General features: G+C 43.9%; 2 protein-coding genes across 2 annotated transcripts; both read right to left on the bottom strand.

The window, feature by feature from the left end:
- Positions 1-2078: 2078 nt before the first annotated feature.
- On the bottom strand, positions 2079-57767 carry LOC120053329 (reelin-like). Its single transcript, XM_039000455.1, has 39 exons — positions 57492-57767; positions 56573-56705; positions 56073-56280; positions 55652-55728; positions 55306-55464; positions 54897-55091; positions 54175-54303; positions 53666-53810; positions 53261-53401; positions 51821-51998; positions 50056-50140; positions 49706-49888; positions 49228-49396; positions 48380-48485; positions 47473-47699; positions 43665-43888; positions 31135-31285; positions 30108-30242; positions 29597-29720; positions 25658-25907; positions 22431-22599; positions 22163-22303; positions 21800-21977; positions 19303-19496; positions 18761-19065; positions 18290-18444; positions 17671-17885; positions 15908-16085; positions 15459-15634; positions 15125-15231; positions 14747-14989; positions 14306-14481; positions 14045-14118; positions 12180-12341; positions 11712-11869; positions 11158-11377; positions 9153-9350; positions 6963-7061; positions 2079-3594 (listed from the first exon to the last, which is right to left on the bottom strand). Exons 1-39 carry the CDS (start codon positions 57765-57767, stop codon positions 3495-3497), a joined length of 6543 nt encoding a protein of 2180 aa, XP_038856383.1. The 3' UTR covers positions 2079-3494.
- Positions 57768-65443: 7676 nt separating this feature from the next.
- Positions 65444-67783, bottom strand: LOC120053328 (reelin-like). Its single transcript, XM_039000454.1, has 5 exons — positions 67683-67783; positions 67206-67411; positions 66706-66877; positions 66182-66388; positions 65444-65683 (listed from the first exon to the last, which is right to left on the bottom strand). The coding sequence occupies exons 1-5, from the start codon at positions 67728-67730 to the stop codon at positions 65444-65446; spliced, it is 873 nt and encodes a 290-aa protein (XP_038856382.1). The 5' UTR covers positions 67731-67783.
- Between the last annotated feature and the right edge of the window lie 55174 nt (positions 67784-122957).

The following is a 122957-nucleotide window of genomic DNA, read 5'->3' as shown; positions in this document are numbered from 1 at the left end:
ATATAATTGAAAGAAAGCCAGCTCTGCTCTCGGATCAGTGTTCCATTCAAATCTTACCTTAACGTTAGAATTATTCCATGATAGTGATGACGGATCAGCTCCTAGAGAGAAATTATCACCTGTGGCTGCAAATATTGAGGCTTTAGTAATTCACTAAACCAAGATTTGGCACATCATTGCACACATTAGGCTACACATCAGGAAATGTATTGACAGTAGCCAAATAGCAAAATAAATCTATTAAATGTACATGAAATTGATTCCAATATCATTGAAATATATAGGCATATGTAGCAAAGACATTGGCAACTTTGTATTTGTAGTCAACTCGTTGTGAAGTTAACGGTGGTCACAGTGAGACAGACCATATTGAGACAGACATAACCATATTGATTATATGTTTAACGGAGATCGTCTGTGTATAAAGTGACTCGGTAGGGGAAAAAAATGCATCTAACGACACACTTAGCTGTTCTATGAATGGTCTGAGGCAGTCAATAAATAACGAGTGTTTTCAAGTTCAACTTCGGTAATGATGGTTTTGGGAAACAACTCAGAGATTTCATAATGCTCCTACAAAGGTACTAATGGTGAACTTAGCCTTAAGAAGCTTTTAAGAAAATGGGCCCTCCATGGCTTAGTTGGTAAAAAAATGGCGCTTGCAACATCTGGATAGTGGGTTTGATTCCTTGGGTCACCCATCAGATTTTGTTGCATGCATGACTAAGTCACTTTGGATAAAAGCATCTGCTAAATGCATATATTAGTATGATGAGTATTGGGACCTGTACAAATAGTTAGACAAAGCATCCTTATTTCCTTGTCACTGATCTGTTATCAGCCCCAAGGAGTTCCCAGCTCTTATCGACCATCCTGTTTCTCCCTCTTCCTCCCTGCCATGCACTGTAACAACAACCTGCTTTTTCCTTAAGCGGATGGTTCTCGTTTCCGGAACATTAATTCCAAATTATTTGTAGACTGCAAATTGACCGCAAGCCCAAACAGAATATTGGACTAAAGCATAATAATTTCAAACCTTGCTTACATTTGTATACGATCACGTGTCTCTCTATTATGCGTGGCAATACTTGGGAACAGATTTCCACTTCGAGCTGATTTTCTTGTGTTTTTACAGTCTTCAAATCAAATGTTATTAGTCACATGCACCGAATACAACAGGTGCAGACCTTACAGTGAAGTGCATACTTACGAGCCCCTAACCAGCAATGCAGTACAAATAAGAATAAGAACATAAATGTAACATGACATTAAAGAGCAGCAGTAAAATAACAATACCGAGACTATTTACAGGGGGGTACCGGTACAAAGTCAATGTGCAGGGTCACCGGTTAGTTGAGGGAATATGTACATGTAGGTAGAGTTATTAAAGTGACTATGCATAGATGATAACAACAGAGTAGCAGCGGTATAAAAGAGGTAGGGGGCAATGCAAATAGTCTGGGTAGCCATTTGATTAGGTGTTCAGGAGTCTTATGGATTGGGGGTAGAAGCTGTTTAGAAGTCTCTTGGACCTAGACTTGGCGCTCCGATACTGCTTGCCGTGCGTTAGCAGAGAGAACAGTCTATGACTAGGGTGGCTGGGGTCTTTGACAATTTTTAGGGCCTTCCTCTGATACCGCCTGGTATAGAGGTCCTGAATGGCAGGAAGCTTTGCCCCAGTGATGTACTGCGCCGTACGCACTACCCTCTGTAGTGCCTTGTGGTCGGAGGCCGAGCAGTTGCCATACCAGGCATCAGGATGCTCTCGATGGTGCAGCTGTAGAATGTTTTGAGGATCTGAGAACCCATGTCTTATGTCCAACAATAACCATTTGGGAACCCTGATCTACACCATGAGCTACACCTGCTGTGATTATAGTTGCTGTTGACCTTTTATGATATAGCCAATTTTGACTTTGTGGCAGTGGTAACTAGTGAAAACCATAATTATTTTAGCGCCTGACACAGTGTTGCAGTTAATTCGGTACCCGTAGTGGTGTCTCCTTTTGACGTTATGTGGGTAAAAAGTTGTTTTATAAATCTATTAACACACTCACACACTGTACCAAGCAGCTATCTGAGGTTTGGACAGTTCTTTATTTCCCTTTTATAAGGCTGCTGGGTCTCCGCATAGTGGATATACATATACTGTATGTACAGGAGACTGCTATACTGGAGTTACACTGAGAGATAGGGCTGGGAGAGGGTCCACATTACACATTAGACTTCAAGAAACAACACTGATGGAGCCTCATCTCCAGGGAGCAGAATTTAGCAGAGAGAAAGAGAGAGATGCGGGTAACAGCACAAGAGAATGGGGGGGGAAGGGAGAGGAGGGGGGAGGAGGGGGGGGATGTTGCAGCCCGATAGCCTTGAGAGAGGCTGGATGACTGCCTAATAACTTAACACTAGAAAATAACATACAGATTTCACGCACAGTGCTTCTTTAAATAGGTTACGTGGAGAACCGCTTACCATAAATATCTGTATTTTCGGGAACCAACATATATAAAAATAATAAAATAAAAAAATCATTGTTCAGTCTTAAATTTGTTTTCTTTTTTGTCTTCTATTTTCTGTCTTTTGTTCCCCCCTTTTGCGATTTGTTCTTTCCTTCTTTCCTTTCTTCCGTCTGCCTCTGAGGAGACGGAAACGAGAAAAAACTAATCCAATCAAAAATAGCACAATATGAATTAGTAAAAAACGAATGAATGGAACACAACAGTCAAACCATCACAAAAAGAACACAGACACACTGAACAGAACAGCAAGAACACAGTACTTTTTTTTTAGCATCCTTATCACTGTTATGATCCTCATCTCCATCATCATCATCCTCCTCCTCAGGTACTGGCGCGAAGCAGAGGAATTTTCCTCCCTGCGGCTCAGTTGATCTTGGAAGCATCCAGCTAGCCCAGCTCCCTGGCATAGAGTTGGAAAGGGGGCTCACTCCCTATCTTTGCCATTATCACTTCTGTGACAGTGTGCCCTCTATCCAACTCTATGCTACCTGGTCATTACTGATTTCTCGGAATAACTTCACAGTGTGGTAGTAGTAGGACTAGGAGGTGGGTAGGATGGGGTGACGGGGAAAGCCAGGGGATATCATCGTATCGCAACTGGAACAGGGAATCATCATATCATAATAACCATGTAGAGCAACGATTAGAAAACAACTAGAAACCCGAAAGTTAATGAAAAGTCAACAAAATGGTTGCCTTTGTTGCTCCGTCACGTCTCCTTACTTCCCATCATATGGGGGTGGGGAAGGCTTCTGACTGGCTACAGCGTACACTGATGGGATGGACCCATGTCTGGCAGAGTGGGGATTGGAAGGTTGGAGAGGGAGGGAGTGTGGTCCAAGGCTGACTGGAATCCATTGGCTGGTGGGTGGGACTCAACAGGGTGATATGTCATCAGGAGAAAGGAATGTGGTTGGTTGGTAGGTCATATGTGTGATTGGCAGGTCGTAGGATGAATCCTCTTCTCAGAGGTTAGGCACGATGTTGTAGCAGTGCCCGCCTCTTCCGGCTGTAGTAGTGGCGTAGGCCGGTCTGTCTGGCAAAGTTCATCATATAGTTTTGTTTACGAGTGCTGTGAGGAGACAAAGACAGTGAGAGAGAGGAGAGAGAGAGTGGGAAGAAGAGAGGAAGAGCGGAGGGAGACCATTAGTGACCAGGAAGTGGTATTAAGAGTATCCACACACTCACTCATGCAGACACCCTCTTACATGTACACACATACACTCTCATATGCAAGCTCACACACTTCTAGATCCATGCTGGCATTTTCAGTTGGGTTTCACACATATCCTCTGACACTCAAAAAAGATATTCGATTTAGCGGAAGGTGGACAGTTTTTTAAAGATGTGCATTACTTACTGAAATGTGTATGTGAACATCATCTTATAGGTGAACAATATTGTATGTACTGACATGTTCTCAATGGCAGTATCATAAGCAGACAGGTCAACAGGACAAGACATTGAACAACACAAAACTAGAGGACACAAGACTAGCTAGAGAGCTACAGACACGGTCACAGACATTAGCTACAGATGTGGCCGGGGTTCTGGGGTTTTCTAACTCTGACCACGGTTCTAAGGATCTAAGGAAGGAGAGTGTTTGAGGTCAGAGTTCGTAGAGTAACAGCCATCATATCACTTGGAAAAACAAATCAAAGTAATAAAGGTGCAGGGGATTGAGGGAGGGAGGAGATACATTGAAAGAGAAGGTAATTAGACTCAAAAAGAAGCTGTGATTGAAGATCGCGCTTCTTGCTTAGCCTGTCATTGCATCTTCTGTCCAGCGGGAGGTGCCAGTAAGCCTGGAGTGCATCCAGTGGCCTCTGCAAAGCTGGGGGGGGGGGGGGTCGGGAGGGGTGTGGTGGAGGGGTGTGGTTGAAGGTCGGAGGGTGGCAGAAACGGGGATGGGGGTGAGGGTGTGTTGGGGTGCTTTGCTAACTAAAATGGGATGTCTGTCTGGCCGCTTCTGTTTTTTCTCTTTTTTTTCTCATTAACAAAAGCGAGGGACAGTATGGCGGGAGCTCCAAACTCAGAGAAGGTTGTGGTCCATGGACCGGCAGCCATGGAGGTGGGGGGGAGCTTTGCAACGGTGGATTTAAAAAGCCATGCAAGGACTTGGATGAAGGAGGTTACTCTGATGATGATGATTGGGGCTGATGAGTTTTAGGTCTTTAGTGGTGTCTGACGATCTGAAGTTATGCCATTATGCTCTATATTCTAGTGTGTGTTGGGTTTAATTAATATGATGTTAGATGTTCAGGTTAGAATGAAGAGGTAAGTGTGTTACCCATATTACAGTGCCTGAACTGTGTAACTTGTGTGTGAGCAGTGTCATCCTCAGAGTGTGCTACGTGTCTAGGATCTGCACACATGTAACCACATTAAACAAAACCCATACTTAAAACACAATGGCTGCAAGAGCGCAACAGACATTGACATAGTGATGCATTATATCACACAAATACACATAAATATGAAGCAGACCAATTGAGATCTTCAGAAAAGCTATATATTTTACATTTTGAGAGACCTGCTTCCTCAAATTATTTATCTGTATTGTCTGAACTGTAGCTCTGTCTGTGTCATGGATGGGCCTTGAAAAGAGCCTGCACCTGGGTTATGATAGTGGGTGTCCTGTGCCTCTGTGGAGTATGGGGTGGGGGGGATTCCGGTGAAGGAGATGCTGACAGAAAAGGGGGTCAGGGGTGTAGCTGAAGGGTGAGGGGGTGTCACAGGAGGGGAGAGGCGGAAGACTTACCTGACTCTACAGCAATGCCACAGGGAGCAGAATACAGAAGAGAGCAGAGGTTAGAGCGCGAGAGGGGAGGAGGGGGTGGAGGGGGGTGCTGCAGGCTCGCAGAAAGGTCTGGGGGTGCAGGAACCCCGGCCGCCTGGGGAGGCGAAGGGGGCCAGGGAGGAGGGAGAGGGGGGGGGTAGAGAAAGAAAGAGGGAGCAGGAAGAAGGCAGAGAGAGGTAGAGCAAGAGAGAAGAGAAGGAATAGGGGAGTCAGAGAGAAACAAAAGAGACCAAGGATGTAGAGAGAAAGAGAGAGCGATAGACAATAACAGATGGAAATGGAGGAGTGAAAGATAAAGAGAGGACCAATCCGTCCATTATACACCAGAGAGAACGAGAGCGGGAGTAATAGGGACAAAAGGGATATTGGAAGGAAGAGGAAGGAGGAGATGGAGCCATGATAAGACATGAGGTAGCAGAATAGCATAAGCGCAGGCAGAGGAAGAAGCGTTGGAAAGGGAGGAGGTAGAGGAGGAAAAGGAGGAGTATGGTCACACATGTTAGTGATTGAGGCCAGGGAGGAGAGGCACGGGATGACGAAAGAAACAATTGAAAAGGAGGAGAGGAGTGTGAGGGGTGGTGGTGGAACAGAGAGACAGAAATAAAAGAGAGAAGTGTGAGGATCGCGTACAGTTATTCTGTTCAGCAGACACTGTTGTTGAATGTTGAAAACCAGCCATGGGAGTGGGAGAGTGGGAGTGGAGGAGTGCAGGTCAAGGCCAAACGAAACCAGGGACAGCTCATGTAAGGACTGTATGTATTATGTACTGTACGTGTGTGCTTTGCCGTGACGTAAGACAGATATCATATAAACCTAAACAGTGAATATTTGTACTATATTGGGTATATGTTGTTTGCCAACTGACGATACCAGCACTGACAGGACCAACTTAGTGAACAGCATGGTGGACATCAAGCCTATACATACACATTCTGTCACTTATGTGAAACATTTGCAATGCATTGGCCACTTAATGACAATCAATAGCATCTTATGCAGCCTGGTCTCATAGACTAGACGTAACATAGCAAAAGCAATTCCGACACTCAATGTGTTACGTTTGTTATGGTTACGTGAGACAGAAGGTTACTTATGGCAAAAAAGAACGTAGGGTGGTTGGTCAGGGTGGATGGGTAGCCATATAACACGAATGTTCAGCAACCCAAAGGTTTCGTGTTCAAATCTCATCATGGACAATTTTAGCTAATTAGCAACTACTTACTACATTTGAGCTACTTTGCAACTACTTAGCATGTTAGCTAACCCTTCCTCTAACCCTAACCTTCACATTTTAACCTAACTCCCAACCTTAACACTAACCTTAACGCCTAGACTTAGCGTGAGCCACCTAACCACCTAGCTAACGTAACCACCTAGCTAACGTTAGCCACAAAAAATGGGAATTCATAACATATCATACATTTTGCAAATTCGTAACATATTGTACAAATTGTAATGTATAACGTTTGTTTGAATTGCAATTCGTAACATTTCATATGAATTACACTGAGTGTACAAAACATTAGGAACACGACAGACTGGCAGATTGAGCCTAAAAACGGGGCGGTTTGGAGAACAGCCTGGGGGATTGTTTGGGGAATGAGGAATCAGGGGTTACTAGGATGGTTGGAGATACTCACAGAACTACTTCCACATGGTCCAGCGCCCACTGGTCATGTCCCACACCGTCGTGACGCGGCTGCCACCACCGCAGCTCCACCCCTTTAACTCTCGCCTCTCTGTGAAAGTTAGAGGTCAGAGATTAAGAACGGGTGTGGGTCTTTCTCAATTATTATTTCCTTGATCACTCATGTCCTCTCTACCTAGCTTAAAACAAATGTTCCCACAACTTTAGTGAACGTTCCCTTAAGCGTTATTAGGTCATATCTAACGTTTTCATAGGAATGTTCCAGTGACGTGCAATAACTGTTTCCAAGAGACCATTCCCTTAATGTCAAACAGAGCTTACCCAGGACGTGGTTACCGTGTTCTCAGAATATTCAATAGTAATGTTCTAGACACGTTTTATGGGAACTTTGCAAGAACATTCCTGTGTCCAGTTAAATTTTTTCATCATTATACAGCGCATTAGGAAAGTATTCAGACTCCTTCCCTTTTTCCACATTTTGTTCAATTACAGCCTTATTCTAAAATGGATTCAATTAAATGTTTTTCCTCATCAATCTTCAGTGACTGGGAGACTAGTCAGGATCGAGAGACCTGCAGAGAAGGATCTGCAGAGAAGAATGGGAGAAATGTTGTGTTAGCTAATCCAAGTTTATCAGCCTCAACGTCAACGGTGAAGAGGCGACTCCAGAATGCTAGCCTTCTAGGCAGAGTTGCAAAGAAAAAGCCATATCTCAGACTGGCCAATAATAAGAAAATATTAAGATGGGCAAAAGAACACAGACACTGGACAGACGAACTCTGCCTAGAAGGTCAGCATCTCGGACTCGCCTCCCCACTGTTGACGTTGAGACTGGTGTTTTGCGGGTACTATTTAATGAAGCTGCCAGTTGAAGATTTGTGAGGTGTCTGTTTATCAAACTAGACACTCTAATGTACATGTCCTCTTGCTCAGTTGTGCACTGGGGCCTCCCACTCCTCGTTCTATGCTGGTTAGAGCCAGTTTGCACTGTTCTGTGAATGGATTAGTACACAGCGTTGTACGAGATCTTCAGTTTCTTGGCAATTTCTCAGATGGATTAGCCTTCATTTCTCAGAACAAGAAAAGACTGACGAGTTTCAGAAAAAGTTTGTTGTTTCTGGCAAAAAAAATGTTTTGAGTATCTGATGCTCCAGATACTCAACTAGTCTAAAGAAGGACAGTTGTATTGCTTCTTTAATCAGAACAACAGTTTTCAGCTGTGTTAACATAATTGCAAAAGGGTTTTCTAATGATCAATTAGCCTTTTAAAATGATAAACTTGGATTAGCTAACACAACGTGCCATTGGAACACAGGAGTGATGGTTGCTGATAATGGGCCTCCGTACGCCTATGAAGATATTCCATAAATAATCTGCTGTTTCCAGCTACAAAAGTCATTTCCAACATTAATAATGTCTACACTGTATTTCTGATCAATTTGATGTTATTTTAATGGACAAAAAATGTGCTTTGTTAAAAGTACACAGAAGAAAAACTATTTTATGGATCATAGAGATTCAGGAGTAACATTAGAACAGGGTAAAATGCCTCAGCAACATTAGAGCACTATACAGAAAGTCCTTGCTGAAATGAGTAAATCAAATCAATGATGAGAGAGTAGTCAGATTAACTGATAACTGACACAGACATGGTGGCGTAGTAGAAATATTGGAATGCAGTGAAGCAAGAGGTTGTGAGTTCAAATCACAAGTGAGGACATGATGATTAATAATTACTGTATAAGTACTGTGTGTTTGCCAACAGAGAAAGAGCTGTGAATGGATCAGTGGTTCATTAATCAGAACCAACGGTAACAAGGCGTAATGTGCAATGAGAATATTTCTTTGGGACCATCAGGTGACTTCCTGACAACTGATACACTGCAACGTTCCCATGAAACGTGTCTAGAACATTTAGAAATTGTATGTTTGATGGGGCGTTGATGGAATTTTGTCCTAACCCTCAGAAAACTAGACACAGGAATATTCATGAAACATTCCAATGAAACGTGTCTAGAACATTACTATTGGATATATTGGGGCGAGGACGTAAGGAACCACAGAAGGATGAACTGAGAAAGAGCTGTGTGTCAGTATTAATGTGTGCTTAGACAATTTACATCTAAATGAAATAAACCTTTATTGGAAGGAAAAACATCTCTGTATGTATAGGTTCACTCACAGTGGGATGTTGTAGGACACTCTCTGGGCCTTGATGAAGTCTTTGGGCTGGTGCTGGGCGATCACGTGCCAGCTAACTCCATTATTGACAGTGTACTGTAGCAGCACAGCTCTGTCCACTGTGTCAGGCTGGTCCAGGGCTGTGTTACAACTGTCTGTCTGGGACACACTACCTATCTGCAGGACGAACATGATCTTACTGTGGGTGGAGGAGGGGAGAGCGAGAGAGAAAAAATTGTAAGATTGCCTTGGTATTTTTGTCCTACCAAATTTAGGCTCCAAGTTTTCCATCTTAGTCCTGCGGTATATTGACCTCTCATTGGCATTGGCTAGGATTAGCTAGGCTAGGATGAGCCACAGATTTGTGCTATACGTTTTTTAAAATCTGTAATAATACTAGCCACAGCAATTTTATGAAGTTGGCTTTAGCTAGCCCAGATACGTTCCCAATCTCCCAACCTCATAGCCATCTACCAAGAAGACATTTCAGGCTATCAATCAAGAGTAGCTAGCTTGTCACTAGGGTAGGGGGCACTATTTTTACCTCCGGATGAAGAACCTGCCCAAAGTAAACTGCCTGCTACTCAGGCCCAGAAGCTAGGATATGCATATAATTGGTAGATTTGTATAGAAAACACTCTAAAGTTTCCAAAACTGTTAAAATAATGTCTGTGAGTAGTATAACAGAACTGATATTGCAGGCGAAAACCTGAGAAAAATCCATCCAGGAAGTGGGATTTTTTTATGTTTGTAGTTTTCTATTGAATGTCATTATAGTAGCCATTGATTTAGGACTCAAATTGCACTTCCTATGGCTTCCACTAGATGTCAACAGTCTTTAGAAATTGTTTCAGGCTTGTATTCTGAAAAATGAGGGAGTAAGACAACTTTGAATGAGTGGACACTGCAGTGTCCCAGAGGTTTTTCATGCGCACGGCCGAGAGCACGCCTTTCTTGTTTTCCTTTTATATTGACGAAGCTATTGTCCGGTTGAAATGTTACTGATTATTATGACTAAAAACAACCTGAGGATTGATTATCATTTGGCATGTTTCTACGAACTTTACTGATACTTTTCGGATTTTTCATCTGTCTGTTGTAACTGCCTTTGAGCCTGTGGATTACTGAACAAAACGCGCGAACAAATCTGAGGTTTTTGGATATAAAGAGGGACTTTATCGAACAAAATGAACATTTATTGAATGGGAGTAAATGGGAGTCTTGTGAGTGCAACCATATGAAGATCATTAAAGGTAAGTGATTACTTTTATCACTATTTCTGACTTGTGTAACTCCTCTACTTGGCTGGTAACTGTTTGTAATGGTAATGATTTGTCTGCTGGGCGATGTTCTCAGATAATCGCATGGTATGCTTTCGCCGTAAAGCCTTTTTGAAATCTGACACTGTGGTTGGATTAACAAGAAGTTAATCTTTAAACCGATGTATAACAGTTGTATGTTTTATGAATTTTTATAATGAGTATTTCTGTTTTTGAATTTGGCGCTCTGCAATTTCACTGGATGTTGGCCAGGTGGGACGGTAGTGTCCCACACCCCCTAGAGAGGTTAAATGGCGTGTCTGCTGGCAAGGTCGGTAGACTTTAGAAAAGCAAGCAATAACTAAAAAAAGAAAAAATAGTCAGCTGGATACAGACAGTTCAAGAGGTGTGCTTAGAGAAATGCAGAAAAATAGACATATTTTTGACATAGAATTAAGCATAATGATTTTGGCTCTAGATTGCAGGAAAAAGCTGCTTCAGGTGTTTGAACAATACTAAATTCTCCACCGCCCAGCCATCCTCACGTACCTTGTGCCCCCTTTTCGGGGTGCATGACACCCCTGTTCAGTACATGTCTCATGTGAGGTCCAGAGGCTTGGTCTGCCTCATTTTACAGCTACTGTACAGTATAATCTTCTACTGTATAATGAGCATCTCTCACTGTCCCTTTAGTAGTTGGCAAGACTAGGCTAGTACAGCACAGTACAATCCATTGTCCAGCCCTACCTGGCTCGTGTCAGGTCGAGTGGCTTGGTGACAGCCTGCCTCATCTTACAACCGTTGAAGTAGAGCGAGTCACCGTGGGCGTGGGGAGAGAGCTGACCACACCCACTTCCCACCCCGCCACCCTGGATGAGTTGCCAGCTCTCCTCTGACATGCTGCCTGACTCAAAGTTATCCTTTATGGAGCTGGGTAGGTCACTGCCGGACAGGGAGCAGTCATCACCTGGGAGATGGAGGAGAGAAAGAAAGGGTGGTTTGTTTAGATTGTGGTGCTACAGAGTTGGGGTCCATTAAAGAATATATATATATATATATATATTTGATTGAAAAGCAATGATGATTTGGAATTTCACTTTACTTCCATAATTGACTGAATTGAAATGGAATTGACCCCAACCGTATGGCGCTACATTTTAGATGAGAGACAGTAGGAACACTCCTAACATTTGAATGCATAAAGAATAAAGTTTAACCAATATGAATGCTAGCTGTCAGGTAAAGGGAACATTGTACTGGCCCCTATGGTTAGTGTTTGTGTGGTACTCAGTCAGACCCACCATGGTGTCCCTCGTCACAGATACAGACCACTCCGCTAGTACAGTAACCATGACCACTACACAGCCCTGGGCACGCCTCCCCAATGTACATGTGGTCCACCCCCCAGCCGTGACGCTCGCCAACGCCCTCCTTCTGGATCCAACGGAACTGCGTGGCACTGCAGGAGAAGGGTGAGAGTGTGAGAGAGATAAAGAGTTATAGAGCTGTGACAAGAAAGAGCGGAACTGAGAGAGATACCCTTTACAGACACAAATGTTCCTCATAGAAGCTCGTTGATAACAGCCTTGATCACCCTTCAGACACAGAAATAAAATGCTGGTTCAGAAGCTTCCCTTCTCTTTCGGAGAACTGTTCTGCTCCTGCATGGAATGCTCACATTTAGTTACCCACAACAAACGTCATTAGCCAGTTTGTTACCTTGCTAGCTTAGTGAGTGGCAAAAGGCTCATTTGCAAAAGCGGTCCTACCCTGAGGAGACGTGGTCAGGCAGCTGGACAGTGACTCTGGTCCAGGTAGAGCTGTTGACAGGACTGTAGATGGTAGATTCATGGAACATGAAGGGAGAGCAGCCCACGTTGTTCACAGAGGAGGGAAGACACTCTGACTGGACCAGCTGCCATGAGTCAGACCTGGAGAGAAGAGAGGGTGGAGAGGGAAGAAAGAAAGAGGATTGTATTGTAAACTGCTCTAATCCTTAAATGTTGGAGGGGTGCCCTCCACCAAGGGCTGTCTCCAGCTCTCGCCATAGGTTATGGATGTGAATCAGATCTGGCCACTCCAAAAGAGTCCAGCATCTTTTTATGAACCGTTCCTGGGTGCTTTTAGATGTGGGTTTGGGGTCGTTGTCCTGCTGGAAGATCCACAATGTTCAATGGAGACCCTGTTTCTGGACACTGAGTTGAACATTGACTCAAAAACACCTGATAATCTGCTCATTTTATGATGCCTTGCACGTGTTCAAGGACTCCAGTACCAGAAGCAGCAAAGCAACCCCGCAGCATTACAAAACCTCCCCCATCTTCGATTGTAGGGAGGCTATTCTTTTCATTGAATGCTTCATTTGGTCGTCAGTAAACACAGCGTTGATCTGTATTGCCAAATTTACATTTACATTTGACATTTAAGTCATTTAGCAGACGCACTTATCCAGAGCGACTTACAAATTGGAAAGTTCATACATATTCATCCTGGTCCCCCCGTGGGAATTGAACCCTGGTCCCCCCGTGGGAATTGAACCCACAACCCTGGCGTTGCAAGCGCCATGCTCTACCAACTGAGCCACACGGGACCAAATAACTCTAATTTTGTTTAATTGGTCCACGTAAATGTTTTCCCAGGATTTAGGCTTGTTCAGTTGAGTTTGAGAAGTTCACGCTCACACACTTTTTCACTCATCATTTGCTGCTGCTACTCTGTTCTTTATTTTACTCTTATTATTATCTATCCTGATGTCTAGTCAATTTACCCTGCCTTCATGTACATACAGTGATTACAGAAAATATTCAAACCCCTTGACTTTTTCCACATTTTGTTACCTTACAGCATTATTCTAAAATGGATGACATTTATTTTTTCCCGTCACCAATCTACATACAATGCCCAATAATCTCAAAGCAAAAACACGTTTTTAGATTTTTTTGCAAATGTATTAAAAACAACAACTGAAATAGTACATATACATAAGTATTCAGACCTTTTACTCAGTACTTTGTTGAAACACCTTTGGCAGTGATTACAGCACATTGATCTGGTGCTGGTACTCCCTGTGTATAGCTACATTATTGTTTATTTTATTTTACTCGTTTTGTGTTTCTATTTTATTTTTAAACTATATATCGTTAGGAAAGGCTCGTAAGCATACATTTCACCGTATAGTCTACACCAGTTGTATTCGGTGCATATTACAAATACAATTTTATTCAATTTTTTTGATTTTATTTGCAAACACTCATCAAAAGCACCCTGGAACGTTTCAAGAAACTGGAGTGGCCAGTGAAGAGTCCAGGTCTGAATCCCACCCATAACCTATGGCGAGAGCTGAAAACAGCAGTTGGTGGAGGGCACCCCTCCAACCTGGAAGGATTAGAGCAGATTCTGCACAAAAAAAGTGCTAGCTCCGGGGTGCCAATAATTATGTCCAAGCCGTTTGTCTTCATTTTCTAAATTAAAATTGTAAACTTAAATGTACAAAAATAAAATCCAATAACATGGTGTCCTATACAAATCCTATACAAATTTGAGAAGAAATAGGGAATTATTTAAGAAAATGGAAGGGTGCCAATATATTTGTCCCAGCACTGTAAGTTAGGACATAGGAAGAAATCTCTCCTACCTGGCATCCTTCCTGTACTGCAGCAGGACAGAATGGTGGTCTTCACAGCTGTCTGCCTCACAGCCCACCACAATCTACATACAGCGAGACAGAGAGAGCCACAAGTAAGTTGTGGGGTTCCACAGGGATCGATTCTTGGACCTCTATGTTTGTAGATTATGATAATGATTTTAAACTGCCAAATGTAGCCATGTTGTAAATGCTAAGAGGTAGCACCTTGAACTATAGAATTTAGCCAGTCTATAAGTGCTCGAACGATACCTTGAACTGTAGGATGTATCCAGGCTGTACTATAAGCTCTCGGGTGGCTAGGATGTTGTGTGTTTTGTCCTGGTTCTTGTTGGGCCAGTAGAGGTGGAAGGATGGGTTGCCACAAAATCCAGCCGTACGCACCGCGTTGGGATAGAAGCTCCAGCTCTCCTCATGGGACACACCCTCTGGGAGAGAGAGAGAGAGGATCCAGAAGATTTCAGAATATTATTCAAGAGAGATAAGGAGAGTAAAATGGCAAGCTTAAGACACCTTCACAATCAACAACAGGACAAAACAGAGCCCAGATTCATCTTTACACTTTCACCTCCCATTCCATGTCAGAGGTGTTTCAGCACAAACTATCTACCATCATCAAAGATGTCCAGCAGGGTGGAGGAATTGATGTTATGTTTTGTTATCCTATATTACGTTATGCTATGCTGTGTTTACCGTCATCGAAGGTGTCGAGCAGGGTGGAGGGGTTGATGTCAGACCCTCCCACCAGGATGTTGTCTACAGCCCACTGAGCACGCTCCAGCCCGGGTGATGCCAGACCGGAGGAGACAGAGAAGGGCTGCCACCACCGCAGCCGTGTGGTGTTAGACAGCGCCCCCTCTGGTAAAACAATGTAATCACGCCTCACAGACACGTACTTCAGATAGTCCATCTCATGAAGCAGGGTCCAGGACACACCTGGGGGGGTATGAATGAAATCTCAGGGGGGGAAAAAAATCCTCTATTTTTCATCAGTGTACTAAAGATTACATCTACTACAAACGAAACTTTCCATCAGTTTACTACTGTTTCGTACAGTTTATGACAGTTTACCTCCGTCTTTGGAGTAGTCCAGGAGCACTCCCTCTTTGCGACAGGTAGGGCGATGGCACATGGTCATGTTGTCTTCACTTCCTATCCTGGCCCAGTACTCTACAAACCTGATCATAAACCACAGTTCATACAGCCATTAACAGTGGAATACTGATGGCGGGACTCACAGTGTGTGTGTGTGTGTGTGAAGCATTTCCAGCGATAGTGATCTTAGCGAACATATGGGAAAAACAATATATCTTATGAAAAGTTTGAGTGGTAGTAGGAACCGAAAGGGAATGTTATAACAAAATCCTGTGTCGTTGACAGACTTTTGATCAGTAGAGGTACTAACTTGGCTCCTCTGAGGTCGAGGTCAGCGGTGACGGCCTGCCTGGCGTCTGCTCCTGCAAAGTACAAAGCGGTCCCCTCCACCAGAACCCCACAATCAGTGCAGGGGCGACCCCCCTCCAACACCTGCCACTGAGGGCCCGGCAGCCCCTCCCAGTCAAAACGCTCCTTCAGAGATGTCTGGGGAAATAGAATAGAATAGATACTTTATTGTCCATAGTATGGACATTTGTCTTCTGCCCTTTTCCCAACACCCCCTGACACACACAAACGTTCCGAGCCAGATAATCTGCCATGGTGCAGAATCCCTAGGGGGAGGGCAACGTAATCGCATTTTGAATTGCATTGTTTTTGCTATGTGTACAAAATAAATGGTCCTTCAAGCTGGATAGGGACACTTTGTACGTCATTGTATGAAATGTGCTACATAAAGATTGATTAACTGATTGATACCTTGAGTGCAGTGCTGGCGTAGCAGCTGGGTCCGGTGAAGCCTGGTTCACAGATACATCGCTGGTCCAGACACTCTCCATGTCCCCCACAATGGCTGTCACACGCTGGCCCAATGTAGAAGTTCTCCACTGCCCACTGGGTATCACTGTGCTGCTGGTAGAACCGGAAACGCACCGCCCTGCAGAACATAACACATGATGTAGGTTAAGAACCGATGTAGAAGTTCTCCACAGCCCACTGGATATCAGAGTGCTGAACCAAAAAAATGCACCGCCATACACACAATACACACAGGATGGTCATAAAAATTAAGTGAGGCAAGACTTTTAAATTATCTTCCCGAGGCTGTTTTTAAGGAAGCCTCCTTTCAACTGTAACTTGAGACAGTCCGAATGTCTTGAACCAAAAGAAAGTATTGGAGGAAGCAAGGAGAGAGTGTGCCAGCCAGGTTGACTATATGTGTGTTTGTGTGTGCATGCTTGCTTACGTACACTACCAGTCAAAAGTTTGGACACATCTACTCATTCAAGGGTTTTTCTTTATTTTTACTATTTTCTACATTGTAAAATAATAGTGAAGACATCAGAACTATGAAATAACACATATGGAATCATGTAGTAAGCACAAAAGTGTTAAAGAAATCAAAATATGTTTTATATTTGAGATTCTTCAAATAGCCACCCTTTGCCCTGATGACAGCTTTGCACACTCTTGGCATTCTCTTAACCAGCTTCATGAGGTAGTCACCTATAATGCATTTCAATTAACAGGTGTACCTTGTTAAAAGTTCATTTGTGGAATTTCTTTCCTTCTTAATGCATTTGAGCCAATCAGTTGTGTTGTGACAAGGTAGGGGTGGTATACAAAAGGTAGCCTTATTTCGCACAAGTCCATGTTATGGCAGGAACAGCTCAAATAAGCAAAGAGAAACGACAGTCCATCATTACTTTAAAACACGGTCAGTCAATCCGTAAAATTTCAAGATCTTTAAAAAAGTTTCTTCATGTGCAGTTGCAAAAACCATCAAGTGCTACAATGAAACTGGCTCTCATGAGGACCACCACAGGAAAGGAAGACACAGAGTTACCTCTGCTGCAGAGGATAAGTTGATTAGAGTTACCAGTGTCAGAAATTGCAGCCCAAATAAATGCTTCACAGAGTTCAAGTAAGAGACACATCTCAACACTGTTCAGAGGAGGTGACACGCCATCCCATCTGGTTTGCGCTTAGTGTGACTATCATTTGTTTTTCAACAGGACAGTTACCCAACACACCTCCAGGCTGTGTAAGGGCTATTTGACCAAGAAGGAGAGTGATGGAGTGCTGTATCAGATGTCCTGGCCTCCATAATCACCCGACCTCAACCCAGTTGAGATGGTTTGGGATTAGTTGGACCGCAGAGTGAAGGAAAAGCAGCCAAAAAGTGCTCCGCAGATGTGGGAACTCCTTCAAGACTGTTGGAAAAGCATTCCAGGTGAAGCTGGTTGAGAGAATGCCAAGAGTGTGGAAAGCTGTCATCAAGGCAAAGGGTGGCTACTTCGAAGAATCTAAAATCAAAAATATATGTTGATTTGTTTAACACTTTTTTGGTTACTACATGATTCCATATGTGTTATTCCATTGTTTTGATGTCTCCACTATTATTCTACAATGTAGAAAATTGTACAAATAAAGAAAAATCCTGGAATGAGTAGATGTGTCCAAAGTTTTGACTGGTACTGTATGTGCATGTTTGTACTGTATGGATCAGGCTTGTCACTCACGTGTCTGCCAGGCTGTCCTTTAGGGGGTAGACGGCCCTTTTCCAACCCTGGGCAGGGAAGAAGACACTGGGCTGGGAGATCTGTCCTCCACAGCAGGGGTCAGCAGGGAGACACTGGGGCACCAGGTATCTCCAGGAGACACCAAAGTCCACAGAATACTGGACATGGACCTGATGCTCGGCATGGCGCTCCGGCACACTGCAGCCCACCACAATCTGTAGAGACACATGGACTTGCAAAAACATTACTTGTACATACACACATATCCTGTACTTTTGATCACAACATACACAAACACACCCAACCCCCCAAAAGACAGACACACACACACACACACACACACACACACACACACACACACACACACACACACACACACACACACACACACACACAGAGACACCTAGCGGTTAATCTCAGAAGTGTCTAGGGAAACAGGGGTGTTCAATGTCAGTCCTGGAGGGCCAAAACACTTCTGGCTTTCATCCTCTCCTAATCAGGAACTGATTCAGACCTGGGATAACAGGTGAGAGCAATTAACTAATAGGTAGAAACAAAAAACAGAAGTGTTTCGGAATTGAACATCCCTGGTCTAGGGGGTAGGAACAGAGATTGTTACCTTGAACTGCATGACCCAGCCTTTGTCCGGGACGATGTCATGTGTGACTGCATACACCTCTCTGCCGTCATCATTACCACACACCATGACTCCATCTGGAGAGCTACAGAACCTCTGAACCGCACAGTCCTCACTGAACAGCCAGTGATCACTCACTGAGAGAGAGGGAAGCAGGGGAGAGGGGTCAGAGAAAGGAAGAGGGAGAGAGAAAGTAAGCATCCATCTCATCAAACAAAATACCTTTTTTCAAATACCTTATTCGTTTTTTTCAAATACCTAGATTCAATAAATGTTCCTTCTGAAAGCAGTTGTATTTGATGCGGTCATTGCTTATTAGGATAGGATGAAACCTAATATGAGATGCGCAAACTCAACTCAACAATCAGACATGGGCAGTCAAGTCAGAATTGGGGCCTGTATGACTGAAAGATCCTCCCCCAACTGTGTATGTACCTGTAGTTGTGTATGTACCTGTGGTGGTGTATGTTGTGGTCTCGTCCAGATCCCCTGTGTATATACCTGAGGTGCTCTCCTCCTCTCCCTCATTCAACAGGCCTATCCTGCCCGTGGGGGTACCATCAGCGGGCGCTCTCTCGTGGTTAGGCAGCGCCACCCCTCCGAAGGTGTCAGAGATCTGTGCCCGTGGGTCGGAACCAGCGATTAGGACGTTATCCAGTGCCCAGTCACTGTGGTCGGACCCCTCGTGGGTCGGTTGCCACCAGCGCACACGCACACCCTCCTGACGGGCCGCATGGGGCAGCAGTACATTGACGAATCTACACATGACACACAGGTTAGGATTGGGAACATCTGATGTGAAAGAAGTGGACAGGTTAAAGCCAATTCCCAGTTACTGTATATCCTATTTTACTGTACTTCATTACTTGTAAGTCTATAAATACTCCTACTTTTTTCATGTGTGTTAAGCCTGACGAAGACCTTTGGGTAGAACATAAACCGTGGGAGCAATCAACAAAGTGTGCGTGTATCTATTTTTCATAAAAAAGGCCCACCCAGGCTTTCTGTACAGGTCGTAAAAGATCTCTGTCAACAGGATCCAGTTGATTCCACCATTCAGACTGAACTCCAGTAGTACACACTGGTTGCGGTTGCTCGGCGGGGTCATGCAGCCATACATAAAGTAGAACTGGATGAACTCTGCGTTGGTCAGGTTCAGATCCACCGTCACCAGCTGACGACTGCAACTCTGTTGGCGAGAGAGACAGATACAAGAGAAAACATGGAGGTTAAAGAGAAAGACATATTAGATGAAGAGAGAGACACACCAGGTTTGAGCTCAATTTAATTTATGTATTAAAATGACAATTTAAATATTTTTAATTGAGGTGATAAAGAGAAAATCAAATTCAAGTAAAAATAGCAGTTTATTTGCAATAAGGAATTTTCTGTTATTAAATTGTAGTGTCAGCTCACTTCCCAAATTGAATTGTAATACATTCTAACCCTGATAACAACAGAGAGGGGGGGGGGGGGGGGCAATGCAAATAGTCTGGGTAGCCATTTGATTAGGTGTTCAGGAGTCTTATGGCTTGGGGGTAGAAGCTGTTTAGAAGCCTCTTGGACCTAGACTTGGCACTCCGGTACCGCTTGCCGTGCAGTAGCAGAGAGAACAGTCTATGACTAGGGTGGCTGGAGTCTTTGACAATTTTTAGGGCCTTCCTCTGACCGCCTGGTATAGAGGTCCTGGATGGCAGGAAACTTGGTCCCAGTGATGTACTGGGCTGTTCGTGCTACCCTCTGAAGTGCCTTGCGGTCAGAGGCCGAGCAGTTGCCATACCAGGCAGTGATGCAACCAGTCAGGATGTTCTCGATGGTGCAGCTGTAGAACCTTTTGAGGATCTGAGGCCCCATGCAAAATCTTTTCAGTCTCCTGGGGGGGAATAGGTTTTGTCGTGCCCTCTTCACGACTGTCTTGGTGTGCTTGGACCATGTTAGTTTGTTGTTGATGTGGACACCAAGGAACTTGAAGCTCTCAACCTGCTCCAGTGCTGCCCTGTCGATGAGAATGGGGTCGTGCTCGTTCCTCTTTTTCCTGTAGTCCACAATCATCTCCTTTGCCTCCTTTGGCAGTAGTCAATGAACAGCATTCTCACATAGGTGTTCCTTTTGTCCAGCTGGGAAAGGGCAGTGTGGAGTGCAATAGAGATTGCATCATCTGTGGATCTGTTGGGGCGGTATGCAACTTGGAATGGGTCTAGGGTTTCTGGGATAATGGTGTTGATGGGAGCCATGACCAGCCTTTCGAAGCACTTCATGGCTACAGATGTGAGTGCTACGGGTCAGTAGTTGTTTAGGCAGGTTACCTTAGTGTTCTTGGGCACAGGCACTATGGTGGTCTGCTTAAAACATGTTGGTTTTACAGACTCGGACAGGGAGAGGTTGAAAATGTCAGTGAAGACACTTGCCAGTTGGTCAGCACATGCTCGCTCACAGTCTTCCAGAACAGCTGGTTTCAGTGTTATTTGCCTCGAAGCGAGCATAGAAGTAGTTAAGCTCCTCTGGTAGGCTCGTGTCACTGGGCAGTTCTCGGCTGTGCTTCCCTTTGTAGTCAGTAATGCTTTGCAAGCCCTGCCACATCCGACGAGCGTCAGAGCCGGTGTAGTACAATTCGATCTTACTCCTGTATTGATGCTTTGCCTGTTTGATGGTTCATCGGAGGGCATAGCGGGATTTCTTATAAGCTTCCTGGTTAGAGTCCGAGTCCCGCTCCTTGAAAGCGGCAGCTCTAGCCTTTAGGTCAGTGCGGATGTTGCCTGTAATCCATGGCGTCTGGTTTGTGTATGTACATACAGTCACTGTTGTGATGACGTCATCAATGCAGTTAGTGATTAAGCCAATGACTAATGTGGTGTACTCCTCAATGCCATCCTAGGAATCCCTGAACTTATTCCAATCTGTGCTAGCTAAACAGTCCTGTAGCTTAGCATCTGCTTCATCTGACCACTTTTTTATTGATCTAGTCACTGGTGCTTCCTGCTTTAATTTTTGCTTGTAAGCAGGAATCAGGAGGATAGAATTATGGTCAGATTTGCCAAAATGAGGGCGAGGGAGAGCTTTGTATGCATCTCCATGTGTGGAGTCAAGGTGGTCCAGAGTTTTTTTCCCCTCTGGTTGCACATGTAACATGCTGATAGAAATTTGGTAAAACGGATTTAAGTTTCCCTGCATTAAAGTCCCCGGCAACTAGGAGCTCCGCTTATGGGTGAGCGTTTTCTTGTTTGCTTATGCCGGAATACAGCTCATTCAATGCTGTCTTACTGTAGTGCTAGCGTCTATCTGTGGTAGTATGTAAACAGCTACGAAGAATACAGATGAAAACTCTCTCTGTAGGTAGTGTGGTCTACAGGCACAATGGATTGATAGATAGGCACTGACCCCGCTGAAGTGTATCTGTGGTGGTATGTAAACAGCTACGAAGAATACATATGAAAACTCTCTCTGTAGGTAGTGTGGTCTACAGGCACAATGGATTGATTGATAGGCACTGACCCCGCTGAAGTGCAGTGCAGCCCCAGATGCCACGGCCCCACACACAGTGCTGAGCTTTCCCCCGGTTACCAGGTGCCAGTGGCTAAGAGAGGGGGCCCGGCTGAAACTGTCCTTCAGCTGGGAGGGCAGGGGGGCCACAGGCTCATCACAGTACTCGCCTTCCCACTCTGGGTCACACCTACATGGGGGACGAGAGGTGAGAGAAAGGGGTAAGGAGGTTTTTGAATGGCCTCTCAGGTTGCTGTGTGTGACATTGTTGTTACGGATGTCGGGACTACTACTTCAACATGGCAATGGAACACCACATTCGTGTCTGTAATTATTCTTTCATGCTGGTGTGTTATTGAAATATCAGTCACTCACACACAGGAGCTCTGCTGGCAGCGTCCATGTCCGGAGCACATGTCGGAGCAGCCGTCGCCGATGTAGAGGTTGTCCAGAGCCCAGGTCTGCTGCTTGTCAAATGGAGCCTGCTGGAACCAACGGAACCGCGTAGCTGCAGACCTGCAGATACATTTTAATGACATAATACAACTCGTACCAACATTTAAAGCTGTTCAAATGTTTAGACAGTGATTTTGAAGAATAACAACCTCGGTTTGGTTTGGCAGTCAAACAACGTGTAACTGACCTGGCGTAGGTGGGAATGGGCAGAGTGACTCGGCCCCACTTGTTGTATATGTCTGCCACCAGCAGTCTCTGTAGGGTGTAGGAGGAGCAGTCTTGACTGGTGGGGAGACAGTCACGCACCAGAGGCTGCCAGTGCAGACCCAGGTCCAGAGAATACTCAAGCTCAATGGCTGTGATGGACAAGGGTACAGAAAGACGCATAAATCAAATCGAATGTTATTAGTCGCATACACATGTGTAACCTTTATTTAACTAGGCAAGTCAGTTAAGAACAAATTCTTCTTTACAATGACGGTCTACACCGGCCAAACCTGGACGACACTGGAAAAATTGTGTTCCGCCCTATGGGACTACAAATCACGGCCGGTTGTGATACAGCCTGTATTCGAACCAGGGTGTCTGTAGTGACGCCTCAAGCCCGGAGATGCAGTGCCTTAGTCCGCTGTGCCAAACAGGAGCAGCGGAAAATATTCAGACCGCTTCCCTTCTTCCACATTTTGTTATTTTGCAGCCTTATTCTAAAATTGTATTAAAAACATTTTTTCTCTTATCAATCTACACAATACCCCATAATGACAAACTGAAAACAGGTTTTTAGAAATGTTTTAAAATGTATAAAAAATTTAAAACAGATATCTTGTTTGCGTAAGTATTCAGACCCTTCAATATGAGACTCAAAATTGAGCTCAGGTGCATCCTGTTTCCATTGATCATCCCTGAAGAGTTTCTACAACTTGATTGGAGTCCGCCTGTGGTAAATTAAATTGATTGGAGATAATTTGGAAAAGCACACACCTGTCTATATAAGGTCCCACAGTTGACAGTGCATGTCATAGCAACAACCAAGCCATGAGGTGGAAGGAATTGTCGGTTAAGCTCCGAGACAGGATTGTATCGAGGCACAGATCTGGGGAAGGGTACCAAAAAATGTCTGCAGCATTGAAGGTCCACAAGAACACAGTGGTCTCCATCACTCTTAAATGGAAGGAGTTTGGAACCACCAAAATTCTTCCTAGAGCTGACTGCCCGGCCAAACTGAGCAATCGGGGGTGAAGGGTTTTGGTCAGGGACGTGACCAAGAACGCGATGGTGACTCTGATAGTGCTCCAGAGTTCCTCTGTGGAGACGGGAGAACTTTCCTGGAGGACAACTATCTTTGCAGCACTCCATCAATCAGGCCTTTATGGTAGAGTGGCCAGACAGAAACCACTCCTCAGTAAAAGGAATATGACAGCCCGCTTGGAGTTTGCTAAAAGGCACCTAAAGGACCATTTGAAACAAGATTCTCTGATAAAACCAACATTGAACTCTTTGGCCTGAATGCCAAGCGTCACGTCTGGAGGAAACCTGGCACCCATCCCTACGGTGAAGCATGATGGTGGTGGCAGCATCATGCTGTAGGGATGTTTTTCAGTGGCAGGGACAGGGAGATTAGTCAGGATCGAGGGAAAGATGAACCGAGGAAAGTACAGAGAGATCCTTTTATGAAAAATCCTCAGAAGATGAAAATCTTCTCAAGAGCACTCAGGACCTCAGAATGGAAGGTTTACCTTCCAACAGGACAGCGAACCTACGCACACAGCCAAGATAATGCAGGAGTGGCTTCGGGACAAGTCTTGAGTTGCCGAGCCAGAGCCCAGTCTTGAACCCTATCAAACATGTCTGGAGAGACCTGAAAATAGCTGTGTAGCAAAGCTCCCCATCCAACCTGACAGAGCTTGAGAGGATCTGCAGAGAAGAATGGAAATAAACTCCACAAATACAGGTATGCCAAGCTTGTAGCGTCACACCCAAGAAGACTTGAGGCTGTAATCGATGCCAAAGGTGCTTCAACAAAGTACTGAGTAAAGGGTCTGAATAGTTTTGTAAATGTGATTTCTTATTTTTTAAATTTTTTACAATTCCCCAAACATTTTAAAACCTGTTTTTACTTTGTCTTTATGGGGTATTATGTGTAGATTGATCGGGGGGGGGACAATTTAATCCATTTCAGAATAAGGTTGTAACATAACAAAACATGGAAAAAGTCAAGGGGTCCGAATACTTTTGACGATGTTACCATGGGCATAGGTAACAGCTAATGTTCCTAGCTCCAACAGTTTGGTAAAACATAAGAGGTCTGGTAAAGGTATACTATATATATATATATATATACACACTACCGTTTAAAAGTTTGGGGTCACTTAGAAATGTCCTTGTTTTTGAAAGAAAAGCAAATTTCTTGTCCATTTAAATAACATCAAATTGATCAGAAATACAGTGTAGACATTGATAATTGATGAACTTTTTGACTTTTCATCTGCTCGCACGTCATGAATTTGGATTTGTGATCAAGGCGCAAACAAAAATGAGGTATTTGGAAATAAATGATGAACTTTATCGAACAAATCAAACATTTATTGTGGATCTGGGATTGCATTCTGATGAAGATCATCAAAGGTAAGTGAATATTTATAATGCTATTTCTGAATTCTGTTGACTACACAACATGGCGGATATCTGTTTGGCTTGTTTTGGTCTCTGAGCGTTGTACTCAGATTATTGCATGGTGTGCTTTTTCGGTAAAGCTTTTTTTAAATCTGACTCAGCGGTTGCATTAAGGAGAAGTTTATCTAAAGTTCCATGTATAACACTTGTATTTTCATCATTTATGATGAGTATTTCTGTACATTGATGTGGCTCTCTGCAAAATCACCAGATGTTTTTGGAACTACTGAACATAACGCGCCAATGTATAACAAAACATACATGTATTGTGTAACATGAAGTCCTATGAGTGTCATCTGATGAAGATCATCAAAGGTTAGTGACTCATTTTATCTCTATTTCTGCTTTTTGTGACTCCTCTTTTTGGCTGGAAAAATGGCTGTGTTTTTCTGTGACTTGGCGCTGACCTAACAATCGTTTGTGGTGCTTTCGGTATGTAAAAACTTGACTGGCCTGGACAGAGCCCTGACCTCAACCCCATTGAACACCTTTGGGATGAATTGGAAAGACAACTGCGAGCCAGGCCTAATCACCCAACATCAGTGCCCGACCTCACTTACCTAGACAGCATAGCCAGGGAACATTAATAAAAGCGAAAACAGCAATCAACAACAATCCTGAATGCTCACATTTTTACCTACTTTTCTTATAAAACTATTCTCTGACTACCTTGACAAAATAAATGTAACATATTCTGACTTACATTGACAACCTGTCAAATATATATATTTTGTGGCTCACCGTAGCAGGAGTTTGTGACAGAGCATGAAGCTGAGAAATCAAACTGTATGAAAGCATCTTGTCCCAGGCTGATGTCTGTGGTGACAGCGTAGCGCGTGTTGGACTTCTCTATGAAAGCGAAGGCTGCCCCGTCAGAACCACACACGGGCATGCGGGTACCCCCGGGGTGGAGCAGCCAGGAACGCCCGTCCATAGAGGAGAAGTCGTCTTCTAAAGGACCCCAGCCACTGGCACTGCCACCCACCACCACCTGGCAGAGTAGAGAGACATAGGTTCGTGTCATATGCGTGATACTGTATTTGATAAAGATGGACAGATTGAAGGATGGATGAATAAGTGGATGAACATATATTTTTTATTTATTTATATATATATATATATATATATATATATATATATACATATATATATATATATATATATATTCACCTTTATTTAACCTGTTTGGGCTGCAGGGGCAGTATTGAGTAGCCTGGATAAAAGGTGCCCATTTCAAACGGCCTCGTACTCAATTCTTGCTCGTACAATATGCATATTATTATTACTATTGGATAGAAAACACTCTCTAGTTTCTAAAACCGTTTGAATTATATCTGTGAGTAAAACAGAACTCATTTTGCAGCAAACTTCCTGACAGAAAGTGGAAAATCTGAAATCGATGCTCTGTTCTAGGGCCTGCCTATAAATGTGCTTGATATGTATTAGTATACATGCACTTCATACGCCTTCCACTAGATGTCAACAGGCAGTGAGAGAAGAAATGGAGTGTATATCTTGATCTGAGGTCGAATAAGAGCTCTTGGCATGACGTGACACCAATTTCCTGTTTTCTGGAAGGCGCGAGAAGGGACCGGGTATTGCCTTCTGAAAAGATGTCGTTATAGACGGCTAATATCTCCGGCTTTGATTTTATTTGATAAATGTGACAATATCATCGTAAAGTATGTTTTTTCAATATAGTTTTAACTTCTTATGGCTGCAAGGGGCAGTATTGAGTAGCCTGATAAAATGTGTCCATTTCAAACAGCCTCGTACTCAATTCTTGCTCGTACAATATGCATATTATTATTACTATTGGATAGAAAACACTCTCTAGTTTCTAAAACCGTTTGAATTATTTCTCTGAGTGAAACAGAACTCATTCTGCAGCACTTTTCCTGACCCGGAAGTTCAAAGTCTGAAATCGATGCTCTCTTCCTCTTCCTGCCTATAAATGGGCACAAGAGCTATTAGTATACATGCACGTCATACACCTTCCTCTGGGTGTCAAGAAGGCTGTGAGAGAAGAAATGAGGTGATTATCTCGATCTGGGATGGAATAAATCCTCTTGGAATGACGTGTACCCAATTTCCGGTACTCTGAAGAACGCGATTTGGACAGTGGGGTTGCCTTTTGTTTTGCTGACGTTATAGGCGACTATTATTTCCGGCTTTGATTTTATTTGATACATGTCACCATATCATCGTAAAGTATGTTTTTTCAATATAGTTTCATCAGATTATTGAAATTTTTTCGGGAGTTTTGCCGTGTTCCGTTCTCTTCCGTTTGTTTACATGGAGAGATCCGTGCAACCCGGCTAGCGCGCTTGCTAAATGGAGAGAGAAAGTTGCCATTCTGAATCCAAACAACGACTCATCTGGACAAAGGACACCTTGTTCAACATTCTGATGAAAGATCAGCAAAAGTAAGACCCATTTTATGATGTTGTTTCATATATCTGTCGTAGTCGCCGGCGCCCAAGTGTTTCTGGCTATTGTGCTAAGCTAATATAACGCTACATTTTGTTTTCGCTGTAAAACACTTAATAAATCGGAAATATTGTCTGGCATCACAAGATGCCTGTCTTTCATTTGCTGTACACTATGTATTTTTCAGAAATGTTTTATGATGAGTAATTAGGTATTTGATGTTGGTGTCTGTAAATATTATGGCTGCTTTCGGTACAATTTCTGAATGTAGCTGCAATGTAAACTATGATTTATACCTGAAATATGCAAATTTTTCGAAAAAAACATATGCTATACAATAAATATGTTATCAGACTGTCATCTGATGAGGTTGTTTCTTGGTTAGTGGCTATTTATATCTTTATTTGGCCGAATTTGTGATAGCTACTGATGGAGTCAAAAACTGATGGAGTAATAAAAGTGGAGTCTTTTGCTAACGTGGTTAGCTAATAGATTTACATATTTTGTCTTCCCTGTAAAACATTTTAAAAATCGGACATGTTGGCTGGATTCACGAGATGTGTACCTTTCATATGCTGTATTGGACTTGTTAATGTGTGAAAGTTAAATATTTAAAAAAAATATCTTTTGAATTTCGCGCCCTGCACTTGAAGTGGCTGTTGTCATAAGTGTACCGACGTCGGGCTTGCACGCCAAACAGGTTAATAGATTATTGAAATTTTTTCGGGACGTTAGGCGTTTTGCGTTGTCTGCGTTTGTTCACGAAGGAGAGCTTCGCGCCACTTGCTAGCTTTCCGTGCTAATTGACTGGAGAAGAGGACATTCTAAAACCAAACAACGATTGTTCCCGACAAAGGACCCCTTGTACAACATTCTGATGGAACATCATCAAAAGTAGGACCCATTTTATGATGTTATTTCATATATCTGTCTAACATGTGTACTATTAGTTTGCGCCCAGATTTTGGGCACTCTCTCGCTATAACGTAAGCTGGATGTCGTAATGAAGTTATTTTTAGAATTCTAACATGGCGATTGCATTAAGAACTAGTGTATCTATCATTTCCTATACAACATGTATTTTTTAGTAACGTTTATGAATAGTTATTTGGTCAGAATAGGTGAGTGTCATAAAAATATCCGGACATTCTGGGAAAAAGATGCTACGTTAGCACAATGTATAACCACTGATTTCAGCTCTAAATATGCACATTTTCGAACAAAACATAAGTGTATGTATAACCTGATGTTATAGGACTGTCATCTGATGAAGGTTAGTCAAAAATTATATATCTTTTGCTGGTTTGTTACGATCGCTAACTTTTGCTGCTGGTAAATGGCTTGTGTTTATGGCTATTGTGGTAAGCTAATATAATGCTATATTGTGTTTTCGCTGTAAAACACTTAAGAAATCGGAAATATTGGCTGGATTCACAAGATGCTTGTCTTTCATTTGCTGTACACCATGTATTTTTCAGAAATGTTTTATGATGAGTATTTAGGTATTTCACGTTGGTGTCTGTAATTACTCTGGCTGCTTCGGTGCTATTTGTGACGGTAGCTGTGATGGTAGCTGCAATGTAAAACTGATTTATACCTCAAATATGCACATTTTTCGAACAAAACATAGATTTATTGTATAACATGTTATAAGACTGTCATCTGATGAAGTTGTTTCTTGGTTAGTTTGGTTGGTTCTTGGTTAGTTAGGTTGGTTTTGTGCATGCTACCTGTGCTGTGAAAAATGTCTGTCCTTTTTTGTATTTGGTGGTGAGCTAACATAAATATATGTGGTGTTTTCGCTGTAAAACATTTTAAAAATCGGACATGTTGGCTGGATTCACGAGATGTGTACCTTTCATATGCTGTATTGGACTTGTTAATGTGTGAAAGTTAAATATTTCTAAAAAATATATTTTGAATTTCGCGCCCTGCACTTGAAGTGGCTGTTGTCATATTGTGCCCGGCTTCGGGCTTGCAGCAGGTAAGCTACTTGAGAAAAATTTCTCATTTACAACTGCGACCTGGCCAAGATAAAGCAAAGCAGTGCGACACAAATAACAACACAGAGTTACACATGGAATAAACAAGCGTACATTCAATAACACAATAGAAAAAAAAGACAGTGTATATACAGTGTGTGCAAATGGCATGAGGAGGTAAGGCAATAAATAGGCCATAGTAGCGAAGTAATTACAATTTAGCAAATTAGCACTGGAGTGATAGATAGATGTAGGTAAGGTGTTTCACCTGGTCAATAACCCATGGACTATAGAAGTGTCCATTCTCAGAGGGCTGCCACCAGCGTAGGCGCGTGGCGGAGGTACGGGCACGTAGAGGGATCTCCAGGGCCACGAGGCGAGCCTGGTTACTGCTGTTGAAGAAGAGGAAGTTGATGATGATTATGATGAAGGTAATGATTTATTGTATGCATTAGTAAATCATTTTTGCGTCATTAAGCATGTCAGTATAACACAAAACAACATTTACAGTACAGTGATGTGTCACGTCCTTATCTGTTTCACCTGTCTTTGTGATTATCTCCACCCCCCTCCAGGTATCGCCCATCTTCCCCATTATCCCCATTGTCCCCTGTGTAGTTATACCTGTGTTTTCTGTTTGTCTGTTGGTCTTGTTTGTCAAGCTTAACAGCGTTTGTCCTGTCAGCTCCTCTCTTTTCCCAGCCTCTCTTTTTCTCGACACGGTCTGCATCTGGGTCTTACCTTATCCTGATATGATGTACAGTGAGAGTTATGCTAACCTGTTGGAGAAGAAGAAGTCCTGCAGCAGGCCCCAGGTCAGAGCCCCGTCTACAGAGAACTGGAGCAGGACAGGCTGGGAGCGGGGGTCTGGGGAGGCCTTACCACAGCCCAGACGCAGGAAGAACTGAATAAACCTACAAAATATATACAGTTGAAGTCGGAAGTTTACATACATACATACATACATACACTTTGGAGTCATTAAAACTTGTTTTCAACCACTCCACAAATTTCTTGTTAAGGACAACAAAGTCAAGGTATTGGAGTGGCCATCACAAAGCCCTGACCTCAATCCCATAGAAAACATGTGGGCAGAACTGAAAAAGCGTGTGCCAGCAAGGAGGCCTACAAACCTGACTCAGTTACACCAGCTCTGTCAGGAGGAATGGGACAAAATTCACGCAACTTATTGTGGGATGCTTGTGGAAGGCTACCCGGAACATTTGACCCAAGTTAAACAATTTAAAGGCAATAATACCAAATACTAATTGAGTGTATGTAAACTTCTGACCCACTGGGAATGTGATGAAAGAAATAAAAGCTGAAATAAATCATTCTCTCTACTATTATTCTGACATTTCACTTTCTTAAAATAAAGTGGTGATCCTAACTGACCTAAGACAGGGCATTTTTTACTAGGATTAATTGTCAGGAATTGTGAAAAACTGAGTTTAAATGTACTTGGCTAAGGTGTATGTAAACTTCCGACTTCAACTGCATATATAATTATAATGCACATTGATAAATATATGTACATTAATGTGTGTGTATGTGTGTGTGTGTGTGTAAGTGTAAGTGTGTCTTGAGAAAATACACTTCTTTCTCTTTTCGTCTGATTTCAAATGGTTATACTTAGCTCACACATACACATTTTACTATCAATGTGAGGACCATTCCACTTGAGAAGTGAGGACCAGGTTTTCTCAAAGGGTTAAATACATTATGTCACCTCAACTCACCACTAGTTGGCCGCAGAAGCACAGCTATCAGTTAACAACCTTCAAACACACACACACCACACGGTACCTTGCGTTGGAAAGGTCCATGTCGTTGGTGACCAGCATGCGAAGGCCGTCCTCGCTGAAGAACAGGTGGTTCCCACTGGACATGATGCCACATTTCCTGCTAGGTTTCCCTCCACTCAGCAGCCTAAACCGGTCAGCATCCACCGCCCCTCCTGTACACACACACACAAGGGCAAGCAGGCATGCACACAAGCACGCACGACAAACACACACAAACGCACACACAGGCATACAAATTAACATTTTTCATTGGTAGCACTGGTACTCTCAACTTTAAAAATTTAGGAGCATCACATGAAATTTAGGAGCACCAGAAAGGAATAATTGTTTAATTGATTGAGATAACAGCCTATAATGGGCTTTATGAATTCTAGCTACTTTTACAGCACATGTTGTGCCCAAGAAACTAATATATAACACTGTTAACACATTAGTTTATTATAAAAGCAAGTTAAAAGTTAAAAGGTGGCATGCATTGAAAACGTGTGGCTTTCTAGTGGCTTTTTCTTCTGCAAAATAACTATGAATTGTCAGACTTATTTTCAAGTAAAGGTCAACATATAGCAGTACATTAAGGTGTGAGACATTCACTGTTTTACAAGGAACAATAGCAGGTCTATTTCACTCCAGTAGCTCGAATATTCTGTAAATTCATCATTCATCTGTGGGAACATGGCAGCTCTCAATACCCAACAATAGAACGATTTAGCCAATACTATCTGAGAGATTGTTTGTGAGGAAATTACCTTTGCCCTCGACTTGCAATTAAAACCGATAAATTAATCTCTTGCACTGGTCACTTCTGAAGTGGATTCCTCCTCAACTAAAGTGTAAAAGTTTGAGACAGTGGACAATGTGACAGAGGGCTGACTCCAAAAAGCGCGAACTAAGCTAGAAGGGGAAATCAATCTCCTAAAAAAGAAAACAGAATCACTCCCTGTGGGTCCTGCTTTTGGTTTCACATCCACGGGCCTATTAAAACTAAAGATAACAATTACATCATTAATAGTACATTATTTAATTTAAAATGATGGCAATGCTAGCTATTCTCTCTTGGAATTTGAAAGCGTAAACTCTCCTATTAAATGTTCCAGCTGTCTTGATATCCTATCAAGAAACCATACTGATATACTGATATACTTCCAAGAAACACAAAAAGGATACACAAATAGGTTGCTTTTTCATCAACCCCAAATAAAACTAAAGGTGTAATCATAATGATACATAAGAAACTCAAAATTACCATCTTGGATAAAAGTGAAGACCAAAAAGGCAGAATCACAATCCTTCAATGTTTCCATAATGGAAAGAAAATGCCCTTTTTTAATGTGTATGCTCCAAATTCATATGAACCCAGGTTTTTCAATTCTCTGAACAGCATATTGTTAGAAATAACTGAATTCCGTCTGGTTATTGGGACAGACGGGCATGCAGGAAAATATTGAATTAGACCAACTACTATCCATACGCAACCAAGGCTTTCCAGGATATACTCTGAGGCCTGGCGAGCAAACAATCCTAAAGCAAAAGAGTACACTTCCGATTTCATACATTATTTACACCTCTGTCTTCTTTAATCAAGAACATAGAAATTCAACATAATAAGCTTGCCTTACCACCACGCTTACTACTGCCAACTTAAAATGTCAGAATCTCCTAAGAGTCAAAAGATGGCATTTCAACTGTTCATTGTTACAAAATCCTACATTCTGTGATCGATTTGAAAATCAAATTAATTAATGATGATCAATACAAAGTCAGTCGATGTTAACTGTGTTAGTGTTCCCATCAAACACATTTTTCAGACCAGGTAGCTGTTACTCTTTCCAAAGTCAAGACAGAATTCAATTTATTGATTAGACAGAAAGCAGAATGTACCATCCATCGAGTAAGACTCAACCATTTCTTCCATGGTAATTGTCCCAGTCGTTTACTGGCCAACATTCTACGCAGTAATTATCAATTAGCTCTCGAGTGGTGCAGTGGTCTAAGGCACTGCATCTCAGTGCAAAAGGTGTCACTACAGTCCCTGGTTCAAATCCAGGCTGTATCACATCTGGCTGTGATTGGGAGTCCCATAGGGTGGTTCACAATTGGCCCAATTGGCCCAGCGTCGTCTGGGGTAGGCCGTCATTGTAAATAAGAATTTGTTTTTAACTGACTTGCCTAGTTAAATAAAGAGAGCCTTTTTTATGTCTCTTTTTGGCTGAAATAATGAGTGGGCTGGGCATGCCGAGAGATGAGTTTGGATTGGTCTACCATAAAGCACGCATCTGTCAATTGGAGCTGGCCAGTATGTTTAGGTAATCGTGTCAAACACGTCTTAAAAAATATATATAGTGTAGTAAAACTGCATAAACCTAATGTCACGTTAAAGTGTACTATTAGCTAGCTAACATTAGCTGGCTGGCTCGGTAGCTAACGTTATGTGCATGCTCTCCATTTTCTGGAGGACCGAGTTTTGAAATCAGTGGAATTCGAGTATGATAGCTAAAGAGATGGAGAAAACACCAGTCTGGATAACATCGTCAAACTAAGGCAACCATGCATGGCATCAGACAGGAGACAGAAAGTGGTTTAATTTCAAATGTACTGTTAGCTAGCTAACATTAGCTGGCTAGGTCGCTAGCTAACGTTATGTGTATGATCTTATTCTTTGTATCTCAGACACATTTGTTTTACTAGTTATAGCCATAGAACCTGGTGGTTAGCTACCTGCAGATTCATGCAGGGTAGTAACGTCATGAGTTGTGATTATGGTCCATTGTTTAGCTAGCTAATGTTAGGATTTGTGTTTATTGCACTATAACCCAATGCTATATCACATGTGATTGAATATTAGCAACTGTTGGCCTGGGCGCCTGGGTGTCTGTGTGTGTGTGCTGGAAGTAACAGTTAGCCCCAGATAAGTGTGCTGGGAAGCTGTGGTTAGCCTTGAGCGAGAACAGTGTGCTTTTGTATGCAGGTGCAAATAGCTCAGACAATGTTGCAGAGCTGTCTGACCTCAGCCTCTGGGGTGAGGGAGCGTAATCTACACAGCAACAGCGCCGGAACACCAAAGAGCGCAAAGAGGCTAGGACTAGCCTGAGCGCCGGCGACAGGCTGAGCAGAGTTTAAACCACGCTCAGCCTCTACTGTGATAGGCCAACAGACGGGTTGGAACTAGTCTGTCACAGAATAAGAACAGCTGTTTACTTACATCCTGCCAGTTCTCTGTTCTGCCCTGCGAGGTGGTACAGAGAGTCCGTAAATACGAAAATTGCATTTACCATTTATCGCTTGAGTTTAATAAAAATACTTAAAGTATATTCGGTGACTCTGAATCACATTTTGTCCTGATACCAGATTTGAATTGACGCAAATCCTTGACACTAGCTACATGTCTTAACAAAAGACTCCAATCTCATTTTGACAAAGTATTTTCATTTCAAGTTTGTGTACTGTTAGGTAGCTAGCTAACGTTAGCTGGCTGGATCGCTAACTAACGTTTCGTCATGCGTTGGGATTCATTGTTTACCTAGCTAGCTATCTAGCTACATTTCTTAACAAAAGACTCTCGTCTTAGTGTGCCAGAGCGCAGAATAACTGATGCATATTTTAACTCAATCAACACCTGTTGAATATGTCCGGCTAATTCAATTGTTGTTAGCAGCACAGTTACAGTCACCAATACAGTCACCAAAGCCTAACCAGTTCTGCTAGGGGGAGTAAAATGGTCAGAATGGTGTGTTCTCTCATTATGTTTCTGGAAGTAGCAAGCCAATGTTAGCTTGGGTGCTTGACTGTAGTTGAGGTCAAAGCTTTCGGAACAATCCTACTTATTGGTCAGAGCGTCCAGTGTGCGCTCTGAACGAGAAACCACAGAGCGATAGGGCAAGTAATGTTCAGTGAGCTGTTCACTCTCTCTTAGATATCTGGAAGTAGCTGGCATGTCAGTACAGAACGGTTGGATCAACGCTTAGCTTCTTGCGAATATAGGGGGTGCTGTTTCGACTTAGCATTTTTTCGTCTCCAAATTAAGCTGCCTAGTACTCAATTCTTGCTCGTACAATATGCATATTATTGTTATTATTGGATAGAAAACACTCTCTAGTTTCTATAACCGTTGGAATTATGTCTCTGAGTGGAACAGAACTCATTCTACAGCACTTTTCCTGACAGGGAGTGAGATTTCAGAAATCTTGGCCTCTGGTCCCAGGTCAGTTTTAATGTCCCTGTGAATGCTATGAGGATACAAACACTGCCTACGCCTTCCTCTAGATGTCAGTAAGTGGTGACAATTTGAATGGAGTCGATTGCGCAATCAGGGCCTGTATAAAAGGCCAAAGACCGGATGTACCGTTCTTTTGTTCCCTGCGCCTGACGCACGATGGACGTCGGACTGGCCTCTTTCCAAGCTTTGGTTTAGCCAGTAATATATCGCCGGTCATGTTTTTACTCGTTATAGGTGTTAAAAACATCATAAGGTAGTTAATTTAAACCGTTTTATAGCAATTTATATCCGTTTAGTGCGATTTTGAGGCATTTCTTTGTGACGCCCTTCCAAGATCTGGGCACTTTTCCTGTACATACCGAACGTTAGTGGCCATTTCGACGGGACAACAGGACATCTTTCGACCAAAAGACGATTAGACCGGAGAAAGGATACATTGCCCAAGATTCTGATGGAAGACACCTCATAGTAAGAACTATTTATGATGATAAATCGCTGTTCTGTTGAAAAATGTTAAACGCATATTCCGCCATTTTCTTTGGGGTAGCTTCGCTTTGGCGCACCCGGTATTGCACAGTAAGGATAATTTAAAAAATGTAATTCAGCGATTGCATTAAGAACTAATTTGTCTTTCAATAGCTGTCCTCCCTGTATTTTTTAGTCAAGTTTATGAATATTTATTCATTAGACTAGATCACTGTCCAATATGGCGCCCGACATTTTCAGGCCAGTTTTGCTACTATTCTCATTGTATAACCACGATTTTTGTGGCTAAATATGCACATTTTCGAACAAACTCTATATGTATGTTGTAATATGATGTTACAGGAGTGTCATCTGAAGAATTCTGAGAAGGTTAGTGAAAAAATTAATATATTTTGGTGGTGATAACGTTATCCTCTCTTTGCCTTGAATTAATGCTGGGGTAACGTTTGCACATGTGGTATGCTAATATAACGATTTATTGTGTTTTCGCTGTAAAACACTTAGAAAATCTGAAATATTGTCTGAATTCACAAGATCTGTGTCTTTCCATTGCTGTGAGCTGTGTATTTTTAAGAAATGTTTTATGATTAGTAATTAGGTAATACACGTTGCTCTCTGTATTTATTCTAGTCGAGTTGTGATGGTGGGTGCAATTGTAAACTATGATTTCTACCTGAAATATGCACATTTTTCTAACAAAACCTATCCTATACAATAAATATGTTATCAGACTGTCATCTGATGAGGTTTTTTCTTGGTTAGTGGCTATCAATATCTTTATTTGGCCGAATTGGTGATAGCTACTGGTGGAGAGAAAAAATGGTGGACAAAGAAAAATGGTGTCTTTTGCTAACGTGGTTAGCTAATAGATTTACATATTGTGTCTTCCCTGTAAAACATTTTACAAATCAGAAATGATTGCTGGATTCACAAGAAGTGGATCTTTCATCTGGTATCTTGGACTTGTGATTGAATGATATTTAGATGCTAGTATTTACTTGTGACGCTATGCTAGCTATGCTATTCAGCTTTTTTACTGGTGGGGGGGTGGGGGGTGCTCCCGGATCCGGGTTTCTGAATCGGTAGAAGTTAAAGAGATGGATGGGGCTAAGGCTTAAGAGGGTGTGAACAATGCTGAATGGGTGTAGACAAAGAAGGGCTCTCCAATAGTAGTACCAAAACATTGAAAGACGGTTTTCTCAAAAGTGAGTTTACAAGTTGATCAACTTTCAAAGCAGAATTACTTTCCCATTGTAGCCACATGTGCAAGATCAGGTGCGCGTGTGGTCTCAATTAAATAGAGTAGACTATAGCCTGCATGGGCGGGGGAAGCACAGGACTGTTATCATTCTAAGGAAATGTACATCCTAAATATGATCAGGCTATAGTTTACTACATTTCCTATAAATAAATATTGATCACCCATATTTGTCTCCATCTGAAAATTGTCCCACTCCTAAAAATAAGGCTATAAAATGTAGGTCAGGTGAAAGTGCAAGCCTCTCCAACTCTTCTCGCTACAAACTACGTCTACCTTAGTTGTTGATATATCCCAGTAATACGATAGATTAATATATTGGTCCACATGAAAACCTCTGGTAATTTAACCTTCTTCTTAGGGTATTTTTGCGCACCTTGATATTGCCTACAGGGCCCAAAATTGCTTGGACCTGGCTGGCAAGTGAGCTGCGTCACATGCTAAAATGCAGGACTACACGGGTTTGGAACCAGTTCTTGCAAGTGGGAATCCAGTGCAGTTTGAAAAGCTGCATGTGTGGGCGGGAGTGGGATGAAGAAATCAGTCCCACACAATGACATGACTGAACTGTGCAAGCAGTTTATTAATGTAAAATGCGGTCCCAGAAACAAATGTTGAGCAGGTAATATGGGTCAGATCTTTTGACCTGGTGGGGTTAAACTTCTTATGGCTGCAATCCCGTTAACGGGATGATATGACAACAGCCAGTGAAAGTGCAGGGCGCCAAATTCAAACAACAGAAGTCTCATAAATAAAATTCCTCAAACATACATGTATTTTATACCATTTTAAAGGTAATCTTGTTGTCAATATGGGGGCGCTGTTTCCACTTTGGAAAAAATCGTGCCCAAATTAAACTGCCTCGTACTCTATTCTAGATCGTACAATATGCATATTATTATTACTATTGGATAGAAAACACTCAAGTTTCTAAAACTGTTTGAAATATATCTGTGAGTAAAACAGAACTAATTTTGCAGCAAACTTCTAGACAGGAAGTGAAAAATCTGAAAACGATGCTCTGTTCCAGGGCCTGCCTATTGAATTGCCTTATATTTATGGATATGCATGCACTGCATACGCCTTCCACTAGATGTCAACAGGCAGTGGAAGGTGGAATGGGGTGTCTAGCTTGATCTGAGGTCCAACAAGAGCTCTTGGAATGACGTGTCCAGAATTTCCTTTGTCTACCAGTGCGCGGGAAGTACCTCCATATTGTCTTATGATAAGCGTTCGGTATACACGGCTAATATCTCCGGCTTTGTTTTTATTTGATACATATTAGAAAAACATCATAAAGTAGGTTTTTTCAACCGAGTTTCATCAGTTTATTCAACGTTTAATGGGACTTTTGGAGTTTTCTGTTCTCTGCGTCGAGAGAAATTGGGAACGTCATCAACATTGGCTACCCTTGTGGAGCGAATTCGACAGGAGAGAAGGACATTCTAAAACCAAACAACGATTTATTCTGGACCTAGGACTCCTTGTACAAGATTCTGATGGAAGCTCAGCAAAAGTAAGAACAATTTATGATGTTATTTCGTATTTCTGTGGAAAATGTTGAGTCCTATTATTCGCCCTTTTAGCGGGCGCTGTCTCGCTATAACGTAAGCTGTTTGTTATGGTAAAGTTATTTTAAAAAATCTAACACGGCGGTTGCATTAAGAACTAGTGTATCTTTCATTTGCTGTCCAACATGTATTTTTTAGTAAAGTTTATGATGAGTTCTTTGGTCAGATTAGGTGAGTGTCCAAAATAGCTCCGGACAATTTGGTGAATCGATGCTACATATTCACAATGTATAACCACGGTTTGCAGCTCTAAAAATGCACATTTTCGAACAAAACATAAGTGTATTGTTTAACCTGTTTGGGCTGCAGGGGGAGTATTGAGTAGCCAGATAAAAGGTGCCCATTTCAAACGGCCTCGTACTCAATTCTTGCTCGTACAATATGCATATTATTATTACTATTGGATAGAAAACACGCTCTAGTTTCTAAAACCGTTTGAATTATATCTGTGAGTCAAACAGAACTCATTTGGCACAAACTTCCTGACCAGGAAGTGGAAAGTCTGAAATCGATGCTCTGTTCTACTTCCTGCCTATACATGGGCATGATACGTAAGAGTCTACGTGCACTTCATACACCTTCCCCTGGATGTCAAGAGGCGGCGAGAGAAGACATTTTGTGTTTATCTTGGTCTGAGGTGGAATAAAAGCTCTTTGTATGACGTGACCGTCCATTTTCTGTTTTCTGGAGCGCGCGAAAGGGGACATGGATTTGCCTTCTGTTTAGCTGTCGTTATGGACGACTAATATCTCCGGCTTTGATTTTATTTGATACATGTGACCACATCATCGTAAAGTATGTTTTTTCAATATAGTTTCATCAGATTATTGAAAATTTTTTGGGAGTTTTGCCGTGTTCCGTTCTCTTCCGTTTGTTGACTTGGAGAGCTTTGTGCCACTTGGCAAGTGCGCGTGCTAAATCGAGAGGGAAAATGAACGTTCTAAATCCAAACAACGACTGTTCTTGACAAAGGACACCTTCTACAACAGGGGTGTCAAACTCATTCCACTGAGGGCCTAGTGTCTGCAGGTTTTTGGTTTTTCCTTTCAATAAAGCCCTAGACAACCAGGTGTGGGGAGTTCCTAACTAATTAGTGATGTTAATTCATCAATCAAGTACAAGGGAGGAGCGAAAACCCGCAGACACTCGGCCCCCCGTGGAATGAGTTTGACACCTGTGTTCTACAACATTCTGATGGAAGATCACCAAAAGTAAGAAACATTTTATGATGCTAATTCATATATCTGTCGTGCATGTGAATTAGTCGTGGGCGCCCAACTTTGGGGTACTCAGCTATACCGAAGCTGGATGTCGTAATGAAGTTATTTTTTTGAATTCTAACACTGCGATTTCATTAAGAACTAATGGATCTATCATTTCCTATACAACATGTATTTTTTACTTATGTTTATGAATAGCTATTTGGTCAGAATATGTGTGTCAGAAAACGTGTCAGAAAAATATCGTTGCTGTTTAGACGTTGTGGAAAAAGTAGCTAAGTTAGCACAATGTGTAACCACTGATTTCAGCTCTAAATATGCACATTTTCGAACAAAACATAAGTGTATGTATAACCTGATGTTATAGGACTGTCATCTGATGAAGAAAATCAAGGTTAGTCAAAAATTATATATCTTTTGCTTGTTTGTTACGATCACTAACTTTTGCTACTGGGAAATTGCTTGTGTTTTTGGCTATTGTGGTAAGCTAATATAACGCTCTATTGTGTTTTCGCTGTAAAACACTTGATAAATCGGAAATATTGTCTGGAATCACAAGATGCCTGTCTTTCAATTGCTGTACACTATGTATTTTTCAGAAATGTTTTATGATGAGTATTTAGTTATTTGGCGTTGGTGTCTGTAATTATTCTGTCTGCTTTCGGTGCAATTTCTGATTGTAGCTGCAATGTAAACTATGATTTATACCTGAAATATGCACATTTTTCTAACAAAACATATGCTATACAATAAATATGTTATCAGACTGTCATCTGATGAAGTTGTTTCATGGTTAGTGGCTATTTATATCTTTATTTGGACGAATTTGTGATAGCTACTGATGGAGTAAAAAACTGGTGGAGTAAAAAAAGTGGTGTCTTTTGCTAACGTGGTTAGCTAATAGATTTACATATTGTGTCTTCCCTGTAAAACATTTTAAAAATCGGACATGTTGGCTGGATTCACAAGATGTGTACCTTTCATATGCTGTATTGGACTTGTTAATGTGTGAAAGTTAAATATTTAAAAAAAATATCTTTTGAATTTCGCGCCCTGCACTTTGAGCTGGCTGTTGTCATAAGTGTACCGGCGTCGGGCTGCAGCCATAAGAAGATAACCTGATGTTATAAGACTGTCATCTGATGAAGTTGGTCAAGGTTAGTGATTCATTTTATATCTTTTGCTGGTTTTTGCGCTCGCTACCTTTTGCTGCTAATAAATGCATTTGTGTGTTTGGCTATTGTGGTAAGCTAATATAATGCTATATTTAGTTTTCGCTGTAAAACACTTAAAAAATCAGAAATATTGGCTGGATTCACAAGATGTTTATCTTTCATTTGCTGTACACCATGTATTTTTCATAAATGTTTTATGATGAGTATTTAGGTATTTCACGTTGCTCTCTGTAATTATTCTGGCTGCTTTGGTGATATTTTTGATGGTAGCTGCAATGTAAAACTATGATTTATACCTCAAATATGCACATTTTCGAACAAAACATAAATGTATTGTATAACATGTTATAAGACTGTCATCTGATGAAGTTGATTCTTGGTTAGTGACTAATTATATCTCTATTTGGTCGGTTTTGTGATAGCTACCTATGCGGTAGAAAAATGGTGAAAATATGCGGTTGAGTCTTTTGCTATTGTGGTTAGCTAATAGAAATACATATTGTGTTTTCGCTGTAAAACATTTTAAAAATCGGAAATGATGGCTGGATTCACAAGATGTTTATCTTTCGTTTGCTGTATTGGACTTGTGATTTCATGAAAATTATATTATATGATATCCCTGTCGCGTTAGGCTAGGCTATGCTAGTCAGCTTTTTTGATGAGGATGCTCCCGGATCCGGGATGGGTAGCAATGAAAGGTTAATCCCACCAAAGTGTCCGATTTCAAATAGGCTTTTCAGCGAAAGCACCGCAACCGATTATGTTAGGTCACTGCAAAATCACAGACAAACACAGTCATTTTTCCAGCCAAAGACAGGAGTCACAAAAAGCAGAAATAGAGATAAAATGAATCACTAACCTTTGATGATCTTCATCAGATGACACTCATAGGACTTCATGTTACACAATACATATATGTTTTGTTCGATAAAGTTAATATTTATATCCAAAAACCTCAGTTTACATTGGCGCCATGTTCAGAAATGTCTCCAAAATATCCGGAGAAATTGCAGAGAGCCACGTCAAATAACATAAATACTCATCATAAACTTTGATGAAAGATACATGTTTTACATCAAATTAAAGATACACTTGTTCTTAATGCAACCGCTGTGTCAGATTTCAAAAAGCTTTACGGCAAAAGCACAATATTCAATAATCTGAGAACAGCGTTCAGCCACAAAAGCAAGCCATACAGTTACCCGCCAAATTGTGCAGTCAACAAAACTCATAAAAAGCATTATAAATCTTCTCTTAACTTTGCTGATCTTCGTCGGAATGCACTCCCAGGACTCCCACAAGAAATTTTCGTTTTGTTGGGTAATGTCCAAATAGCTATTTTTGTTAGCGTGTTTGGTAAACAATTCCAAAGTCAGAAAGCGCGTTCACTAAAAGCAGACGAAATGTCCAAAAGTTCCGTAACAGTCAGTAGAAACATGTCAAACGATGTATTGAATCAATCTTTAGAATGTTTTTAACATAAATCTTGAATAACGTTCCAACCGGAGAATTACATTGACTTCAGATGTGCGATGGAACATAACTCCCTCTCATGTGAACGCGCATGGTCAGAGCATGGTCAGGTCATAATAGACCTGACTAAATCCTGTCTCCTTCTGCCCCACTTTACAGTAGAGGCATCAGACAAGGTTCTACAGACTGTTGACATCTAGTGGAAGCCGTAGGAAGTGAATACAAACTCATCCATATCTCACTGTGAATTCAATAGGGTCTTGGTTGAAAATCGACCAGCCTCAGAATTCCCACTTCCTGTTTGGATTTTTCCCAGGTTTTTGCCTGCCATATGAGTTCTGTTATACTCACAGACATCATTCAAACAGTTTTAGAAAGGTCAGAGTGTTTTCTATCCAATACGAATAATAATATGCATATATTAGCAACTGGGACTGAGGAGCAGGCAGTTTACTATGGGCACCTCTGGGCACCTTTCATCCAAGCTACTTAATACTGCCCCTGCAGCCATAAGAAGTTAAAAACAAGCCGTTTTCGCTGCAGTAATGGTGTAACCATGAATCTATGCTTGATTGTTTCACTAGGGCACTCAGAAATAATGGTACAGCTAACCCTTATCATTACAACAATTATTATCTGCTGCCAAAATAAAACTCCTGGTCGCACAACAACGTATTTCGTCACACTTAGGCGCCCTTTCTACCACAAGTGTATTAATCACATCCATTCATACAGTTCTCAAAAGATCATCTGATCAATATCAGTATTGATGGCTAAACACTCAATATCTGAACACTGTGTTTGGACATCACAGATACAGTGACTGTCTACTAGTCTCTCACACACACACACACACACACACACACACACACACACACACACACACACACACACACACACACACACACACACACACACACACACACACACACACACACACACACACACACACACACACACACACACACACACACCCTCTGCGTTTGTGCGGGTATCTGCGTTTTCTTGCACATTCAAGGAAATGTATATTCAACCAGCAAGGTTAGGGTAATTATAAGTGTTAAGATCAGGCAGGGTTAATGGAGCCATTATCCGAAACCATACAATATCTACCAGTTCTATACCCATTGCCTACCTTCAAAGTCTTCCTTGAGGAAGTCAGGGTTGGATGTGTCGGGTTGGGAGCAGTCTGGTCCTGAGTATCCCGAGTCACACACACAGTGTGTACCCCTCACACATGACCCGTGTCCGTTACACATGTCCTGGCACTGGGGGCCAATGTACACACTGTCCAAAGCCCAGGTAGGGGGGGATGAACCGCTAGAGTAGAAGCCCTGGTACCAACGGAACCGGATGGATCTGAGAGGAGAGAGAAGAAAAAGAAGATGAAGAAGAAGAGAGAGATGGAGAGAAAGGGATCTATACACTGAGTATACAACACATTAGGAACACCTGCTCTTTCCATGACAGACTAACCAGGTGAAAGCTATGATCCCTTATTGCTGTCACTAATTAAATCCACTTCAATCAGTGTAGATGAAGGGGAGGAAACAGGTTAAAAAAATGTTTAAGCCTTGAGCAAATTGAGACATGGATTGTGTATCTTTGCCAATCAGAGACTGAATGGGCAAGACCAAATATTTAAGTGCCCTTGAACAGGGTATGGTAGTAGGTGCCAGGTTCACCGGTTTGAGAGTGTCAGGAACTGCAACTCTGCTGGGTTTTTCCTGATCAACATTTTGCCGTGTGTATCAAGAATGGTCCACCACCCAAAGGACATCCAGCCAACTTGACACAAATGTGGGAAGCATTGGAGTCAACATGGGCCAGCATCCCTGTGGAATGCTTTTGACAAATAATGGCTGTTCAACCTAATATTAGGAATGTGTTTCTCATGTTTGGTACAATCAGTGAATATATATATATATATATATATATATATATATATATATATATATATATATATATATACAGTCATGGCCAAAAGTTTTGAGAATGACACATACATTTTCACAAAGTCTGCTGCCTCAGTTTGTATGATGACAATTTTCATATACTCCAGAATGTTATGAAGAGTGATCAGATGAATTGCAATTAATTGCAAAGTCCCTCTTTGCCATGCAAATGAACTGAATCCCCAAAAAACATTTCCCCTACATTTTAGCCTGTCAGAAAAGGAACCAGCTGACATCATGTCAGTGATTCTCTCGTTAACACAGGTGTGAGTGTTGACGAGGACAAGGCTCTCTGTCATGCTGATTGAGTTCGAATAACAGACTGGAAGCTTCAAAAGAGGGTGGTGCTTGGAATCATTGTTCTTCCTCTGTCAGCCTTGGTTACCTGCAAGGAAACACGTGCCGCCATCATTGCTTTGCACAAAAAGGGCTTCACAGGCAAGGATATTACTGCCAGTAAGATTGCACCTAAATCAACCATTTATCGGATCATCAAGAACTTCAAGGAGAGCGGTTCAATTGTTGTGAAGAACACTTCAGGGCGCCCAAGAAAGTCCAGCAAGCACCAGGACCGTCTCCTAAAGTTGATTCAGCTTCTGGATCGGGGCACCACCAGTACAGAGCTTGCTCAGGAATGGCAGCAGGCAGGTGTGAGTGCATCTGCACGCACAGTGAGGTGAAGACTTTTGGAAGATGGCCTGGTGTCAAGAAGGGCAGCAAAGAAGCCACTTCTCTCCAGGAAAAACATCAGGGACAGACTGATATTCTGCAAAGGGTACAGGGATTGGACTGCTGAGGACTGGGGAAAAGTCATTTTCTCTGATGAATCCCCTTTCTGATTGTTTGGGGCATCCGGAAAAAAGCTTGTCCGGAGAAGACAAGGTGAGCGCTACCATCAGTCCTGTGTCATGCCAACAGTAAAGCATCCTGAGACCATTCAGGTGTGGGGTTGTTTCTCAGCCAAGGGAGTGGGCTCACTCACAATTTTGCCTAAGAACACAGCCATGTATAAAGAATGGTACCAACACATCCTCTGAGAGCAACTTCTCCCAACCATCCAGGAACAGTTTGGTGACAAACAATACCTTTTCCAGCATGATGGAGCACCTTGCCATAAGGCAAAAGTGATAACTAAGCGGCTCGGGGAACAAAACATCAATATTTTGGGTCCATGGCCAGGAAACTCCCCAGACCTTAATCCCGTTGAGAACTTGTGGTCAATCCTCAAGAGGCTGGTGGACAAACAAAAACCCACAAATTCTGACAAACTCCAAGCATTGATTATGCAAGAATGGGCTGCCCTCAGTCAGGATGTTGCCCAGAAGTTAATTGACAGCATGCCAGGGCGGATTGCAGAGGTCTTGAAAAAGAAGGGTCAACACTGCAAATATGACTCTTTGCATCAACTTCATGTAATTGTCAATTAAAGCCTTTGACAGTTATGAAATGCTTGTAATTATACTTCAGTATTCCATAGTAACATCTGACAAAAATATCTAAAGACACTGAAACTGGGACTAAACACCTCCCTCTGCAACTGGATCCTGGACTTCCTGACGGGCCGCCCCCAGGTGGTGAGGGAAGGTAGCAACACATCTGCCACGCTGATCCACAACACTGGAGCTCCCCAGGGGTGCGTGCTCAGTCCCCTCCTGTACTCCTTGTTCACCCACGACTGCATGGCCAGGCACGACTCCAACACCATCATTAAGTTTGCAGATGACACAACAGTGGTAGTCCTGATCACCGACAACAACGAGACAGCCTATAGGGAGGAGGTCAGAGACCTGGCCAGGTGGTGCCAGAATAACAACCTATCCCTCAACGTAACCAAGACTAAGGAGATGATTGTAGACTACAGGAAAAGGAGGAACGAGCACACTCCCATTCTCATCGACGGGGCTGTAGTGGAGCCGGTTGAGAGCTTCAAGTTCCTTGGTGTCCACATCAACAACAAACTAGAATGGTCCAAACACACCAAGACAGTCGTGAAGAGGGCACGACAAGCCTATTCCCCCTGAGGAAACTAAAAAGATTTGGCATGGGTCCTGAGATCCTCAAAAGGTTCTACAGCTGCAACATCGAGCGCATCCTGACCGGTTGCATCACTGCATGGTACGGAAATTGCTCAGCCTCCGATCGCAAGGCACTTCAGAGGGTAGTGCGTATGGCCCAGTACATCACTGAGGCAAAGCTGCCTGCCATCCAGGACCTCTACACCAGGCAGTGTCAGAGGAAGGCCCTAAAAATTGTCAAAGACCCCAGCCACCCCAGTCATAGACTGTTCTCTCTACTACCGCATGGCAAGCGGTACCGGAGTGCCAAGTCTAGGACAAAAAGGCTTCTCAACAGTTTTTACCCCCAAGCCATAAGACTCCTGAACAGGTAAACATGGTTACCTGGACTAATTTCGACCAAGCTTTAACTCCCTGACTGATGTCTTCAGATGTTGCTTCATAATTTTCCTGCCTCATGATGCCATCTATTTTGTGAAGTTGACCAGTCTCTCCTGCAGCAAAGCACCCCCACAACATGATGCTGCCACCCCCGTGCTTGGGATGGTGTTCTTCGGCTTGCAAGCCCCCCCCTTTTTTTCTCCAAACATAAGGATGGTCATTATGGCCAAACAATTATATTTTTGTTTCATCAGACCAGAGGACATTTCTCCAAAAAGTACGATCTTTGTCCCCATGTGCAGTTGCAAACCGTAGTCTGGCTTTTTTATGGCGGTTTTGGAGCAGTGGCTTCTTCCTTGCTGAGCGGCCTTTAGTATTCAATTAGTATTTGGTAGCATTGCCTTGATATTGTTGACCTTGGGTCAAACGTTTTGGGTAGCTTTCCGCAAGCTTCTCACAATAAGTTGGGTGAATTTTGGCCCATTCCTATACATATATATATATATATATATGTTAACTGGCCATTTGAGAAGTTTCAATGGGATGGTTTTCATATTAGTTAGGCTCTCTTCTATGTCCTGTAGTCTCTCACCCGCAGAGTCTGAGCTTGCCGAAGTGGATGACCTCCCTCCTCCATCCCTGTGTTGTCCCGGGGTAGTAGACGCTGGCGGGGTGCAGCTCTGTGGAGCATAGGGATGAGGGCTGGGGGCCCCCCGAACACAGGGGCACCAGGAGATGCCATGTAGCCCCAAAGTCCCTGGAGAACTCCAGTCTCACTGGGTTAGAGGAGGAAGAATCTGCCGTGCAGCCCACATTGATCTGAGAACAAATGAATACATTATTACTGCTATGTTATTGTCATTATCATTATAAAGACCACATCTGAAACACAACACAGGAAAAATAAACAGGACAAATGTTTAAATTATAAACATAATATCAATCAAATTCTTAGTTGTTATATTATAAAGTATTACTAGTATAATTATGAACATTATGCAGTATTATATTCATTAATGTTCTTGCTTCAGCAAGATCACTGTAGTTATTTGATATACTACTGACTTATTAGTATTAGTGTGTTTGCATCAACAAGACCACTATAGATATTCAATATACTTCTGTTTATGTTTTCTATTTCATATAATTATGTTGTGATGAATTATTATAAAATAATTATGATCCTTATCCAGCCCGCATTCATTTGTATCACAGAGAATTGTAATTATAATAACTTGTTATGAATATGAATCATTCATATAAATCAGTCATTATCGTTATGAAAACCCTTTGCTCTGCCCTCCACTTTTAAATTGGGATACATTTTCTCATTCTTTATCCTCTTATCTTTTCCGTCAGTATTTCTCTTTCCAACTCAATTTCTCTGTCTCTGTTCCGCCTTCCCTCTTTCCCCATTCCTCTCCTCTTATACTTCACTCATTTTCTTTCCCGCTCTGTTTTCCCAACCAATCAGTCTGTTCTCTCTCTTCTCTTCATACCTCAAACTGTATGACGGTGTTTTCATTGACATCAATGTCTCTGGTGGTAATGGAATGTTCTCCCAACTCGCTGGAGACAAACACCATGGCAGACTCATCGTCCTCCCTGTACACGCACATGCATTAGACAAAGTCTGTTATCTACAGTCCTTTACAGTAGGGTTGGGGTCAAGTCCAACTCAATTGAATCAAATTCAGGAAGTAAACAGACATTTTACGTTAAAAGGAGACAATCCAGCAGTTAAAAAAAATAATATCAATATCAAAAACATATTGGGTAACAATTAAGTAACTTTCCGCGATTGATTTCAATTAAAATGGACAAAAATTAACAAAAATAGCTTCTTAGCAAAGAGCAATTTCTGAAGTAAGAATGTTGCTAGTACTGTCTGGGAGTCATCCGAGTGGGGAGGAGAAAACTGAAAATTAGCTGTTATTGGCAGAGAGGTTTGGAACTCTCTTTCTGATTTACTGCCTGGTGATGTCACCAGTCAGGCCAAAACTCCATCCCACCAAAACAATCTCAAATTTCAGTCTGTCTTTTCAAGCAGATCTTATACTAAAAGGGCATTATCATAATTTTCACAATTTCTAAGTATTATTCCAACCTCATAGTGTGGAAATATATATAAAACACAGGAAAATCACATGTTTTGACTGCACTGGGCCTTTATGAATATGTAAACTAAATTGGTAGTTAACTTCTTGAATTTACTGAATTAAAGTGGCATTGACGCACATATGTTGAATTTACATCTTAGAGGCACACAGACATGAAGGGTTGTAGGTACAAGGTTCGGTGTGTTCACAGTGCACTAAAGGGTTGTACAACCAGTAGGTCTACTCACAGGCCACTCTTCTGGTAGGGGCAGTAGAGTCCAGTGTTGCCTCCTGGGTAGAAGAGCCAGTTGTAATCCTGGGGTCCGCCCTCAAAGCTGTCAGAGACTACAGGAGGGTTGTTGAGCGAGCTGCCATCGATGATCAGGTCATCAATCACCCACACCTCCTCTTTTTTACCTATAGGACAGAACACATATAGCCAGTCAGACATACAACATGTCTTCATACAGTATGTCATTATTTTGAGATGTGTGTATACTGTAAGTATGAGTGTATTTGCACTTTGTCTTTGGTTGTGATTCGATTCGCTACTCTTCACCCAAAAATGTACACTCTCATTGCATTAAACGCATTGGATTGGATGAAGTTTCCACCATTTCCTTACACCAGTCCATTCCTTTAAAATCCATGAAGTGGAGTGTACAAGCACACACTTCTTATGTAGATAAACGGACCACAGACTCACTGTGTGTGTTCACTACTCACCGCTGTTGTAAGGCTGCCAGAGCCTGAAGCGGGTAGCGTTGGTCTGGGCACTGGTGGGCAGAGGAAGGTGGATGAACAGCGTATCGGTGGAAGTAGGGAAGTAAAACTCATCTAACAACAGCCAACTGATCCCCCCGTTCACAGAGTACTGTAGTAGCACCGAGTGGGAGCGCTCTGGGACACCTGGGAACAGAACACAGAGTTAACGCAACCCACACATAGTTAACAGTATAACATATCTACAAAACATGACACATAGTAAAGATTAGAAGTAGTTTTGCAGACATAAGTGGTAGGAGAACTGTAAGCAGATATAGCCAGAATGTACTGTATGTGAAAATTAGACCTACCCTTAGTGATGAACTTGAAGGAGAACTGGATGTAGAGAGTGCTGGTGCAGTCCATGTCCCTTGACACCAACATACGCAGACCTTCCTACAAATCAAGCAAAACGGAAAGAGAAATCAAGATCATAAACTCAGCAAAAAAAGAAACTTCCCTTTTTCAGGACCCTGTCTTTCAAAGATAATTCGTAAAAATCCAAATAACTTCACAGATCGTCATTGTAAAGGGTTTAAACAATGATTGTTCAATGAACCATAAACAGTTAATGAACATGCACCTGTGGAATGGTCACAGCTAGGCAATTAAGGTCACAGCTATGAAAACGTAGGATACTAAAGAGGCCTTTCTACTGACTCTGAAAAACAACAAAAGAAAGATGCCCAGGGTCCCTGCTCATCTGCGTGAACGTGCCTTAGGCATGCTGCAAGGAGGCAGGAGGACAGCAGATATGACCAGGGCAATAAATTGCAATGTCCGTACTGTGAGACGCCTAAGACAGCGCTACAGGGACACAGGACGGACAGCTGATCGTCCTCACAGCGGCAGACCACGTGTAACAACACCTGCACAGGATCGGTACATCCGAACATCACACATGCGGGACAGGTATAGGATGGCAACAACAACTGCCCGAGTTACAACAGGAACGCACAATCCCTCCATCAGTCCTCAGACTGTCCGCAATAGGCTGAGAGTGGCTGGACTGAGGGCTTGTAGGTCTGTTGTAAGGCAGGTCCTCACGAGACATCACTAGCAACAATGTCGCCTGTGAGCACAAACCCGCCGTCGCTGGATCAGACAGGACTGGCCAAAAGTGCTCTTCACTGACGAGTCGCGGTTTTGTCCAGGGGTGATGATCGGATTCACATTAATCGTCCAAGGAATGAACGTTACACTGAGGCCTGTATTCTAGAGCGGGATTGATTTGGAGGTGGAGGGTCCGTCATGGTCTGAGGTGGTGTATCACAGCATCATCGGACTGAGCTTGTTGTCATTGCAGGCAATCTCAACGCTGTGCGTTACAGGGAAGACATCCTCCTCCCTCATGTGATAGCCTTCCTGCAGGCTTATCCTGACATGACCCTCCAGCATGACAATGCCACCAGCCATACTGCTCATTCTGTGAGTGATTTCCTGCAAGACAGGAATGTCAGTGTTCTGTCATGGCCAGCGAGGAGCCCGGATCTCAATCCCATTGAGCACGTCTGGAACCTGTTGGATCGAAGGGTGAGGGCTAGGGCCATTCCCCCCAGGATTGTCCTGGGAAATTGCAGGTGCCTTGGTGGAATAGTGGGGTAACATCTCACAGCAAGAACTGGCAAATCTGGTGCAGTCCATGAGGAGGAGATGCACGGCAGTACTTAATGCAGCTGGTGGCCACACCAGATACTGACTGTTACTTTTGATGTTGAAATCCCCTTTGCTCAGGGACACATTATTCCATTTCTGTCAGTCACATGTCTGTGGAACTTGTTCAGTTTATGTCTCAGTTGTTGAATCTTGTTATGTTCATACAAATATTTACACATGTTAAGTTTGCTGAAAATAAACGCAGTTGACAGTGAGAGGATATTTATTTTTTTGCTGAGTTTATAATCAATGATAAAGTACACTTACTAAGTCTGCTAGGCAGATAATGTGTGAGTTTGTGTGTTTGTGTGTGTGCACAAGTGTGTGTGTGCATGCGTGCGTCTTCTCTATCTGCTCTCTAGGTCTTTTTCACATAAATGTCTGTACAGTATAGGTCACACTAAACAATAGAACCCATACCCCTTTGAAGATTAGTGCGGTGCCAGATTTGAGGGGCTCCCCACTGAGAGTCCCCCTCTCAGCCCCGTACACCTCGGGCCACTGCTCCGCCGCCAGGTTCTCGTTGAAGTCGTCTCTCAAAATGGAGGGGAGGGGGGCCAAGGGCACGCAGTGGGCCCCGCCATAACCCCGGTCACACCTGTTGGAGAGGGTGGGGGTTACAGGTGAGGTGACTGTTTATTTCATATCCATATGTGTTCTTTTATTTTTATTGGCGAGTCTGAGATATGGCTTTTTCTTTGCAACTCTGCCTAGAAGGCCAGCATCCCATAGTTGCCTCTTCACTGTTGACGTTGAGACTGATAAACTTGGATTAGCTAACACAACATTTCTCACATTCTTCTCTGCAGATCCTTCTCTGCAGGTCTCTCGATCCTGACTAGTCTCCCAGTTGCTGGAGATTGATGAGGAAAACATTTCATTGAATCCATTTTAGAATAAGGCTGTAACGTAACAAAATGTGGAAAAAGGGAAGACGTCTGAATACTTTCCTAATGCTCTGTATAATGATGAAAAAAGAACGTTCTTGCAACGTTCCCATGAAATGTGTTTTGCGGGTACTATTTAATGAAGCTGCTGTTTCTCAAACTAGACACTCTAATGTACTTGTCCTCTTGCGCAGTTGTGCACAGGGGCCTTCCACTCCTCTTTCTATTCTGGTTAGAGACAGTTTGCTCTGTTCTGTGAAGGGAGTAGTACACAGCGTTGTTCGAGATCTTCAGTTTCTTGGCAATTTCTCGCATGGAATAGCATTCATTTCTCATAACAAGAATAGACTGACGAGTTTCAGAAGAAAGTGCTTTGTTTCTGGCCTTTTTGAGCCTGTTATCGAACCCACAAATGCTGATGCTCCAGATACTCAACTAGTCTAAAGAAAGCCAGTTTTATTGCTTCCTTAATTAGCACGACAGTTTTCAGCTGTGCTAACAAAATTGCAACGGGTTTTCTAATGATCAATTGGCCTTTTAAAATGATAAACTTGGATTAGCTAACACAACGTGCCATTGGAACACAGGAGTGATGGTTGCTGATAATGGGCCTCTGTACGATTATGTAGATATTCCTTAAAAAATCTGCCGGTTCCAATAGTCATTTAGAACATTAACAATGTCTACACTGTATTGTCTTTAAAAAACAATGATATTTCTAAGTGACCCCACACTTTTGAACGGTAGTGTGTATATATATATATATATATATATATATATATATATATATATATATATATATATATATATATATATATATACAAATAATAAAAATAATAACCCCCTAATAACCCCCTATGGTTTTCACATAAAATATAACACACTTCCAGTAAATTCCATACAAAAATTCTGAGCTCAACATTAAATACTGTGAGACAGTGTGTGTGTGTGTGTGTATGTTTGTGTAACTCACAAACAGCATCCGTTGTCACAGAGTCCGTGTCCAGAGCACATCCAGGGGCAGCCAGGGGCCAGCAGCACGTTGTCCAAGGCCCAACCGTCCGCCCCAGGGATGAAGTGGGGCTGGATCCACCTGAACCGAGTCCTGGGAGAACTAAAACCACAGAATAGAACACATGCTATGAATCTTTATGACATGTTTATGGCATTATTATAAAGGGTTATGAAGGATAGTTCACATGAAGTGTTACTTTATTACAATGCTTAAATAGTATTATTTTGTTTATGACTGGAATATTTAAATCACAAGGATACATTTTAGAGAGAGAAGCTCTGATGTGCCACTAAGCAAACTAATAATATACACATACACACACAAGCATGCACAAACACGCACGCACACACCACACACACATACTTGGCAGCGCTGGGCAGGTACACCGTAACCCTCCTCCAGCGGTTGTACTGTGTAGCGGTGTAGACTGAGCTCATGGTGTAGCCGGCACAGCCGATGGCAGGTGGAACACACTCTGGGGTGAGCAGGGCCCAGTGGCGCCCACAGTCTGTCGGGTGGTAATACGTTAGAATAACTTCCATGTATAAACATTAGGAACCATTTTGAACTTTTCAGTAATTATTTGAAAAAATGTCTAACCATTTCTAATAATTATAAATTATGAGCATTTGTATAATTTATAACCATGTAAAAAGCATTTATAAATATGTATAAGCATGTATAATAATTTAAAAACAATAAAAACCGCACACCAGAAATGGCTGCCCTGTTGTTTTCTAATAATAGTTGTTCCCGCCAAAACCAGCACCTGGATCTAGACGCACTGCTGTGCACAGAGTTTTCTCTTGATTTTTCTGTAATGTATAATCATTTATAAAGGATCACCCATGACGGTTATTAGAGTTCGTTACCCGTGGAGTACTCCAGCCTGACACCGTGGGATGAGGTGGCAACCTTACTGCAGCCCATAGACAGTTCAAACTGCAGGAAGGAGGAGCCGGACACCTCAAAGTCCCAGCTCTCTGCATACCGCGGCTTCTCTGCAGGGAGAGAGACAGTGGCATGGTCAAATAAAATAAAATAAAATACAATTTTATTGGTCACATACGCATGGTTAGCAGATGTTAATGCAAGTGTTTATTTTAGTAACAACCTGCACACAGTCTGAGATGGCAGTGAAACAAACCACATTCATGGTAATACACATCACATTTAACAGTGCTTTATGCATCCGGGAACGTGCTGTGCTGCCTAGCTGGGGTGTAATATTTTTAGATATTTTGGAAAATTGCTCTTGCTAGGTCTGGGGTAATGGATGGGACTGGATGTAATGTCATATTTGCACAAAGTAAATCCGCTCACAGCTTGATGCACACATAAATAACAACCAGGATGTGTAATCAAGGTTGCTGCCATTAACAATTCAGAAGCCATATGGTGTAAATGGCAAAATGGCTGATTCAATGCAGCCTGGGTTGTTTGTGATGTAGAAGTTGACCGTGTCATGTGCGTGTCTGCGTGCAGTAGTAGGACGCACTGTCTGTGGCATCAGAGGGCCGTGTCTAGAGACAGACAGACAACTGTGACATCTCCCCCTTCCCTGTGTGTGTGTGTGTACTGTAGTTTAACTCACTGTCAGTGGTGTCGCTGTTGAAGGACAGAGCTGTATCCAGAGACAGACAGTCTACAGTGATCTCTCCTCCCTGTATGCGGTACCAGTTGTGTCTCAGAGGAGACGTCCCGTCAAACTTATCATGGAAGCCAGTCCTGGAGCTGTCATTTATACCGATCAGAACATCATCCAGAGCCCACTGGGCTGAGTGTTTACCTAGAGGGGTAGAGAGAGAGAGAGGTGGGGGAGAGAGAGAAGAGGAGAAAAAGAGGGAGAGATAGATAGTATGGCTCATCCTTTTTGAAGGATACACTCTGTGTGACTGCTGCTTTATACACATTCTTTGCATGAGTCCCTGCAAGTACTGTATGGATGGCTCAATGACTGTATGGTGTGTCCCTGTGATCCATGTAGGGGTTTGGGGCCTCACCCTGCTGTGGCTGCCACCAGCGGAACACAGTGTAGGGAGTCTTGGCGGGTGGAGGCAGCTCGATGGTGACCACCTGGGAATCCAGGAAGGAACCAAAGTCCAGCTCACGTAGGAACTGCCACTGAACCCCGTTGTTGGTGGAGAACTGGACTATCACTCCTGGAAAAGAGGAGACGAGGGAGGTCATAGAGGAGAGGAAGCAGCCAGAAAATCATTGTAACAGCAACAGCATGCATGCAATGTCAAAGGGCCACCACGCAGAGGCAGAAGAGAGCCTTATTGAGGTCTACAAACTTGAGTCTGTCAGAGCTTGAATTGGAGGTTTTCAGTAGAGATGGAGAGTCACCTTCGTTGCGGGAGCGAGGTCTGGTGCAGGTGGGTCCAACATTCTTCCCTCCAATACGGATGTAGAACTGGACAAGCCTGCAGGGACACAGACAGACAGACAGACAGACAGACAGACAGACAGACAGACAGACAGACAGACAGACAGACAGACAGACAGACAGACAGACAGACAGACAGACAGACAGACAGACAGACAGACAGACAGACAGACAGACAGACAGACAGACAGACAGACAGAGAGGGGGGTTAGGTCACCAGCGAAAGGGGGTGTAGAATATAATTAGCTGCATCAATTAAATATGTTAACACTGGAGGTTTAGAGCAAACTTCCTCTGGAAGTTGCCTAAAGCTGCTCTACAAGACAGGCGAGGTATGCATACTTTCAATTCTATTCAATACAGCAGTGTGATCATACTAACCGTGTGTTCGTCGTATCCATAGGTACAGTGCGTGCCTCTCTCTTCCCAGAGCTGCTGAAGTACAGAGCCTTTCCCTCGCTGATGGTGCCACAGCCCCCTCCAACCTGCCCCCCACTCAGGGTCTGCCAAACCGGGCTCAGCTTGCTCTCAAAGCCCTCTGCCAGCTCTGTGGGGCTGGCCACGGCTGGCACGCAGCTGTCCTGCTCAACTGGAGTACACACAAGGATTTAATTGGTTAACAACTGATCATTAGGTGAGTGTCTTTTTTAGACCCCTCTCCACTTTTTTAGAAGCCTCTCCTATTCACTCTTCCTATAGAACTGCTAGAACTCCCCACGCTCTCTCTTTCTCTCTCCCTCTGTCTTTCTTTCTGCTTACTTCTTCCCACCCTCAGTATGTGTGTATCCCATGTCACAAAAGCAGACCCCAGAGATGCAGACCCCATGTCCCCATACGCTCCCCCCTCATCCTCTCTACAATCATTATGTATCATTACGTACCTGTGTATCCCATGTCACAAAAGCAGACCCCAGAGATGCAGTCTCCGTGTCCTCCACAGTGGTTGGGGCAGGCCTCAGAGATATAGACTCCATCTAGGGCAAAGGCTGGAGCGTCCCTGTACACACTACTCTCCTGGAACCACCGGAACCTCGTTTTACTGAAGTGGAGAGTGTGTGTGGGGGGAGGAGAAAGAGCGAAGGGATAGAGAGAGAGAGAGAGAGAGTTAAAAAAATACTTAATTGGGTCTGGGAACCCACAACACAATAAACCCTGACCTGTTCACCGGGTCAGTCTATGGAACTCTGACCTGTTCAACTGACGTGCTACCTTGTCCCAGACCTGCTGTTTTCAACTCTCTAGAGACAGAAGGTGTGGTAAAGATACTCTGAATGATAGCTATGAAAAGACAACCGACATTTACTCCTGAGGTGCTGACCTGTTGCACCCTCTACAACCCACTGTGATTATTATTATTATCTACACTGCTGTTCATCTATGAACATTTGAACATCTTAGTCATGTTCTGTTATAATCCCCACCCGGCACAGTCAGAAGAGGACTGGCCACCCCTCATAGACTGGTTCTTCTCTAGGTTTCTTCCTAGGTTCAGGCCTTTCTAGGGAGTTTTTCCTAGCCACCGTGCTTCTATACCTGCATTGCTTGCTGTTTGGGGTTTTAGCCTGGGTTTCTGTACAACACTTTGTGACATCAGCTGATGTAAGACGGGCTTTATAAATACATTTGAATGAATTTGATTGATGAGGCATGATAATCGTTGTTTTAATTTTCCCACTACCTTTTACTGCCATGACAGCAGTAACAAGCGGAAACACTTCTTCACACCTCACAACATCAACATAAAAAATAATCTGCCAATTTACCAGATTTCCCAAAAGTCTGGTCCAGGAACCCATTTACCTCATCTAGATTGTAAATTGAGTCGTTGCCAGCAGCTATCATATCAATAGGAATATCAAAAATGTCCATATCCATATCCTCCTCAACAGGGGCCACAAACCCCTGACTCCCCTCCGCCACATCCCTCTCAACACTCTCCACTTGCATCCCATCACTCGTACCGGGCACCTCCTCCACTGCCTGGGAGACAGGCCCCATCTGAACGCACCTCCTGTACCACTTCACTCGTACTGGGCATCTCCTTAGCAGTCTGGGGAAATGGCTCCCCAGATCCATCCTTACCTCCTACAACAATATTGCTGCACATCAGACACTATGTCCCCCTCTTGTACAAGCTGCAACTCAGTACCCTAAACACAAGCAACTTGTTCCTCAGCAACAGGTGCTTGTGGCTGCTCTACCACTGTCAGCCACATCTCCCTACATCAGTGGGCCTAGGCATTACGAGGACCACCTGCGTCCCTCCCTCCGCCTTCTCCCTTTTTGGGCAAGCATGTCGCTTATGGCCAACATCTCCACACTGACAACACTGTTGACTACCCGTACTAGCATAAGCCATATACAGTCTGTTGTCATACTTGACTTTAAACGATAACTCCAAAGCCCGCTCCGGTGACTCCAAAAACATAAACACCTGTCGCGGAAACAACATAGCAAAGGTTATGTATGTAACCACGGTTATATGACCTATATGGATCACTCCAATATACCGATATTGGTATCATTCCATGGCGGAGGGATACAAGTGAGGTAAGGATTTACAGATTTACTCCCTTGTACACCTGTGTCCCGGCTGGGGTCATTTTTCAGGCGCCTCCACCGTAGAGTATTGGAGTGTTCCATATAGCTCACATAACCGTGGTTACATACGTAACCGTCATTATGTTTCACTATATTGGATCACTCCAATACATTGGTATACCCGTATCAGATTTAGTCGGTGCTACAGGGACCTGGCCAGCCAGCGACGAAGTCCCAGCGCGGGACCGAGACGCAGGGGCCAATGTTGGAAGGGGGTCCCGGCAAAGTCGGCACAGTCCCCGGAAAGGAAGGCGATGCCCAGGAACGCTGAACCAATGGCAGAGGGAGGTCCCACATTTACCCGATAGTACCTAGCAAAGGTGCAAGATACACAGATATCAGTGAGGGGCCCAGGATGCAGCCACACCTCGTGTACAATGTGCCACCACAGATCCTAGCACTGGTCTGCCAGCCAGGTGACATGCTGTCGTAATCGTGTCCACAATCCAGTGAGAGAGTGTCTGCTTTGATAGCCCAACTCCCAGGACTCTCTCACCATAGCAGCATAGCAGGCTGGTCTGTTGTTCTCACTGACCATGTCTGCTCCACATAGGCAGCCAGTGCCCGCACAGGGCACAGCATGCCGGAGGGAGATCCAGACTCCCCCACCACTGCCGGGGGGGTTGTAAGCAGACAGGATAAAAGGGATGTTCACATGCCTGTCTGCTCACATGCCTGTCTGCTCCGCCCAGGCACATGCCTGGGCGGAGAGATATATTCCTCCCACTGGGGTCCATCTGGTAGCATGAAGCTACCAAGAAAGCCACCTTCATAAAGAGGTGTTTCAGGGAGGCAGACTCCAACGGTTCGAAAGCTGCCAAGACCACATCCAGGTCCCAGGTTGCCATTGAGCGGGTCCTAGCTGGACGCATGCGACGAACTCCCTTCAGAAACCTGGATACCAATGGATGGCACCCCACTGGCCTGTCCATCCACCCTACAAGACAGGCAAATATAGTGGCCAAATACCCGCTCAGTATAAGGGCTGCCAAGCCCTCATCAAAGTGAAACTGAAGGTATTGGAGGACATACTGCACCCCGCATGACTCGGGCACAACCTCAATACCAGTACACCAAGAGCAGAACAACCGCCAGCGCAACTGTTATGCAGGGGTTGTAGCAGATGCCCTTACACTCCGCATAGTGTTCATTACGCCTTCCTGTAGTCCTAACATGGCCCATTGGTGCCTTTCAATGGCCAAGCCCACAGACTAGGGCGGTGCGGTGCGGTCTCGGATGCCAAAGAGCTCCCCCGGCCTGAGACAGCAAGTCGGGTCTCAGGGGCAGTTGCCAAGGTGTCCCAGACAATAGGGACAGGAGAAGGCTGAACCAGGGTTGTCTGGGCCAGTATGGGGCCACCAGCAGCAGATGATGCTCTGCCATCCTGGTCCTGTCCAGCACAGCCTGGATCAGGGGAAAAGGAGGGAATGCGTAAAGCTCCAGCCCTGGCCAATCGTGAGCCAGAGCATCCAAGCCCAGAGGCCATGGTGGCTCTGACATGGAGTACCACAGGGGGCAGTGTTCATTGTCCAGGGAGGAAACAGGTCCACCTCCGCCCTCCCGAACTTGTCCCTCAGGTGCTGCACCACCTGGGGATATAGGCTCCAGTCCCAAGGTGGCGGGCCCTCCCTCGAGAGCATATCCGCTGTCACATTCAGGATGCCAGGTACAAGCCCAGAGATGGAGCTCCTGTGCCATAAGATGGAGGCGGTGGGACCTCATTCCACCCTGATGGTTGATGTAAGCCACCACTGCAATGTTGTCCATTCTCACCAGGACATGTCTTCACTTCAGATGTGGAAGGAAAGACCGCAGGGCCAGTAGTACAGCTCGGAGCTCTAGTGTATTGACGTGCCTGCCGCTCCAAGGGGGTAGCCAACAGCCATTGGCCAACCTGCTCTTGGTCACACTCCCCAGCCGATCTGGGAGGCATCTGTGCTGACCAGCTCCTGGCGGCACATCCTCAACATCTCCACCCCACCTGAGAGAAAGGAGCGACAGCTCCACCTCAATAATGCCCTGAGGCACTGTGCGGTCACCTGCAGCTGGCGGTGACAGTGGCGCTTCGGGTGCAGCCGGTGGGAGTTGAACCACAGTTGAAGAGGCCGGAGATGGAGCAGGCCCAGGGGAATCAGCAATGAGGCCGCCGTCAGCAAGCCAAACAAGCGTTGGCAGTTCAGGACAAATATCACCCGCCTCTGCCGAAAGTGGACGAGGCAAGATAAGATCACCTGAACCATTCTGGTGGGATGGCATGCTCTCATGGGGAGTCCAGTTCCATGCCAATGAAGGCCACGCTCTGGGTGGGCGTCAGACGACTCTTCTTGTCATTTTTCAGTAATGCCCAGCTTGCAGATGTGGGTCAGGAGCATGTCTCTGCGCACAAATCAGCCAATCGTCCAGGTAATTGAGGATCAACAATCCTCGGGACATGAAAGGTGCCAGGACAGCGACCATGCACTTTGTGAAAGTGTTGGAGTCCCAAGGAGAGGCCGAAGGGAAGAACCATGAATTCGTAAGACGTCCATTCGAAAGCAAATCGGAGGTACTGCCAATGAGCTGGGTGAACAGGAACATGGAAGTACGCATCCCTCAGGTCCAGCATCACAAACCACTTGTACCTGGACATGGCCTGCCCCAGGATCTCCAGCCGCAGGGTTTTCTTCTTCAGGGGGTTGGCCACTGTGGTGACACGAAGGCCCCTGAAGGACAGAGGCCGGCATCGCTACCCGTCGAGCATTGTGGACCACACCCAGGGGGACTCCACACCCTCCTCCCACTTTGCCCTATGAGACCAGGAGAAGCGGCCGAGGCCTGGGAAGGGTATATAAGGTGTCCTGCCAGGGCCCGCCTATGGCGGTGACGGTTGACAGGTTGTTACTCCACCGCACGCTGTGCCCCACCCCGCTGTCGTCCCTCAGCACGAGGCGATGGGGCAGCAGAGGGACCTCACCGTTGCTCGGGTGCAGGTGGGTGGTGACGGTCCATCTGCCTTGGACTTGGGGCCTGAGGAGGCGGCATGAACCGTCTCAGGGTCTCACGGTCCCTACGAACTTTATCGGTCTGCTCCAGAATGTCATCAACCCCTGGGCCAAACATCAGCCCTGGGGTGATGGGGGGAGTGGCAAAGTGCTCTGGAGAGCAGATGGCAGACGGGATTGGGCCAGCCAGAGATGGCACTGGGAGGTAACCACATCCCTCTGGAGCAGGGAAAGCAGGCGAGACACCTCCATTGCTTCCCGGAGGAGCTCCTCTGTGCCCTCCTGCAGCCGGAGCAACAGAGTCTGCAGGTAGGCCTCATAGAGCCTCATAGCCATGTGACAATAGCCAATAGTCGGCGGGCCAGAGCATTATAAGTATATAATATTAGCACAATTAATTGGCCTACACTACACATTTAACATGTTTAACACATATGCTTAGCACATAATAAATTCACTGGCAATAAGATACGATTTTTGATCTGATAAAATCCCTATGTCTCTATTCAATTATTATTTTTGTCTATTTCTCTGTGCGTTGATTGGTGAGGAAAAACAGGTCTACAGTACGTAGCCTACTGTAGGCTACACTACTTTTTTTAAAGTCAACATTAGTTCAGAATAATTTGCTTGATAGCAAGATAAAATGTCACTCTCAAAAAGTATCAAGAAGGTGGATAATGAAATCGAAGTTTCAGAGAAGAATGTACAGAGAGATCTCCCATCTTTTCCTAATGCCAAACCAGTGTCTTATTTGCAATTAAAATAGTGCTGTTTGCAAATAATTCAATCTCAGACGTAATTATGAATCTAAGCATTGAACATTGAATGGTATTCCTGCCCAATATAGAGGCCCGAAGCAGAAACATTGAATCGTTAACTGCAAGCTGCACACACAGCTTTTTTTGCGGACATATTCTGTAACTTAAACGTGTTAAATCTGCAGTTACAAGGAAGAGGGAAACAGTCGTGGACATGATGGAGAAATTTGAGGCCTTTACTAGGAAGCTTGAGTTGTTCAATTTGGACCAGACCACAGCATTAACACAGGGGTGATGGATGATTTCATCAAGCAGCTGAGGGACAACTTATCCACCAGATTTGAAGACCACAGCATGCCCAAGGATTTCATTGCGTTTGTACGTGATCCTCTCACAGTCCGCCCAGGTGGAGAATACTCCTCCCTCGCTAAGAAAACTATACCCTCGCCGGATGAGGCCGCAATTCAAACTGAGCTGATTGAATTCCAGACATCGAGACAAATCAGGGATGCGCTCAGGAGTGCCGAGTCCCTGTGCATTTTGGGTGGCATGCTCAGAGGAATACAGCATAGTAAAGAAACTAGCATTTTATGTGCTAACAATGTTTGGATCGACATGAGTCCTCATTTTCCTCTATCAGCGCAATATAGACTCGCGACAGGAACCGGCTTTCACACAAGTCAATCGAGGACTGCCTGCACATCAAAATCACATCCATCCATCAAACCAGACATCCACAAGATTGTGTCTGAGGGGAAATACAACTTTTCTCATTGAATAAGTAGCTTAGTGGCCTGTATGACTTTATTTAATCAATTCTAATATTATTGTGTGAGGTTATCCAGGGATATTTACATCTCAAGCTGACAGTATGTTCTGTTTATTCTGTCGTTACAAGAGCAGGCTATCCCGACACAGACAGCCTTTGTTCTTTAAATTATTGTTTTATGTAGGATGCTACATTTTTTTTACCATTTGCAATTGTAAGTAGGCCTAATAAAACAAATCCTACTTCTATTAGGCTGTTAAGGCTGTTAAGCCTCATAGCCTACCTCAGCCAGTTAAGTTATTTTATATAGGTCTAGGCTCCGAAGAAATAGACTATAATTAATAAGACCTCTTGTTGTTTGTATAGTCAAATAAAAATGAAGATTATTGTTGAAATAAATTGCTCGAATGGTGTAGGATTTCTCCATCTGTTGGTTTTGGACAAGGAAATCCTGGCCGGCCAAACCCTTCCCTATCCCGGACAACGCTGGGCCAATTGTGCGTGCACGGGTATCGAACCAGCGTCTGCAGCATCTGTAGCAACGCAGATAATTACTTTGACTGTTGGGGCTTTCAGGAGGAACAGAACATTGCATGTCAATTCATAAATCATGTGCCATGGAATCACTTCCCAACTATTTTGTAATCTATATGGCTCTCCATCAATAATAAAATGTAGATGATTGGGGCGGGGTGAGGAGTACTTGGGAAAGGTGTGACTTTCAGGTTACAATAGGCTATAAGTATACAGTAGATCACCGATATTCCTCACTTTGATTATGCTGTAACAACGTACCATGACCAGGACCTCTATTCATTTAAGTGAGCAGATTAGGGCTTTCAGGAGGAATGGAAAATCTACTGGAGACATTTAAAAAAAACATTTAAAAAAAAAGACAGTGCTATTCACAAACACTATCATCAGATGCCTGTGTTATGCCGAACGCGAAAGCCCAGGAAAATGAACAGGTACAGTAGGCGACAATACTGTAAAGTAGGCCTAATAATGCCGGTCTTTACTGTATGCTGCACATTTTTACATTGTATTCCATTTCCAGCGAGACTATTCAAGCCATCGACTCACTGATGAATGAAGAAGATGAGCGATCGGCAAAGGCCATCTGTAATCTGCTGGTATCACGGCACAACATCAACATCGCTCTAATCACAGTCAGAAGACAGTTGAAGAAACGTGCTGGACTTATGGAAATGCTCGGTAAGGCCCCTCCCCATCCCCCTTCCTTCCCCATGGGCTAGGTCCATCTTCTGTGCGCTGCTCTGTGGCCCGTCCCGTGCCCCCTGCCCTCGTGCCTTGAACTTCGTGCGCCCATCGCTATCTCAGCTGAAGAACTGCAAGGATATCCCATTGTGCACCATTCGGGAGCCATGACCAATATGACCAATATATACTGTATTGTCCTGCTAATGGCCCATCCTAGAAACCTTGTTTGCAGAATTTACAGCCTGCTACGCTTGTGACAAACAGGATTAATAATATATATCTGTGAGAATATCTATTTTATTTTTTTATATAGTTCAAAATTAATTAATAATAATAATCGCTTTGTTTAGATTATTAGGTTTTCAAATAACGTAAAGTGAGCGAGATAAAGGGCCATTCTTGAACATGGGGTGAGACATGCTTACTAATTTGTAAATAAAGCCGGTTTGTTATTTAGAATTATATTTCTGTTTTCAGAGGGAGAGAAACCAAAAGCCTACCATCGCCTCACGGGTCTCCCGGTCACAGCCAGCATTTGTAGCAATGTAGTTTGCACTGAGACACATTGTCTTAGACCACTGCGCCACTCAGGCGCTATACAATGTTACCGGTTGGGAGTAGGCTACAGTGCTGCAGTAAGAGCAAAATAATCCTAACATTTCCACACCTAATTGTAGTCTAAGTTTCTCTTAGAATAAAACGCTTCGAGTAACAACAGTTTTAGTAAGAAATACTGAAGTCGTGCACCATTATCAGTTTCTATTTGGTTTATGTCGCCCATTCATTGTCAGTTAGAGACACAGTAGCGCCTTGGGACCCAAAAGCATAATCAGTGTTCTAACTCCCCCTTACGCTGGTCTGGAGCAATGAAGCAGTGACGCAGAGTACTGTACTAAACCACAAATTACTTCTAAGTCCCGCAGCATAATCACAAAACTTTTAGATGAGCAACCACTGTAACTTGAATAAACATACCTTTAAGAAGTACACCATGCTCAAACATACAATCAACAAGATGCTCTTCTTTAAGAAAAAACACCACAGTTTTATTCATCCGTGACGAATAAGCAACATTTTCATAGCCTACCTTCTCACCTACGGCGACCAGAAAGTCCTCCTCAGTGACAGAATCTTCAGTAATACACCTGAAGCCGTGCCGAAGTGACAGGGATGGCATCCCCATGTGTGCCGCCATCCCCGCCAAAACCAGGGCAATTCCAACAAGAAATACAATATACCTAATTCTACCACTGAAAGTTTGTAAGTCTTCATAAGTTTGATTACTAAATCAAATCCAGCTTGAATGACCAATATTGAATGAACTGAACATGAACCTATACCATCTCACAATCTTTCGTACATGTAATTGTGTCTTTGTTATTGATCTCAGTGTCAAAGACCCCACCCCATAATATTCCCCTACCTGGCGGCCACGTTACGCGGAATGACAATGGTAACCCTGGTCCAGCTTTCGTAGTCTCCCGTGGCATAGACAGTGGGTTCCCTGAGCTCCCGCACACTGCCCTCACAGCCGCCCGCCCCAGAGGAGCCTAGGTAACAGCCCTCCTTCACCAGCGCCCAGGTACGGCCAGCATCATGGGAGTACTGCAGCAGAACTGGGGCTGACGCACTGAACTGGGACTCACAGCCGATGTTCAACTGAAGAAGGAGGAGGGGGAATGATGGGGAAGGGGGGGGGGATGATGGGGAAGGGGGGAGAGAGAGAGAGAGAGAGAGAAAGACAGACAAGAAAGAGAGAGTGTGTGTAATGTTTACTGTTAATTTCTGATTGCTTATTTCACTTGTTAATTTTTTTCACTTACTTTGGCAATGTAAACATATGTTTCCCATTCAATAAAGACCTTTTGAACTGAATTGAGAGGGACATTTTATTTTAGATCCACTTTTTGGCGTCAGTAATAAACATAACACAAACACATAAAAAAACATTTAAAAAAGTAATTGCCTTATGTACAAACCTGTAAAAGTGTTAGAAGGTCAACTTAAAACTTCCTGAGAGAAAGACAGAAGGAGGGAGAGATGAGAGAAAGAGAAAGGAGGGAAAAGGAAACAGAGAGAAGAGCGAAAGAGATAGGGAGAGAGGAGAGGAAGAGAGAAAGAATGAGAGCGAGAGAGCGAGAGAGACTGTACACATACCTTAAACTGCAGTGTGTACCCTGGTCTTAGCACCAGGTCTCTGGTCACTGCCACCCTGTCTCCGTCAGATCGCCCGAACACCATGGCAGAGGGGGTGGGAGCACAGAAGCTGCTGTTCCTCTCCTTTTCCATACCCTCATTGCCCAGCATGAGCCACACACTCATCTGGTTCAGAGGGTAGTCAAACGCCGGCTTCTCATAGAAGTTCTACAAACAGAGAGATAGCAGATGTTAAGGATGGTGCTGCATTGCAGCCAATAAGTTGCAACAGTAGACACATAGCTGACGTTCGGCATCATAGTGAGCTCAGACATTCAGACATGTCCTATACACAATTTCCAATGTTTATGTTTCATTGTGATTATATTGACCACAAAATCCCAGAATCAGATAGATTGCCACAAAGTATAGAAGGCTTTTGTTATCATCTGTCTCAGTGTTAGCCAATAGGATTGTCAGTTATTTTCAACTAATGAAATCGTGACCTGTGGCAGCGTGGGGTCGTCCACCAATGAGAGACTGACCTGTGGCATAGTGGGGTTGGCCATGGGGATGATGTGTTTCTCTCTCTCTGACAAGATGATGACATCATCGATGGCCCACTGGTCGTAGCCGTCCCCAGAGTGAAGGGGCTGCCACCATCTGAACCGGGTACACGGGGTCTTAGAGGCCTGTGGCAACTCATAGTGGACAAACCTAGGGAGGAGAGATCAGTCAGACAGTCAGTCAGTCAGTATGCCGGTCAGACAGACAGACAGTCAGTCAATCACATTTATAAGGCCCTTTTTACATCACCAGTCATAATGTGATTTACATTAATCTGCATGGCCTAGACCCCCAACAGCGCGCAAAAGCATAGTAGTCTCAAAGGAAGAACCCTTGAGAGGAACCAGTCCCTCCTCTTCACCGTGGCTTGGGGAAGACTGTGAAGTGCATCTAAGCGATGATTCCTCTGTCATTACTGTACAGCAGCACCTCGCTCTCCCCTCCCTCCCTCTCTCCTCTATCCCTCTGCTCTCCTTACCGTGGCTTGGTGAAGTCGGTGAAGTACATCTCAGCGATGAGTCCCCAGCTGATTCCTCCGTCATTACTGTACTGCAGCAGCACTCCTTCCTCCCTGCTGTCTGCAATGTTACATTGTACACAGTCTCCGCCCACACGCAGGTAAAACTGCACAAATTCTGCCCACTCTGTGTCCAGGTCATAGCTCACCAGCTGCCTCAATCCGGCCTGTTACACACACACACATCATAACAGTAATGTTGTTTAATGGTTGTTATCTGGGTCAGATAACCACATCTTTGCCTGGTTGCTAACTTTCTTATACAACCAGTATACGACCTGACCATGATGCTATAAAAGACATCATAATGACAACATTGCAACCAGTTTTAGCTACCGGGTACGATGTCACTTTGTGTAAGTGTGTGTGTGTGTGTGTGTGTGTGTGTGTGTGTGTGTGTGTGTGTGTGTGTGTGTGTGTGTGTGTGTGTCATCCTACCTTGCTGAAGTAGAGCGAGGACCCAGAGGAGACCACCCCACAGCCCATGTCAGGTGTTACCACCTCTCCACCAATCACCTCCTGCCACACGGCCAGCAGACCATCCTGGGACTCAAAGTCTGACAGGATGCTGGAAGAAAGAGGAGAGGATGCCTGGCAGTCTGGACCTGAGAAACCTTCATCACACCTGGGGAGAGGAGAGTATAAGAAATGATAAAGGGTTATAAAGGGTTTCCCCAAGCTCATTACTGCATTTCTATACAATAAAAAAACTTTGAATGCTATTTCAAGAACAGCAAAAACAAGCAAAAATGACACAAGCCATTATCACCTCAGTCAAGCCTATTTGCTATACAATTGTAATGTTACAACCCTGACAGGGGGGAAATATGAGAAATTATTCACACTGACATGTAGCGTCAGCGACTGTTCAGTCAGTTGTATCGATGAATTGCATAATATCATTAACTCAACATACTCTACTCATCATTAACTCTTTTCCCAGATTACATAGCATTGACATTTGTATTCCTAGGCATTACTAATCAAGCTCCACACAAACAGACATCAATGGAGCACACCGGTGATATTTTAATCACATTGCCTCCGAATTATTGGAATATTACTTACGATTCTGTATTAATATCAGTGAAGTAGTGGTAAAAGGTGGGTAATGGGTAAACTACTCCAATGGGCGATGGAGATAAGACAAACAACCACCGATATGAACAAAAACGTATCACATTTTACAACTGTATTGTTTGCATTTTTTATGCATTTTAATGTAGGTCTGTAGGGAATATAGGTTCTGGTTTGGGAACCACTGGTTTGGGAACCACTGTACTAACCTCTCTCTGCTTGCTTCCGTTCTCGCTCTCTCTCCTCTGTCTCCTTCTGCATGCATTCATTGACTGACTGACAAATCTATAAGCGATTATTTAGCAGTGCATTCATTATGCGGTTTATGTTTGTTCGGGGGATGTCTGTAGACACGGCAGTAGTCGCGGGACAGTTTTAAAATTGCCTTTTGTCCGGCATTTCATGAACACACTGTCAGCAGCCTACTTGAGACAACTTCGAGCTGGGGTAGTTCGTTTAACGTTTCAGGCACCTCGGCTTGTGTCGCGAGAGGGCAGAGTTAGCCGTTTGAGAGAGTGGTGAATGTACTGCTAAAAAGGCAAATCCGGGAGCAAAATCCGGGGGACGCAGGCGAACATAGCGAACAAACCACTGTTCATGATTCCACTCGTTCGCAGAGGCAGACGTGATTAGAACTCAGTCAGATCAAGAATATAAGCGTTCTGAGCTTTGATCAACGCTGGGAGCAATATTAACGATCTTGACCCATAATTTATTTTCTTGGTTGTGTACAAAATATATATTTGTATTATTTCTTTATTTTTAATTAGAAAACATTTCAGTTGTCCGGACCTCAGTGTCCTCATGTAGTTACGCCCATGAGTGAGCCTGTGAAGACACTTTTTGTCTTTTTCGTCCTAACTCCAAAGAGTAACCAGCTCCCAGACAGAGGTTTTGAGAGATTTTTATTTTCCTGCGGCATAATTTCTACTTTGGAGGAATGCAGTGAAATAAATAACCAAGGTGCAGATGAAGGTGAGCTGTTTTATTTTGACTTTGAGTCACGCATGTTATAATGTGCATACATTTTCCCTTTGAAAAGGGCTATTGCTGTTACAGTTTCTAGTTATCTGCCCAAAATTCTATCAGTAAAATAACTTCCCATTATGAAGCATTAGAAGAAGGCAAAAAGGAATATTGCCAATTGAACAACATCTATTGCAGGGTAGATCAGTTAGAATTTATATAGCTGGCTAGAAATGGGTGTTGCATTTCACTTTATGGGTTATGTAGGCTTGTAACCTATTGATTTCTACTTCAATACAGATAATAACACAATTCTCTCATGGAATGGCATGCCTTGGGCACTATCGAAAAGTGCTATTTGCATGTGAAAAACGAATGCCATGTGCTGCATTTGCTATAGGCCTGTTGTTTAAGATTTTGTTGGTGCTTTTCCTTCACGCTGCGGTCCAACTAATTCCAAACCATCTCAATTGGGTTGAGGTCAGGCGATTGTGGAGTACATGTCATCTAATGCACCACTCCATCACTCTCCTTCGTGGTCAAATAGCCATTACACAGCTTGGAGGTGTGTTGGGTCATTGTCCTCTTGAAGAACAAATGATAGTCCCTCTGAGCGCAAACCAGATGGGATGGCGTATCACTGCAGAATACTGTGGTAGCCATGTTTGTTAAGTGTGCCTTGAATTCAAATAAATCACAGACAGTGTCACCAGCATAGCACCTCCACACCATCACACCTCCTCCTCCATGCTTCACGGTGGGAACCACACATGCGGAGATCATCCGTTCATGTTTCTTGGCTCAAGCAAGTCTCTTCTTATTATTGGTGTCCTGTAGTGGTGGTTTCTTTGCAGCAATTCAACCATGAAGGCCTGATTTCACGCAGTCTCCTCTGAACAGTTGATGTTGAGATGTGTCTGTTACTTGAACTCTTGGAAGCATTTATTTTGGCTACAATTTCTGAGGCTTGTAACCCTAATGAACTTGTTCTCTGCAGCAGAGCTAACTCTGGGTCTTCCTTTCCTGTGGCGGTCCTCATGAGAGCTAGTTTCATCATAGCGCTTGATGGTTTTTCTGACTGCACTTGAAATGTTCCACATTGACTAACCATCATGTCTGAAATGAATGATGGATTGTCGTTTCTCTTTGCTTATTTGAGCTGTTCTTGCCATAATATGGACTTGGTCTTTTACCAAATAAGGCTATCTTCTGTATACCACCTCTACCTTGTCACAACTGATTGGATCAAATGCATTAAGAAGGAAAGAAATTCCACAAACGAACTTTTAACAAGGCACACATGTTAATTGAAATGCATTCCAGTGACTACCTCTTGAAGCTGGTTGAGAGAATGCCAAGAGTGTGCAAAGCTGTCATCGAGGCAAAGGGTGGCTTCTTTGAAGAATCTCAAATATAAAATATATTTTGATTTGCTTATCACTTTTTTGGTTACTACATGATTCCATAGGTGTTTTTTCATAGTTTTGATGTCTTCACTATTATTCTACAATGTAGAAAATAGTAAAATATAGAAAAACCCTGCAATGAAACTTTTGACTGGTACTGTATATCAAAAGAGCACAAGTTTGAGCATGTGTCCGTTAGGCCTATGGATTGTTTTGGTTTATCAGCACAAATTAGATTGCGCAATAAAAAGTCCCACTCGTGGTCTTCTTAAATTGTTTTTGACTGTATGTGGAGCACAATACCAGATAGTAGTTAAGGGACTTCCGGGTTGGAGCGAGTAGTCGCATTTCGCTTCGCTCCACAGGTAGTATTACATTTCATTACAGTACAACGGTTTGATTTGTTTGATCTTACCACTTTTTTCTTAGCTAGCTACATAGCCGTCTTTGTATCAAAGATAATTGTGTAGTTTAGAGTAATTATCAAGGTTAGCTAGCCAGCTATTTTCGTCCTTCTAACGTTGTCAACACTGCTAGCTAGCCAGCTAGCCAACTTCTACCGAAACATTACAACGGAACGATTTGATTAGTGTAGTGTTAGCTAGCTACATAGTTGTCTTTGCTGTCTTTGTATCTAAGATAATTGTGTAGTTTAGAGTAATTATCTAGCCAGTTATCGAGGTTACCTAGCCAGCTCCACTTTCAAACAAAGTCAGCTAGCCAGCTATTTTCGTCGTCCTAACGTTGTCAACACTGCTAGCTAGCCAGCTAGCCAACTTCTACCGAAACATTACAACGGAACGATTTGATTAGTGTAGTGTTAGCTAGCTACATAGTTGTCTTTGCTGTCTTTGTATCTAAGATAATTGTGTAGTTTAGAGTAATTATCTAGCCAGTCATCGAGGCTACCTAGCCAGCAACACTTTCAAACAAAGTCAACAACGCAGCCACTGCTAGCTAGCCTACTTCACCAGCCAGCAGTACTGTATCATTTTAATCATTTTAGTCAATAAGATTTTTGCAACGTAAGCTTAACGTTCTGAACATTCGAGACATGTAGTCCACTTGTCATTCCAATCTCCTTTGCATTAGCGTAGCCTCTTCTGTAGCCTGTCAACTATGTGTCTATCTATCCCTGTTCTCGCCTCTCTGCACAGACCATACAAACACTTCACACCGCGTGGCCGCTGCCACTCTAACCTGGTGGTCCCAGCGCGCACGACCCACGTGGAGTTCCAGGTCTCCGGCAGCCTCTGGAACTGCCGATCTGCGGCCAACAAGGCAGAGTTCATCCCAGCCTATGCTTCCCTCCAGTCCCTCGACTTCTTGGCACTGACGGAAACATGGATTACCACAGATAACACTGCTACTCCTACTGCTCTCTCCTCGTCTGCCCACGTGTTCTCGCACACCCCGAGAGCTTCTGGTCAGCGGGGTCGTGGCACTGGGATCCTCATCTCTCCCAAGTGGACATTCTCTCTTTCTCCCCTGACCCATCTGTCTATCGCCTCCTTTGAATTCCATGCTGTCACAGTTACCAGCCCTTTCAAGCTTAACATCCTTATCATTTATCGCCCTCCAGGTTCCCTTGGAGAGTTCATCAATGAGCTTGACGCCTTGATAAGTTCCTTTCCTGAGGATGGCTCACCTCTCACAGTTCTGGGTGACTTTAACCTCCCCACGTCTACCTTTGACTCATTCCTCTCTGCCTCCTTCTTTCCACTCCTCTCCTCTTTTGACCTCACCCTCTCACCTTCCCCCCCTACCCACAAGGCAGGCAATACGCTTGACCTCATCTTTACTAGATGCTGTTCTTCCACTAATCTCATTGCAACTCCCCTCCAAGTCTCCGACCACTACCTTGTATCCTTTTCCCTCTCGCTCTCATCCAACACTTCCCACTCTGCCCCTACTCGGATGGTATCGCACCGTCCCAACCTTCGCTCTCTCTCCCCCGCTACTCTCTCCTCTTCCATCCTATCATCTCTTCCCTCTGCTCAAACCTTCTCCAACCTATCTCCTGCTTCTGCCTCCTCAACCCTCCTCTCCTCCCTTTCTGCATCCTTTGACTCTCTATGTCCCCTATCCTCCAGGCCGGCTCGGTCCTCCCCTCCTGCTCCGTGGCTCGACGACTCATTGCGAGCTCACAGAACAGGGCTCCGGGCAGCCGAGCGGAAATGGAGGAGAACTCGCCTCCCTGCGGACCTGGCATCCTTTCACTCCCTCCTCTCTACATTTTCCTCTTCTGTCTCTGCTGCTAAAGCCACTTTCTACCACTCTAAATTCCAAGCATCTGCCTCTAACCCTAGGAAGCTCTTTGCCACCTTCTCTCCCTCCTGAATCCCCCCCCCCCCTCCTCCCTCTCTGCGGATGACTTCGTCAACCATTTTGAAAAGAAGGTCGACGACATCCGATCCTCGTTTGCTAAGTCAAACGACACCGCTGGTTCTGCTCACACTGCCCTACCCTGTGCTTTGACCTCTTTCTCCCCTCTCTCTCCAGATGAAATCTCGCGTCTTGTGACGGCCGGCCGCCCAACAACCTGCCCGCTTGACCCTATCCCCTCCTCTCTTCTCCAGACCATTTCCGGAGACCTTCTCCCTTACCTCACCTCGCTCATCAACTCATCCTTGACCGCTGGCTACGTCCCTTCCGTCTTCAAGAGAGCGAGAGTTGCACCCCTTCTGAAAAAACCTACACTCGATCCCTCCGATGTCAACAACTACAGACCAGTATCCCTTCTTTCTTTTCTCTCCAAAACTCTTGAACGTGCCGTCCTTGGCCAGCTCTCCTGCTATCTCTCTCAGAATGACCTTCTTGATCCAAATCAGTCAGGTTTCAAGACTAGTCATTCAACTGAGACTGCTCTTCTCTGTGTCACGGAGGTGCTCCGCACTGCTAAAGCTAACTCTCTCTCCTCTGCTCTCATCCTTCTAGACCTATCGGCTGCCTTTGATACTGTGAACCATCAGATCCTCCTCTCCACCCTCTCCGAGTTGGGCATCTCCGGCGCGGCCCACGCTTGGATTGCGTCCTACCTGACAGGTCGCTCCTACCAGGTGGCGTGGCGAGAATCTGTCTCCGCACCACGTGCTCTCACCACTGGTGTCCCCCAGGGCTCTGTTCTAGGCCCTCTCCTATTCTCGCTATACACCAAGTCACTTGGCTCTGTCATATCCTCACATGGTCTCTCCTATCATTGCTATGCAGACGACACACAATTAATCTTCTCCTTTCCCCCTTCTGATAACCAGGTGGCGAATCGCATCTCTGCATGTCTGGCAGACATATCAGTGTGGATGACGGATCACCACCTCAAGCTGAACCTCGGCAAGACGGAGCTGCTCTTCCTCCCGGGGAAGGACTGCCCGTTCCATGATCTCGCCATCACGGTTGACAACTCCATTGTGTCCTCCTCCCAGAGCGCTAAGAACCTTGGCGTGATCCTGGACAACACCCTGTCGTTCTCAACTAACATCAAGGCGGTGGCCCGTTCCTGTAGGTTCATGCTCTACAACATTCGCAGAGTACGACCCTGCCTCACACAGGAAGCGGCGCAGGTCCTAATCCAGGCACTTGTCATCTCCCGTCTGGATTACTGCAACTCGCTGTTGGCTGGGCTCCCTGCCTGTGCCATTAAACCCCTACAACTCATCCAGAACGCCGCAGCCCGTCTGGTGTTCAACCTTCCCAAGTTCTCTCACGTCACCCCGCTCCTCCGCTCTCTCCACTGGCTTCCAGTTGAAGCTCGCATCCGCTACAAGACCATGGTGCTTGCCTACGGAGCTGTGAGGGGAACGGCACCTCCGTACCTTCAGGCTCTGATCAGGCCCTACACCCAAACAAGGGCACTGCGTTCATCCACCTCTGGCCTGCTCGCCTCCCTACCTCTGAGGAAGTACAGTTCCCGCTCAGCCCAGTCAAAACTGTTCGCTGCTCTGGCACCCCAATGGTGGAACAAACTCCCTCACGACGCCAGGTCAGCGGAGTCAATCACCACCTTCCGGAGACACCTGAAACCCCACCTCTTTAAGGAATACCTAGGATAGGATAAAGTAATCCTTCTAACCCCCCCCCCCCCTTAAAAGATTTAGATGCACTATTGTAAAGTGGTTGTTCCACTGGATATCATAAGGTGAATGCACCAATTTGTAAGTCGCTCTGGATAAGAGCGTCTGCTAAATGACTTAAATGTAAATGTAAATGTAGTTTAGGAGGGAGTAACACAAAATATATAGCAGTCAGAGTGCAGTATAACTAGTACAATGCAGTTATTCTGCAATTACTGTATACAAAATACCACAGTCGACTGCAGTTACTCTACTTTTACTGCAGTTTCAAAACTGCAATCTATGTTTGTAACGGATAGGCTGGGATCTGCACTAAGCAGCTGTTGCATTTTTCACTGTCTGTCCATGGGTCTCAAAAACAATGATTGATAGGCAGCTTACACTTCTTCAATTCAACCATTATTTGGTTAAAATACACCTATACATTTGTGAACAGCCATCCACGACAACCACAATCCGTAAGGCGCAAATAGGCCGAGGTGAGAGAGCAGCAGTGTGATTCACATCATTGTGATAACCGTATCGCCCGTAAACTACACCACTGCTGTCCTCCTTACTTACCTCCAAGTGTTTATTGAAGTGAGATGTATAATCTTTGGATTCAGACAGCAGTTGCACCATTCGACTGTTGTTTACAAAAGCCTATTCCTGCTCTTTTCCTGCGATCCATCAAACACATTTGGTGGTGTGTCATCATAGTGGTCTCTGACTTGTGGTCAGACTCAGGTGGAACAAATTTGAACTTTTCTCGATGCTGATTTGAATGTCATTGAGAAAGCAGAAAGGTGTTATAAATATTTTTTTCACAAACATCCTTTCTACATTTTAAACTAATCCTAGAAGTAATCATGTAGTTTTTCTAAAGCATCTGTAATCTGATTACAATGTATTTTATGGTAACGTAACAGACTACAGTCTTTGTAATCAGATCACATGTAACGGGTTACATGTAAACTCCCAACGCTGTGCGTCCTCTTACTGGGTATTAGAATGATCAACACGCGCAAGGCATCTTCAGATGGTTTTCTGTTTCTGGCAAGGTAAAAAGTCATGTATCGAGTTAGTTCCCACACTAAGTAACACTGTAAGTTAACAAGTTACTTTTAATGGAAGTAATGTTGTCACGTAAAAAAGTTACTTTTAAAAGTAAAGTTCCCCAACAGTGGCCCTCACTGACCTGCAGTGGCCGTGGTCGCACCATCCATGTCCGTGGCACATCTGAAGGCACTGCTGTCCGATGTAGATGTCGTCCAGAGCCCATTCATCCTGCTCTCCATAGTAGTTCTGGATCCAACGGAACCGCGTGGCACTGGACCTGCACACACAGACAACAGTCAGACACATCAAAGAGAACCAAACCATCCTGAATGTATTGTCAGGAAAGCTCATAAGCAAATGTCAGGACCAGGATATACATTTGGTGAGCAGGAATACCAACAGAGTTGATGAAATGGGCATTGGCAGATTGTTAAAAACACAAATGGAGAAATGATATGCTTGAACACCACATTTTATAAAACCCCAGAACACTAATGAGACTGGGGAGGTGACACGGATCAATATTGGATCCATCCATACTATATCATCCTTTTTGTTGCTTTACCGTCCGTGATGGGGGTGCTCCATCACCTGTGTAACTATATACAAGCACGTATGTCTGAGTACCAGTGGATTATGTCTGTGAAATGAAAGTGCACCCCCACCTAGACCCCTAATGTGTATTTTAGTGCATGACCCTGCATGTGTGATGGTGATGGATGGTGGAGCCACCACGCCCAGTTAGGTTAATTTGTTACAGTCAGAGCAGGTTAGTTCCCTGCAATAGTGACCCAAAATCGACCCAGAGGTGGCCAGGAATCCTTCATGAATGAGATGAGATTAGGAAACCTACTTATTTAAGGCCATAGGGCTGGGGAGGGGAGGGTAGAAGAAGGTGTGGGGTGGGGGGGTGGGGATGGAGAGGTGAAGGGAGACAGGAATATTGGTTGTAGGTCAGAGTGCCCTCAGGGAGAGGGGAGTGGGAGGTGTGTGTGAATATCTGAGTGTTCATATTGTGTGTGTGTGTGTGTGTGTGTGTGTGTGTGTGTGTGTGTGTGTGTGTGTGTGTGTGTGTGTGTGTGTGCGCACTGCGGGCCCAATTCAGAGTTGAGATTAATGTGCACAACTCAGACTTTCGTAAAGCATTCTGTCAATGGGTATACCAACCTGTATGGATGAAAGAATGCGTGTTACCCACCATGCTCTATGAGGCAGGGGCAGAGTGATGCGTCTCCAGTCAGTGAACTCAGAGGGATGGTACACACTGGGAGCAGTGAACTCTGAACAGCTGGGCATCCCTGGTAGGCAGGCCTGGTAAGGGGAGAAAATACTCAGTCAACTCCATATCAATACACCTGACAGTACAGACACACTTCATTATAGATCTTCCAGTATCTACATGTTTTATGGTTGTTATACCTACATCAGATAAATGCACTTATTGTATGTGGCTTTAGATAAAACCGTCTGCTAAACTAATGTATGGCTGCATCAGTTCCACAAAAGAGCTGTAAAGAAGCTCTGGAGAGTAGCTCAGTCAGTACCACTAACAACTGAGATCATAAACAGACCTAATACCGGAGAATGCCCTCAAAGCTCATCGATAAGCTAAGGAACCTGGAACTAAACACCTCCCTCTGCAACTGGATCCTGGACTTCCTGACGGGCTGCCCCCAGGTGGTAAGGGTAGGTAACAACACATCCGCAAGTCAGATCCTCAACAAAGGGGCCCCTCAGGGGTGCGTGCTCAGCCCCCTCCTGTACTCCCTGTTCACTCATGACTGCACGGCCAGGCACGACTCCAACACCATCATTAAATTTGCCGATGACACAACAGTGGTGGGCCTGATCACCGACAACAATGAGATGCCCTATAGGGAGGAGGTCAGAGACTTGGCCGGGTGGTGCCAGGACAACAACTTCTCCCTCAACGTGATCAAGATAAAGGAGATGCTTGAGGATTACAGGAAAAAGAGGACCGAGCACACCCCCATTCTCATCGACGTGGCTGCAGTGGAGCAGGTTGAGAGCTTCAAGTTCCTTGGTGTCCACATCACCAACAAACTAATATGGTCCAAGCACACCAAGACAGTCGTGAAGCGGGCACAAAAGGAGACTGAAAAGATTTGGCATGGGTCCTCAGATCCTCAAAAGGTTCTATAGCTGTACCATCGAGAGCATCCTGACTGGTTGCATCACTGCCTGGCATATCAACTACTCGGCCTCAGACCGCAAGGCACTACAGAGGGTAGTGCGAAAGGCCCAGTACATCACTGGGGCCAAGCTTCCTGCCATCTAGGACCTCTATACCAGGCGGTGTCAGAGGAAGGCCCTAAAAATTGTCAAAGACTCCAGCCACCCTAGTCATAGACTGTTCTCTCTGCTACCGCACGGCAAGCGGTACCGGAGCGCCAAGTCTAGGTCCAAGAGGCTCCTAAACAGCTTCAACCCCCAAGCCATAAGACTCCTGAACATCTAGTCATATGGCTACCCCTCCCCTCTCCACACCACTGCCACCCTATGTTGTCATCTATGCATAGTCACTTTAATAACTCTACCTTCATGTACATACTACCTCAACTAACCGGTGCACCCGCACATTGACTCTGTACCGGCACCCCCCTGTATATATTGCTATTTTTTACTGCTGCTCTTTAATTACTTGTTACTTTTATCTCTTATTCTTTTTTGAAACTGCACTGCTGGTTAGGGCTCGTAGGTAAGTATTTGACTGTAAGGTGAAATGTTGTATACCTGTTGTATTCGGCGCATTTGACTAATACAATTTGATTTGAATATGTGAGTAGACTTTATAGCATATCAAAGGTAATTTAAGGTGTACCATATCATAGACTGCACTTGTTGAAGGATGACATTTTCTATATGAATATGTATGAGAATTATTTTTTTCCTTTGTGCTATTTTCCAGCAAGGGTGACTTACAGATGGACGTTTCATCAAGTCATTAACAATAATGTAGGAATGGACCCTCACATCACATCAACACAACCCCCTTTTAATGGACAGCGGGCCCTTCAGACCAGCAACCCTAGTTGACCAGAAGAAATCCCTTTTGAAATGGGGACCAGCAGAGCCAAGATATGGCCCCAATCAGCCTGCTATCTCATGTGTTCTAAACAAACCGGAAGAGCCCAAGCTGGAATCATTTTTGCTCCAGTATACGACAGTGCAATAAAACCAGATATTTGCTCTTGACCAAAGGTGGGATGCCTTTTTCTAAGACAAGAAGATATATAGGTACAACAATATGCACAATATCGTATTTACAAATTACAATAAAGTATTAATTAAAACAATTGTTTCCAAAGTGGTTCTCGATTACTCAATGAATAATGGACCAAAATGTCATAAAACACCTTTCCTAACAGCACATCAAACATGAATGACTCATAGTCTCAAGTTTCTAAGTTTAATATTACATTTATATAAGTATTTAGACCCTTTACTCAGTACTTTGTTGAAGCACCTTTGGCAGCGATTACAGCCTTGAGTCTTCTTGGGTATGACGCTTCAAGCTTGGCACACCTGTATTTGGGGAGTTTCTACCATTATTCTCCGCAGATCCTATCAAGCTCTATCAGGTTGGATGGGGAGCGTTGCTGCACAACTATTTTCAGGCCTCTCCAGCGATGTTTGACCAGGTTTAAGTCCGTGCTCTGGCTGGGCCACTCAAAGACATTCAGAGACTTGACATTGTCTTGGCTGTGTGCATAGGATCATTGTGCTGTTGGAAGGTTAACCTTCGCCCTAGTCTGAGGTCCTGAAACCTCTGGAGAAGGTTTTCATCAAGGATCTCTCTGTACTTTGCTCTGTTCATCTTTCCATCGATCCTGACTAGTCTCCCAGTCCATGCCGCTGAAAAATCCCTGCAGCATGATTCTTCCACCCCGAGAAATGGAGCCAGGTTTTCTACAGATGTCAAGCTTGGAATTCACGCTAAAGAGTTTCATCAGACCAGAGAATCTGAGAGTCCTTTAGGTGCCTTTCGGCACACTCCAAGCAGGCTGTCATGTGCCTTTAATTGAGGAGTGGCTTCCGTCTGGCCACTCTTCCATAAAGGCCTGATTGGTGGAGTGCTGCAGAGATGGATGTCCATCTGGAAGGTTCTCCCATCTCCACAGAGGAACTCTGGAGCTCTGTCAGAGTGACTTCTCCCCCTATTGCTCAGTTTGGCTGGGCGGCCAGCTCTAGGAAGAGTCTTCCAAACTTCTTCCATTTCAGAATGATGGAGGCCACTGTGTTCTTGGCGACCTTCAATGCTGCAGAAACGTTTTGGTACCCATCCCCAGATCTGTGCCTCGACACAATCCTGTCTCGGAGCTCTGCGGACAATTCCTTTGACCTCATGGCTTGGTTTTTGCTCTGACATGCACTGTCAACTGTGGGACCTTTTATAGACAGGTGTGTGCCATTCCAAATCATGTCCAATCAATTGAATTTACCACAGGTGGACTCCAATCAAGTTGTAGAAACATCTCAGGGTGATCAATGGAAACAGGATTCACCTGAGCTCAATTTCGAGTCTCACTGTACATAGGCACTGTACATAAAAAGTGACTGGTAGTAGGATATACATAAATAGGTAAACAGGGCTGAAAAGTGACTGGTAGTAGGATATACATAAATAGCTAAACGGGCTGAAAAGTGACTGGTAGTAGGATATACATAAATAGCTAAACGGGGCTGAAAAGGGACTGGTAGTAGGATATACATAAATAGGTAAACAGGGCTGAAAAGGGACTGGTAGTAGAATATACATAAATAGGTAAACAGGGCTGGAAGGGACTGGTAGTAGAATATACATAAATAGGTAAACAGGGCTGGAAGGGACTGGTAGTAGAATATACATAAATAGGTAAACAGGGCTGGAAGGGACTGGTAGTAGAATATACATAAATAGGTAAACAGGGCTGGAAGGGACTGGTAGTAGAATATACATAAATAGGTAAACAGGGCTGAAAAGTGTAACACTTATGGTAATACACTAATGGTAGTATTTACAGTACCAGTCAAAAGTTTGGACACACCTACTCATTCAAGAGTTTTTCTTTATTTTTACTATTTTCTACAATATAAAATAATAGTGAATACATCAAAACTATAAAGTAACACATATGGAATCATGTAGTAACCATAAAAATGTTATTTTAATATTTGAGATTCTTCAAAGTAGCCACCATTTGCCTTGATGACAGCTTTACACACTTTTGGCATTCTGTCAACCAGATTCATGAGGAATACTTTTCCATCCGTCTTGAAGGAGTTCCCACATATGCTGAGCCCTTATTGTCTCAATTGGGTTGAGGTCAGGTGATTGTGGAGGCCAGGTATTCTGATGCAGGTCCATCCTTATTGGTCAAATAGCCCTTACACAGCCTGGAGGTGTGTTTTGGGTTATTGTCCTGTTGAAAAACAAATGATAGTCCCACTAAGTGCAAATCAGATGGGATGGCGTATCGCTGCAGAATGCTGTGGTAGCCATGCTGGTTAAGTGTGCCTTGAATTCTAAATACATTTCTGACAACGTCAACAGCAAAGCACACCCACACCATTACACTTCCTCCTCCTTGCTTCACGGTGGGAACCACACATGCAGAGGTCATCGGTTCAGCTACACCGCATCTCATAAAGACACGGCGGTTGAAACCAAAAATCTTAAATTTGGACTTCAGATTTCCACCAGTCTAATGTCCATTGCTCGTGTTTTTTGGCACAAGCAAGTCACTTCTTCTTATTGGTGTCCTTTAAAGGGAAAGGGGGATACCTAGTCAGTTGTGGTTTCTTTGCAGAAAATAATTTTAGCAGCAGCATAGGTTGGGTCTGAGTGGGTAGAGACTTGTAGATTGGCATAGTGACTTTGAGGATAGTCTGTGGGAGAGGGAGAGCAGTAGTTGTTAGCCATTTAACAGTCTTATGGCAAGGGGATAGACGCTGTTTAGGAGTCTGTTTGTCTGAGCCTTGATGCACTGGTAGCTCCTGCTGGACAGAAGCATGGAGAAAAGTCCATGTCTCAGGTGTCTGGAGTCTTTGGACCTTTTCACAGTCTTTCTCAGACACCGCCTGGCATGTACATCCTGGATGGCTGGGAGCTCACTGGGCCATCCACACCACCCTCTGTAGGACCTTCTGGTCGTGGGCGGTGCAGTTGCCATACCAGACTGTACAACCAGTCTGGATGCGCTCAATAGTGCAGCTGTAAAATCGTTTCAACCCCCTGAGGGAGAAGAGGTGTTGCTGTATTTTCTTCATGACAGTTCGAGTGTGAGAGGACCATGTTAAGTCCTCAGTGATTCGGACACCAAGGAACTTGATGCTCTTGACCCTCTCCACCTCGATGTGGATGGGGGTGTAGATCTATTGGGGCGGAATACGAATTGGAGTGGGACTAGGGTGTCTGGGAGGATGGAGGTGATGTGGGCCAGATCAGCCTTTCAAAGCACTTCATGATTTCAGATGTTAGTGCTACAAGGCGGTAGTCATTGTGGAAGGTAGCGTTAGAATTCTTGGGGACAGGAATGATGGTGGTCAGCTTGAGACGTGGGGAAGACTGTGACAAAGTGAGGTTGAAAATGACCGTGAAGATGCGTGCCAGCTGGTCTGCACATGCACTAAGAAGTGCCCTGGAATACGGTCCCCCTGGCTTTGTGAGTGTTGAGCAGATTAAGAACGTTACTCACGTCAGCCTTGGAGGGCGAGATCACCCAGTCCTCTGAGCTGGTGGGGGCCCTTGTGCATGGCTCGGTATTGTTTTTGTTGAAGCGTGCATAAAATGCATTGAGTTCATCTGGTAGAGAGGCATCGTTGGATAGATCATGGCTAGGTCTACCTTTGTAATCCGTAAACGAGTGTAGCCCCTGCCACATTCGTCGAGCGTCGAAGCCGGTGTAATAGGATTCCACCTTGTTCCTATATTGTCATTTTGCCTGTTTGATGGCTCTGCGGAGTTACCATACCACGGACATACCAACCCTAGGATAGGTCAGGGGAGACTTGGATGACTCTCTCCCCCTTTTCACGCTTGAACCAATAAGCAGAGTCAGATAGTTTGGTGGAACATTTTGAACACTACCCTCAAATGGTGGGAATAAAAGAATGAGGAACGTTTCACACCTCAGTTCCAGTGAATGTCTTGGCTGTCAGGTGTAAATGTCGAGACGACTTCTGGACGAACCACCCAAGGACTTACTCTTGCAAATTGTTATTTTTCAATTGAAGCCGAGCTAAGGATTCCAGATCACCAGCTCACATTTTTTCGATGGATGGTGTGCTGAACATGTAGAATGTTGAGGTGATGTCCTGGGCATGGGCAACTGCATGTCTCATGTGCCCTGGGGTCATCCTTATGACATATTGTGTTACCATCCTGCCCTGGTTGTCATATGGTGACTAGAACCATGTTATTTTGCTGTTCTTTGACAACAATGTCTCTCTTTCAGCTTGGGGGATTTCTTCTTCAACTGAAGATGATGCATTGTGCTCTGGGTTATATTCTTCCCCATCTTCTTCTTCAGATACCTCCTCCTTTTCTAAATCATTGTTCTCTTGTTCCTCCTGGACATCTGAAAAAATCTGATCTACGACCTGTTGGGCACTGAAACGTGCAGTCATGGCTTCAGCAAAGAGAGAACTGGGGGGACTGTCATCTGCAGCACCTTTATAGCCTCTGACTTCATTCCCCATTTGTAAACAATTTCAAGAAATGTTTATTTTGTCATATTTTTTAAATTATTTTGTCTGAATTTTTATTTATTTTGTCTGTGAACTTGAGTCATGTGTGGGTCGTGGAGGGAAGATGCTGCACGAGCACAAGAAAGTTTTAGTTTTGTCTGAGTTCAATGAGTAGCACACAATCTCAATTTCTCATTGTGTGTGTGTGTGTGTGTGTGTCTTTGTGTCTTTGTGGTTTTTGTGGTGTGTAAATGATTTTATAACTACCGGGTCAAAAATGACCCTAAGACAATCTTTGTACCCTGGTGGTGTACAGCTTTCATGGAAATATGAACAAAGGCAATGTTTCACTTTTTCTAATGTTGGTGTCACTCCAGGAAAGGTCATCAGATTTCAAGTTGAAATAATATCATTTAGAGGGTTTCCTCTGCTGTTAAACGTAGTGGTGGCTAATTTTTTTTACCCTTAAGACAACACAAGGTTGAAATTAAGTAACTGCTAAACTTTAACATTAGAACTGAACCACTTCTTGTCCCTTTTAAGATGATTCCTCCAGTCACAATTCATAGACCACACCCTTTCGTAGTATGCTCAATCCAGAGAATATCCTCCTGCAGCAATTTCCTGGTAAACAACCTATTGACTTCATCATTTTCTCCTGTTCGTCATATGCCATTATCATCATTCATCCTGTAACCACTGATACCTTTTACTCTTTATTATTCTACTTTTGCATTAAACCTGTTGTTGTGTGTTTCTCTGATACAAAAGAAGCGCTACAAAACGGTACAAATTCACAAATCAGATATACCTTCAGATAAATCAATGATTACAATTTTGTCTTATAGTGTTATTGTTAAAATCACTCATAAGTCAGATCTTCTTAGAATACCATTTTTGTCCAATAATGGACTGGTGCCCTGATTTATAAAAAAAATATGAAAAATCCTTAGAGATAAATTCATAAATTTACAGTAATAACTTGGCCAATATTCCATACAATAATATGAGCGTCAATACAGAAAGGTAGAAGGAAATTATATAACTCGGGTGTAAAATCTTTGCTGTTCCTAATAAAAAAATAAAAAAATAAATAACCACATTCTAATCTACAGAGTAGCTAGACTCACACCCCTGAGCAAGTGTGCCAAATTCCATGACTGTCAAACAGATAAAGTGATACACAGTGTACAAAACATTATGAACACCTGCTCTTTCCATGACATAGACTGACCAGGAGAATCCAGGTAAAAGGTATGATCCTCATTGATGTTAAATCCACTTCAATCATTGTTTATGATGGGGAGGAGACAGGTTAAAGACACATTTTCAACCTTGAGACAATTGAGACATGGATTGTGCATGTGTGCCATTCAGAGAGTGAATGGGCAAGACAAAAAAGATTCCAGTGCCTTTGAACAGGGTATGGTAGTAGGTGCCAGGCATACCTGTTTGTGTCAAGAACTGCAACGCTGCTGGGGTTTTCACACTCAACCGTTTCTCGTGTGCATAAAAAATGGTCCATCACCCAAAGGACATCCAGCCAACTTGACACAATTGTGGGAAGCATTGGAGTCAACATGGGCCAGCATCCCTGTGGAACGCTTTCGACACCTTGTGGAGTCCATGCCGCTACGAATTGAGGCTGTTCTTAGGGCAAAGGTGGGGTGTTCTTAATTTTTTGAACACTCAATGCATATGTGCCTTTTATTGTTGATCATTCATTATATTTCACTACTTCTTCACCTCTTTGACCAGGTGCCAGGTCAGGCCATGATTGGTGGAGAACTCCAGGCGGACCTGTGTGTCGATGTGGGGGGAGGGGTCTCGGCCGCAGCCCATGACCAACGAGAACTGCAGTGTGTAGGAGGCTCCAATCTGCATGGACTGGGTCTCCACATAACGGATACTGGAGCCTGGGCTGGGCTCGCCTGAGAAACTACAGTACAATAAACGGTTAGCTAACGCACATTAACAACACATAGAACTGCTTATCCACATAGTGTCTACTGGAACAAGGGCCTGAAAAACACTTCATACACATCTCTTGGCTCAATCTGAAGCAGAGGTGAATGGTTTTTACCAATACCTGTAAAGCTGTTGGTAATGTTTTTTTTAGCAGTATTTGGTTTTATTTGAGTAGATTACACAGGTACATACAATATTTGGGATGACACAATACCCCGGGAGAGTATGTTGTGTTTTGTTCCGATAGCATAAAAGCCCCAAAAAACAAGATTAATAGCAACGATTCAGCACCACTGAGATGGACTGCGACATAACTACAATTATGTAGTTCAGCATCACATGGCAGTGTACAGAAACATTCTAAGGTGCAACCTCTCTCCACTAGCCTGAATATAATTGGGAAGTACTGTAGGCCGGAAAGTGAGAAACGCTTGTCTTTAGTATACCTGAGTGTCCAGTCGTGCTGGCAGTAGGGCTGGACGTGCCCCAGGTAGAAGCCCAGACTCTGAGTGACGTCAAGTACATTACTGAAGTCCAGACTTATGGTGTTGAACAGCACAGAGGTCATAGTGATCTCATCCACTGCCCAAACGTCATGCCCACGCCCAGAGTGGTACGGCTGCCACCAACGGAACTGCACCCCAAACTTACGGGCACCGGGGGGGAGCTCCACTGATACAATCCTGTAGAGGCGAGAAGGAAGGAGGAATGGAGGGGAGAGAACAAAGGTAGGTGGAGAGTGAGGATGGAGGGACGGAGAGAGGAACACAGGAAGGGATGGAGAGAGGGAGAAATGAGATAAGGGCAGGTGGAGAGAGAAGATGGAGGGAAGGGAAGGAGAGGGAGTGGGATGGAGTGTTGTCAATGTTCTCAAAATAATCCAAACAGTCCAGATGGAGTGAGTCACGCAAGGCTCTGACTGACTGGGTCTGGATGGTGCTCTTCTATAACCCACACAGCTATGGACTCAATTACCTCCTCTCAGCAGACACACACACAATGTGCATTCACTCCTCTATCCCGACACTTTGCCCCCAGCCTTCTGCCCCCTGATGAAGAGCTCTCTAGGTGGCCCAGGTCCAGCTCTGCGCGCGCGCGCGTGTGTGTGTGTGTGTGTGTGTGTGTGTGTGTGTGTGTGTGTGTGTGTGTGTGTGTGCGTGTGTGCATGTGTGTGTAGCCGTTTGTCATTACAGCACACAGTAGGCAGTACTAAATGGGTCACTGGGGGTTACATCTCTCCTCTCAGCACCAGGCATCCATTAGCACAAGAAATATGTGTGTTAACAGTATTACAGACGCCTTAGGACTGTTTTACACATGCGCGGACACAGAGACACACACACCTCCAGCCCCCCCACCCCCTCCAGTACAGTACCTGGGTTCGTGGAAGCCCTTATATGCGTAGTGTTGCAGCAGGGTCCAGGTAATGCCATTGTCTGAGGAGAAGTGCAGCAACACACCTTCTCCTGGTTGGTCAGGGGCAGGACAGGAGCTCAGGATGCTACGACTTCCCAGACGCAAAGTGAACTGGAGGTACCTGGGGGAGAGGGGGGGGGGGGGGGTGGAGAAGGAGAGAGAGAGAGGGGGTCGAGGGGTAGAGGGAGGAGAGGTGAGAGAGGAAGGGAAGGGGGTTAGACAAATAGACACAGATGGAGGAAGGAAGGGTGGGAGAGGAGGAGGGGCGGCAGGGTGATGAATGAGATGATTAAACGAATGAGGCCAAAAATAGATAGAAGAGAAAGATGAGAGGAAGAGTGGGGGGAGAGAGAGAGAAAGACAGAGAGAGAGGGTGAGAGAGAGAGCGAGAGGGAGGGAGAGAGTCATACACATTTAGACATGTTTTCACCTTCCTCTCATAATGTGTCTCTGAGAGTTGACATATCACCAACTAGGGAAGAGAGAGATGGTAGCACTCAGAATGCTGCACTATTCATCAACACACACACACACACACACACACACACACACACACACACACACACACACACACACACACACACACACACACACACACACACACACACACACACACACACACACACACACACACACACACACACACACACACACACACACACACACACTGCCCTCAGTGACACACTCAGCCTCCAGCTCCCTCTGTCATTGGCTCTGGCTCAGTGTGGCTCTAATCACCAGCCCAGTTTCCTCTGGCAGGCAGGCGCTCACTCAATCTGAGAGGAAAGTGGTATTAAATATGGCCGTCAGGTGGCACACAGGGAGCCACAGAAGGCATAATCAATCAAACACAGATGCCATCTCATCTCTCTATCCTTCTCTCCTACTCTATTCCTCACTCTCTTTCATTCTTTCTTTCCCCTCAAATCTCCTCTCATCTACAGTCCCCATCCATCTCACACCACAGGGATGGAGGGAAGGAGAGAAAGAGGGAATAGGTGACAGAGGAGAGGAGAGAGGTGACTTGTTGGAACTTCTGCAATTTCAATCAGAGATTAGAATGCCTGCTGAGGATATGAGATGAACCCTGCTATGATCCCAGTATAATGTATTCTGTGAAACTGACCATTAGAGAATGTGAATATTCATGTGTACCTCCAAGTCTCATTCATAGACATTGACTGAAAATGCAAGACATTATCATTATTTTTCTCTCTCCCCTTTCTTTCCCGTACAGTAATACATGAGTATGTGCAAGCACCTGTGAGTGTGTGTCCCTAGCCCAGCACTGTACCTGGCCTGAGAGCTGTCGAGCGGTGTGGTCACCAGGTGTCGTCTGCTGTCCCTGTTGAAGACCAAAGCCTTGCCACTGGCCAGAACCCCACAGCCGAAACTCACCTCCGCTCCCCTCAGGGAGGAGAAACTGTGGAGGGAGGAGATAAAGAACTTCAAAATCTATTGACACTCCAGAGAAGCTAGTAATGCAACATAAACTGTAAACAAAATAGAATGTTCAGACAATTATAATCGTTTTTTTGCCAGCAACAATAGCACATTGTCCTAATAGCAATGTAACACAGTGCTTAACGTTCAACATGTGTGTGTGTGTGTGTGTGTCTGCCAGTCCGTCCGTCTGACTGTCTATCGTTGAGAACGTTCTCCTTTTAGTTTACCTGTGGTAGGAGGAGAGTCTGGGGGAGGAGAAGCCCTCAGACAGGAAGGCAGAGAATGTCTGGGATGCCAGCTCACACGCTGGACCACTGAACCCTGGGTCACACCTACAGGAGCAAAAGGGCGGGGAGGGAAGGGTATGGGGGGGGGAGAGCGAGAGGAGGGTATAAAGGAAGAGTGGGAGGAGAGGGAAGGGAGGAGGAGAGAGGGACATAAATGTTGGGGGGGTTAGAAAATATGGGGACAGAGGAAGAACATATTAGGAAAGGGTGGGAGGGAGAGGAAAATTGGGATGAGAGAGGGAGGCAAGAAGGCAGAATAAGAGACAGAAAGAGAGAAAGAAACGAGACAAAGAAGGAGAAAGGCAAAGTAGAAAAACAGAGAGAGAGAGAGAGAGAGAGACGGGAATGGATCCAGATACAGAAAATAATACATAGATTAATATATGCAAATACAAATAAAAATAAAATGATTTGAGACATTTGATGAATCAGCAATAAAAGAGAATGAGAATAATTAATTCAAGATATATTGTTCATTCTTTTATTAAGTTCTGTTCTTACTTGCAGCCGGTGCGGGAGCAGTGTCCTCTTCCAGAGCAGAAACGTAGGCAGGACGGACCAATGTACACTGGATATACACACAGATAAGAGAGAGATAAGAAATTATATACATATGGACTTACATATAAGTCATGACATATAATACCTTTGAAAGATGGTCGTGGTTTCTTTTTGAGTTTCTAGAAAGTGAATCTTTAAGGGATTTGAACCATTCAACTTAGCATCGCCAGACCCATGCTCTTATGAGGCACACAGGACCACTAGTGTGTGTAAGGTTCTCACCATTGTCTATGGCCCACATGTTGCCAGCACCCATGCCACTCTGTCTCCAGCGGAACTGTGTGGTCTCAGTCAAGGCAGCGTTGGGCAGTGGGATGGAGATCCTAGTCCAGCTGTAGATTGGTAGAAACATAGTTTTAAATACAACACTAGTAGTAATTGAAGGTATCTCTATGGACACACACTAATCTGTGTGTGTGTGTGTGTGTGTGTGTGTGTGTGTGTGTGTGTGTGTGTGTGTGTGTGTGTGTGTGTGTGTGTGTGTGTGTGTGTGTGTGTGTGTGTGTGTGTGTGTGTGTGTGCGCGCGTGTGTGTGTGTGTGTGGTGCCTACCCGCTGTAGTTGTCTGAGGAGTAGATGGTGCTGTGTGGTAGGTGGGGGCCAGCACACAAATCTGGAAGACACTCCGTGTGGAGCAGCGACCAGGAACGACCGTGATTGGTGGAAAACTCCAGATTGACACTAACAAAGCGATAGAAAAATCTTATCTACACCTCCAAATGATGCAAATATAAATTTAAAAAACAAGACATAAAAGTTTGAAACTTTGCACTCATGGAAATGGACACCTCAATATTGTATCATATCATATTGTAGCGAGGTTCGATCTCTTGACGGAACGGCTAAGGTACTGGGTTGGACCCGGGTTTGAGTCCCGGTCGTATCATATCGTACCTGTTGGAAGGCTGGTAGGACCCACAGCCCAGGTTGATGGAGAACTGTGCTACATGGGTATGTGTGCCAGGAAGGACAGGCAGCAGCTGCATGAAGTCTACTGCCCAGACGTGACGGTTGGCACCGCCATGTGCCCGCTGCTCCAGGCAGAACTGGGTGATGGGGGTCTGGAGGTCTGTGGGCAGGGCTACTGACACTACTGACGGAGTCTGGTGGAGAGGGGGAGGGTGAGGAAAGAAGGGGTGAGTTGAAGGAGAGAGGGAGGGGAGAGGAGATGAAGCACAGTTGAGGAATTAAAAATGATTCGAGCTGGATGGAGCAACATATTTTACATTTAGCTAGCTAAACATGAAAAATACCGTTTGAATTTGCTCAGTTCATAGAGCAGCTAGTGTAGTAGATGGAGCAGGTCTATGTTATGTGTGTAGTCTCACCCTATAAGAGGAGTACGGCAGGGTATCCAACAGCACAAGGTCTCGTCTCCCCTCTGACCTCCCAAACAAGATGACATCATTCTCATGGGACTCTCCTGGGTCACACTCCCCACCACCTGCAGGGAAACACACAGACACGCACGCCTTCTTTGTCAGGAAAACATTTGGCTGCAAGCATAAAAAGACGGATAGCTTAGCTCCCCTTCATCTGCACTGATTGGATAAGACTTGACAGGTGAAAACAATATGGTGGAAGCTCAACAGGTCAGTGCAAAGAAGGTATTTACATCATTGAGAAAGAGTCTGTGTCAGTGGTAGGTGGTTCTTACCCATGGTGAAGTAGAACCGAAGGTTTCCGAAGGAGGTGGTATCCAGGTAGGGAGTACACATCTTCCTCTCTCCGTCCCTCTCAAACACCAGGGCCATGCCTGACTCTATCTCCCCACAATGGGTCCCATACACAGCCCCCTCGATGTCCCAGCTACACACAGAGAGAGAGAAGGGTTACATTGGAATAGCAATCCTATCTCAGCAGTTTCTGTCTCTCCTTCTCAGTACTGATGACATTTCCCTGTGTGTGTGACAGATGGAGTATGGACAGGGAGGTGACACCTGTTCCAATCCTCAGCAGGATCTGCTTGGATCTGCTTGAGCCACGCTGACAGGTTTCAACTGACATAGACAGGTCCTCTGAACTCAAATACATGACATTTGAGACACAATGATGGGAATGAGATAAGCCTTGTGAGTGACAGACACTCAGTCTCCAAGACCCAGGTTAAGGCCAGAATAAAAGCGCTTCCAAAAGCACTTCCATGATGATGATGATGATGATGATGAAAGAGCGCGTTTGATATGTGAAAGGGAGAGATGAGCTGTGTTCGAATTCTCATACTAACCGCCCTAACCGTACTATTTGTTGTGTGAATTGAGTATATAGTATGCTTATTGGTCATAGTATGGATATAGTTAGTATGCCACACAAAACGGGCGTGGCTTCATAACTTTTCAGATTTGAAGAAAGCCGAAATCCGACGAGAATGGATACAAATTCATTGCTTTAACTAATTATGACAAATGTTGAGAAAATGTTGAAAAATGTCATGAAGTAATACCTTTTCAAAGAAGTTACATTACATGTTATGTTGGCTGACAATTTGTTCGCTACGCTATCCTTACGAACCACATAGCATTAGAACAGTATGTATGTTAGCTAGTTACAACGAAGTTAAGCCGTCATTGTATATAAGAATTTGTTCTTAACTGACCTGCCTTGTTAAGTAAAGGTTAAACAAAAAACATTTAAAACATTTACCTAACGTTTGTTGGCTACCAATACATCGAACTTGCCAAGCAGTATATTAACTATCTGCTATCTAACTAACTACCCAACATTTATTGGCTTGATTATTTACATCACTACATTCTCAGCTAAGTGGTATAGTCGATCGATTCAATGGCTATCTACTCTGATTTCAGAGGACTCTTGCGCAGGATAACTGATGAACTTATGAACGCACAACACCCGTTGAATATGGCCGGAGTCAGTAAACGTCTGCAAAAAAAGCATATTTAAATTGTTGCCAGCAGCACAGTTACAGTCACCAACGCTCTGGATAACATGAAAACAGCCTAAGCAACTCTGCTAGGGAGGGCAAAATGGTCAGAGTGAGCGGTTCTCTCATTTGTTTCTGGAAGTAGCTAGCCAAAGTTACCTTGGTTGCTTGACTGCCGTTGAACGCCCGGATCAACCCTACTCCTCGGCCAGAGCGTCCAGCGTGCGCTCTGAACGCTCAGAGAGCGAAACGCTCTGAATTTATGAACGGACAATCAAGCTCTGGATTTAAGAACGCCCAGCGCGTAATCTGGCACTCCATATTCAATTTACGAACACACCCAAAATCATATTTTTTTTAAAACTAGGAATATGTTGAACTAACAAGCTAGCAAGAGGTTGCATACCAACAGCATCAACTTCCGGTAGACAGGCCAAGCTCTAGTACGCTCAACTAAAACGATACTGTTCGTTTCCAGTATACTAAAATGAACTAATAGTATTTAATGTAGTATGCAGTATATACTCATGAAGTATACAGTATGTTAGTATTGGTATTCGCACACAGCTATGTACACAGAGAGATGGAGATGATGATGACATCATTATGTCTCACTTGGTGGGCAGACTCTCAAAGTCCTCCTCCCAGTAGCTCCGACCCTCCTCTCGGTGGAGGTCAATGTCTCTGGTGGAGGCGAAGGTGTGGCCCACCCCATCCTCGATGTTGCCATGGAAATACAGGGTGTTGCCCTCTGACTGACAGGCACGCTGGGAAAGAAGGAAGTGAAATGACACTGTCAAATATCATCAATACAGATGTCAATACAGTATGGCAATACCGTATTACTTTACTGTAGGTCTTGTACATGGTGAAGTGTTACACTGTAGAGCCAGGAATTTTTCTGTGACCACGTGACCTGACCGGTAAAAACTCCTGGTCCTAGTAAGTAAGCAACAGTATTTTGGTGAGGGCAACTCGATTACCTTGATTAACTTACCTCGTTTAAAAAGATGGTTTGCAAACTGCCATTAAACAGTTGAAGAAGAAGAGGAGAGAAAAAGATGAAGAAGAACATGGTACCTTGACGGTAGCCCCAGGGAAGAAGAGCCAGTTGGCTGTGTCTGGGGGGTCCAGATTATCCTCCAGTAGGGGGGGTCTGTAAGCAGCGTTGACCAGGAGTACGTTGTCCAGGCCCCAGCACGACTCGTAGCCTTCGGGTCCCTGGGGGGCCTCCTGGGACCAGCGTACACGCACCCCATCTCCCCTGGAGTGCACTGGCAGGGGCAGGAGGTGGACTACTGTACTGCTGTTAGTTGGAGCTCTGTGGAGAGGATACATGATATATATAAGCTCAGAATCAGTGTGTTTGTTGTGTGTGTGTATTGTGTGTGTGTGTAGAGTGGTGGGAGGGAAGGTGTGCATGTGTGGGGGAGAGAGAGGGAGAGTATTTGTGAGTGTGTCTGTGTTTGTGTGTGTGTGCGTGGGGGTTCCCGTGTTTACACTAAAGCAGAACATGCAATTAACATGCTGCTGGGAAAAAAATTACGAAACATTATCATCAAAAATAAAAGAGGGAGAGGGAGAGGAAGCAAGAGATAGAGAGACAGAGGGTGAAAGAGAGAGAGGGAGAGAGTGAAAGAGGGGGAGAGAGTGTTTCTAAACAACTAGAGAAGAAAATATTACAGGAAGAGGAAAGGAATGACAAATTGAGAGGGGGAGGTGTGAAAGAGCGAAAAAAGAGAAGAAGAGGACATGGTGTTTATGACAGATGGATGTCTGTGTGAGGAGAGAAGGAAGCAGGAAGAGAAGGAGAGAGAGAGAGAGAAAGGAAGGGAGAAAGAGAGGGAGGGAGGGGATGTCTGTGTGAATAGGAAAGGATTGAGGGAGAAAGAGATGATGAAAGAGAGAGAGAGAGAGAGAGAGAGAGAGAGAGAGAGAGAGAGAGAAAGAGAGAGAGAGAGAGAGAGAGAGAGAGAGAGAGAGACCTGATCTTCTCCAGGGTGATCCAGTCATTGGAGCCGTTGTTCTTGTTCAGACTGAACGCCACGATGATGCTCGGGTCGGAGTAACTGAACCTACATGTGCCTGAACCTAAAGAGAGAAACACACACACACGCACACGCACACACACACACACACACGCACGCACACACACACACACACACACACACACACACACACACACACACACACACACACACACACACACACACACACACACACACACACATGCACACACACACACACACACACACACACACACACACACACACACACACACACATGGAAAAGAGGGAAAAGAGTTACATAGTGATACTTCATGAGTGGACAGCTCTGTGTATTAACGCCATGCTAAGGCTGTGTTCCAAATGACACCTTACCCTATAATGCACTACTTTTGACCTGAGTGCTACATAGGTCCTGGTCAAAAGTAGTGCATTACATAGAAAACAGGGTGCCATTTGTGAAGCAGCCTAAGCCCCAGAGAGGGGTAGCGCACATACAAAATGTAAAAGTCAGCTGTTTCTGCATCAATTCAAATTCCTCAGAATCAGAATGGCAATGATCCACTGGTGCCCTGAGAGGTCTGTGAGCATCCTCAATAAAGCCCTCCCTCGCTCCCCTCCTTCCTTCTTTCCTTCCCTCCCTCCCTCTCACTTTCCCCACCCTTCCTCTATCTCCTCACTCCTTCCTCCCCTCCCTTCCTCTTTCCTTCCCTCCCGAGCCATGTAGAAATGATACTTTAAATGGTGTTAAATAGAAATTATCTGCTTAGCAGTTGGTGCCCAGGGAGGCAGACAGGCTGATGGAGAGAGGAAAGAAGAGAAGCGGAGAGAAGGGGAGAGGAGGGAGTGGTACTGCTGATGCATGCTATAAAGGAGCTTCGGCCCTACTTTACTAAGGGGAACATGAAGAAGGGAGGGATGAAGGGATAGAGGTGCTAGAGTGCACCCCTCCCAGGGCATTGGGGAGGGAGGATAGAGGGGCTAAGATGTCACAGGTCAGAGGTCACTAATGGAGAAAGTGGGTTTACCCCCCGCATCCCAATATTTTCCCCCTCCCCCAACCTCCATAGGGCCTAAGCTCGGACCTACACGGCACTGTGTGTTCCTTTCATATTTATGAGTACAAACAGGGCCATGCAGACTGACTGGCAGACCGGTAGAGAGAGAAAGAGAGAGAGAGAGAGATTGAGAGAGTGTAAGCAAATGAGAAAGGACGAGAGAGAGAAAGCGAAAGAGAGAGGGGGACCGCTGCAGCCTGTTCTCCTGTGGGACCATCACAGATGCGTGTAATGGACATGAAAAATATGACGTGTCTAAAACTCCATCTGCCTGACACTGGCTGTTGGGTGGCATTCCAGGTCTCACTAAACCGACATTACCATGATAAAAGAGAGAGAGAGAGAGAGAGAGAGAGAGAGAGAGAGAGAGAGAGAGAAAGAGGGGAAAGTAGAGAGGAAAAACAACAAAAGCACTCAGTGTGTTGGCTAAAGATATGTAAGACCTCTCTGAGTAGTGTAAGGGTTTTTCATAAACGTTCATTACATGTTGTGTGTTGAGTGTTGCCACAGGAGACTGTCAGGCCATATGTCTGTGAGCTGAAGCAGAAGTGCAGCTGGGTCATGCAGCAAGACAATGATCCAAAACACACAATCAAGTCTACATGATAATGGCTAAAAAGCAACAAATTAGTCCAGACCTATTCCCAATTGAGATGTTGTGGCAGGACTTGAAACGAGCAATTCATGCTTGAAAATCCCCAAATGTCGCTGAGTTACAGCAGGTCTGCATGAAAGAGTGGGCCAAAATTCCTCCACAGCGACGTAAGAGAGTGATCAACAACTACAGGAAGCGTTTGGTTGGAGTCATTGCAGCTAAAGGTGGTACAACCAGTTATTGAGTGTAAGGGGGCAATTACTTTTTCACACAGGGGCAATGGGTGTTGTGTAACCCTGTTTATGAAATAAATGCAATAAGTATTTTGTATTTTATTGCAAAAGCTGCAGCTACTCTACCTGGAGTCCACACAAAACATGAAACATGACATAATACAGAACATTAATAGACAACAACTCAAGGACAGAACTACATCTTATTTATTTTTCAAAAGGCTCACGTAGCCTACATGTCAATACATACACACAAACTATCTAGGTCAAATAGGGGAGAGAAGTTGTGCCGTGAGGTGTTGCTTTATATGTTTTTTGAAACCAGGTTTGCTGTTCACTTGAGCAATATACAACATGCAATAATGGCTCTGTATAATAATGTACGTTTTTACTGTATGGATTAGGGGACTCTTTCCTTGCTGCACTCGACCACACGTCTGGACAATAATGAAGATAAGATAAAACTAGAGCCTGCAGGACTTGCTTTTTGGGGTCCATTTAATACCTGCAGTTGAGATAATGTGACACAGGAAGGAAACCTGGGATATGTGGAACACACACTTCTCTATCTTGACATATAGTTGAATCTGCAGGAGGCATCCCAGGACTTGGCAGACGTGCAGTATGTGTTCCGGAAGGGGAAGATCAAGATGTCGTCGAGGTAAACAAAGATTAACCGATTCAACTATGTGCTTGAAAGACTGTCGGTGAGTTCGATAATCCGAAGGTCATGACTAAATACTCATAGTAGCCACTTGGGGTGTTTAAGGCAGTCTTCCACTCATCTCCCTCCCTAAATCTCACCAGATTGCAAGCGTTGCGGAGGTCCAGTTTGGTGAAGAATTGGGCCCCTTGGAACAACCCCAGGGGTAGGGGGGTAACGATTCTTGATCGCAATCTGGTTCAGCCCTCTGTAATCGATGCAGGGACGCAGGCCTCCATCCTTCAGACAACGAAGACGTAGATGTCGATTAAGGCAGCCCCCTGCATCTCTCTGATTCAGATTCAGAGGCGCTGGGTAGGAGTTCTATGGCACAGTCATAAGGATGATGAGATGGAAGGGTGGCGGCCTGCCTCTTACTGAAGGCCTCCCGGAGATTGAAGTATTCGGGAGGGAGAGCGAAAAAGTCTTAGTCTTCAAGGGATGCAGGAGGACACGGCGAGGCTCTTGGTGGGGGTCTTAGACATTTAGTCTGGCAGTCCTTACCCCAGTCTAGTAGGTGTCCCATGGACCAGGAAACTAGTGGGTTACGTAGCACTAGCCAGGGGTACCCTAGGATAAGGGGGTTCCCGGGACCACTGATCAACAGAATACAAAGAGTCTCAGAGTGGTTCACCCCAACCTGCATTAGAACGGGCTTGGTCTGATATTCCACCTGACCGGAGCCAAAGGGGCGTCTATCGAGGGCTTGAATCTGCAGAGGAATGGGACATTTTACGTAGGGGATTTGTAATTCTCTGATGAAGTCTTGATCAATAAAATTACCAGTGGCCCCGGAGTGCACAAAAGCTTGAATCTGGAGCTCACGGTTGTCCCAGTGGAGGGTTGTGGGTAGTAACAGATGGTGATTGGATAGCCGGGATGTAACTGCACAGCTCATCAGGGTCGCCCCTTGTCCTGGCGAGCCCTGGTTTCTCGTCAGCTCTGGGCAGGTAGCACGGAGATGGCCGAGACCTCCGCAGTAGAGGCCGCAGCGTTCGAGCATGCACCAGTCACGCTCCTGTGGGCTCCTCAATGCTGGATTTGGGGGGACTGGGGTGATCAGGAAACCGAGATACTGGGGTGGTGTCAAAAAAGCGCTGTCTCACGCGTTCTCGGAGGAGGTTGTCGATCCTGATTGCCAGCGTTATCAGGGACTCGAGGTCCTCTCCCAGTTCCCGAGAAGCCAATTCATTCTTGATGGAGTTAGTCAACCCCTGGTGGAAAGCAGTGACCAGTGCCTCCGTATTCCAGCCACTCTCAGCGGCGAGGATGCGGAACTCAATGGCGAAGTCAGCCATTGGTCTGGCCCCTTGGCAGATGTTGAACAGTCAGCTGGCCGCTTCTCGTCCGCCAACTGGGTGGTTGAAGACTCGTCGCAGCTGGGCAGTGAAGGCTAATATGGAGCTGCAGGATGGTGGCTGCTGTTCCCACACCGCCGTTGCCCAAGTCCGTGCCTTGCCAGAGAGTAGAGCGATTATGTAGGCAATCATTGCCCGATCGGTGTGGAACGAGGAGGACTGTAGCTCGAACACCGGAGAGCATTGGGTGAGGAACGCATTGCATCCTGCCGGGTGGCCGTCACACTGCTCGGGAGCTGGGATCTTGGGTTCCCGGTCCAGGTTCCCTGCAGGAACTACGGCGACGCCTGTAACACTGGGTGATGAGACTTGGCTATTAGCTCCTCCTGGGCTGGGGTTGGACTGTGGTTGGAGGGAATCGGTAAGTGCCCGGAGGGTCTCTGATATTTGGGAGAGTTGTTCTTGCTGCCACCCAATCAGTGCTACTTGTTGGGTTATAGCATTCTGGATCTGGGTGATCTCTTCTGGGTCCATGTTGAGGCAGAAGCTTGCTGTGATATGGTGAGGTTGGACACAGGTGCAGGGAAGAGACCAGACGATGAATCAGTGGTTAAGGATATACATTATACTTTACTGAGAAACATTGACAGAAGGATCACAGTAACACTGGGAAAACAACAAACACTAAGTCCCGGAAACTCACTCAGGAGACAAATACACACGGCACACAATTCAAGCTTCAGCAAAGGACAACATAAAACACTCCTATTTTACTCCTTGTGTAGTCTTAACATTCTGTATACTCCCCTTGTCCTAAGGGTTAAAAATGACCCGACCTCACTAAACCCCTAAAAAAAATCTGCTTAATTCAATTTTAAACCCCAAATCTGTTTTGCATGAATAAACAACCTGTCATTCATTATTTGTGAATATATGGGTTTTTCCTATTCACAATGCGGAAAGACTGCATTTAATCAGTGGACACCACTCGTTTTTATTGCAACACACCTGTCATAATTGTTTTCTTTTCTAAAGTAGAGGTTTACAATTATTATTATTATTGCTGAAGGTACTGCATAGGTGTAAACATATTTTTTTTGTATAGCCTAAGAAAGTAGCAGAAATGTGCAGAAAGTAGTATTGAATGCATATTATTGAAGGGAAACAATAACAGTTTAACTTTTTTGGCAACATAGTGATATATTCTTATATACTGTACAATGAGGAATTCAACTACAAAATACTAGTCATCTTCCATTTTTTGAACCATTGCCCCCACCCACAAGGTGCATAAACAACAACAATAAATCCGAATAAAATAAGATAATAGATACAAAACAAAAACGCGAAGAACATAAATCAATCTCTCCCCCTTGTTGCGAGGAGTGCAGAGGGGAGCTCAGGCTTGTTCTTTCTAACTGTGCCAACCATGGTGATCTTCCTCTTCAGGAGCTGCTGGCTGAGTTCAATCAGTAGCACATATAATCTAAATTTCTCATTGTGTGTGTGTGTGTGTGTGTGTGTGTGTGTGTGTGTTTGTGTGTGCGTGTGTGTGTGTGTGTGCGTGTGTGTGTGTGTGTGTGTGTGGTGGTGTACAGCTTTCTTGGAAATATGAACAAAGGCAATGTTTCACTTTTTCTAATGTTGGGGTCACTCTAAGAAAAGTAATGAAATTTCAAGTTGAAAAAATGTGGTGGGTCATTTTTGACCCTTAAGACAACACAAGGGTTATTAACAGGGAAATCATAATGAGTAAATATCAGACTACAACTCTTTGTTAAGGGTTTCAGTTACTTCATTAGCTTTGGTTACTGATGTGTATATTTTTAAATCATCAGCATACATGAACACAAATGCTTTGTTTAATAACTTCTTATGGCTGCAATCCCATTAACGGGATGATATGACAACAGCCAGTGAAAGTGCAGGGCGCCAAATTAAAAAAACAGAAATCTCATAATAAAAATTCCTCACACACACATGTGTCTTATACCATTTTAAAGGTAATCTTGTTGTTAATCCCACCAAAGTGTCCGATTTCAAATATGCTTTTCAGCAAAAGCACTACAAACGATTATGTTAGGTCACACCAAACCACAATAAGCACAGCCATTTTTCCAGCGAAAGATAGCAGTCACAAAAAGCACAAATAGAGATAAAATTAATCACTAACCTTTGATTATCTTCATCAGATGACACTCATAGGACTTCATGTTACACAATACATGTATGTTTTGTTTGATAAAGTGATTTTGCATAGCCACATCGTTTCAACAGAAATACTCATCATAAATGTAGATGATAATACAAGTTATACACATGGAATTATAGATATAACTCTCCTTAATGCAACCGCTGTGTCAGATTTAAAAAAAACTTAACGGAAAAAGAAACCATGCAATAATCTGAGACGGAGCTTAGAACAATAGTCAATTTAGCCGCCATGTTGGAGTCAACAGAAACCAGAAATTACATGACACAGGGAAATAGCATTGTATTTGGTCAAAATAATTTTTGCCAACAGTTTGCTAAGAGCTGGCAAGAAGCTTGAAGGTCTGCTGTTAGAACCAGTAAAGGCTGCTTTACCATTCTTGGGTAGCGGAATTACTTTGGCTTGAGGACAAAGACTTTCCTCTAGGCTCAGATTAAAAGATTTGACAGATAAGAGTGGCTATAGAGTTAGCTACCGTTCTCAGTAGCTTTCCATCTAAGTTGTCAATGTCAGGAGGTTTGTCATTATTGATCGATAAAAATCATTTTTCCATCCAGATTTATTAGTCACTCCGTTTGCCTCATCTCTTTCAAACATACAGTTTTTAAATTCCTCATCAATCCATGGAGCCTTAACAGTGGGTTTTCCAGTCTTGTGGGCACACTCCACCTGAATCTTCCCGTGGTCCATCTTCAATTTCTCAGAGATCATTTCCCTCACTTTGTCTTCAGACTCCGTCCAGGTCTCATGTGGAGATTCTGCAATTCTGTCCACAACCATTTTATTCCGCTTTGATTGTCCATTGAGATTTATCCGTAATTGTTGTCATGGATTCATACACAGAACTGATGTCCTCTCTCAATGACTTACAGATTGCTGTCATCTTGCCATTCTCCTGTTTCATCTCAATCAGCTGATCCTGGGAGAACTGCAAGCTGTTCTTCCGGTCCTGGAACTCTCTGGTCAGGTTGTCCATTCTTTTATTAGTTGAATCCACCAGTATTTGGACAAAACACTTGAAGCTATTTTCTTGTTGTTGTAACAACTGCTCTTTTTGTTAATTTAAAAGATCCTTCACCTGTGATAGAGGACACCACTGTCTTCAACTGTACTCCCGTCGGCTTTGGTCTTTGTCATGGTTTCTAGCAACGTAGTTTATGTTGTTACTCCAGACAGGGCAGGTCACAGGGAATATTTAAAACGTAAAAACAGCAGTGATCTAGACAGCCACAAACCCGGGATAATCCGCATTCCCAGCCACAATGGCTAACCGCGCCACGGGATGTGTTCAAGCCCTCAAGATACCCTGCTAGCTTGGTAGGCAGCTAGCTAGGAGTATGGAATTGTTGTGTTATTTGTTCACTCAGATTCCCATTATCTAATATTAGGTTTCGGTTGAAGATCTGATAACATTCAGTATCAAAAATATGCAAAAATAGAGAAAATCTGAAAGTGGCAAATACTTTTTACGGCACTGTAAAATGATATGATTGATTGCATACATTGTTTTTTACTCACCGAGAGCAAACTGCAGGACAGAGGCTGTGGTGGTGTTGAGAGGTACAGTGGTCTTGAGGAGAGAGGGTACATATACCACAGGTTAGAGGATAAAGGCAGTGGGGCTTAATTAAAAGTGTTCTTAAAACCTGGGGAATGGGGCTACAGATATCTAATCACAATACAATTCCTGGATGGAGCTAAGGATGCAAGGGCTTTCGTCAGTGTGTGTTTGTGTGTTCTGTGTGTGTGTGTGCTCTGTGTGTGTGTGTGTTCTGTGTGGGGAATGCATCATTGTGTGTACTGCTCTTGACTGAACTAGTGCCAGGCAGCTGCATGAAACACTTGGGAGGCTGACAGATACACTGTAAAAGCTTATTATCAGAGTAAGCAAATAGAATCAAGACACACTAAACACAGCCGTTCGCTGTCTCTCATATGGTGCAACAGGGAAATAGTGGCAGTTAACGTGAGTATTATTATTATCAGATAGGTGGAAGCATTCTAGTGTCTTTGTGGTTCTGGTATGATCTGATATGTTGTAGGCTGTAGTATTACGTGGTTGTGGTTGTGTTAATTAATAGTGTGGTTGTGGTTCTACTATGGTTGTGATGAACTAGGTGGTTGAGGTCGTAGTGTGGTTGTAATTATGGATAGAGGAGTGGTTGAGTTTGTGGTCGTATTGCGGTCATAGTTACCAGTTCTCTCTCTCTGAATGGCTCACAGAAGGTGACAGCTCTGCCATGCATCAGAACCCCACACTGCTCTCCTACCTCACAGTTACTACACTCTGACCTGGGGGGAGCAAGATAAAGAGATGGATGAAGAGAGTACATTAGAAGATCATTTATGCAGGTTTAGATAGGAATAAAATGCCTTACTGTAGTTTTTGTAACACATTTTTGTCTTCTTCAATTGCACAGTGTGACAAAATTACACACAAAGTATGCTATAGTAGTCATTTTTGTGACGACTGCTGACAAAAGAATGACTTTATAAAACACATTTGATTGATTGATTGATTGATTGATTGATGAATTGGTTGATGTAACCTACCAAATTCTAAGGTCCAGCTCTCCCTGCAGGTTGGAGTCAAAGTCATCACGGAGCACCGCATGGTTCCCATGGATCTCAGCTACACACAGAACAAACAACAACCAAGGTTAGGAGGTAAAAACATGACAGGGAAGGGTCCAATATTAATAACATCAAAGTTGTTGATGTTGGTATGACCACATAAGATTGAGTTGATAGCATATAAACATGCAGCAAAAAAATGCACTCACCAAGACTGGGTCTCAATGGCGATTCCGTAGGGGCTGAAACAGAGAGAAGATGCATCAGTAACCCTGCAGCTTGTTTCCCTACTCTGACAGACATTGCCATTGGCCAGAGAGAGACCAGAGATAGTAGAGAATAGGCCAGGCCTAATGTCCCTCCTGTCTCAGACATTCTCATATGTGCTGGCATGTCACAACTGCTAATATAGTCAGAGTGATCAGAGTGTCATCTGTGATGTGTGCCAGGCCTAGCTAGCAGTCCCTCTGTTTTGGACAAGAACCAAGAAGCAGGAGAGAGCATGTTAACACATCACTGGAAAACAGCCAAACTGAGCAGCGACAAGACAGAATACATTTCAATCAACTTCGAAGCAAAAATAACTTTGTAGTGGCTGGAGCCTCTCCAGTACTTGCCGTTCCAGTGCGTGCCCTCCCTGACTGTAGATAGTGGTGCTGGGTCTCCTGTTGGACATCCAGTACTGATATTTATTCCTGATGTTAATGAGGTAATGAAAGTCCACTTGGACCTGATAAATAGTTCAACACCAATTAACACCCCTCCCTCCCCTGAGGCCCGTGCCTCTAAATATGTTGCCAAGCCAACACATCACAACGCTACTGCAAACTCTTCCACGGGTGCTCTGAGAGACAGGCAGATGGAGGAAGAGAATCCAAGGAAGAGATTAGGGTGAGTTTGACTCAGTGAACCAAAATAGAGTAGGATGTTATACAGTGCAATGTGAGAGTACCCTGATACATTTCTCACCGGATTGATAAAAAGGGACTTTGAAATACACCATACCTCAATTCCCTTCAGATTTTTTTTATCTTTATTTAACTAGGCAAGTGAGTTAAGAACAAATTCTTATTTTCAATGACAGCCTAGGAACAGTGGGTTAACTGCCTTGTTCAGGGGCAGAACGACAGATTTTTACCTTGTCAGCTCGGGGATTCGATCTTGCAACCTTTTGGTTGCTAGTTCAATGCTCTAACCACTAGGCTACCTGCTACACCAATAGATTGTGACTTTTTCCAGAAAAAAAAGGAGCACTCAATGATCAGACGTTCATTGCACACATCTGAGGTAAGATGTTCTACTGTACTTTTCACTATTTCTGTCAGTACCCTTTATCAGTACTATGCACAATGGCATTGACCCCAATGAGTTAAGGAACACTTCCCTTTCAGTCCTATTCAAGGTGGCTAGATCACTATCCTCTTTAAACTACATTTATTTTAAGCAGAAAAGAAGAGCAGGATAATCTTCCACCGTGTTCTCCATCTGGGATCAGCCTGCACCTCTGATAAAAAAACAATCCTTTAGTTCAGATAAGATCCCCACTTCTCATCCCCAACTTCCAAGAAACTTCCAGGTGATTTCAATGGCTTTTAACTTAACACAAATCATACACGGCTCCCTAAAGCTCCTCCAGGAGGGAAGGAGATCCCTCTTCCCCAAAAAACCCACCCATAAACAATGGAACCCTAACCAGGAATATGACTAAAATGGCTGACTATTAAAAACCAAACAAATAGTCTTTCTATAGTCCAACCCCCCCTGCTCTACTCCCTTCAAGCAGGCCTCATTTCTCCACATTGGATCCTAATACTGGGCTTTATTAGCTAACTGGATTTGCCATTCAGCCATTCAAAGGGGGATTGGTGTGGTGGAACTTTAGTTTAGTGCTGACTGTAAAGTAAAAGTTTGGGTAGTCTTAGTGTTCTGTTTGACAGGGCTGAGAAGAGGGGGCTCAGGGACTGTGATAGCGATTGTTTTTGTGCATGTGTGTCTGTGTGTGTGTCTGTATGTGTATATGTACTGGTAGGCGACTGACGTGGAGTTCCATGACTGGATTTTTGGCTCCGTGGTGAAGGCCATTAAAAGCAGATCAAAGGGCCTCTCTCTCTGGCTCCTGATGATTCAAAACATGTTTAGAGGGATCCGTTAAACCCCAGCCCCCCTTACTCTCACTCTCCCTTCTCGCTAATCATTAGCATTTTAATAAAACATAATGAAGGGAAAATGTAGGCAATCGATCTACGTACATGCATTAATCATTTTGCAGTCTATCTTTGTGTACTAATCATCCCCCTCATTCCTAGTTGGCATGTATCACTCCTCACCTCTTCACCTGATAGCTGATGTATGGTGAGTGTTCTGGCACAAAATGGTTGCCGTGCTTCACCCAGGTGGGTGCCACACATTGGTGGTGGAAGAGGTGAGTTGCCCCCTTACTATGTAAAGTGCGTTGAGTGCCTCAGTTTGTAGAAACGCGCTATATAAAACCAATCCATTGTTAGTATTATTAGAAATACACAGTGGTGTTAAGTACTTAAAGTAAAAATACTTTAAAGTACTACTTAAGTAGTTTTTGGCAGGTCTCTCTACTTTACTATTTATATTTTTGACAACTTAAACTTTTACTCCACTACATTCCTAAATAAAATATTGTACTTTTTACTCCTTAAATTTTCCCTGACACCAAACATTACTCGTTACATTTTGATTGTTTAGCAGGACAGGAAAATTGTCTAATTCACGTACTTATCAAGGGAACATGCCTGGTCATCCCTACTGCCTCTGATCTAGCAGAATCACTAAACACAAATGCTTTGCTTGTAAATGATGTCTGGGTGTTGAACTGTGCCCCAGGCTATCCTTACATTAAAAAAACAAGAAAATCAAGTCGTCTGGTTTGCTTAATATAAGAAATGTTTAATGATTCACACTTTTTCTTTAGATACATAAGTACATTTCAAACCAAATACTTTTCGACCTCTACTCAAGTAGGATTTTACTGGGTGACTTTCACTTTTACCTGAGTTACTTTCTTTGAAGGTATCTTTATTTTTACCCAAGTATGAAAATTGGGTACTTTTCCCACCACTGGATATACATACGTATTTAACCTACGTATACACATTAGGAATATCCACATCTCCTCTCTGTACACTGATGGACAGCATTAGGCCTTCTGTGACGTGCCCTCCTTCTCTCCATTCGTACTGTCTCTAACAAGCACTCCCTCTTCAACTCTTTCTAAGGATATGTCCTTCTGGCTGAAGAAAGGCCCAGAATGTTTAGGAGTTCACTACTCCCCCCCCCCCCCCCCCCCTCTCTCTCTCTCTCTCTCTCTCTCTCTCTCTCTCTCTCTCTCTCTCTCTCTCTCTCTCTCTCTCTCTCTAACCCCACTCCATAAGGAGCAGACAGTAGCCTCATTTCCCTCAGATTAATCCTCCTCTCACTTTCTTAAAGACTTCACTTACAGCCTCCTCTATTATGGGCTCATCTCTGCTAATGCCTGTATCTCCCCGGCTTACACACACACACACACACACATAGGCGCAGGAACAACATACACACACGAGCAAGACACACGTACGCACACAGGCCAGAGCTTACACTGGGTGACACGTTTTCATTCAGCACCAACCCCGTCTGCCTCATACATACACACACAGACACACACGCTGGTACACACACACTTGTAGGGATTGGAAAGGGGAGGGTATCATCTATACGCACCGCTCTATACACATCTCAAAATCAGAGGGGCTTGGGTGAAAAAAAACAGAGAAGGGGAGTTGGGGATAGGACGATGCAGAGGGTGGAGAAACTAAATTAGAGTAAGCTTTGGGAGTCTCAGACATCTGGGCACAAAGAGCGCAGGGCTCTAGTGATCTTAAATCCCCTTCCGTTTTCTCTCCTTCTCCATCTCCCAGCTCTAATCTTCTCTCCTCCCTCTCTCCGTCCTGCATATCTCATGTCTCCACCAATTTCTCTCCTTCACTCTCCATCCCTCTCTCTCTCTCTCCTTCACACTCCCCCTCCCCATCTCTCCTCTCTCTCTGTCCCTCTCTCCTTCACTCTCCTCCCTCTCTATCTCCCTCCCCCTTCTCTTTTCCTCCAGCTCCCTCCCTCCCTCCTTCCCTGTCTTCCTCGCTCCCTCCCTCCCTTTCTCTGACTCACTTCATGGTGTATGGGTATGCAAGACTGAGCTGTATGTTTGAAGTTGAGTCGTTGAGGTCTAATTGGCTGTTGCAATTACTGACTCACCAGGACTCAGGATGCAGGATGTTGTTGCTGTGTGTGTTGTTTCTGTGTGTGTATGTGTGCACGTGTGCGTGTGTGTTTGTGTGCGCGTGCGTGCGTGAGAGCGAGTGTGTGTTTCTCCAATAATGACAACACATATTTAACACCTTTTTTTTGTTGGCACAAAACTAAGGTAATTAATACTTCACTCAGAAATCTTTATGTGGGCATCAATGACCATAATTATGTTATTAAAAGACACAATACTTAATTTCCTAATTAATGGTGCAGATAAAAGAGTGAAGCAAGACACCAATGTAATTTGTTTGTTGATAGACTGTCTGAGTTTTGTCTTTTGTCTTGAGATGTTTTGTGTCTAGGCATCTTTTGTATCAAGTTTGTGCAATAGTCTGAACTTCCCTGTTTGCAAGAGTTTGTGTTTGCATGCAAATTACTAAATTAGAATACAATTGGCTCGGTGAGTGGGCGTGATTCATCTGTGTCTATCTCTGGCTTAGAGTTGCTTCCTGTAGCACCTGTCTATGGTCACAAATCTCTGGTGAGACAGGGGCGGGCCGAGGAGGGTCAGTCCCTACAGCATCCATCACCATAACAACCTCCCTGTCACGTTGAAGGATATTATTATGGGGTGATGGTAGAGAAGGGGGGAGGGAGTCACTAAAGCCTTTCCTGTCATCAACACGATGACAGGAGAGGGTGGTGAGAGGAAAATAAGGGAGGGAAGGGAGGGAAAGGAGGGAGGAGAGAAGATAGCTAGAAGAGAGAACGATCTCAAGGTCCAGTGCAATGAGGGCGATGAGGGATGGCTGGGGGCAGTGTCAGTATGGGGGACGTTTGTTAGGCCACCCATCCCGCCTGTCGTCTCCCTGTCCCCCTGCCTGTCGTGGCTGTGATCATCAATCCCCCAGGGAGCTGTGTCCTGCCCTGCCTGATCCTGAGTTATATGGTTCATTGATAATCCATCTGAGGCTCAACCCTGCTCTCTCCCCTCGGCCAGGCTCCGCCAGGTCCATAAACAACTGATTTATCCCTGTGGAGGAAATTAAAGGGACTGGCAACACCAGGCAGGGAGCAGGGCTAAAAGCCTAGGCTGTCACCAGATAGGGAGGCTTGATGGACTGCCCACCTAGACACCCTCCACCGGCAGACCAGCTCCACCTCAGGCGCCCCTCCCTTCCTAAGTACCTCACACCCTGGCTTCCTCCTCAGCCACTCAGCACCCAGCCCGTCCTCACTCTCCTGAGCCCTCTCTCTGGTTCTCCACACTTGGACTCAACAGCTCTCTTTATGTCCACTCACTAAAAGAGAGAGTAATATTACTCCATTGGAAGCCCTGTCATCCGTCATAGGGTCTCATTGGTCTTACCCTTAAAGCAGCAATCACAATAGAAACAACAACAAAATGTTTTTCCCTGTTTCGGTAAAAAGCTGAGGGATGGAGAAATGTAACCACTCTCAAAATCATAGACAGATCTATGGATGCAAGGACTGACCATACATATTTAATAAACATTGTACTAAAACAAGCTGGGGTACGACAGTTGAACTACGGTTCTGATGAGGTACGGCAGTTGAACTATGGTTCTGATGGGGTACGACAGTTGAACTACGGTTCTGATGGGGTACGACAGTTGAACTACAGTTCTGATGGGGTACGACAGTTGAACTACGGTTCTGATGGGGTACGACAGTTGAACTACAGTTCTGATGGGGTACGACAGTTGAACTACGATTCTGATGGTGTATGACAGTTGAACTAAGCTCATGAGGCATTCATGATAGATTCCAAGATGGCATAGCAGTCAGACGTCCTTTGTCCTCGTCTTGTCGTGTCCCGTGTCTATATATATTTACATATTTTCTTCGCATATATTTTTATATATATTTTTTCTTCTAAAAACTCAACTTCAAAACACTCTCCTGCAACCCGCCTCACCAATTAAAAAAAAAAAAAGTATTATTCACCTCAAATCCACAACAGAAGCTTGCCAGAAGCTAGCCAGAACGTTAGTATTCAGCTAACCACGGTTGGCGGTCATCAGCTATCCTTTAGCTCGGAAGGCTATCGTCAGTTTTGTACAATGCGACTCAGACCAGAGCATACCAGACCTATTTTTTCTCCATATCCTTGGATTTCTACCGCAAGCTCTGGATATTTACACCTGGATCTTGCAGCTAGCTAGCTGCTATCCGAGTGACTATTGGCTTACGTCGGTCTTGGAGCAAACATCAATTATTACGGAGCTAGCCAGCTGAAGAGTTCCATCAGCCACTCCTGGGCTACAATCACCTATCTGGAACCGTTTTACTGCCGATGCGGAGCCCCTCTGGGCCTTCACGACTGGACAACCGACGTTATCTGCCCGAGGGAATTATCCAACTGGCCCCTCCGTCGCGACTTAACCTGAACGCCCATCTGCGGCCCGCTAATCGTTAGCTGTCTTATCGGCTGCTATCTGAATAGGTCTATCGGACAATTTTCTTGGGTCACTATAACTATATATATCTTGCCAATTGGATTGGTCCCCTCTACCACACGGAACCCCACTAATCTACCGATGGAAACACACGAGGTGGCTAAAAACAGACCTCTACCCTGCCAGCTTGCTACCCATGGTCCGGCTAGCTGTCAATATGCCTTGTCCATTGCTGTTCTGGTTAGTGTTTATTGGCTTATTTCACTGTAGAGCCTCTAGCCCTGCTCATTATACCTTATCTAACTTTTCAGTTCCACCACCCACACATGCGATGACATCACCTGGTTTCAATGATGTTTCTAGAGACAATATCTCTCTCATCATCACGCAATGCCTAGGTTTACCTCCACTGTATTCACATCCTACCATACCTTTGTCTGTACATTATTCCTTGAAGCTATTTTATCAGCCCCCAGAAACCACCTTTTACTCTCTGTTCCGGACGTCCTAGCCGACCAATTCTCATAGCTTTAAGCCATGATGGATAGCTGTATAAACACCATCCCCTCTTCTCCACAGAGCTGTCCATCCCCCTCGTGCTTTATCCTTTAGCTGGAGTGAGCTAAATCAGGGTCAAACAGAGTGATTCTTGATAGTCTTAAGCAAATCAACTTTGAAACAAAAGTGTACACCTCACACACATGGTTATGGGCAAAAAAAACGAACACCTGTACCATGTCAGATGTGTGAAAAAGTATTGTGTGCTAGAAAAAAATATTTGCCCCCTTTCTAATTTTCTAAATTTTTGCATAATTTTTCCATCCGCAAAAAAAGCAGATTTCTCTCAAGTGTTGTGCACAAATTTGTTAACTTCCCTGTTTGAGAGCATTTCTCCTTTGCCAAGATAATCCATCCACCTGACAGGAGTGGCATATCAAGAAGATGATTCAACAGCATACACAGGTACACCTTGTTCTGAGAAAAATAAAATGTGCAATTCTGTCACACAACACGATGTCACTGTTTTGAGGGAGCCTGCAATTGGTATGCTGACTGCAGGAATGTCCACCAGAGCTTTTGCCAGAGAATTGAATGTTAATTTCTCTACCATAAGCCGCCTCCAACGTTGTTTTAGAGAATTTGGCAGTACGTCCAACCGGCCTGACAACCTCAGACCACGCGTAACCGTGCCAGCCGAGGACCTCCACAACCGTCTTCTTCACCAGGTGAGACCAGCCACCCAGACAGCTGATGAAAATGTGGGTTTGCACAACTGAAGAATTTCTGTACAAACTGAGGATCTTGAAGCTGAGGATCTTGACTTAACTGCAGTTCGGCCTCGTAACCGACTTCAGTGGGCAAATGCTCACCTTCGTGGTCCACTGGCATGCTGGAGAAGTGTGCTCTTCACAGATGAATCCCGGTTTCAACTGTACCGGGCAGATGGCAGACAGAATTTATGGTGTCATTTGGGAGAGTGATTTGCTGATGCCAACCTTGTGAACAGAGTGCCCAATGGTGGCAGTGGGGCTTTGGTATGGGCCGGCATAAGCAATGGAACATTTCCCAGTTCTTCAATTGCCTGCATAGTCACCAGACATCTCACCCATTGAGCATGCTCTGGATCGATGTGTACGACAGTATTTTCCAGTTTCCGCCAATATCCAGCAGCTTCACACAGCCATTGAGGAGTTGGACAACATCCCACAGGCCACAATCAACAGTCTGATCAACTCTATGGGAGATGTCGCATTGCATTAGGCAAATGGTGTTCACACCAGATACTGACTGGTTTTCTGATCCACGCCCCTACTTAAGGTATCTGTCACCAACAGAGGCATGTCTGTATTCCCAGTCATGTGAAATCCACAGATTAGTGCCTAAGGAATTTATTTCAATTGACAGATTTCCTTATATGAACTGTAACTCAGTAAAATATTTGAAATTGTTGTATGTTGCATTTATATATATTGTTCAGTGTAATTCATAAGGAATAAGGTTTTCAAGTGTCTGTCCTATATCTAGGAGACATAAGAAAGCTCAGGAAATATTTACGTTTTTTGGACACCTTTTTTTGTTGACACAAAACTACCTCCATACTTCCATGAACTAGTCCCGTGACACTTGTGGGGAGAACACCATCATGTTTGTGAGAGTCTCATCTTTCCATAGAGTGGTATATTTGTTAGTAGGCCAAAACGTTCGGCCACTTCAAACATTTTCGGGAGAAGACTGATTTTGGGGATTTCTCCTGGTCTGACAAACAGCGCAGTAGCTCTGCCACTTTCCACCGCAGATGCGAAGGCGGACATAGGCGGATGCAGCCCATGCAAAAAAACAGATATCTCAAGCTTAAATTGACGGACTTTAATGGGGATTTTTTTGTTATGTAACTTAGATTGATGCATAGACTTTTAAGAATGATCACTTAACAAGGATCACTGAATGATCAACTTGATCAAAAAGCTGGACTTGTATGCAATGACTGATATAATTCTTTCTCCACTAAGACTGACTTCGGACACCAAAAAAGAGATGGCCCTGGCACTGATGGATATGGGTATGGATATGTAAGTAAATGCAAGAATTAACTCAAATAAAAATCAAATAATGTAAGTAAATGTCATGTTTGCTGTCCTCTCCTGGACTGTCACCTTGCCATGGTGGAGAGGCTTGCGTACTTTGATGACCCTTTGAGCTATGTTGAAGGGGGTATACACTCCTTGTAGGTGCAACCAAGCAAAACAGGTCTAAGGGTAGGAGACCAGTCCCTGGTCCTCCAAGTTGGGGGTTTCTGTATTGTTTCTTAATTAACATACAGGAGGTGTGGTACTCTTCTGGCCGCTACCGTCATAGTGCCACCGGCTACATAGAGGACAGGCTGAGGAACATAATGAAATGTCTGAAAGCCTCTGAAAGGGAGGTCAGCCGCTCTGAGTGCAGACAAAGAGGGGGGAATCCTCTCAGGAATTTGTTACTTTGGTTACTATGCCAGATGAGAGCTCTTGACAATCAGTTTTAAAATATTCATAAGGTATTCAGTGAATAATTAATTTGTAACAAGGATGAGATCCACCAAACCAGGTGGGAGAATTCATGAGGGCCACCGTACTACTTTGGGTGGCATGGATTCGGGAGAACAGCAGCAAAACCCTACAGGAGATAATGCTGGAGTGGTCGAGAATCTATGGTACGCTAGGAATGGTTAGTATAACTTGAATTTATTAATGAATGGTAAATTACTAGTATATATATTGCATATGTGTTATTATGTAACCTGTTCGAATTTAATGTTCAAAATGTCCATTTAGGTATCACAGATCTTCGACATTATGTACCCTGAGGTGAACTACCGGCTGTACAAGTTTTGAACCACTGGCTGTACAAGTGTTTTTGGCTGTACAAGTTTTTTTTTCTCCCCAGAAAGGAGAGGAGGGCCAGCAACCTTCTCCCAGACCCCGGGGAAACCTTGACAAAGGGGAAGACATTACGTGACATGTAGAGGAGTTTCTCTTTCTTCTGCTGCTTTTGATCTAACTTCTAATTCATTTCAAATGTTGTTTTCACCCAGACGCACATGGTGATGGGATTCCTGCTGCCCCGTACAGAGTGGACTGCAAAACTATTCGCCCCACCTGAGAGAAGTCCAAGCGGGCCTTCATAGATGAAGGCCCGTAAGTGTTCAACCTGTAAGTGTTAAACAATAATTAAGTAAAAATACCAACCAGGACCCAAACTACTTAATTTATAATAATACATACGTGACCATATCTAGAGTGCTGCCAACCTGCAAATTCTGCAGATGGAAGTTTGTCACTGAAGGCATTTCAAATAATTGTCAACTTTTAAAATGTGAGCACCACCAGTTTATGAGGTACATAAACAACACATCTAAAACAAAGTTAAATTCTGTCAGACATTTGACTGACTTTTTCAGGTTGGAACCAACATGGTGCAGTATCTGGACCAGTCGGCGAGAAGCCCTTTGTCCTGCAGCTGGGCGACAAACACCACTGTTACCAGGCTTTCCTCATCTTCAACAGAGCTGCCACTGAGCATGAGACCCTGCTTAAGATGTCGGATTCCTGCTCTCAATCTTTTTATATGTTCAATATAATATACCCAAGGGAGTCAGCCTCTGCTTGTGAGTTTCTCCAACATGTTGTGTATGCAGTGCCAGGAGGAAGTCCCTCCAACCATTGTCGGCTGCTCAAAAAAGTTATATTCCAGCCGTTTTTTGTTTCATTTTGAGAAAATGTGTGAGAGGGAAACTAATTGCTTTTGATTGGTACTGTTAGTCCATCCCACAGAAAATAGTATAGTACTGTATTTTTGGAGCACCAAAAACCTTCCGACCACTAGCGGGTGCCATGTTGTTTCTGGGTCAGTAACATACAGTATTTTGAAGCACGCCTTGTAAGAGGCAATATTTGTTTCACCCGTTAGTGAGCGCTTAACTAGTATTAAAATGCTTTCTAGAGTCTCTTTGAATGCATTACCAGTGTCTCCATGGTGTGTGTTTGTCTGTGTGTTTGTTATAAAGAATGCCCCTGTGTAGGCTGCCTTCACGATTGGTTTGAAGTAGATATTAATTTAACTGGTATGTGGTAGTAATTCCCCATCGATTTAAAATGTATAAGGGACAGATTTGAGGGGCAGAAATGAAATACTATAATTTATATGCACAAAAATGAATTTGAAATGTAATTATTTATTTGTTTGCATTTTTGCAAAGCACTGTCATTCGTCATTAGTATATGAATATGTGAATTAATAATGACAAATGGTTTTAAATGTAATAATGGATTTTTAAATTATTATTATTAGGACATTAAATAATGAAAATAATAGTAAATAGTAAATCAAATATAACATTATCAATAGTTTATTATAAACCAGCCATAGTTATAGTTAACCCAACTTTATAAGAAATAAGAGGTAGGCCTTTCTGTTTGACAGACAATATTAGGCTATAGGCTGCTATATCCATAGATCAGTGGAGGATCCTCAGAGGAGGAAGGGGAGGACCATCCTCCTCAGTGAAATTTCATAAAAATTAAAATAATGAAACATTAAAAAAGTTATCATTTTTAGATAAAACTATATTAAATATATACCAAATAATTGATTTAAATACACTGTTTTGCAAGAAAGGTCTACAGTAACTTCAACAGCACTGTCTGGGTAGCACCATCGTGTAGCCGGAGGACAGCTAGCTTCCGTCCTCCTCTGACTACATTGACTTCGATACAAAACCTAGGAGGCTAGTAGGTCTCACCCATTTTCATAGACATACATGATAATTATGACCACTTCCGGAGGACGTCATCCAACCAATCAAAGCTTTTGCAGTGTAAAGTGACATATTGTCCATCCAATCATATAATTAGGATCAGAGGATGAACCTAGTGAGTTGTATTGGGATTGTGCATCAGAGCATTATGGGGTGTTGAGAAGCTTGGTGACATTGTTGGATAGAGATTAAGAGTGAAATGTGATAGTTGAGCATTTTTGGGATATTATTCAATTCAAGTTAGTTTTTTCAAATTACAGGAGATGGAGGAGGTATATTTAGAACTTTATTTTTGTGTCCAGTTATTGCAATTCATTTACATTTGCCTTGCTAAATTCAATAGCTAGCTAGCTACCAGCGCGAGTGTGCAGTTTTCTCTGCCAGAATGGTAGAATGGCCAACTCTGCCAAATATGTTGTGGACTTTTCGTTGAAGAACCCTTTTCATTCTCTGGGGTACACGGAAAAGGTGTGAATTAAAAGCGAGGGTCGACCTCTGCCTGAGATCAGTTTCATGAAGATGGATGAAAAGGTGAGGGCATTCAATACCAATGGCCTCAAAAGTATAGCTGGTTGATGGGGAGCCTTTCATCAAGCTGCCTGTATTGCTGGCCTTGCCTGCTTTTTGGAAAGTCTGAGCCTTGGTCGAAAGGTGGGTACAATGACCCGAAGAACATTGAAAACAAAAGCACGGAGCATATAAATGCCCACATCAGATTCAAGCTTCTGGGAAAAATCAATTAGGACAAAGGTCTGCGTATTCAAACTATGGAACACAACGAGAAAGTAAGAAGAAACAGGGATGCTCTCAAGCAGCTTATCCAAACCACTACATTTTTTGGCATGAAAGAATTGGCTTTTAGAGGACACAACGAGAGGGAAAGTTCCGCTGACAAGGGCAACTACAAGGAGCTAGCAGAGGCAATTGCGCTTTACAACGCTTTACTTGCTGAACATATCAAACTTTTGACTGTCTTTTCTGGGATGTTGAAAACAATCCTGAATGATTTGCTAGCTACCATCGCATCATCCATTAAAATATTAAAGCGAGAGGTTGAGCCAACGCATTTTTTCTCGTGCGATCAAGTAGGCTTCCCCTTTCCTCCCTTATATATTTAGCAGAGATGATAACACATCACTCTGTACAAACACAAGCAAAAACTCATGATATAAATGTTGCAGCAGCCTAGGCTACACCTAAACATTAGAGATCTGACATGCTGTATGGGATGAAAACGAGACCATTTTTCAGTCTGATCAACTGTGGGCTACTAATAAGAGCAGCTGCATACAGCCTATGTGCCCTGGTCATCTGTTCAGGGTAAACTAATTGGTTACATTATGTATTTAAAGTCCATTTGTGTGTCAGGAGAAAATGTGAATGTGATCACATTTAGTTTGTATCAAAATTGGGCTGGCTAGGCTGCCTAAACGTTTTTAATCCAAAATTATTACCTGGAATTAATGAATCAACTTAATGTTGTTAATACATTTTTTAGAAAGCCTAAAGTTGCATAGGCCTGCATGATGCAAACATGCATAAAGCAAGCTCAGCCCTGTGAGTTCTATTGTCTATCAGTTGTTGTCTATGTGTCTGGGTAGAGAAAACACCCTCCTAATCGAGTCTAAATGGGTGATTATGCAACTTCGGGCACTTATTAAAACTTATTCAAACACCATTTTTACCAGTATTGTAATTGTCTTTGATTTGTCTAGAAACTCTGATCCGATCATGGCTGCGATCGTACTATTCAGGAATTTATATATTTTTGTCATTCTTCCTAGACAGCCAGAGACAAATGTCATTTCAATCACGTCATTAAACATCCATTTTAGTTGAAAATTAAATATCATACAATTGGTTTATAACGGATTTCTTATACATTTGTACATGAACTTGTATTGAATATTATTTAAAGGGATTTTTAAGGTTTTCCTAATATTAATAATTCAACAGGACGCCTGCATGTATACACTTGCCTTGGTGACAGCTGAAAACATTTATTTATCATGGCAAATAACATATTTCCACCCCACCTTTTTGTGAGATGATAACAACCATATGATTTCCATATCTAAAACAAATAAATGTATGTAAATTATACATAATATACTCATTTACCTCAAAATGCGGGTTGTGATGGAAATGACATGGTGTGGTGGAAATGACAAGGTGTGGTGGAAATGACATCTATGTAAAAAAAAACGTATGAAAACAATATTGTATTGCAAACATTTTGAACAAGAACCATTGTTAAACATTATACTGGGTCACTCACAAAATGTACAGCAGTAGCCGATGGGCAGAGCTCAAGGAAGTAGGCCAGTGTTTTTTGAGAGATGTGCCCAGATAGCAGAGGGGTCCATGCTGCATAGAAGAGCTCAGTGACCAAAGTGAAACTGTATCATTTGTGGTATATCCAACACAGGTGTGGAGGGTCACCTGCTTGTGAGAATCACCAAAGTGAACTGCCTGGATTTCACTGGTGTATTTAAACAGGTAGTTCTCTGCAAAGTCAATATGCACAATGATCTCCTCTTTCCCCAGATTCTTTGAATTCTCTCAGTTTGGAGTATTGGTGTCACATTCCCTATCACTTTGTGACACTGTAGTGTGTTTTCGCCATGAACTGGAGTTTGGCGCTGGTTTTGACCTCCCGGGTGGCCTCCCGGGTGGCGCAGTGGTCTAGGGCACTGCATCGCAGTGCTAGCTGCGCCACCAGAGTCTCTGGGCAAAGTCTCTGGGCAAAGTCAATATGCACAATGATCTCCTCTTTCCCCAGATTCTTTGAATTCTCTCAGTTTGGAGTATTGGTGTCACATTCCCTATCACTTTGTGACACTGTAGTGTGTTTTCGCCATGAACTGGAGTTTGGCGCTGGTTTTGACCTCCCGGGTGACCTCCCGGGTGGCGCAGTGGTCTAGGGCACTGCATCGCAGTGCTAGCTGCGCCACCAGAGTCTCTGGGTTCGCGCCTAGGCTGGGCTGGGTTCGCGCCCAGGCTGGGCTGGGTTCGCGCCCAGGCTCTGTCGCAGCCGGCCGCAACCGGGAGGTCCGTGGGGCGACGCACAATTGGCATAGCGTCGTCCGGGTTAGGGAGGGTTTGGCCGGTAGGGATATCCTTGTCTCAGTATGTAAAATGTAATAAAAATGTATGCACTCTACTGTAAGTCGCTCTGGATAAGAGCGTCTGCTAAATGACTAAAATGTAAATGTAATGTAAAAATGTTTTGCAGAGACATGTGTCCCTATCCTGGACTGTTTGCTTGACAACCCAAAAAGGACGTTTTTTTGCAGTATTCACAGTAGGAAATTTGAATTTCTGAATATTCCCTCTTAATTAAACTTCTGAATTGTGCCATTCAAGGAGCGCTTCTGCTTTTTCTTCTTGTTCCTCGTTAGTGTGTCCTTTCTCCCTGTAGTTGCTCTGCTGTTGTCCTCACGTTCATAGAATCTAGTCATTTTCTCTTCTGTGGCTGTGCTAATTCTGTTACACTGATTTTTCCTGGAGTATTGAAGACTTGATGGTCATTTGCCCTCATTGCTTTTGCTGAAAATCCAAATTCTCGGTTTGCGGCTTTGACCAGGCCATACTTTCTCTGGGTGTTGCCTTTGAGCATTTTTGAAGCCACTTGTTTGTCTTTGGCACTGCACATTTTTTTTTATACTTCTGTTTTAGCTCTGCAATGATGGCATTTTGAAACAATAAAATCCTTCTCAAGTTCTTCGGAGTTCCCTTCATTTGCTGTTTTGTCTTTGTCTTTGGGGAATCTTGTCTCTTAATTTTTTTCATCAGTCGATCATACCTTTTTTTTGTATTTCTCAGCTTTCCGTAAAGCATTATCAAGTTTTACATTTGTCATACTAAGATCTCTGTATGCTTTTGAGCGACCTCTTCCAACCTTTTTCCTTCCAGTAAGTATTCGACTTCTCATTCCTGTTGCAGACGATGAGGAAGGGGTATCAGGGTGTGCATCAGGGGCAGGTAAGTTAGGGGCAGGTATGTTAGCCTCATGTTCTGGCTGCAAGTCATCTGGTGACTGAGGTGATGTGTTGCCTGATAGGTAGGTCTCCATTGCAATTGTTCTCTTTAAAGTCTGTCTTCTATTCAGTTGGTTACATTTTCATTGCCATCTCTTGTTTCTTTGTTCTCGCTTTGTAAGCTCAGAGATTGATTTCACTTCTCCCTTCTATTTTTTCTTCCAGTATCTCGCCCTGTCTTTTTGCAGATGTTCCTGGTATCGTATAGGATCTTGTTTTTATTTTGTTTCTATGTCTGTGACCTCTGTGCTGTTTTATGTGGCATCTTCTAAAAATAAAGACAAATACTACTTAGTTTTCAACTTGTTCATACCTTGGAGCATTTTTTAGATTCAATTAATTTAAAACATAATTGAATAAGCCTAAAGTTAAAAAAAAAAAAAAAAAAAGTTAAGTAAAAACGAATAAGATAATGGATTTGTGTCCTCTCCACTACTTTCTGTCATTTCCACCACACTTAAGTTTGTGATGGAAATGACTGTGATGGAAATGACATTTCTACAGTTTCTGGAGAAAATTGACAGACAGCTTAGCATGCTTTGATTAGTATTACAGCTAGCATATCGTTTACACTAAATACATAAAATAGAAAAAAAATGCAAAAGTTCTACCACAAATTAAAGAAATTATAGCCTGTTTGGAAATGTCTGACAATTAAAATATTCTCTACACAAGCAATATTTACCTCGATTTTTCTTCAACTTCTGGACATCACATCTGGAAGCGCTGTGACAGTGTCACAATATGTTTCCATGGTAACTAAATTAACATTCTCTTGAAAAAACTTTATTAATAAGGAATTTGTGCTCAGTGGTGGAAATGACACCACTCCCAAAGGACAGGTATATTTTGTGTAAAAAACAATATAAAGAGCATACTCACAATAAATATTGATATAGATTTTATTTAATTGACTCTTTCTGTAGTACATAACATTATTTAATGTGTAATTATTAATGCTTTCTCATAGAAAAACATAGTAGAAGCTTAAAAGTCTGGGTCAGGGACAAGGGCAAAATAGTGAAATTAAGGTATAAAATGCATCTGAAAAGTAGCTAAAATACTTGATAGAGAGGTGTTTAAAAAAGTATGGGGTAATTCCAGTGTGAACTTAACATACAAATATTTGTATTTGTTTCATTTTTTATAAAATTCCCAAAATTGACCCGAGGACATGGAAGTGCCCATAGTTGCAGAATTATGCAAATAATTTATATGAACAAGTATAAGGTAGCTGCAGTTTGAATGGGTTCATCCCCCCAGTTTCATGAGTTTTTTTCAGGAGTTTTTTAAAACCATGTGAATTGATTAGAAAAAAACTGGTCCCATCATAGCCCATATAAAACATTTTTACAACTGATTAATCCCTGTCATCCCTGTCATACCAGAGTTTTCCTAGTTAGGTAACTCCAGGCCCCAGGAGGTAAAAATTGCCCCACCACTCTGGGACCTATGGTGCCACCAGTCTGCTTGCAGTTGTCAGCCATCAGGGCTTTATTCAGGAATGTTTATTGAGCTAGTTTGATGTGTCAAGTGAGCGAGATGCACAGTCTGTGAATTTTGAGATGTCTGAGTTTGACTTCATAGAGAAACTCATTATCCAAACCTACGGTGGCACAGCTGTAATGGAATGTATCTGCTATTTGCATTTACAGCTAAGTCCCCTCTGGTTCCCTGATTAAGAGGTGATGACTACACCGCTCCACTACCATTGACAACTTTCTCCTGACTGAAGCCACGTCTCATGTGCCCGCTCATCCACTGGCACATTGAATATTTCCCCTCCAAGCACTGTGAGTACCCCTATCAATTTTCCCTCATTACTGTATGTAGAGTCAATCACATACACAATCACATTATTACACATCAATGATTTGACTCATTGCTTGGACTAACTAATTCTTAGCTCTTTAGTCTAACTGTGTAGTGTGTTGTCTTATTATTTTTTTTCTTCCCAGTCAAATCCTGTCCTGCACTGGTCAAGCCTCTGAACACCTCAACTCATACCTCATACCCTCATTCAATCACTGCTGTGATCCCTTTCCAACACGGTGTAAGTAGCCCTCTCATTCCCATTCCCCATAAAATTGTACTATACATGTCTTTATTAAATGCTTTAATAATAATAATTAGGCTTTGCCGATTTTTTTTTAAACACACTTGTGCTTTCCACGCCTATACCGTGGGTCTCCCATCCTCCTCAATGTGCCATGTCACCAGCCTCCACTGGTGAATGCATCCCCAGTTTGACACCCCCTAAAAAATATTGTCTCCATTGACATGTTAATTCATGACGGTATCTTATGGAGCTAGGAAGATGTTAGGTGACTTGGTGAGAGGTATCAGTAGCTTCATTAGGCATAATTTAGGCCTGAATCACTCCTGCTACAGTCTATGGTAAGATGAGACTCTCATGAACACGATGACCCCCACAAGCCCCATGGGACTTGTCTGAAGTCGGTACCGCCGATGTGCCAACTTCTGTCTGTAGTGTCCGAACTGTTTGGGCTACAAACTAATGTGACCCCACTATGGAAATAGGAAACTCTCATGATGGTGTCACGGGACTTGTCTGAAGATAACCTGGTAGCGGTTGAAAAAAATCATGAAAGCATGGAAGTAGTTTTGTGCCCCCCCCCCCACCCTATGTCATGAACTTTTAGGAGTTAAAGGGATACTGCAAGATTCTGGCATTTAAGCCCTTGTTCTACTTACAGTCAGAATAACTTGCGGATACCATTTTTATGTGTCTGCGTGCAGTATGAAGGAAGGTAGCAGTAGTTTCGTGAGCCAAAGCTAACTTGCGTTAGCGCAATGACGATGTAGCAACTCTCATTGCCTCTTTAAGTGCACTTATAGGAATACAATTTAGGATTATTTTTGTTCTGATTGGTGAAAAAGTTACGGGGTAAACTGGGTGTAGGTCAAAGGGTAAGGAGGGGAAGTTGGAGGAGGAGAGGAGTGAGGGAGAGACGAGAGGGAGGAGGCAGAGAGTGCTGGCACAGCAGAAACCAGCTCCTGGAGCACACACAGGAGCGGTAGTGTCTAAGTCTGGGCCAGATTTCCAAACACCCAGCCAGATAGACAGATCTTTTTTCCCCTCCTCGGCTTCTGTCTCTCTGAGTTGGATGGTGGCACTAAAGGGATCCAGAGTGAAAAAGGCTAAACAACAGCTATTCACTTAGTCTGGGAATGAATGAGGCATCCAGTAGAGGCACATAATGTAGGAGACTTAGGAATTTGAGTTGTCAGTAATGAGAGCTCCTGTCTCTCCGGTGAAGGAGGGACGAGATGGAGAGATGGAAGGATGGAGGGAGGGTGTTAATGAGAAAGTTGAAGGTCATAAATTGTGGGTGATGACAGCTTCGGTGAAGAGATCAAACACTACAAAAAAAAGAGAATGGGGAAAAGGAGGGAGGGGGAGGCAGATGAGAGGAGGATGAGTGTGGGCAGCTGACCTCGTTACAGGCTAATTCCTGGACAGCTTTTCTCTCTTCTCTCCTGCCAAACCCAAGACCTGCAACTTTAGCACTATACTCTCCATCTCCTCCCCTATCTTCCTCTCATCTCCTCTCTTATACCCTTCCATATTTCCTCTCTGGTCTCCTCTGTGTTCTCCCTTCCTCCCTCCCCTCCCCTCCCCTCCCCCTGCTCCCTCCCTTTCCCCCTCTCTCTCACTCATCTCCTCCGCCTCCTCCTCACTGTATTAAACCCTTGGCTGCAGTGAAAGCTGCTCTTTCTGACTCTCTCCTAATCTGTCCATTTGTTCTTCAACCTTCAGCTCTGATTTACACTCTTACTCACTCCTTTTTCCTCCTTCTCTCTCCCTCCCCCGCTCTCTCTCTCTCTCCTGCCCAGCTCCTTTCTCTCCCTCTCCCTCTCCACCTCTCTCCATCCCACTCTCCTCTGTGGATCACAACCCTGCTTTAGATAGCTTTAATTTCTTCTGCTCCTCAAAGCTGAGTCTTAGCACATGAACTTCTGAAGTGGCTTGAGCCCTTCTGGTATCTTTAAGCGCCTGCTTGAATACTAATACTCTATTTCAGGAAGGAAACTTTGCTCAGTACAGTTTGCACTCTCCATGCCACTCCCAGGGCTGGATATGGGACAGTTTTATATAGTACTTATAGAGTGGATTCTTTAGGTTCTGTAGACCTCAGGCTCACCTCTGTCACTCAAAGGGAAACTTACTAAGATGACTAGGCATATAAACCAAGTTT

This window comes from Salvelinus namaycush, chromosome 9 (assembly GCF_016432855.1).
Source record: "Salvelinus namaycush isolate Seneca chromosome 9, SaNama_1.0, whole genome shotgun sequence".
Lineage (NCBI taxonomy): Eukaryota > Metazoa > Chordata > Actinopteri > Salmoniformes > Salmonidae > Salvelinus > Salvelinus namaycush.
Note: the sequence above shows the minus strand (reverse complement) of the source record. Positions and strands in the feature narration are given on the sequence as shown.

Coding starts and splice junctions, on each gene's coding strand:
- LOC120053329 (XM_039000455.1), bottom strand. CDS start 57,767: ATGGATCTGGGGAGCCATTTCCCCAGACTGCTAAGGAGATGCCCAGTA. Junction 49,397..49,705: donor CTGGCAGCCTTACAACAGCG/GTGAGTAGTGAA, acceptor TCTGTCCTATAG/GTAAAAAAGAGGAGGTGTGG. Junction 31,286..43,664: donor CCTCAAGGAAGACTTTGAAG/GTAGGCAATGGG, acceptor GTGTGTGTACAG/GAGGGGCGGTGGATGCTGAC.
- LOC120053328 (XM_039000454.1), bottom strand. CDS start 67,730: ATGGGCTGTGGGGTGGTCTCCTCTGGGTCCTCGCTCTACTTCAGCAAG. Junction 66,878..67,205: donor ACCGACTTCACCAAGCCACG/GTAAGGAGAGCA, acceptor TCTCCTCCCTAG/GTTTGTCCACTATGAGTTGC. Junction 66,389..66,705: donor CCAACCCCACTATGCCACAG/GTCAGTCTCTCA, acceptor CTCTGTTTGTAG/AACTTCTATGAGAAGCCGGC.